This window comes from Protopterus annectens, chromosome 8.part0 (genome assembly GCF_019279795.1).
Source record: "Protopterus annectens isolate FY-2018-M chromosome 8.part0, PAN1.0, whole genome shotgun sequence".
Classification (NCBI taxonomy): domain Eukaryota; kingdom Metazoa; phylum Chordata; order Ceratodontiformes; family Protopteridae; genus Protopterus; species Protopterus annectens.
The window spans coordinates 460,431,859-460,576,037 of NC_056741.1; positions in this window are offsets into that span (position 1 = coordinate 460,431,859).

Consider the following 144,179-nt stretch of genomic DNA (forward strand, 5'->3'; position numbering starts at 1 on the left):
CAGCACACTACGGGACCTCTTGAAGAGTGAGGGGAGAGGGAGGCATGGGAGAACCGTGGTAAGGTTTAAAGGGTGCAAAGGATTCTGGGTAGCTTATGGCAACACCATAATGAGGAAGGGAGAAGCAGGGGGATGAACAAGAGGTATAAACAGGACAGAACAGCTGTAGCAGCAAGTCGGAAGGAAATGGGGGAGAGGCAGGATGGGAGAATAAAGGAAAGCAGTTCCTGTAGCTGGAATAAGTGTATACAAGATAGTGTTGAGACTATACAGCAAAAGCACAGTTTATACAGAGTAAACACATGTGGGACATACACCCACAGATAAATCTCAGAAAAGGTTTAAAGGGTGCAAAGGATTATGGGTAACTTATGGCAACACCATAATGAGGAAGGGAGAAGCAGAGGGATGAACAAGAGGTATAAACAGGACAGAACAGCTGTAGCAGCAAGTCAGAAGGAAATGGGGGGGAGGCAGGATGGGAGAATAAAGGAAAGCAGTTCCAGTAGCTGGAATAAGTGTATACAAGATAGTGTTGAGACTATACAGCAAAAGCACAGTTTATACAGAGAAAACACATGTGGGACATACACCCACAGATAAATCTCAGAATCAGTAAATCAGGTAAATTTGGCAGCAGTGGAAACAGGAGAGGTAGACGGGGGGTAGAGCAGCTTGGAGAGATGATGTAAGTAAGTCTGTTGGAAAGGAGGCAGTAGTACAGGGTACAGGAACAGGAGATGGACAGAAGGATAGAGATGTGCAGGAGGGACAATTCAGAGTAGCTGAGACCAGAGAATGAACAGAGGGGGGTACAGCAGACAGAGCTTTATAGGTTCATAGGTAGGTACTAGGCTATTGGCCCTGGGGCCTATACAACCCCAGCCAAACAGGTACCCTGGTTTTTGCCACCCAAGAAAATTATTTTCCTGTGCCACTGTCGAGCAGAGCCACAGAAGTGATGCCCGGGGTGAATTGCCTATTTCCCATCCAATCATCAAGATTTTTCTTGAAGAGTGCTAATGAGGAGCTTTGTTTGATATAGACAGGTAGTTTATTCCAGAGTATGGGAAGTCTCTGAGACAGGAATCTATCTCTCCGGCATGTTCTGTTTATTGTGGTGACAAGGTTTAGGTCCCTAGAGTGTGTAGCTCGGAGGGATTGGGATTTCTTTAAGTGGAGCATGTCCAACAGCTCTGGGTTTGACATAGCTTTGTATGTTAGGCAGAGATCACCTCTGAGTAGGTGATATGCGACGGAGTAAAGCTGGAGTTTTGTGAGACGGTCTGCATAGGGCATCTGTTTGAGGCCAGTAATCCTCTTTGTGAGGTATTTCTGTGGCCTTTCCATTTGTTGTAGATGTCTTGTAAGGTACATACCAAAAGCGGAGTTGTACTCTATAATGGGTCTAATGAGTGATGAGTAGAGGGGAACAATGATCTATTTTTTTCTGGATGAGAAACCTTTTGTGATGAGGTGTGCCATGTAGAAGGATTTCCTGACTACTGTGGCGATGTGATTATTAAAGAAGAGACTACTGTCCACCTGTGTCCCAAGGTCTCTTATCACACTTTCGGTGTTAAGTATACTTAAGAGTCCAAATAGTTAAAGAAAGGTAGGAGAGTGGGTGAGCATGGAAGATGGAGAAACAGGGAGCAGCCCGGAGATGTGCAAGACAATAGCCTACACAGGAGCAACAGTTCAGGTATCAACTAGTGCATTTAGCAGGACATACTTATCCAGTCTCTAAAAACTGGAAGGAGGCACCCATGAATGGACTTGACCACAGGTAGTTCCAGGCAGGGTAGGTCAGTGGGCTTTGCAGATGTGGAGTTATTGCTAACACACATACAGTACATGAGACAGCATAATTTTGCAGATGTGTACATGTAACAGATGAGTGTATTGAAGTGTTTGACAGATGACTGTATGTATGGGCAGAAAACTGTGGATTCTAACAGCACTAAGATGAGCAAATAAGGGACAGGATTGTAACTGGGCTGGATGATGAAGTGTCTCAAAAGGTAGAGCTTGGTTAACCTAACTTTAGAAAAGGCAATACAGATATTCATGGAGATTATGTATTTTGCATCCAAGTACCAAAATTACAGGCATTTTGCTTTCACGTACACGTCAAGAATTTTTGAAATGAAAAGTTGGGAGCTCTATTCAACACAAGCAAACTGAATTATTAGTAGTATATAATAGCAGAATCATGTGAATGTTACAGTATTGTTTTAAAAATTGCAAAGTTTAGTAGGTGGAATGTCAAAGTATTAGTACTAAAACGATGAAACGTTATTCAGTTTGGAGACAGTTTCAGTCTCTAGTGGTGCCATAATAACAGTTATGCAACCAATATGCAGCAGTTTTGGTTTGGTCTGAATATAAAGTAGGTAATTTCCTGTCATAGTTTTGGGCTGGCCACAGTGGTGCAGCAGTTAGCATTGTCACCTCACAGCAAGAGGTTCTCCAGTTCGATTCATGACCTGGGTACCTTCTTTTTGGAGTCTGCATGTCCTCTCTGTGGTCACGTGGGTTTCCGCCGGATGCTCCAGTTTCCTCCCACATTCCAAAGACATGCAGTAGGTGGATTGAACACTCTAAATTGGCTGTAGGTGAGAGTGTGTGCCCAAGGGAGTGATGCAAATGAATGACTGCTGCAGGGCTAGCCACCTGGTGGTGTAAACCTTGGCTCGAGATGATTGTCACTGCTGAAGTGACACCCCGACCCCATGTGCAAAATGGGAAAAGGGGTTGAGGATGGATGGAAGGATGAATTTCCAGTCCTAGTTTTAAAACTGGTAGTGTCAGCTGAATAGTTGTGTTTTCCAGTCTCTGTGAATCACTTCACCTTGTACAGATGAGCTCACATATCTGCTTTGAAGCAGAAACCTTATAATCATCATATTCTTTATTTTCATCATCACTCACCATCTTCAGTTTTGATTTCAGCTAGTGCATCTGTCATGGTATCCTCGGTGCTTTAAACCTCAATATCTTTTTTCTATATACATTTCTATTGTGGCAAAAATGACTGGGGAGGTATTTGCATCAACAAGCTGCAGTTACCAAGACTTGGTTTAGCAGACAAGTTTAGGGTTGCCACCTTTTCAATTGCCCAATGTGGGACATTTTTTGTAGAAACTTCTGATTTTACAGGGCAAAACATACCCACAGCCAGTACAAAGGACAGAACTTCACTTTTTTGCCTAAATAAAAGCTTATTCTTGTAGCATTATAGTTGCTTATTCTGTTTTTTTTTATAACATTTAGGTGTTTCAGATACAAAGTAACTGTTTTATGCGACTATTAAAGAAAATGTAGGAAAACTTTTGTCCTAAAATCTCAGGACATTTGCCATTTTTTCAATTTTTTTGCAGGACACAACTGCCCAAAGAGGGACTGTCCCTTGCAAAGGGGGACAGGTGGTAACCCTAGACAAGTTATGTCTCTTAGAATCAGTTACAAACTGTATCTATAGATGCTTCACTTCAGATCTGGGTTAAAAATAAAACTCATCTAAAATGGACTTTGACAATGCACTCCAATTTTGGAACAGGCAGAATCTTACAAAAGTCGTGCTCTTTACCCCACCCATTCCCCACTCCCTTTCAATAAGCAAACATGCATTGCTTCTCATTCAAAGTTACTAATTAAAGTTACTAATAATAATAAAGCTAACAACAATCTTTAAAAAACAATAAATAATGTGTTAAATGCATTAGATGATTAAATATGTAAACATGCTACACATGCTAAAACATGCTTTATGGCATTCTTACCATTATGCCACGTGGTATTTTTGTTGAAGCTATTAAACCAGTTAAGCATGGGGGTTTAAAATCATGGTTTGGAAATGAAGAAAAGAAGAATGAATAATATATGTATACCATATACAACAATGTATATTTTACAATTTTCCTGCACCCATTTTCTACAGTATTTTTATAGTGAAGACAGACCCCAGGATTCAATAAAATCCATGTAGGCTCAATGAAGAGCCTACATGAAATGTACCCATGTACAGGGCCATGGTTCCTCCTCAGCAGCACACCATGCATATTAATTATGGTGTGCTGCCGAGGGACAGCACAGTAACACAGATTTTGAATTCATGTAAGAAAAACTATAGAGGCTGTGCCATACTTCCAGACTGTCTAGAACACTTCTGGACAGTTGGTAAGCATAGCACAATACCTTTTGGCCCATTAATCTGGACCAAAAGATGATCCACAGATATTACTTCATGAAACTGCAGTTTTAATTTTTTTTTTTACATTTATGTGCTTGTTTGCATGGTTGGCACAGCATGCAGCTATGCTTTGCATTGTTCACATATATAGTAAAAATCTGCTAGACATCTAAAAATAGAAACCGAATGTATCCAATTTTAATTAATGTTTTTTTTTTATTTTTTCTCCCATGTGCTTTTTGCAGAATGTGGCGCGTTGCTTAGCTATGCTTAGCTGTGCTGATATGTACAGCAGACATCTGCTAGACATCTAAAAATAGAAACCAGATGTATTCAATTGTTGTATTTCTGTGGTGCTTAGCAACATGCAAACCTGAGCAGCAAAGCTGCGTTACGCTTACAGGCACCTGTAAAGTATATGTGAAGATATACACATTCCCTTCACTATCTTAGTAGCTAGATAAATTGAGTCATAACCTACAATGTAGTAGGTCTTGGGTTTGAGTCCTGAGCAGTCATTTTTTTTTTTACATTTATTGCTGTGGAAATCTGTCAGGTGACTGAAACATCAGTATAGTTTAAAATTAAAGAAATGTTACATTTAGAAAAGCTGCACAATGCTAAGCAGTGCTTAAACATGGTCAATGGTCTAGTCCCATTTGCACATTGCTAAGCTCCACTTAAACATGGCTTGTGCGAGTTTGTGCAATGTGACCCCTGTCTCTGGGGGTGACAATCCAAATTCATCTAAAAAATCTGTTAAAGTGCACAGTTGTTGCATACAAGAAATGGATAGCTATGGTTCTTTCCTACACCCTTCCTACACATACTGACCTGCCTTTCACCATGTTTTTCTCCCTGCTTGCATCCCATTTCATCACTGTCCTATCATTTCTTTAAATATTTTTTGTACAATGCTGTGTGATGTGCAGCGTCGCTAATCTCAGCTAAATGGTGCTATGTCGATATATGTGTGTGAAATAATAATAATCAGATTCAAAATGTACACCTGCACCCTATTTCAAACCCAGGACCATTGCACCTGCAGACCAGTGCAACTATCCAGCAAGCCACACAGCTGTTAATTAACATAGGTGCTTTAAGCAAAACATACCAATTGCCAAGTTACCATCATTAAGCATGTTGAAGCAGGGCTGTGCATCATACCACATCTTGCAAATTTGCTTAAAGAGAAATGAAAAAATGGAAGTGTAAGTTGGAGTCTGATGCAGGAATACATCACTAGAAAGCCAGAGACAGAATAATGGGTGCAAATGAGATCTCTAACAGCAGGTAACTGTGCACTTCTATCTGCAATATTTAAAAATACACCTGCTGAAACATTAATGGCAAAATAGGTGTTTAACTGGGACTCTGGTAGAGAAATACGTCCTTATAAAAGCCATGCACATAATAATGGATGTAAATGAAGTATATAACAGCCTGCAAGTGTGCAATTATATGTTGAAAAATACACTTGTTGTAACAGTGATTCAGTAGCTCAGTCCAGTCTGTTAACCACTTTGAAAACATTATTTTTTGGTACACATGGTCCTGGGTTCAAATCCAGTGGTGTGTAGCATTTAAAATACATGTATGTGTACATTGCCATTGTGAATTCTGTAATGAATGACTGTGTCATCAACTATTTATCCATCCAATACATTTCAGATGGAATGTCTTCTGTTCAATGATGGAAGCCAAAGGCCTGCAGATAGGAACACAGCTGGCATATTCCTATTACAACAATAGAAAGTGCATAGAGTGTCAGGCCATGCATTACTATGCATTCACAGAGGATTTTAAGTTATGTAATACAAAGGAGGCCCAGTAATATCAGACTGCAGCACACAATCATTTGCTGCTGATATTACAGATAAGCACAGCTGCACAATTAACATACACATATGGAAGTTGTGCTAGCAACAAAGATTGCCAGCACACACATTCCAGATGACTACCATAAAGCAACACATGGCTTGGTAGTTGTCCAAATGGTTGACTTAATTTATTTATTTATTTGTTTGACATGTGTTGACCGGGTTTATCCAACTGAGCAAGAGCCCTTTTTCAGCGGAGGCCAGGGGAGAAAAGCTCCACAATTAAGTACGACAAATATACAATAGCAAGACTAGTTACACAATAATATTAGAAATGAGAAATAAGTAGTGACAAGCATCTTTTAAAATCACATAGAATAATTACATAGCAACAATTACATATCAACATCATACAGAGTACAATTTTCTTAGGAGGACAGTATGCTGGTTACAGCAGCAGGTCTCAAGCATAAACACTGTTTAGATAGTAAGCCATCATTTTAGAAGAGTAAAAATCAAGATTAAATACGTTTAAGTCAATGTGTAGTTTTAGAGTAAAAATGGGAGAAAGAAAAAGGGGGTAGGGGTAGGTTATTCAAGTGATGCATTCAAGGAGGGTGATTACATGGACAGATCCATAAATTGTTCAGAAAGGATTTAGTAGCAATTTTGAATTAATGTTGGTGATTTATGTTGCAAATATCCAGTGGGAGCTTATTCCATGATAGTGCTGGGGAGTAGCTATAAAGGTTTTGTCCTATTTTAGTTTTGGGCTTGTAGATAGAAAGAAGATTTTGTTCTGAGCTTTGGAGGGACCATAAAGGGGTGTAGAGGGAGACCAGATGGGTAATGCTGGGACAAAAGATGGGTGGATACAATATGGAGTGAACTATTTGAAGCTGCGAGAGAAGTAGTTGGTGAGGAAGTTTTAGCCAGTTTAACTTTTTAAGAGCTAAACAGTGATGAGAGTGGTAGGAGTGGTCAGTGGCAAATTTAGCTACTTTGTTGTAAATAGATTCTAATTTTGTTAGGAAAGTGGTTTGAAGGTTGGTGAGGATTTGTGATCCATAGAGTAGGCTGAGGAGTAGGTAGGCTTGGGATATGGCAATTATAGCTTTACTGGATGAGAATTCTTTGTTCCTGTAAAAGAGCCTATGCTTTTGTTGGGTTTTCTTAATGTTGCTGAGGATGTGCAGGTTGAATTTCAGACAGTCATCAGTGATGACCCCTAGTAGCTTGGTATGAGATTCCATAGTGATAGGTTTGTTATTAGAGGATGAGACTGAAAAGAAGGGTTTAAGATGAGTTATATATTTTGAGATGAAAAGGAGTTTAGTCTTTCTGGGATTTAGTATTAGCTGGTTATAATGCTGTTCTCAATAGCTAAGAAAGAATTCTGATTCATAGCATTTAAGTCATCGAGGGAATCTGCTATGGTGATAACTGTAGAATTGTCTGCATATTGGATGAGAGATGACTGTGGGCAGGAGGTAGGCAAATGATTTGTAAAATATTAAACAGTAATGGGCCAAGGATGGAGCCTTAGGGAACACACATTTTTACAGGAAGAGCAGGAGAGGTTGCAGAAAGCCATTTAACAGATTGTAGAGAGTCACTGAAGTAACTTAGAGAATCAGTAAAATGGTGGAGGTGGATAGGTTAAGTTCAGAGAGTTTGTTTAAAAGAAGGGGGTGGGAAATTGTGGCAAAAGCCTTGAAGAGATCAAGAAATAGGCATGAGACCAGTCTGTTTTGGTCTCTAGGTTGAGATATAGTGTTAATGAAAGAAATGAGGGTGGTGGAGGTACTATGTTTAGGTCGAAAGCCGTGTTGGTCTGAAGTTAGAAAGTTTACAAGAGTTACCTCCCTTGTGAATGGGTAAAGTCTACAATTGTTTCTAGACTGCAGGTACTTTAGATTCAGTAATGGAATGGTTAACAAGAATGGAGATGGTGACTGCAAGTGAGCTGGCAGCTTTTTGGAGAAAGAGAGGGGGTAGGCCATCAATGAGGTGGAGCAAGGTTTGAACTTTAGTAGCAGGGCTTTGATATAGTTAGTAGATACAGTTTGGAGAGAAAAGGTGAAAGAGGGGTTGGTGGGTATAGGAGGGTTGGAGGGAGCCTGGAATTTGGGTAGGAGTTGTTTTGGTTAGCTATTTTGCTAATAGTGTCTATGGAATAGGAATTGAAGTTGGTAGCAGTTTCTAAGGGGGAGTTATTGGGACAAGGTTGAGGGGAGGAGGGGTTGCCAGGGTGAAGAATACGGTTGATGGTATGCCAGAATGCCATTGGGTTGGCTAAGTGAGTTTTTGCAAGGTGGCTATAGAAGTTCTTTTTGTCTTTGGAGATGGATTTTTTAGTGAGGTTACAAAGTTCTTTATATTGTTGAAGATGGAAGGGAAATCTGGTATTGGACCAAAGCGTCCAAGCTTTGTCCTGTTTTTGCATTAACGAGCGGATAGTCTGTGTTAGCAAAGGAAATATGATTGATTTTACTCTAATAGTTCCTACTGGGGCTAGAGAGTCTAGTATGTTGAGGAATATAGTGTTGAATTCAGTTGCAGCATCATTGAGAGGTAGTTCCCTGAGAAAGGACCAGTTTATAGCTGAGAGATGGTTGTTTAGTGTATTGGGGTCAAAGATGGTTAATTTGAAACAAGTTATGAACTTATGAGGTCTACTATAATGAGGATAGAATCTAGAAGGTCTTTTATTGGGCAGTGATCGCTGAGACCATCTGGCAGGGTTTTTGGGAAGTGATATTTAAGAGGGTAAAAAACTAGTATCCAGTCAAGAAAAGAGGCATGAATAGTAGATTTAATAGTAAATGTTGGTGTGGATATTAGTCGGGAGAACCTATGTAGATTAATACAGGAGGTTGGAGTATTAGAGGCTAGGGATAGCCAGTTAATGCTGACATCTCCCAAGACTATTGTTTCATAAGGTATGTGATGAGAGAGCCATTTCAGAATACTTTCAAGTATAGTGAAGTTGTCATCGGGGGAATGTAGATTGAAGCTATGGTAATTATGTTATGGGTATTAATTTTACAGTTGACGATTAGTATTTTGGCTGGGGGGAATAAGGGGTTGGAATATATAGTGGTGTCACAGAAAGGTGGTTGGAGAACATGATAGCCACTCCACCTCCTTTCCTATGGGTTCTGTCAAGTCGTAAGATGTTGTATCCAGGGGGTAGAAAGTCTTTGTCAGGGAAATGGGGTTTCAGCCAGGTTTCACAGAGAGAAATGATGTCAGGAGAGTGATAGGATGTCCAGGCATGGAATTCACTGGTTTTGTTAACTATGCTTCTGATGTTCATGGAATACAGAGAGAGGTGTTTTGTGGGGATGGTAGGATGAGCAGGGGTGGAGTGACAAGTTAAAGTGTTGGATGAGGAAGGGCAGTCAGGTCTGAGACTGGGATGGATGTCATCAGATAGGAGAAGGGTACAGATAGAGAGTAGAAGTTGAAGCAAGTAGTGGATTTGCATGATGGAGGATAGGTTAGGCAGAGTGGGGGGTGGGCCCAGATTAAGATAAAGGTAAAGTCTAGCTAACCATGGAAAGATAGAGGTGAATATTGCTATAGAGGTAGCAAGGGGTGGGGATTCCAGTTGTAAGCTAGGGATAGAGAAAGTGTAAAATGAATCTAAGGAGTACATAGCAGGAGGGATGAGCTGATAATTAGGAATTTAGAAAGGGATAGTTCAGTAAGGATAAGGTAGCAGGGTGTATATTAGAGTATGTGGAAAAATTAAGTGGAGGATTAAGAAAACGGTGTTGTTTGAAGGAAGTTTAGGATTCAGCAGTGTTGAGTTAATATGGTGTTAGAGAGAGAGAGAGAGAGAGAAGTTGGGCAGGGACAAAGGAGGTATGAGTGTGAGAGGTGGCTTGAAATGGTGGGGTGGAGGGGAGGGGTTGAGGAGGAGTGGCTATACTGGGTAGAGTATAAAGCAAATGAGGTTAGGAGTGGGGTGGGTGAGAAATGGGATAGGGTAGGGGAGTAGAGTGAGCCCGAGTGAAGCTAGAGGGAATGGAGCAGGATGGCCCTGTTCCCTAGCTAAGAACTGTAAGAATAAAACAATCTTGAAGGTAAGTTGCATTAGTAAATGGAGCAGAAAGATGAAGAAGAGGATAGAGGGAGAGTATATAGTTATGTACAGGAGAGAGATAGTAGAGAAAATAGTGTAGGAGAGGAGCAGGGGAGAGAGACATTTGAAAGCCTGCAGTGTCTAATACAGAGGGGCAAGAAAGCTGGAGGTAGGAGAAGTGGTATTGACAGGACCCTAAGGTAACTGTTTACAAGAGTCTACCAGTGAAAGGTGGTATGGGGTGTTGGGCAGATGAGCAGGGGAATGTAGAGTGGGATGGGGTAGAGAGTGCTCTGGAGATAGGAGGGATAATGTACTGTCCGAACCGGGAGTACGACACTAAGGTACAGGGATATGAATTCACAAGTCAAGAACGAATTCAGGTACATTCACTGTTAGAGGACAAGGCCCAAGCTGGTAGTTCCAAGCCTTCCACAGTAATGGTAAATGTACCCCCTACGTTGTTCAATGACACAACAAACATGTTGCCTTTTACTAGGTTAATGATACCTTTGGCTAACACACTTACCTTAAACACATACCTCAATATCTTGTAGGATGAGTTCCCCTCAATCAGGCTCTGGCTGTACACCAGGGCTGCCACTGGTCACACCTTTACTCATAAGTATTGTTGTCCTCCACATTCTGCAGCCTCTCTCACTATGCTTATTGGCTGCAGCAACAACGGCAGCATCAGTTGCAGCCTGTAGTACACACATATGTGTGTGTAATAAGTATCTACTATAAACATCCTCTCTGTGCTGACATAGCATTTCTACCCAGCATTTCCACCCCATCATATGAGAAAGGGGATGGATTCTACACTGAGGCCTTATATCTCCTTCAGTAGTTGCATGGGATTGTCTGATTACACGGCAAATTAGCTGTGTATGCATCAGTTAGAATGTTACTCAACCACAGATTGGTTCAGATGCAATCACCTGCTAATGAGAACCATCTTAAAAAGGCAAACTCCTAGCCAGGGAAACCACTGTGTATGAGAGTTACTTTCTATGGTGAACTTGTTGTCAGAACATGTATATATCTGTATTTATCAAAAGAGGAGTATTGTACACCATCAGGTATGTAACCATTTTGTTTTCAACATGATGCATATGTTTTAATATACTTAGGGGGAATGGGGATTACGTCAGTAAGCCTTTCTTACATAGGGTGCAGACTACAGCAAGGGTTTAATGCTGTATGTTAACTAGGGACAGAGGTCTCCTGGATACTGACTTTCTTAGCAGTTGTAATACTACACAACTATGTTTTAGCCTTGAACTATAGACATGTTATGGGGGGGGGGGACTTTCCTGCTATGAGCCACACTACAAATGGACTCCTGTGTTGGGTGTGTGAACATAGGGTGCAGACTACAGCAAGGGTTTAATGCTGCCTGTTAACTAGGGACAGAGGTCTCCTGGATACTGACTTTCTTAGCAGTTGTAATACTACACAGCTATGTTTTAGCCTTGAACTATAGACGTTATTGGGGGGGGGGACTTTCCTGCTATGAGCCACACTACAAATGGACTCCTGTGTTGGGTGTGTGATCATATGTGACTATCTGTCATGGGAAAAGCAGATGTAGTTCCCTACTGCCGCTATCCTAGTTGCCTCCACAGCCTTTGCATGACTGGCATATGCAAGCAATAATGCCTGACAGGGTGTGCGTTAATGTGTAATTAATGTCCACCCAGGGATGTTGTGTGGCCTGAAACTGCAGATAGAGGGCCTCTACATCCCTGGAAGGGCATTAATTACACATTCCCACACATCCTGGAGGGCATTATTGCACTTAGAGAATGGACTCACTATAAAAATGTTGATTTTTACTCATATATATTCCTTTTGTTACTATATTATTTTTTATATATTTTGGATGTAAATTAGGTCCTCCGCCTAATGTCTCTAAGTTGCTGTAGTATATGTAAATGGTGTTAGAGGAAGTATTTTACATAAAAAAATATATAATTTTTAAAAAATATCTAGATATTTGCTTTATTTTTGGTCCCTTGCTGCTAAAATGGTTTCTTGCCAATCATTTGGAGATTGAAGTCACTCAATAATGACACATTTGGCTTTCAGACTTTATTTCCCTCAGAAAATTCATGTTAACACAAGTCCTGTTGTTTAACTTTATTTATTTATTTATTTATTGATTTATTTATTTAAAAGCTGTTCCTATTTTGGAGCCTTTGGTCCCCCTTTATTTCAGGGTTTATCCACATTTATTGAGATAAAAGGTGGAGAGGTACACAAACCTCTTATTTGCTGCTGCCAGCACTGTCTCTGTCACACAGACAGCCCCCACTCACACACCCTTGCCCTTCAGAAAATGCATGCTAACACAAGCCCTATTGCAGCTTTTTTTTAAACAGTAATATGTTCCTGTTTTGAGCCGTTACTCCCCCTTTATTTTACCTTTTATTAATTTATGGAAGAGAAGACAGACATGTAAACATAAGCCTCTTGAATGCTGCTGCCAGTGTTGGATCGCTCTCACTGTTCACACTCTTACTCACACACACCTCACTTTCATGCACACATTCACACAAAGACAGAAACATAAACACACATACAGAAACAGAAATACACAAGCACCTTTTTCTTTTATATTTAGATTTTACACTCACTAAACAGCAAAAGCACTGCTTAGCGAGTGTAAAATAATGGCTCGATTGTTCTCGCATTCACTCACATGCATGCATACACACACAGACAAACACACACTTTTGTTTTTCTTTTTTTTTTCAATATATTTTACACTCGCTAAACAGCAGAAGCACTGCTTAGTGAATGTAAAATAATAGCGGCCGTTCCATTTTCTCAGTCCGAGCTCTGTGGCGGCTCGATATGCTTCCATGAAGTGGTGGACATGTTTCTTGCCGGGCATTACTTGTACATTAATGCCCTGCTGAAGAACGCTCATTCTCCAATCAGGGTACTGATATACAGTAAGCCCATTCTCTAAGAGATGTGTAATCAAGCGGTGAATACTGATAGCCTTCCTTAATTGCTGTATCTGTACATACTGTACACCCACATATGTGATCCTGACATGTCTTCTCATTATTTTGTATTTCAGGTGATAACATGCACCCCAGACATCACTCATCTTTCACTGAGTTGGAAAACGGCCTCATAATTGAGCCATTGTGACAACACTACTAAGTCAGGCTGTCCAGAGGGAAGGCAAATAGGCAGGGGCAACAAGCTTTATGGGATGAACTGGTCCATAACATAAATGCTGTGGGGCATCAGAATGGCACATATGAGCAGGTGTGACACTGTGCCACAGACATGATCCACTTAGCACACAAATGACTGGTGATGGGTCTGCAGTGGAACAACCTCTGACAGCCACTGAGGAGTTCCTGGCAAACCTTGCAACACAGGACTGGTCCTAGGCTTCCATCACACCAAATATTGTGGATGTGGGTGCCACCATTTCTACCCAAGAGGAGTATCCAGGTATGTTTAATTGAATCAGCATCAGAATACTATAGCATGTAGCATGGCAGGCTATACACATTTTTATGTGGCTGTCAGGTGTTTTATGGGATGGGGGTAGTAGGTTACCTGCAGTTAGTTTTAAACTCATGCAGAGACTGTGACAAACATACCTATTATCATATTAGCTACTGTAACTGGGGGATATTTGAATGTACACCGAGTGTTATACTGTAATATGTGGTGCTGCTTACATTACCTTTCTCTCAATTGTTTTTCAGGACCATCAGGAATAGGAAGAGGCCATGCCCCTGCTGCTGGTAAGCACAAAACATTTTTGTTAAAGATGTAGATTTACTTCAAGGTATTAGCTAAAATGTCATCCCAGGCCTGCTGGCTGGATACATGTACTGTCTGCATGATTGAAAAATGTGGGGATATGTTCTGACTGTACACACTGTGGTCATGCACAGGCCTTGTGGGTGTGTCTACAGTTATTGATTTCACAGTATTGACAAGATTTATCAGATGAACATACTTGTAACTGGTCAGAGTTCTGCAGAATGTCAGCAGTGTACATGATTTATGTATTGCTCATGAAAGTCCAGTTTAAAGATCTGTTATTCTGAAATATTCACAAATGTGGGCTAAAAAATAATGACCTCAGATCCTACTATCTCAGATTGTGGGTTGTACAGGTCTGTAATAATAGCAGCAGTGTATACTGCAGAGAATAATAGTGCATATATTAATGTGATCTTTTCCCCTTTATATCACAGGTAACCTGGGAGATTGATCATTGCCCCTTCACAACCTGAAGTCAGTGTCTATTCAGACTCTGATGATGATAGTAGCCAAAGTGAGGCACAGCTGTGGGTTGTAGGGCCTGAATCTGTCACAGAGGTTTATGTCCCTAATCCGCCCTCATTATCACCATACACAGTCAGTGTGCCTGCGCATACCCAGTCCCCTGAAGCAACAGATATTGGACAGTTGGAGGATGGGGACATTGAACAGGGAAGTGTGGCTACTGTGGCTGCAGTGAGTGTTGGCACTGGCCATAGCCAAACAGCTGGCAAGGTTCTACACAGGTGGATTGATAGGGGTACTCGTAGGAGGCCTGCTGTCCCTCCATCACCTGTTGCAAGTGTTTCATCATGTGTCACTCAGCATATGTTTAGGGCCATCATGGAGGCACAGGCATGTTCTAAAAGGAACTCCAGACTAATGCTCAGGGTTATGAACGCAGCACAGTGTGATATCTATGACTGCCTCCACCACATTGCTGATACCATGGATCAGTTGAATGATGCAGTGGAAAGATGCTGGTCTGAGACAGATTTCACACTATCTGCCTTGGAATGCACATTGTCTGTGATGGAACATCTGGTTGGAGTTGAGTGTTGAACTAGTGGACATAGGTCAGAAACTACATCTGCTGAGAGTCCACGTGACCATGCACAGTCATGCTCCCATAGTGGCAGCACATTCAGTGATCCAGAGGGGAGTGTGATGTCCACACCAAGACATGGCAGGCCATGGGCTCATGGTCGTGGTTGGTCCGTGGAGGACACGGTCCCAGTAGAGAGCAGTCAACCTCAGGTAGTAGCACATCATCTGACCTTGGGCATGGAGGTGCCAGTGCAATTCCTAGCAGAGCCAGTTCTCATGTTAGGGTAGATGATGAACTGTCAGCTCTACCATGCATGGCTCAAAACTGTCCAACACACATTCACATAGTGCTAGCAGTGAGCTTGGCTGTGTTCATGCAGACACTCACACACCACTGTCACACTCAGGTCACCTACAGACACGCACTCCACATTTACATGGTCTGTCTTGCCTGCTCCCCTTTCTGCCTCACACACGCTTGCCAACCTATTGGGTCAGCCTAAGGCTCCTGCACCCCGATACAACACCCACCCTGTGCAAGTGATGATACCTGTGCCACATCCCTGTCATCATTGTCATCAATGCTGGGAAATGAAGCTATTTGTCTGATGCACAAGGTGACTATCTAAATTAATATGTACATGTTTCATCCCTTGTTGTCTTTGCCATGCTACTTGTACTGGTCAGTCACATAGGTTCATAGGTTCATAGGTTCATACTAGGCTATCTGTCCTAGGGCATTTATAAGCCTAGCCAGAGTGTGTGTGGCTTTCACCACCCCTTAGGATGAGAATACTATACCCATTAGTTTGCTGTGCCTCTGTCCAGCAGTGACACAGAGATGATTCCCGGGGTAAACCTACGATCTCCCATCCACTCGTCAAGATTTCTCTTGAACAGAGTCAGTGAGGGGCTCTGCCTCACATGGACTGGGATTCTGTTCCATAGTGTAGGGAGTCTCTGGGTGATGAATCTGTCCCTCCAGCACGTCCTATTTATATCCGTGTTGAGGTTTAAGTCTCTTGCTCTCGTGGCTCTGGTGGATTTGGATTTTTGAGGTGGAGCATGTCCATTAATTCGGGTTGGACATGGCCTTGTATGTCAGGCACAGATCACCTCTGAGCAGACGGTATGCGACTGAATAGAGCTTGAGTTTCTTCAGTCGGGCATCGTATGACATATGTTTGAGCCTTTATCCTTTTGGTGAGAAACTTTTGGGGTCTTTCCAACTGCTGCAGGTGTCGGGTAAGGTACATTCAATGGGGCGTTGTACTCAATCATTGGTCTGATAAGTGAAGAGTACAGGGTACAATGACCTCTCCTGATCTGGATGTGAATCCCTTCATGATCAGGTGGGCAATGTAGAAGGTCTTCCTAACCACTTTGGCAATGTGAGTGTCAAAAGAGAGGTTACTGTCAACTTGGGTCCCCAGGTCCCTGATAACTTCTTCTGTGTTTAATGGATTACCACCTATGTGGTAATTAGGGGTTACCTTGTTTTTCCCAAAGGGTATGACTATACATTTTTTGGCATTTAGCTTAAGGCCATGGCTCTGGCACCAGTTATCCATTTCTATGAGACCTCTCTGGAGGATGTCTGTGTCTGATGGAGTGTCAATTATGGTGCCCAGTTTGCAGTCATCTGCAAATTTTGTCAGCCACAATCCCCCTATGTTTGCCTGCACTTCAGAAAAATAAATACCGAACAAGAGGGGGCCCAGGACTGAGCCCTGTGGGACACCGCTCGTGACTGGCTTAGAGTCTGACATGGCACCGGCAACTCTAACCCTGTGTGTTCTCTCCTTGAGCCAGTTTGCAACCCATCTTGTGACATATGGGTTTACATCTAAGCTGGTGAGCTTTTCTATGATGCCCGAGTGGGGTATTGTGTCGAACGCTTTTGCTAGGTCAAGGTAGGCTGTGTGAACTGCCTTACCCTCATCAATGGCCTTAGTGACTGTTTCAAAAAAGTCGACCAAGTTCAAGAGGCAGGATCTGCCCTTGACAAAGCCAAATTGGGTAGGATCCAGTGTCTGTAGGTCCCCAATGTCTTTATTTATGAGTTCCATTATGATCCTCTCCATAGCTTTGCAGACAAGGCTCATCAAGCTTATGGGGTGGTAAGTTCCAGGGTCTGTAGAAGCACCGCCTTTGTGGAGTGGGACCACAGTTACCATACGCCATTCTTTGGGTATGTATCCTGTAGTAAGGCTAAGATTAAACAGCAGCCTTATGTGTGGGTTTAGTTCCTCATTGAGTTCATGTAGCACACAGCCGGGGACACGGTCCGGTCCCATTGATGCTGTGTTTTTTGCTTTAGAGAGAGCAGCTCTCACCTGGGCATCTGAGATGTTTGGGAGGCTAGACTCTGGTGGGATAGATATTTCTCCTTTTGGGAGAAATTTGCACTGAACCTCTCTGCCAGTATGTTGGCAATGTCTGTGGGTTCAGTGATTTTTTTATCATTTTGGACTAATTCTGAGCATATCTGGGAGTTTCCACCCAGGTTTCTAACATAGCTAAAGAAGGCCTTATGATTGTCTTTTGTGTCATTAGCGATTTTTCTCTCAAAGTTGGCCTTGGATGATTTTATGAGTGATCGTAGTTTTTGCTAGTATTGATCAGAGATGCCTTCCCTTTTAGGGATTTTGCTCTGTCATGTAGTAGCTTTCTCCTCTTGTTGTAGAGTTTGTTTATGGCTGGGGTCCACCAGACCGGGCGCCTGCCTTTGGTGGAAAGGGTCTTGATTTTATTAGGGATTGCTTGATCCATACATTCCTGGAGGTGCTCGTAGAAGGCATTTGTAAGGGTTTCAGCAGCGTGGGTTGTGGTTTCCACTGGCTCGGGGTCCTTGAAGGATACCACTCCAGTTTTAAGAGGTGTGAAGTTTGCTTTTGAGAAGTTCTTCACTGTGGTCTTTTTTGCTGGGGGTGGGGGCGGGATGTGGATCTCCAATGAGATTAATTTATGGTCTGATCTCACCAATGAGGGATATACTTCCAGTGTGGAGCATTTTGTCCCCATGTTTGTGATGATCAGGTCTAGTATATTTTCTCCTCTTGTGGGAATGGTGACTAGTTGTTCCATAGCATTTGAGTTTATGAACTCCAGGAACCTTTGGGATAGGGTGTTGGGGCTTGAGTAATGTTCCCAGTCTATGTTTGGGTAGTTGAAGTCACCCAATATGATGGTGTTTGGAGAGACAGTCATACTCTCCAGTGTCTTCAGGAAGGCTGTGTGGGTTTCCTGAGTTTGAGAAGGTGGTCTGTAGCATGCTACAAACTGTAGGGCAGTTTACCTATGGTTAATTGCACCTGGATGGTCTCCGATGCTTCGTGCATTGCCACTAACCTGGAGGTGTGGGTATCCTTTATGAATATGGATACCCCCCTCCTTTTGTGGTTCGGTCCGGATTTTGTGCCGGAACGCATGATATGAGGTATAACCTGATAGTGCTGGGGTGCTCTCAGGAGCCTTGAACCAGGTTTCAGTCACAGCACAGACATCGATGTTCTCCATACTGAGGAGGGCTTCGAGGGCGTGCATCTTGAGGTTTAGACTTCTGGCATTGAGCAGTATTACCCTTAGTTTTTCTCCATTTTTGTTTTCTAGGGCAGTAGGTTTATCATTTGAGCCTTGCCTAAAAAAGGCACTATGGGGGTGGCAAGAGCCTTGGCCAATATCTGGAAGCCCAGGGGTGACAGGTGCAAGCCGTCTCTTGCGAAGCAGCGTGGCTTGTCAAGCATGTCATCCCAGGCAGACAGACATTGGATCCCCTTAGAATGACACCAGTAATTAAGCCAATTATTAAAGCTGATCATTTTGTCTCTGTATTGTGGCATCATTCTTGGTGAGGGTAGGATACTGCTCAGGGTCAGGGTCATACCGGCCTGGGCTACATAATCTGAGAGCTCCTCTATGTCTCTTTTCATGTAGTCCAGGGAGTGCGTCTCAGGTCGTTCACACCGGCATGGACAATGACTGAGTCATACTTGTACTTGCTGTGGAGTGACCTGAGTGCTTGTGTTATGTGGCGGATTCTAGCACCTGACAGGCAGCTTACTGTGATCTTTTCCTTGTTCAGTCTGGTGAGTGGGACGTCAGTGTTTCTGACCATGGAGTCACCTATAACAAGTGTGTCTGGCATTGTGTTTGGCCTTAAGGGCTGTGACTGTTTAGCACACTGACTTTGAGAACTATGTGTTGCATGTCTTATGTCTTGAGGTGGCAGTTGCTTGGGTGTCTGCTTTGGAGGCCTCTGTAGTTTTGGTAGATTTTTGATCAGTGCCTCCGAGTATGTCTTTGTGTGTTTATGTGTTTGTTTTGCAGTTGTGATAGTTCTATGTGAAACTGGGTTTGTGGTGTGCGTGGTTTCCTTCTCCTCCTGTCTGGTCTTGCCAGTCCTGAGTTGAGAGAGCTCAGCCTCCACTTTGGCTATATAGTTGCATCTCTCACATGTATTTGTGTTTTGTAGGAGAAGGAGTGGGTTGTCTGTGTACATGAGGCAATTGTAACATTGCCTCAAGATGCCCAGATTCACCAGCTGAACAGGAGAGGATGCTAGCAACTGACCCTTCAACATGCTAGAAAAAGTGAAAAAGTTTGCTGTGTAACTGAGTCAGAAGGGACCTATAGGGAAATGGGTACTCAAGGGGATTCTAGGCTAATGTAGTACTTTGTTTAGTATATACGTACTTTACCTATATAAAAATGCTTTAGGAGCAAGTGCTGAGCTTTTGAGATAGAGAATAGACTGTTTAGATTGCAAGTAGAGAAGTTCTAAGGGAAAAATTGAAGAGCAGACTTTACGGAGCCAGAAATAGTTTAACCACAGAGTTTGAATGTTGCCATATGTAATGTGTAAACTATATTATGTTGTGTATATTACATTGGATGCTGTTGTAATAGCTGTGTAGTCACATAATGAAAGTTGTCTCATGGTACTGTTTACATTTCACTTTTAGGATTGTGAAGGACACAGCTATGGGTTCACATGTACAAAAAAACCCATCAACGTCAGAGCACAGGATGGAATGACAACACAAAAGAAAAATGTTATCAGAAAGGTAAAACAGTATAGCTGCATGGCTCCATGGGTTCATATGCGTATAATAGGCTAACAAAAACAAGGGCATATTTCATCCTAACCATGCCTCCCTAAATTCTGACAAGGTCTGATACCCTTGATATGTGTAAGCAGGGTTTTGGGAGCTGACACATGGACAAGCCAGGGAGTGTGAGGTGAACCATCTACAGTTTTCCTGTGTCCATTACAGACATTTGTCCTAAAGCAGTTATAATTGTTGTGTCCCATCCTGTTATGTAACTTGCCCATGATTTGCATTAAGGAAAAACTGTGCTTCACATGCGCTGGGAGCCTGTTACATACAGGATGTAGTGCCTGGGCTACATACCTGTCTGTGCAGCATGTCCTGTTTATACCACAGTCAAGGTGTAGATGTGTAGATGAGGTAATTCTCATGCTAGTCCTTTCTTGGATATGCAGGAGGTACACAGTGGAATCTGACAACTCCCTGCATGGCAGGCATACACCACCCCTTCAAAGCATGTCAGAGACAGAATACACAGTTGTGGCCTTGACGCAGTTTGCATAGGACACGTTATGTACACTGTGTATCGGTTTACTGTGGAGCCTCTGCGAATGTGGCATTTGTCAAATATGCCTGGTTACTTATATGCAAAGGTGGCATTGCACTCGATGGTGGGTGTGATGAATGAAAATACAGTGGAACAATGACTGTATTGGATTTTCATGCCACACCTTTGTTTGTAGGTTGTGTAACATAGAATGCATCCCCAAATATTACCAACCCATATTACTATCCATGTGTCCATAAGTCTCTGACTACTAGGTCAATTGTTGGAGGTGTGCAGTCAATACGTTAGTTACCAGGGGTGGGTGACTTCCCAAGGGATAGTATTGTGAATTCCTTAGCATTTACTATCAGTGCATGACTCTGACAACTGAATGATGCTGTTTAGTCAGTCAGAGGCCAATAACAATGGTCGTAACTGCAGAGTAGTAAATGCCTTGAAAGTGCACGTCCTACCCCACCCGATCCCACATCACACATACCTACATATAAGGTGGTCTTTACCAAACACATAAGTAAACACCAGACACCTCAGAAACCCAAACAAAAGCTCACTACACATAATCATACCTCTGCAGACCACAGTACTCATAATAGGTCACACACCGCTGTCTCACCGGTGAAACACCTAAGGCAAAACACAAAATCAAACAGATTGCTCATAGGTGATTTCATCATCAGACACATTAACATGCCTCTCACCAGGCTACATAATGGAAAGGGCATGGTCAGCTTTCTGTGAGATGCCGGGGATGCCGGGATATGCCATATCACACATGCATTCAAGTCTGTCACCATCAGGTACTGTTATGACTATGTCATAGTTCCTGTTGGTGTGTACAACTTGAAACATACAACTGTAGACTGTGTGCAAAGACATGACTAGGCTGAAGACTGTGTCTCAGGCATGCCCTTGGCCTTGATCTGCATTTTACCATCACCTAGGATGATGCCTCCATACAAACAGAAAAGTATTGACATCAATGATTGCTGTAGTATGTGGTGTCAGTGTAAGGGGATCCACTATACGTCAGCTTGGGGTGACCTGCTTAACAGACCTCAGTATTTTGCCAGAGATGGTCTTCATCTGTCACCCCTGGGATTTTGGCAAGTGGACAAGGCTATTGCCACCCCCATACAATGCCTTCTAGCCAGTGTCACAGGGAAACACTTTTCAGTGAGAACCCCATCTACAAACAACATCATGGTTGTGCTGCTAAATGCTAGGAATGTCACCACTAAACTCCACTCAGTAGCTGTCTCCACCTTGGAAAATACAGACATTTGTGCAATCACAGACATCTGGGTCAAGGTTGTGCAGAGCACCACAGCCATACCAGGTACACCCCCCTTCCACACATTCAGACCTCAAACTGTGCAAAGTAATAGAAGTGGTGTATCCATATTCGTTAAGGATAGATACCCATCCACATTGGTTAGACAGTATGATTCCCTGGAGAAACTGCAGGTGCTACTGACTGCTTGTAGGGCAGCTAATCAAGCCATTGCCAGCTACAGGAGCAACTCCTTGAATCAGGACACCAATTCTGCTTAAATGGATCTACTTAAGGCTATCAAGACACATCAAAACAAGATTGTTTTGGCTGACTTTAACTACCCACCAACTGGGTAGATTATTCATGCTCAGACTCACTTGCCCAGAGGTTAGTCAACTTCCTTAACTACAATGCCCTGGACCAGTGGGTTGACATCCACACAAGGAGAGACAACACACTGGATCGGGTGCTTACCAATATGGGTGACCACTGAACATCCTCAACTGTGAGGTCCTCCCTGGTAAGATCTGACTACAGATTGGTGGCATTCAAAGTAAGTATCACACCTGATACCCCCTCCCCTGTAGCAGATAAAGTAACAAATTTCAACAAAGCAGATTATAACCTACTATTGGATAGTATAAATAGCTTGACTACACCACACCTCTCAAATAGAACAAGCAACTATGCTAGGTTCTACACCAACACTTTATTCAAGCACCTGTACAACTGCACATTGACTCACCTGTATCTGACAGGAGAAAAACAAGCTCCTCATGGCATAGCAAACCTGCTTGGGGGACAACTGCCATTAGCAGGCTTTACAATAAGAGGTAGACATTGGTACCTCACATTAGGAGGGAGGGAGCCCCACTAAAATGCTAACACTTCCTCCTTAGCTTAAACAAGCAAATAAGTGTTGTGAAGTCCTGCAAAACAAAGTATGGGACTAAATTAGCCTCCTCCACAAAGGATAACCACAAGACATTGTGTAGTTACATGTGTAACATAAAAGGAAAGGCCTACATTTTTCCAAACTCGTACATAATGATACCACATATAATGAGCCTGTAATCATAGCTAACATGTTGGCTGACAGGTTCTGTGACAACTGCACTCCCCTGTCTCCACGATACATACACCATGACATCCCTGCAACCTGTCCACACCTTGTATCTCTAAAGAGCAGGTTCTAAATAGCCTCTGTAAGGTGACAAATACAGCATCTATTGCACCTGCTAACATCCCAGGCTGCATCCTACATGGTATCCAACATGGATTACCAACACCATTGGAAAGTCTTTGCAATCATAGTGTAACCATCGGCTGCATCCCAGATGACTGGAAATCAGCCATTGTTATCCCCTTACACAGAGGTGGTGCATCCACTGACCATGGGAACTACAGATCTTTTAGCCTGACTAGCCATATCTGTAAGGCCATGGGGCAACTCAGCATGGAGCATATCAACAAAGATATAGGCAATATTGACCCTACAGTGTTTGGATCTGTGATAGGGAGATCATGCCTGTTAAACCCGATGGACATGTATGAGGCAGTCACCAATGACATGGATGAGGGGTCACCTGTGCATACAACCACTTGGACTTAGCCAAGTCATTTGACACTATCCCCCACTCAGGCATCATTGATAAATACATCCAGCTAGCCATCAACAGAATTATAATTAGAGGGGTCACTAATTGTCTCACTGATAGCACTCATATAGTCAGAATAGGGGTATCCACTTCCAGTAGCAGAGCTGTAACAACTGATGTTCCACCGGGTTCAGTCTTCGGTCTTGTAAGCTTTGGAATCCATGTAGCCAATGTACAAACACAAACTGAATGTTTGTGGCTGACAAGGTTTGCTGATGCCTGCAAATTGGGAGCAATCATAGACTCTCCAAATTATGTCAAAATCCTACAAGAGAGTCATGCATGACCAAATGCTTGTTGACACAATCATGGCGTTAAACTTCATGTAAAGATATGTACTACCATTCCTTTTGGTACCAGCAATGTTCCTGCTACATAACACATCAGTAGCAATACATTAAGTACATATTCAGGGGTGAGAGATCTTGACACACAGACCTAAACAAAAAGGTTTATACCTACCTTACCTTAGATTATCATTACTCCACAGTGGTAAGAAGGGCATTATATCTTGCTTGTGTCATAACCGAGGGCACTGTTACATGAATAAGAATTAGTTATAACCTCCGCGTACTCTTCCCTCATCAGGCCAATACATGAGTGCAATGGCCATTTTGTTATATACGTTTCTAAGCACCAGTGACCTGAGACCACAAAGGTTCCTTACAAGGGAAATTCAAGTCTTTGACATCTGTCCTATGGGGATCATCTGAAATCACTGTAACTTTAATCTGTGTCATACAGACTACTCAGAGGTGATCTCTGCCTTCATACAAGGCAATCTGTGACCCTGTTTTATTGGTAATGCTGCATATCCATAAGTCAAATGGTACATGGATCACTCACTGTAAGGACCTGAACCTGGTATGTGACATCAATAAACATGCCGTAGGGAGAGATATGTCTACCTGGGTTTAACAGATCTTTGCAATAGACTCCAACTTAATGTCAAACAGCACACCTCAATGGTCCTCTTCAGATGCAATCTGTATGATTGGATGGCTGACCATAAGTTCACCATGGGGATTCTGCCTGTGTCCCCCTTGGACATCGGCAATAGGTGCTGATCATGTCAATAAGGGTAAGAACTTTGCTAGGATTATAAGGGCCCTAGGGCCATTAGCCTATGAAATTCCAGTGATCCCATGATCCCATAAGCTGATGTAAAATACTTTGACTGACATCCACACACACACCAACTTGGCTACAGTGAGAATGGTGTCACTACCAATTAAGGTTTACAGGACACTGCAGTGCACACACAGTCCAAGTGACTGCAATGTGATTAGAACCACTACCTATCAAGTCTTACACTTGATACAGATCACAGTAAGTAATGTACACACCACACTTCAAGTCTGACATTAATACAACTTTAGGTACTCTTATGCTAGATGAAATAAACAGGACTTGTGGAGAACAGGAATTTTGAGGCCTGTGTCATCTGCTATGGCCAAAATAGTGCAAAGCCCTGACTCTTCTAACTAGGTGTGGCAATCATATTTGTTTCACAGGGAAATTTACGTACACAGACACAGCAAGTGGGATGGGGTGAAATTAGAAGTCTTACTTATCTAGTCTTACAAACTACAGATCACAGTACTTAATACACTCACAATGGCTTATGTCTGGCATTAAGGTGGCTGCTGGTAGTCTTATGGTAGATGACATCTGCAGACCCTGAGTAAGACAAGAGTTTGGAGGCCTGCAACAACTGCAGAGGCCAAAAAGTGCATATCCATTGTAGTTTGGAAGTCAGTGGGGGATCCACACTTGCTGTGTAGGGGGATGCACATACACACACAAACACAGCAACTAAGCGGGAGTGAGATTAGAACCTATACCTATATAGTCTTACACACTACAGATCACAGTACTTAATGCATGTGCCACGGCTTAAGTCTGCATTACAAATGACTGCAAGTGAACTACTTGTAGAGGACATACACAAGGCCTGTGCTGAACAGCGTGTGTGCCCTGCAGAGTGACATTGCTTCTTAAGTGTCACCTGAATCTAGTAGCCTAGCAGTCAGACAACTGCTTTTTATCCTAGGTATGTGGCAACAGTAGTCATTTTGGCTATATGTGTGTCTATTTGCATTTGCATGGGCAAGCCTGTGGCCAAATTTGCCCTGTCAATGTGTGAGTACACGACATTTTGCATTGCACAACTTGTTCACTTGTTGGTGTATGTGTGGTGACATCCAGCAGGCACAGGGGCTATAAGTAAGTCCATTATCTACTGCTGAGCCCTTACTTTTGGTCCTTTGAGCAAACATCATATATGTGTCATAGTGCAGCTTTAATCACTACAAATTGGGTATGTAGAAAAATGCAGACATACACATACTTATATACATACATACACACACATATGTATATATATATATATATATATATATATATATATATATATATATATATATATATATATATATATATATATATATATATATATATATATATATATATATATATATATATACATATAGGTTTGTGTGTGTCTGATACATATATGTGTTATCTAGATATATAGGGAGAGACAGAAATGTATGTATGCATATATATTCAGGGAGAGAGGGATAGTGAGATATACATATATGTAAGTATCTATATACATACATGTATATATATTATAAAAGTCATTTTGTGCAAGGAGCAATAGATGTGCGCTCAGCTTAACTAAGTGTATTAGCATGCCCAGTGGGAATTTTGGCTAGTTAAAAACTGACTCCAGCACACACCTAGCTGTACTCTTGTCCTGGATTCTGTGTATTACACAATACGACATCAGTCCCGGTTTCTGCACTGCTGCACTTCACTCTCATTGGCCACAGTGGTTAAAATAGTACAGCACAAACAGACCAACAGTCTGTAGAACACAAATACTGATACCTCACATCCAAAACAAGTGGACACTTCTAGATAAGAACCATGAACTCTATCACATAAGGTGATTACCTTAGTCCTTTAAGCCTCAGAAGCTGCTTGACAGGGAGTCATTCATCACACAATCACCTGCATAAATAAGTACATTGGTTATTTCTCCATTATGTAAGACATACAGTGTATGATCAGTTTCTATAATACTGTCCTGAGACTGAGTGAAATGCTCATATACCATAGATGAGTTACTTTTAAAGCAGTTACAAGGGAACACTGCTGTGTTGGGGGTGGGGGAACAGAACAGCATGTTCTGCTAGATTACGGCAGTCTGAGTATCATTTAACCCAACTGTCTAACATTTCCCTTGCATGAACTGTCTAACATTTCCCTTGCATGGTGTACCAGTAATTTGTTGCGGTAAGACTGCATGAATATTCCATGGATGAGGCCTACTGAATATAAATGGAAACATGTTAATGGAATGGGTATCTGTAGTCCCATGTGGATGTCATTTCTGTGTAACTAGCCCACTGTCGTTAGTTGCATAATGTACCTGGTCTGTACATACCTGACAAATAATAATCCAGTAGACTACTGTATAGGTTATGAACATACCCTGCAAATGCAGCAGTTGACACAACTGTAGATCAGGGCTGACTCTGTCTGATGCAAGCAATACACAGCCAATACATGGATAAGTACAGGATGTGTGAGTTGCCTGGCATCAATGTTAATATCTGTATGTGAGTAGCAGTAAGGTGTTAATCTCTAGGTTTTCAGTGAATGTGCTATGCATTGTATCTTAGCCAAAGCCAGGGTGTACTGGGCATGCCTACATCTGCCTACAGGGTCATCAGCAGGGGGTTCCTCATCCGAGTCCTCCTGTGATTGTGGCTGTGGTGACCTAGGCACTGGTGGAGGGCTGTATATGCCTTCCCTTTGCTGATCCTGCTGCAGCTGTTTCCGCAAGATCAGGTTGTGTAGCATAGCACATACTGTGAATATCTGTGCACATGTGGCTGGAGTATACTGCAGGGTTCCACCAAATATATCAAGGCACTGGAACCGTGACTCCAGCAGCCCAAACACATGCTCTATGATGTTCCTAGTTTGTGTGTGCCTCATTATGGCATTCTTCCTTGGGTGTGTGTGCATTTCTGATGACTTTCATCATCCACGGTTCCAGGGTATAGCCAGCATCCCCCAGTAAATGGCCCTGTGGGATGTCCCCCATAGCAAACATCTGGTACAGCTGTGGTATGTGCCAGATATGGGAGTTGTGATAACTGCCAGGGTTGACAGCACACATATTCAGGATAATCCCCTGGGCATTGCACATGACATGTCAGTTGATGGAGTGGTAGTCCTTGCGGTTAACATAGATTTTACCCTGCTCACCAGGTGGTGCCTTGATGTGTACATGAGTGCAATCTATGGCACCCAAGGTAGTGTGCTACATGACAGAAGTGTTGTATGTTGCTGGCATTCATCTCAGGGGTAAGGGGAAAAGATATGTGCTCACTGGCATGTGGAAGCATAGCATCCAGGAACTGGTGGAGTATCCCGGATGCAGATGCCTGTGACACCCCCATCATGTCCGAGTTGGTCTTTGAAAAGTACCTGTAGCTACTATGCTAAGAGCTACACATACCTTTGTCTTCACTGGGATGGGTTCCCCTCTGTTAGCTCTGGCTCTGAGTTGAGGGCGACAGAGCTCAGTGAGTTCTTGTAATATGTCCCTGTCCATCCTGTAGCACTCTACAATCTCCAGCTCATGTAGCTCCTGGAAGGTTACCCTGGGCCTGAACACTCTTCTCCTTCTCAGCCTAGGCCTGTTGTTAGTAGCACTGACTTCAGCATCTAACACATACAGATATAGCAGACCTGCAGTAGCCCCTAGCATTACCCCAGTTAAAATTCCCAAGTCTACTCCAGTGGCCCAGAGTATTGAGGGAAAATCAGAATGTAGGGTGTATGCATATTTTATACAGTTCTGCTTTAGGTCCACCATGTCGGATAAGCTAATTATGATGCAGTTCACCTGCACATGATATAACTAACATAATTTACAGGCCCTACTTTAGTGTATGCCATGCTGCTATGCACTGCTGCATGCAGCATAACTTATACAAAAGTCAAAAATATTTATTGAAGACATCCCATTTTAATTGATTGCTGCCTACATCATCACTGTCACGTGGGTAATCTGTCTGCAGCTATGCAGCGCACCATGCAAACATGTGCAGCTGGGAACAAAAACTCCTAGAAATAATAAGATACACCCCCCTGATGTCATCCACATCCTCTGGGAATATCAACATCATGTAGGAGCCTACATGAAGGGGATATGTGGACACAGTTGCTCCTTTTAGCAATTCAGGAAATCCACCTCATTTGCATACATATCCATGCTGGCAGCCTAGAAACTACATGGTTCATAGCCATGTGAGCTTGGTGACAGCACATGTGCAACGTTGTATGGACCTGATGCAAGGTCCTACGGTATATTTGTGAAAAACATATTAGGAATTTCATTTTTTTTCTGTTAAGCATGTTTGTGTACTGTGGAGCATAGCTCAAACTTGCCAAAATTATTAAAGAAATATATTATTTATTTATTTTACATATTCCCTTCCTTTTTAGACATCCACAATATACCTTTTGCACATATATGTCAGTGATCTTACATTTTCTGGGGAGTTATGTCCATATTTGTGGACTTTTACATCCACTTATGTCCGTGTAAACTCCTGTATGTGGAAAAAATTCTGCGTACATTAAGGACACTGACATGGAGTCTACACGGATGCTTTTCTGCTTGTTGGATCACTCCGCCTGGGTCATTTGTATAAGATTCAACTGCTTAAGAGGTAATTGCATTCCACAGAACTTTCCCTGTTTGCGAGTGCTTGCTCGTTGCTCAGTGACACTTACTGAATCTCAAATTGTTCATGCTTGTATGTGCATCACGCCGCAATGTGTACACCCAAAAAAATTGTGTAAGCTTTACTAAATTCCCACCAAAATGCAATTTCACCACAGGGAACAAAATGCAACTTATTACATTATGTTAATTGTATATATAAAAAGATCAGATTTTATTTTTGAGATGCAACAGGAAAGGATTATTTTGGTGAGACTAATTGTCTTTTAATAGTGATTCTTCACACCTCACGGAGGCCAGTTATAATAAGCAAAAGACTATTCTAACAATATAATTTAAACTTAAACAGCCACATACCTCTCAACTGACCAGATTTTTTGCAGAATGCTCATATTTTTCCTCATATTTTTAGTCAGTTCCTCATTAAATTTGGGGTTTTCCGCTAAATCATTGAGGATTAAAGTCATTAAATAATAACAGACATTTGAATTACAGACTTAATATCCTTCAGAAAAATGCAAGCTAATGCAACTTTATCATGTTATCAACTTTCAAAGTTTATAAAAGTAATATTTACAAATTCTCATTATTTTCGGTCTTCATCCCCCATTCATTTTAACTTTATCCAAATTTCTTGTGGTAAGAGGTAATAAGTATGTAAATGGGTAATCCAAGTGAAAGACTAAATAGTTTGGGAAAACATACTTCTGAAATGTGTTAGTTCCTAGAATGACTCAAAATACTTGACAAGCATTCAACAAAACTTGATTTCCTGATCCAGAACTTGATTTCCTGACTTTTAGAAAAGGTTCCTGTCAGGTGACAACTCTGGTTTCCTTTGTAGTACCTTCTGATAAGTTATTGTCACATGCTAGCTGTCAGACCCTGCTTACGATTTGACAAAACAACCTTGGTCCAACAGCTGATGAGAGGCTTCCCTAAAGTACACATTAACCTAGTTACAGATCCTGATGAAATGTAACTTGAGAGTGATTGACAAGTTGTGTGGGCAAATTACAGCACTCCAGGATTCTCTGCTAAATGATTTTTCTGTAGAAAAATATAAGGAAATCATGTTGGAAGTGAAACAAAGAATTCAAGAAGTGGAAAAAAAATGTTCTGATTCATAAAAAGAAAGTTAGACTGGGACATTAATGACTTCAAAAATAATACAGCTTATTCTGTTAGATCTAATAAGCAACTGGGGAGGCCAAAGAAATGGGGTGGGACTTCCGATGAGCGGTGACCCCGTGATCCTTCCTTCTCGTCAGTGGAAACAAGCTTAAGCAGCAAAAAAAGTGTGTCATTTGAAGAAGTATCCTCAGGGGAAACGAGCAATGAACCAAATAATGTGATAACAGGTGCACAGTCCCCCAGGCAGAGACAAAAGTACAGTTGTGTACACTTACCATAAATGTAGATGTTCGAGTGTATTCACTGTTGCAGTCATTACATTTGGATAATCTGCTGGCAGGTTGCCCTCAGTCGGCCTGAATATCAAAGTCTTGGGTCCTGCGTTGTTGCTGTATCCTCTTCCATGATGTCAGGTTGTCAGGGGTATAAAACATGCAGCTGACGCCATTTTCTTCGGTTTTTCTTTCCCCAGATGTCAGGTGCCCCCCAAATGGGGAGCAAAAAAAAATATATATATATATATATATATATATATATATATATATAAATACAATTGTAGCAACATAAAGTTTACCTTCATCTAACAGCAAATACACCACATAGGCTGTAGAATATAGTGAAGAAAAGAGAAGTTCTAGGAAAAAAAAGGGGATGGCGGGTGAGTAACCCGGACTGCAACAGTGAATACACTCTAACATCTACATTTATGGTAAGTGTACACAACTGTACTATGTTCTTCATGTTTCACTGTTGCAGTCATTACATTTGGGTAGAATCCCAAAGCTATGGAAGGTAGGATGGAGCTAAGTAGCATTAGGAGTGGCTATAAGGCCCTGCAGAACTGCATTGACAAAGCCTGCCCTGGACTTAGAGAAGAGAGGCAAATGATAATGCTTTGTAAATGTATGAACAGAGCTCCAAGTAGCAGCTTCTAGAATGTCTTTGGTTGGAACTCCTCTGAGAAAAGCTGCTGAGGTAGATGCGACCTGGTGAAATGTGACCTGATTTCCCTGGGCACCGGTTTACCATGATGCAAGTAGCAGAAAAGAATGCAGTAGCTTATCCACTTTGAAATAGTCTGCTTTGAAATAGCCTTCCCCTCTGATCCTGCAGCAAATGCCACCAGTAGTTGCTCAGATTTTCTTAGAGATTTGGTCCTGTTTAAGTAGAATCTTAGTTGTCTGTGTACACCCAAGGAATGCAGAATCCGCTCCCCCTTGTTCTGCGGATTTGGGTAAAAGGTTGGCAGGTGAATAGTTTGGTTAAGAGCCACACTGCATACCACCTTAGGCATAAAGGAAGGATTGGTCCTGAGGGACACCCTGTCCGGATGAAATGTAATAAAAGGCTCCACAGCCATGAGGGCCTGTAGTTCTGAATCCCTTCTTGCTGAAGTGATTTCCAGAAGGAAAGCTGTTTTCCAAGATAAAAACTTTATATCCGCAGTAGCTGCTGGTTCAAAAGGAGGTAGGGTGAGCTTTTCCAGCACAAAATTGAGGTCCCATAAAGGAGTTGGTGATCTCCTGGGAGGCCTTACATTTTTGGTCCCTCTAAGATACTGTTTTAGCAGAGGATGAGAAAAGATGGGAGGCTCTGCATTGTAATGAGCCGAGATGGCAGAGTCATGGATTTTTATTGATGAAAAAGATAGGCCCTTGTCAAGCATCTCAGTCAAGTATTGTAAAATCTGAGGAATATTTGGCTTTGCTGTGTCCGTTCCTTGTGCTTGGTTCCAAGCACAGAATCTCTTCCATTTATCAGCATAAGATTTTCTAGTACTAGGCCTACTGGCTTCCAAAATGACATCCATCACAGATTTACTCAGAGGTGTCGTTTGAATAATTACATGATCAGCCAAGCTGCCAGGTTCAGAGTTTGGAGCTGATTGTGCAGAATTTGATTGCTCTGCTGAGACAGTAGATGAGATATTTGAGGCAAGTACCAAGGAGGCAATTGAGACATATTCCTTAGAATTGGGTACCAGTGCTGGCGAGGCCAATCAGGGGCAATTAGGATCATTTTTGTTTTTTCCTGCCTGACCTTTAGTAAGACCTTGGGGAGAAGAGGCTGAGGAGGAAAGGCGTACACTGATAGGTTTTTCCAACTGAAGGATAGGGCATCCACTTTCCATGCTTGTCTGTGATAAGTCCTTGTGCAGAATTTGTCCAGTTGATAATTCTGGGGAGAGGCAAATAGATCTATGTCTGGACTCCCCCATTTCTCTGTTATTCTGAAGACTTGTAAGTCCAGTTTTCATTTGTGAGGGTCCATAATATTTCTGCTTTGATCGTCTGCCAGAGTATTTTGTCTTCCTGGCAGGAATTGAGCTTGAAGATGTACTTGGTAAGTCAAGGCTGTGTCCCACAGCGCCATTGCTAGTCTGCAAAGGGGGTAGGAATGTGTACCCCCCTGCTTGTTTATGTACCACATAACTGTGGTGTTGTCTGTCATTATCAATGGTTGTTCTGGATTAAATAAATCCTTGAAAACTGTCAGGGCATTCTGAACAGCTAACATCTCCTTCTGGTTGATATGCAGATGCATTTGTTTTGGGCTCCATATGCCCTGAATGCATCTCCCCACCAGGTGGGCTCCCCAAGCATAGTCTGATGCATCTGTAGTCAGGGTTTGGGAGGCAGGGGGTAGAGTGAAAGGTCGTCCCATGTTCTGGTGACATGTCTCTGCCCACCAAAGAAACTCCTGTTGTAGGCAGGGAATGAGAGGAATCATTGTTTCCAGACTATTGACAATGTTGACTCCATAAACTTTTTAGATACAACTGTAGTTTCCTCATATGCAGACTTGCATATGGAATTAGTAGAATGCAGGATGCCATGAACCCCAAAGCCTGCATAATTTATCTTGCAGATAACTGGATTTTTGTTGCCATCTGTTTGAAGTAAATAGTCAGTTGCCTTTGCTGGTCTGGCGTAAGGTAAGCCATCTGGGCAGTTGTATTCAAGCTTGCACCCAGGAATGTAATTTTTTGAGAGGGTACCAGATGTGATTTCTTTTCGTTTATTGTGTACGCTAGGCATGTGTTAAATAAAATAAAATTTCAATACACAGGAGGTTCAGGTTAAAAAGTTTACTAGTGTACACCAGGAGGCAAAAAACGTACAAGTACAGAATTTTGTCTGACATGAAACAGGAAGCACACAATTTTATATAGGTTTAACATTTAAGCTATGCCCACCTTACTGACATGATATGTCACAGGGCATCTACATCACTTTAGCTTACAGTCCTCTACTTTAGCTTACAGTCCTCTATTCATAAAACTGTTGATGCTGTATATTTAAAAAAACTTTTCCTCTAGATACAATACGGCCTTGCTATCCAGCTGGTCAGAAATAATGTTTTTCTGTAAAGTTACTTCTTCAAGGTTTCATATTAGTTCAAATACAATAGCAGCTTCAGTCTTTTAATACATGTCTTTGTTCTCTGTTACACTTTCTCACACAGCTGCGTGCTATCTCAGTAACACATATACAAGGCCAAATCATTCCAACAGGAAAGAGCAGAAGATTTCATTATTTCACACATTTAATTTCCTGACCCAGCAGATAATCACTTGTGAAAAGCATAAACATTAAAACTTGCTAAGCTAGCATTCTGCCAGGGTCAAAGATCAGCTTTGCTTCAAGCCACACTGCAGTTTCAAAACTACTTACATTTACACATGAATTAATCTGTACTGTTATATGATTAATAGAATAAAATGCATTATATACTACTTTGCTTTTAAACTAGCATTTCTCATATATTCAAATACACATTTTTCTAACATTTTCCCCCCGATTAATACTTTTTATTCTATTTTGAAGTATGCATAGTGTCATTTCATCTCCTAGCCTTTTCCACTTAGGATTTTCAGCTAGGTGAGTCATTCAATCTATACTTCAGAGAAAATGTCATCTGAGATCAATCTTTCAATCTCAATATCTTGGTACAAAGTTTCAGTAACAGATACATCAATAAAATCTTTGATTAATGTTTTCATGCAGGGAATTCCACAGCAAACACATGCTCCTATTAGGAGTATACCCACACAAATGGCAATCAGAATATTCATTTGGATGGAACCCCACCCCCCAAATAGATTCTGGAAAAAGTCCGTCAGTGGGTTTGGGCCTGGTTCAGTCATGGCTGATACTTGTTGAATTACCTCTAGGTGGTTATTGATCTCATAACGATTGTCAGGAATATAAGCACAGCATTTTTCTATGATAAGCGCGCACGTACCACTTCTCGCCGCTAGGGTGAAGTCAAGAGCCATTCGATTTTGTAGCACAACAGTTCTCATTGCATTCAGTTCATCAGTCACCAGTTCTAGGGCAGAAAAAGTTGCATTACTCATTACTTCGAGAAGTTTCGACAACTTCCTCAGCTCCCAGATCGATTTGACTGCTCCATAGGCTGGGAATATTCCTGCCCAAGATATAACACTGTCACTCAAGTCCATATGAGTCAATTCGCTTTTGTCTTTTACTGAATTGTGGTCTTTCCAGCCAGCTTCGATCTTTCCAACTGGATTCACAGGTTTTTCAACTGGACCTTCGGGTTTTCGGGCTGCTTCTCTCACGTTTCATATCTTACCCAAAGGTAATTCTGCAGTATGTCTTATTGCTGGAACCAAATAACCCAAAAAACAACTGCTGGACCAATTCTCAGGTAACCATTTATATGCCTTTTTCCCACAAATAAAATAACAGTTTTCTACTTTAGTACTAATATGCATCAGCCCTGCATGAAACATTTTCTGATCTATAACTGACAATTGTTTAAACAAAACTGGATTTTTGCGAATGTCATTCATAGTTGTTTTCAATGAGTTCAAATCTGAGTCATAATTAGTATTGCAAAAGTATTGCCATTACCATTCTTAATATAACATCGGTAAGATATGGTTATATTACAATTGCTCCAGCCCACCTGGAGGGTATCATTTTTATAAAAACATACAACTCCTTTTTGTGTGACAGGTAAAAATAAAGCTATTTTGTCCTGTGATCTCACAGTTCCTGTATCGAAAAGTAAATTCTCTCAAGTCTCATTTATCCCCAAAGGGACAGCGGACATTATCAGTCCTCCATATGCTGTTGGTATAGCTGTACAAACCCAGCAATTTGAAATGTTCATAGTCTCTGCATATACATGTTTCATGGCTAGGTATGTGTTAAAATTTGGATGCCAGCCTATAGACATTTCATCACGCCTTCCCACTTTCACTTGTGTGGTTGTGTGTAGGATAAACCACAACAAGAGGAAAATTGTCACAATTACAGTCAATAAATGTACAGTCAACAAAATGATTATGCAACATCTCTGGGGTTGTTCTAAATTTCTATTTGCTTTGTTTTTGGCCATCTCGGTCTGGTTGTGTATCAGTCACAAAGTTTTTATCAAGTTGAAAGTTCTTTACCGGTTTACAATGTGTCAAATGAACCCAGGATGTCCTCTCGGCCACTCTAACTGCAGTAGGTGTTGCCAACAGAACCTGGTACGGTCCCTCCCACATTGGACTCGCCCAATTCTTCCTTTTCGTCACTCTCAGCCAAACCCACGACCCTGGGGCCAAGACTGCTTCCACCGGTCTGGTCTGCTCCTTATCTGAAAAAGAGTTAAACTGCAAAACAGATTTATTTGTTAACAGTTTCCTCATATAACTAGCTAATGAACTGTCAGCCTCTTGCTCTGCAGGCATGAGAGTTTTCCACTGAGGCACATAATATGCTCTCCCAAAAACCATTTCAAAGGGAGTCAAACCCTTTACATTTGGAACCATTCTCATACTCAGCAGTGCTAAAGGCAGACAGTATATCCAATTCTTTTGGGTTTCCTCTACTAGCTTACTAAGTTTACTTTTTAGGGTACCATTGTACCTTTCCACCAATCCTGATGACTGTGGGTGGTAGGCACAATGGTTCTTTAAGGAGATACCAAAAAATCTACCAAGTTGGTGGATTGTCTGGTTTACAAAATGTGTGCCGTTGTCACTATAAGTCCTTTCCGGAATGCCAAATCTAGGGATTACTTCTTTTATCAGGGCTTTCGCCACTGTTGCTGCATCCGGGTTTTTGGTTGGAAAAGCTTCTACCCATTTAGAAAACATGTCTACAATAACTAAACAAAACTTTTTCCCTTCACATTTATTCAACTCTATGAAATCCATACAAATAGTAAGGAACGGTTATGGTGGTATAGGAAAACTTCCTTGCTTGGTTTTAAATGCTCCTTGTGCATGGTGCTTGTTACAAGTATGACAAGCTGCACAAAATTTTGTTGTGTAGTTTGTGTATCCATATGTTTGGAATATTCGGTTTACTAACTGTACCATCCCCCCTGTTGAGACATGGCACTGCCCATGGCTCAACAAAGCTGCATATCTAAATAAATTAGATGGCAATATTGGTTTTCTTTCTTTGGAAATGTACAGTCCTTTCTCAAGAATTGCACCTCGTTTTACCCATTTTTGTTTCTCTGCTTTCATAGTAAGCGTCTGCATTGTTTTTAACATGTCTAAATCTAAAATCTCAGAGGGTTGTAATTCCTCATTTAAAAGTAAAGTTTCTGAGTCTGAGGCTGCTTGCTTTGCAGCTGCATCAGCTCGTGCATTGCCTTTTGAAATCTTATCCTGCTGTTTTGTATGAGCTACACATTTACAAATAGCTACTTTGGTGGGTAACTGAATAGATTCTAATAACTCCAAAATAAATTGTGCATGATTAATAGGTTTTCCACTGGATGTTATCATTCCTCTATTTTTCCATTGTTGTGCAAATACATGTACTGTAGAAAAAGCATACTGACTATCAGTATATATGTTCACACACTTTTGCTAAAGTACATGCCCTCGTCAAAGCTATCAATTCTGCTGCTTGTGCAGATAAGTTGTGTGGTAAGGATTGAGCTTCTAAAATTTCAGTGTCTGTAACTACTGCATACCCTACCAGATTCTTTCCTGTAGGACCCCTTCTGCATGAGCCATCCATTTAATATGTCACCTCGGCATTATCCAAGGGCATATCTGTGAGAGCTTGTCTAGGTAAAGCTAACTGTTCAATTTCCTGCAGGCAGCTGTGTGGTGTGCCATCCGCAGGAGTTGGGAGTAGTGTTGATGGATTTAATGTCGTACATCGTTCAATTGTCATATGAGGTTGGCTCAGCAGTATAGTCATACACGAAAGATGTCTAGCAGGGGAAAGGTATGCCACTTTTTCTTGCAGTAAAACTATTGCAACTGCATGAGGCACTCTCAATGTGAGAGGGTGGAATAACACCACTGAGGCCAAAGCCTGTACTGCCATTGCAGCTGCAACCACTGCTTGTACACAGTGAGGCAAAGATCGCGCCACTGGGTCTAACTGTGATGAATAATAGGCTATGGGGTGTTGCTTATCCCCATGTTGTTGCATCAATACTGACGTCATATATCCTTGCTTACAATCTACGGTCTGAAAGAATCGTTTATGATAATTCGGAAGTCCTAAAACTAATGAAGAAGCTATCAACTGCTTCAACCTGCAGAAAGCCATTTCTGCTTCGGGTGTCCATTGTAAGATATCTTATGCTGCCATTGGTGTCTTATATATCAAGTCAGTCAGTGGAGCAGATTCCAAAGCATAATTTGGTATCCAACTCCAACAAAAATTATTTGTACCCAAGAAAGACATCATTTCTTTCTTGGTTGTTGGTTCGGGTGCTTGCAAAATTGCTGTTTTTCTTTGCTCATCTAGTATTCTACCTTCATTGGATATTACATATCCCAAGTATCTAACTTGTTTTCTCCAAAGTTGTAACTTACTTTTGTTTACTTTGTGTCCTTGTGTTGCTAAAAATTTCAATAATGCTGCAGTATCCTCCCTGCACTGTTGCTGGGTGGGGGCTGCTAGCAAGATGTCATCTACGTAAAGTAGAATTTGACGTCCTCCTGGTGGGGTAAACCCTGCCAGGTTGCTAGCCATTTCTTGTGCAAATATTGTTGGACTCTCACAATATCCCTGTGGTAGTCAAGTATATGTATACCTTTTACCCTGAAATGTAAATGCAAACCAATATTGACTATCAGGATGTATAGGTATTGAAAAGAAAGCATTGCTAATATCTACCACAGAGAAATATTTCTGTTGTGGTTCTAAATCATTTAACAAAGTATGTGGGTCTGGCACCGTAGGTGCTCTAGGTATTACTGCATTATTTACAGCTTGTAAATCTTGTGCCATCCGCCATTCCCCGTTTGCTTTTTTAACAGGAAATACGGGTGTATTACATGGTGAATCAGGAGATTCTACCAGTACTCCTTCTTTGAGTAATGCTGCTGTTATAGGCTTAATTCCTATTTTTGCATCCTTTCTCAAAGGGTATTGTCTTTTCTGTGGTCTAAAAGCTGACTTTGGGGTTATTGTAACTGGTCCTGCTGTTCAAATAAGTCCTACATCTGACTTGCCTGTTAACCAAAGAGTTGTTGGAATTTCACATAAAGCTTTTTCTTCTTCTTCTAATAAGAATGCTAATCAGCTGTCCTCGCTAGATTGCAAGTGTACAGCTGGACATGTCTGTGTCAACCAATTCAGTTTTTGTTTTTGTATCCCTTGTTCTGACAGTTCTAAATCAGTCTGTTTCTCCCATCTTGTTACTTTTTCTCCTAAGTCTGCCCATTTTACATGTTTATTCTTTGTCAAGCTGACATGTGGTAATCGATTTGATCTGTATAATGCAAGGAATTCTTGAAGTAATGAACAGCTGACTACACTGTTCCCCTCAGTATCCCAGTACAAAGTACGCAATACTAGTCTAGTTGCACGATTTCTAAATAGTTCTTGCTCATATTCTCTATCAGGTCCTGGTGTAGTACAGTAGTATAGAGTACAGTGTAACAAATGCTGTTGATCAGTGTCGAGGGAGGGGGCTTTACTGATGGCTATGTTCATCAGTTCCTCAGTCACTGACCCTGGACCAGTCGTGACTAGGTCCTGGCTGTACCAGTAAAAAGTTTCACCCTCCAATCGCACTACAAAGGTATCCATTTGTCTCTGTGCCTCCATACCTTGTACAGTTGGAACTACTGCTGTGCCAAATATCTGCATAAGGTCCCTGCCCAATAGGTTTACTGGACACTTTGCAGAAACAACAATTTTACTTCTCTGGGTCATACCTGAAACAGGGTCAGTTATTGCTATATCATGGGAAAGTGGTTCCCTGTATAGCTGTCCATTTGCTGATTTTACTAATATATAATCAGGTGATTCGGAATGTTCTGGTAATTTGGAGGGGTGTATCAAAGTCTGTGACGCTCCTGAGTCACATAGGAATTTGACTTCCCTTCCCTCCACCAGAATTGTGATTTCCGGTTTTGTATCTGCTAAGTAGAGCTCTAAGCTCAATAATGCTAAGTCCAAAATTTCACTTTCTTCATTCTCCATATCTACTTGCACTTCCTCTACTCCTTCTGTCACATTTGCATTCATTTTCTGTTTAGTAACTTTTCTTGATGATTTCTGACTTTCACATGATGTATCTTCACTATCATATAGTCAGTCCTCATCTCCCTTATCTTCTGTAATTACCTTTTTGTTTTGCCTACAATCCCTTGCTAGATGTCCCTTTTTCCCGCACTTGAAGCATTCACCTCTCTTTTTCCTCTCTTCAAAATCTTCTGATCATTTGTCAGACTGTTTGTTTCCCTGGGTATTCTTCTTGCCCTTTTTACCTGACTGTAATACAAATACTTCAGCTCCGTCTTCAGCAGTGAAGACTTGCACCTTCTTTTTCTTTTTACTATTAAAATGTCTTTCAGCATGTCTAGCGTATTCGAGTAAGGCTTGTAGCCTCCCTGTTCGATGGTCTATCATATGCTTTGTAATGAAGCTACTAATAGGTGCAATGCAACCTTTCAAAAATGCATTTTTTAATTGTTGTTCATACGGGGAATCATTCGTTTGGTTCTCAGGAACCGACATACTGCTATGATTATTAAAACATTCTAATAATCTAGCATAATACCCATCTATTGTCTCATTTTCCTGTTGTATACATTGATTAATGCAAGTCCAGTCTGCTCTAGGTTTCCATTTCTCAGAGATTCGGTCTGTCAGACCTTTCACTCTATTATCTAACTCTGCGTCACTATGTGGGAGTGGTTTAAATTCTGCATTACGAGGATTCCAGTTGCCACAAATCATGTGCCAATCTGGACCTATAATTTGTATTACTACTTTTTCTACTTCTTCCCCATTCAAGTGGTAACTCAACCTCATGCCTTGTAAATCTTCTAAAAATTTCATAAAATTAACTTTCTGATGAGGGATTCCCTCAGTAGCCTTCCGGATATCTTCCGGTGTCCATGGTCTATATACTAAGAGTGTTGGGTCCTGCCCTTCCTGTCCTGCCTGAGGATTTGGAACTTCTATAAGTGGGCATATTTCTTCTTCACTCTCATCCTTTAGATTTCTCTCTATTTGGTATGATTCTGTGTCCCTATGTGTTTTACGTGTTCAGGACCTAGTTTCAATAGAATCTCTAACAAATGGTTGTGGTCTTGCTGAAACTTCAGGATAACGCAGAGGTGGACCAGCCTGTCCACTCGCTTCATATCCTGAAAAGGGTAAGGGAGGGGGCAAGGGAGGAGGAGGAGGAGCTGTTGCTATTACCAAGTTATTATCCTCTTTGTCTAGAAATAATGTTTTTGAATTTTTAAGCTTTTGTTCTCTACGATTGGCTTCCTTGATCCACCTGTGTGCTTGAGGTATGCCTAATTGGCTTTGCTTTTTTGCCTGACCTTCCGCATCAGATTTAAGCTGTTTAAGGAGTTTAACTAGTGAAGTTTTATCTAGTTTACCATCAAATTCATATTTATTAACTCATTTCATATAATACCTAACGTTATCAGAACGTTGTAATTGCATGTGTTTTGCGTCTTCGGTTAGGGGCGGATCTCACGATGTTTTAGTGCACTGATTACCCATGTCAAAGAAAATGTTACGTAACCCTTTTTTTATCACGTGATATCAAGTTCTTAGTTCCTGTTCACAGTTTATCTAGAATAACTGCCTACCTTATTCTGTTACCCTGATCTATGACCAAATATACAGTACTTCCTTTTGTCCCTGATCTGCAAAACAAATCTTGACAACAATATACTGTAACCTAGTCCCTGATCTAAAACAGAAAAAAAGGCAAATTCTTCCTACCTGAGCCTCCGGTATTGAGAAAGTCCAAATTCGCTGCCACAGATCAGAAAGTGGCCAGCCTCTTTACGACAATTCAGTCAGAGGTCTTTTCACTCAAGAAGAACCATTTCGGTAACTTCTCCTGCGCAGTATTCGACCACCGATACGCTCTGATCTGCGGCTTACCAAGGGAATTCCATCTGCGAAGGACCAAACTGTTAAATAAAATAAAATTTCAATACACAGGAGGTTCAGGTTAAAAAGTTTACTAGTGTACACCAGGAGACAAAAAACGTACAAGTACAGAATTTTGTCTGACATGAAACAGGAAGCACACAATTTTATATAGGTTTAACATTTAAGCTATGCCCACCTTACTGACGTGATATGTCACAGGGCATCTACATCACTTTATCTTACAGTCCTCTATTCATAAAACTGTTGATGCTGTATATTTAAAAATACTTTTCCTCTAGATACAATACGGCCTTGCTATCCAGCTGGTCAGACATAATGTCTTTCTGTAAAGTTACTTCTTCAAGGTTTCATATTAGTTCGAATACAATAGCAGCTTCAGTCTTTTAATACACGTCTTTGTTCTCTGTTACACGTTCTCACACAGCTGCGTGCTATCTCAGTAACACATATACAAGGCCAAATCATTCCAACAGGAAAGAGCAGAAGATTTCATTATTTCACACATTTAATTTCCTGACCCAGCAGATAATCACTTGTGAAAAGCATAAACATTAAAACTTGCTAAGCTAGCATTCTGCCAGGGTCAAAGATCAGCTTTGCTTCAAGCCACACTGCAGTTTCAAAACTACTTACATTTACACATGAATTAATCTGTACTTTTATATGATTAATAGAATAAAATGCATTATATACTACTTTGCTTTTAAACTAGCATTTCTCATATATTCAAATACACATTTTTCTAACAGCATGTTAGAAGCCTTTTTACAAACGCCAGATGTTGAAGAAGAGTGTCCTTGTTTTCTGCTTGAATGAGACAGTCATCCAAGTAAAGATAGATTTGTATGCTTCTTTGTCTGAAAAATGCAATTACTGGTGCCAGGCATTTTGTAAAGACCCTGGGTGCAGTAGATAAGCCAAATGGCAGTGCAGAGAATTGGCAATGCATAAAACCAGCCTTGGAGTGGAGGTATCTTCTGCATGATTCCCTTATTGGGATATGCTGGTATGCCTCTTTTAAATCTAGTGTCACTAACAAAGTGTTCTTGCCCAGCATGGGCAGAAACTGTTGCAAAGTCAGCATTTTGAATTTTGGGATGTTCAAGAATGTGTTTAAAATCAATAAATCCAGTATTGGGCTCCAGGCATTGTCTTTTCTGGGTACCAGGAACAGTCATGAATAAAACCCTTGCCCTTTTTCCTATTCTGGTACTGGTTGAATAGCCCCCCATATCCATGAGGGACATAACTTGTTTCTGTGCCTCTGCCCACTGATTTTGTGGCAGATATGGCCAACCATTTGTAATTGGCAAGGTATGGAAATGAAATCTGTACCCCTGGGATACTATGTTTAATACCCACTTGTCCTGGGTTATTAACTGCCATTTTTGAGCATGAAGTGCTAATTTTCCCCCCTAAGGGGGCTGCTAAAAGATAAGTGCTTGGTGATGGCAGAGGGAAGTCATTGAGACTGTTAACTGTAGGGTGTGCTTTGTTTCCTCCAGATTTGGAGGTGGAGGCACCCCATTGTTTTGACCTGTAAGAACCATGTGATTGGTATCTAGAGCCTTTTGAGTGCCTGGATTTGCCTCATGAGGCTCTGTCAGACACAGGAAAGGACCAATTTTCTGTAGGCCAGTGTCTACTGAATCTTGGTGGTTGCACTTGTAAGAAATCTTTTACAGTTTGCATAGATTTAGCTTTGTCTTCCATTTTCTTTAAAACTCTTCTGCCTTATTACCAAACAGAGTATCATGCTGTAAAGGTGCATCCAACAATTTAGCTTTAACATGATCAGGCAGATTTTGTTCCTTGAGCCAGGCATGCCTTCTTATCACAGATCCAGTAACTGCGGCCCTGCAAGAGGCCTCCAAGGAATCAAAACCACATTGCAAAGTATGCTTTCCAACCTGTTCTGCTGCATGCAATAATTCCTGTAATTCTTTATTTTCCACACATTCAGAAATCAACATCATTTTCTGTTTCAATAATCCCATAACATGCTGTTGATATTTAAGCATATGAAACTGGCAATTTAAGGCCCTAATTGCCAAGGTTGCAGACGTATAAACCTTCTTTCCAAATCTATCCAGTGCCCTGGAATCTCTATCAGAGGGGGTAGGATTCTTGGCTGTAGAGGCTTTTACACCTTTGGGACCCTGTGAGATAGTTTCAGGGTCAGCAGCAAGATTTTTGAATAAAAATTTGCGGGAGTCAGGAACCCTGTAAAATCTGTCTGGCTTACTAGGAGCTGGAGGAAGGGAATCGGGAGCCATGCTTGATTCCAAAAACACATCACCAACAATGTCTAATACAGGAGGTATAGCCAAAGGCCTATGCTGAGGAAGAAGGAAATCTCTAAGCTTCTTTTTTGATTCTGAGAAATCCTGACTCTCCCAATGAAAATGTTCCCTTAAAGTAAGCAAGGTTTCTCCAAAAGAATAATCTTCAGGAGGAGATGCAGATGAGATGGATTCTTCTGCATCTGAATCCTCATAGGGTGGTATAAAAAATTCCTGATCAGAAGAGGAATCAGAAGAGACAAAAACCTGATCTGAAGATTCATAATCAATCTTGCCTAGGCCTCTTATCAGGAGGGGATTGGGAACCCCTGATCAAGGTAATTTAAGCCTTCAGCCATTTTGATCATCTGTTTTTTAGGCATAGGGGCCTGAGCACGTTGCTCATCTCTCATTTTTTTAGCCTTAGAATTTGTTTTTGTTTTTGAAGCTGGCATCAGTTTTATGTAGAAATGTTGAGGCCTGAAAACACCCTCAGAAGCCAGCACCTGCTCAGCGGCTCCGGACCCATCCGAGGGAGAGACATCCGTGGGTACAATACTCTGAGAAACTCGTGGCATGCCAGACTCCACATGGGTCTCACTAGAGGCCTGTGACTCAAAAGTAGTGGGTATCAGGGGCTGCGAAAACATCTCACTGAGTACCGGTGAACTGGTGACTGGCCTAGGAGAAGCTTTGTAGTCGGTTTTGGGCCTCGACAGTCTGTCTCCGTCCTTTTCTTTGCGTTTTTTGTGAACTCCGGTAGTCGGATTGCTATCCGATGACATTTCAGGGTAATTAAATCTGTTTCCAAAATATTTTGAAGCAAAGATATACCGACGTTTAATAGCGCGTTGGTTAAATTTAGCACAACACCGACAGCAAGACACGTTATGATCTGGGCCTAGGCAAAGAATACAGTACAAATGAAAATCCTTATGAGGTATTTGCTTTCCACAAGTAATGCAATTATTAACTTTTACTGACATCAGTAAGGAGCAAAAAAAAGTTTCCCCAACAGGGTACTTAGCTTTAATTGAAGTCTTTGGTTCTGAAACTCGAATGCGAAAATTTCAGGAGTTGGCCGACCAGCACTTGCGAACTGCTTCTGCTTCAGGCACCATGCGACAAGAAAGACTGAAAAAAATGGCATCGGCTGCATGTTTTATATCCCTGACGACCTGATGTCATGAAAGAGGAGACAGCAACCAACGCAGGACCCAAGACTTTGATATTCAGGCCAACTGAGGGCAACCTGCCAGCAGATTACCCAAATGTAATGACTGCAACAGTGAAACACGAAGAACATTGTGAAGCTACAACCAAAAAGGATAATGAAATGGGGGCTACAACAACAGCAACAGAACAAAGTAAGGAAAAACTTGACTTTTGAGACTGGTAACACTAATAATGCCTTTCCACTTTGTACTGAAAGCTCAAATTTGAAGGTCTATGTGACCTGTGAAGTTTATGATATTTCAAATAGAAGAGATAGAGATATGTTTGTTCAGATGAGGGAAACTAAAATATCTGGCAATACCTTTGATAATGCTGGCATCATTAACGCTAACTGGTTTGTGAATGTTTCAAATGATGCTGTGCAAAGAATATGTTCAAATGCTGCTAATGACAATTTAATGGAAGCTACCTTAACTGACACTAATAGTAAGGACCTAAGAATTGTTAATCTGTCTGATTTTCAGTTAACATTAGTTTGTAAAAGTATTACAGTTAGGCCCTAAGTTTGTTCCTATGAGGATTCCTAGTCTGGCAGATATTATTATTGATGTAAAACGTTTTTGTCGAAAGTTACATTTGAAAGCATTTTTTAACATGAAGGATTGTGAAAATAGGAACACTGTCTCAGGAAATGGCTTATGATACTGATGAAGAATTGTTAAATGTCAGTGTTTATGAAACTGAAACATTGTTTGACATGGATATTTTTACGGAAAATCATGATGAAAATGAACATGATTATGAATCTGTAGTTGTGTCTTGTAATGAGTTTGATACTGGTTATGGGCACCTTTATGTACCATATTGTGCTTCCAACAAAAGTAAATTTTACTGTTCATGTGCATTAAGTCATATGAGAATGTGGTTTGCAGTCAAACTGAATGTGAATTTGAAGTTTTTTTGAAGGAAAAGAAAAACTACAACTTGTCTAAAATGGAATGAATTGCAATGGGCGCATTTAAAACTAGACAATTTTGTTTTTTGTCAACCAGACAAAGGGGGTAACTGGGTAATAATGAACAAAAAGGGGTATGAAAAAATGGTGAGAGATTTAATTTCTGCAACAGATGATTACACTGAATTAAACAGTAATTCAATGTCCAGATTTAATGAGGAGTTATTAGAAATACTGGAAAGAGGTGAAGGATTGGGGTTCCTTAACAACAGAGATTTGCAGAAGCTGTTTGTAAGGGAACCTCGGGATCCAAAGTTCTATGCATTACCCAAGATTCACAATAATTTAAGTCCCCCCACTGAGGCAGACCCATTGTCTCTATGATTGGCTCTTACTTGGAAAATGTAGGTATATTTTTAGATTACCACCTGAAAAAATATTTGAAAAAAGTACCGGCACATATAAAAAACACTGGGGAGTTGTGTGAAAACATCAAGAAAACTTGTTAGGAGAAAGATTATTTTTGGGCCACGGTGGACGTTAGTTACTATATACTAACTTGAAACTAGGAGAGATTTAGAAGCAATGGGAAGAATGATGGGGGAAGGTCCCCACTCATTTGCTTAACACACAATTACTTCAGATGGGGAAAACAATTTTTTCTTCAGAAAAAAGACACAGAAATGGGGGTGGCTTTTGCCCCCTCATATGCTATAGTTTATATGGGTGAGTTTGAGAAGCAGTTTGTTTATCAGAATCGTTTCTTTGTTAAAAATTAGATTTACTTTGGTAGATTTATAGATTATTTAATTTTTGTATGTAAGGGTGAACAACTAGATTTTGAGAAATTTATGGAGGACTTGAATAGTGCAGAACATGGCTTAAAATTTACCTATGAGTCCTACCAGCATTACCTATCTGGATGTGGAATTGAATGTGGGTGAGGGATGCCACATTCAGTTTAAGCCCCACAGAAAACCCAATGCAGTTAATAACTTTTTACATGCAGAAAGCATGCATCCTCCACATTTAATCAAGGCTTTACCTCTGGGTGAGGTCAGAATAATTTATTTGAACACATCTGAGGAAGGGCTGAAACAAATATTCTTAGTAGAGGCCTTTGAGAGATTGAAATGTAGGGGTTATCCTGAACACCTTCTAGTAGGTGCAAGGGATAACATTTTGGGGACCAAAAAGGTGAGAAGAATAGAGAAAAGTTACTTGGGGCAAACTTGGAGGGATAAGGAAATCAATGGAAATAAAAATAAAACCTTTCCTCAGGAAATGACTGGTGAAGATAAACTGCATTTTGTGACAAAATTTTCACCATTTAGTCAGAGAGTTGTAAAAATTATTAAGAACTTCTGGTATATGATAAAAGAGGATGTGACACCCATGCACTGGCCCAGCAATCAAGGAGTCTCAATCCTCACCACTGACACCAGTGAGAGGGGTCCACATTGGGAAGGATAACAAATACACACTAAAGTGCAATTTCCCTTAAGAGCACACTGAGATCACAGGCAGTCTGGGGCTGGTTTCTCTCTTTCTCTTCAGATCCCCAAAAAGACTCCCCACTGGTACAGCTATAGGGTCCATATTTCAGCCTAGTGGTCAAGCTAAAACCTCCATCACCCTCTCTGTCCAACCAGTGCTTTGTGTCCCTGCCCAAGTAGCTAACACACACACACTTCAGGGTATGAGTTATATACAAACACATAGACACTCCTGGGGAAGGCTGGCACAGGTTCTCCAGCTATGTCCCTTCTGCCCAGACTATACGGCAGTACCACTTGCCACCAACCACTAATATCAGCTACTAATAAGGCCCTTATCAAAGGGTGTCCAATTATTACTGTGCAATATTATTATCCAAATGGTAAGTGTAACTGAACAACAAGCTTTATTGGAGTGGCTTAGTACAGTATCACTATATACATGCAATGTACTCTAGAGCTTAAATTATCTCTAGACAAAACAGCTACAGTTGACAGGTTCAATAATATTTAATAATAAATAATAAAAACACAAGACAATACTTCTTACTACACAGTGCTAGTCAAGAGTTCAGAGATCACAGAGAAATGCTTAAAATAATAGTAAAATAGTTCTGACCTCAATACAGACAAATACAGAAAAACAGCTAGACTAAGCGTACTATTTCCTATCTATATCTAAGAGGAAACACAGTTCTAAAATAAACTTACATATAGAGCTAAGCAGTGCTGATGTTGAATATTTTGAAGGCAAATGCAAAATGCTCTCTCTCTCTCTCTCTTTCCTTAAATTGATAACATAGTACTACTGATTCATTTCAGATTACATTATTTTTTCTCTGATTCCCAGGCTAACAGAAACTCAGAGTTTAGCAGCCCTTTTGATCTTGCACATGTTCAGGAAGCTACAGCAATAAAAGACATTATGTATGCAAATTCTAAGAATTAACTCTGGTCTCAAAACAATAGCAGGAAGTCCTTCATTCAGACATCTTGGCTCCGAGTTTTGAGATCAAATAATTATACAATGCTTGACTTCCAGCTTTCCTCCAGCAGAGTGCAATGTGGTTACATTTTTGAAGTTTATCATTTAACACCATTTTCTTCCATTTAAGAGAACAAGTATATGGATTATATTAATATTTACAAATAGAATTATCTACAAAATTCTATCTGGCTAGGCTGGCAGCCTTCACATATCTTCATATACCCCCCCCCCTCCTGGAGAACTCAAGCTAGTTTTTCAAGTGACCCTTGAGAAACGTTGCTTAAGAGGGTTAGGTCTATCTGACTATACCTTACCCCATTCCCTGTCTTGAGATCCCATTTGTGTTGCCATTGCTACTCCCACTATGGTGCTGCACTGACATATCATATGCTTGCAACCCTAGGCTCCATCTTAGCAACTTGGCATTTTGCTTTCTAGCTCTGTTTAACCTTGTTAGGGGATTGTAATCTGTCACTACAGTGAATTTTCTTCCATACAGATAAAGCTGAAGTTTCTGCAGTGCCCACACTATGGCTACACATTCCCTTCTACAGCTGCATAGCATTCCTCCATTGGTTGAAGCCTACGACTGAGATGAATCACTGGCTGCTCTTCTCCCTCTGAAGAAATCTGGCTAAGTACAGCTCCCACTCCGTGGTTTGAAGCATCCACCTGCACAACAAATTATTTGCTGTAATCTGGACTGGCTAACACAGGGGGTCCTCCCAAAGCCTCTTTAAGCTTCTGGAATGCCTGCTCACATACTGTGGTCTAGACTACCTTATCTGGCCTGTTCTTCCTTGTCAGGTCTGTGAATGGAGCAGCTATGGTTCTATAATTGGGGATGAACTTTCTGTAGTACCCTGCTGTCCCTAAGAATGCCCTCACCTGCTTTTTGGTAACAGGTGCATGCCATGCCTGAATGGCTTCTACTTTGGTAGGTTCTGGCCTGATCTTACCACTCCCCACTCTGTCCCAGGTATGAGACCTCTGCCATACCCACCTGACATTTGCTGGGCTTAACGGTCAACCCTGGCCTCTGTAGTCTGCCCAGCACCTCCCTGACATGCTGAAGGTGCTCTTGCCAGGAATGGCTGTAGATGGCAATATCGTCTAGGTAAGCAAGTGCAAACCCTCCTGATCCTGCTAGGATATGATCTATCAGCCTCTAGAAAGTTGCTGGGCATTTTTCATCCCAAAGGCCATCTTTGTGAACTCATACAAGCCAAAAGGAGTCACAAAGGCTGGGCTCTCTTTAGCACTGGAAGTCAAGGGCACCTACCAGTAACCCGTAAGATCAACGGTGGTAAGATACTTAGCCCCACCCAGCTACTCTAGGGCTTCCTCTGTAATAGGAATAGGGTTAGCATCTGACTCTGTGTGACTATTTAATTTCCTGTAGTCCACACAGAACCTGGTGCTGCCATCCTTCTTTGGCACCAGCAACACTGGGGAGGCCCAGGGACTTTTGGATCCTTGAATTACCCCTAGTTCCAACATCTCCTGTATCTCCTTCCTTAGAGTCTGTTTGACTCTCTCAGGTACCCTATAAGGGGCCTGCCTAATAGGCCTTTGGGGTCCTGTATCTACCTGGTGCAGTACCAGGAGGGTGCACCCTGGTTTCTTAATGAATATGTCTCAAATTCCTATAACACTGCTCGGATTTCTTGAACCTGGGTAGGAGATAGCTGCTGGGACATTGCTACACCTTCCACGGAGGTGTCAGTCTGAGCCTCACTGAGGAGATCAGTCACCAGATCTCTCTCAAACTCCTCCTGAAATCCACTGCAAATACTCATTACAAGGGCCTCCCTATCATGGTAAGGTTTTATCATGTTAACATGGTATAATTTGTGCTCCTGCCTCCTGTCTAGCAGTTCTACCATGTAGTTAACATCACTTACCTTTCTTACCACCTTGTAGGGTCCCTCCCAAGATGCGTGTAGATTGTTGTGTCTGACAGGAATGAGAACCATTACCTGCTGCCATACAGCATACTTTCTAGCTGGAGCATCCCTGTCATACCATACCTTTTTCTGTTGTTGGGCTTCTGCCAGGTTCTCCTGGGCCAAGCCCATGAATTCCATGAGCCATGTCCTGAAGTTTAGAACATATGCCACAACAGACTCCTTGTGAGATTCACAATCCCCTTCCCACTCATCACAAATTAAATCTAGAGGTCCCCTCACCCTATGCCCATACAACAACTCAAAGAGTGAAAAACCTGTGGATTCCTGGGGAACCTCTCTGTATGCAAACAACAGATGGGGCAAATATTTGTCCCACTCCCTCTTAAACTGGTCTGCAAATGCCTGTAGCATGGACTTGAGTGTAGAGTTTAAACTCTTGAGAAGACCATTAGTCTGGGGATGATAGTGGGTGGTTTTCAGGTGCTTCACCCCACAGTACTTCCACAGACATGCCAGCAGGTCTGACATGAAATTGGCACCTCTGTCAGTCAGTATTTCTTATGGGAACCCTACCCTGCTGACAGTCTCTAACAAAGCATTTGCCACCTTCTCTGCCTCAATGGAGGACAAAGCCACTGCCTCAGGGTATCATGCAGCATAATCCACTACCACTAGGATATACTTTTTCCCTGTGGAACTTGGGGTACTCAGATGGCCCACAATATCCTTAGCTACCCTCTGAGATGGCTCCTCAATTACAGGCAAAGGCATCAAAGGAGCTCTCACCTTGTCACCTGCCTTGCCTACCTTTTGGCACTGCTCACAGGTCCTGCAGTACCGTTACATCTCTGGAAATTCCAGGCCAATAGACGTTATGCATAATATGTCTCTTTCTACATTTTATGCCCATATGACCTGTAAAGGGAATATCATGGGCTATGGCTAGAAGTGCCAGATGGTAGGCTCTAGGCACTACCAACTGCTGTATTCTCTCACATTCTAGCCCTCCCTCAGGAGTCCACTCTCTATACAGTAACCCTTTGTCCCAGTATACAGACTCCCCCTTCCCTTGAGAATCAGGTCCCTCACTGGCTACCTCTCTCAGACCTTGCAATGTAGTGTCTGAGAGCTAAGCCTGTCTCAACTCTCTCTTTGTAACCCTTCTCAGCTCCCCTTTCACAGGAAGTCTGCCATCCTCTGACAGCGGTGCCTCACTCTTAGCCTGGGTACTACTACTCACCTCTATCTTTGCAGTCACTCTGCCAAAGGGAACATCAGTACCCACAAGCAGCTGTGGCTTACCCTCAGTCTCACTGCTACACCATAGCCTGCTCCCTGAAGTAACCACCTCACCAGTCCTGGCTGCAAGTATGTAGTCTGTCTGGGTCCCCCCCCCCAGGCTACCAGACCCACATGCTTGTCTCGAAGCCTGACTGCATGTAACTGCATTAACACATAGTACTGCCTCATCAAAATCCTTCCCTATCAGGACATCTGCAGGATGGTAGTTCGGTACCCCTGTTGTCTCAAGATAACCTACTATTGGCATTTTGTCTTTCCCACTTACTGGCTCTGTCACCTTTTGTTCCCCAACTTGCCTTCATGGGCATCTGTATGCCACTGGTCCCATTAGTTGCATTCAAAACATTTAACCCTAGGTCCTGTATGTGTACCTGGACAAGTGGCTTCCCCTGCTACTTGGCAGATTCTGTTGGGGCAGTCTGGGCTGCCCATCATGGGTTCCTTTAGACCCATGAGCAGTACTGGGAGTCCCTGTCCTGTGCAGGGATGCCCTGCTTGCTAGGTATATGTCTCTCTTCTTTCCCAACTCTTCTGAAGTAGCACATTGTCTATCAGCTAACCAGATCCTCATGTCCTCCGGCAAAGTGCTAAGGGCTTGTTCCCTCAACAAAAGGTCTGCCAGCCCTTCAAAAGTGGTTATCTGACATCCACTCACCCACCTATGAAAATAAGTGCTCAATTCAGCAACATATTCGCATACACTTTCTTCTGCCTTGCGTCTATGCTCACAAAACTTTTTCCTATAATTTTCAGGTGTCGGCTTAAAGAATTCTAACAAACATTTCTTAACAGCAGTATAATTAAAACAGTCCACATCAGACATTTTGGACAAAATAGTTACAGCTTTACCATTGAGTAAGGGGGTCAGGAACCATACACAGAGCCTTTGGTCAACATCATACTGTTTATATATCCTCTCAAACATATGAATGAAACTATCAAAATGATCCCCCTCTGTAAACTGCAAAAGAAATGTACTGACCTTTTGTGCTTTTGGGGTCTAGTTATTCCCTTCCCCATTACCTCCATGACTCTGGCAAAGAGTCAGCATCTCCTTTTCATGCTGCCTTTGCTGCTCCCTTTCCACAGCTTCCATTTCTGAATGCCTGGCCTCCAACTCAAGTGTCTTTAGCTCTAGATGGATTTTTAAGTTCTCTGCACAAAGGTTGAGTTGTCCATTCCATGAGTGTTGTAAATATCCATGGCCAGTCTGATTGTCCTACTGGTTGCTGTTTTCTGATGAAGCCATGACCAAAGCTGCAATCATGTTTGCCTTAGTCAGGTTTCCCTGCACCAGCCCTTTAGCCCAGCACATCTCAGCCAACTGGCTCCTTGTCAGCTTTCTATACTCCTCTGATGACATGCTTGCATGCTCTCCCTGACTAATTAAGCTCACAAAAGAAATAAAGCAATTGTGATCTGAACTCTGAATATTCATGGTGTGGCTGATTTAAAGTACAAAAACACGTTCGGTGATCACTGTACACAAGCTACAGGAATTCACTATCCACACCACTACAAGTCAATTGCCAACCAATTAGTATGTGGTGTGGATATCCCACCACTGCCAAACAATTGATATGTGATGCCCATGCACTGGCCCAGCAATCAAGGAGCCTCATTCCTCACCACTAACACCAGTGAGGGGTGTCCACATTGGGAAGGATAACAAATACACACACAGTAAAGTACAATTTCCCTTAAGAGCACACAGAGATCATAGTCAGTCTGGGGCTGGTTTCTCCCTTTCTCTCCAGATCCCCAATAAATCTCCTCACTGGCACAGCTATAAGGTCCAGATCTCAGCCTAGTGGTCAAGCTAAAACCCCCAGCACCCTCTCCATCCAACCAGTGCTTAGTGTTCTGCTGAAGTAGCTGACACACATATACTTTGGGATATGAGTTATATACAAACACACAGACACTCCTGGGGAAGGCTGGCACAGGTTCTCCAGCTATGTGCCTTCTGTCCAGACTATACGGTAGTACCACTTGCCACCGACCACTAATATCAGCTTCTAATAAGGTCTTTATCAAAAGGTGTCCAATTATTACTGTGCAGTATTATTATACAAATGGTAAGTGTAACTGAACAGCAAGGCTTATTGGAGTGGCTTAGTACAGTATCACTATATACATGCAATGTACTCTAGAGGTTAAATTATCTCTACACAATACAGCCACAGCTGAAACGTTCAAAAATATTTAATAATAAATAAAAACACAAGATAATACTTCTTACTATACAGTGCTAGTCAAGAGTTCAAAGATCACAGAAAAATGCTTAAAATAATACAGTAGAATACTTCCATTAATACAGAAAAACAGCTAGACTAAGCTTACTATTTCCTATCTATATCTAAGAGCAAACAGTTCTAAAATAAACTTACATATAGAGCAAAACAGTGCTATGATGTTGAATGTTCTGAAGACAAATGCAAAATGCACAGAGTCTCTCTCTCTGTCTGTCTGTCTCTCTCTCTCTCTCTCTCTCTCTCCTTAAATTGATAACACAGTACTACTGACTCATTTCAGATTACATCATTTTTTTCTCTGGTTCCCAGGCTAGCAGAAACTCAGAGTTTAGCAGCCCTTTTGATCTTTCACCTGGTCAGGAAGCTACAGCAATAAAAGACATTACACATGCAAATTTAGCAATTAACTCTGGTCTCAAAGCAATAGCAAGAATTCCTTCATTCAAAAATCTCAGCTCCAAATTTTAAGCTCAAGCAATTATACAATGCTTGACTTATCAGCTTTCCTCTAGCAGAGTGCAATGTGGTTACATTTTTGAAATTCAACATTTAACACAATTTTCTTCCATTTAAGAGAACAAGCCTGTGGCTTATATTAATATTTACAAATGAAAGACTTATCTACAAAATTCTATTTGGCTAGGCTGGCAGCCTTCACATGTCTTCACAGAGGACATGAGTGTAGAAGATCTCTTCCCTGAGTATATAACTTTCTCTTATAGTAGATTTACTAACTTGAAGGAAATATTAAGTGGAGATGGTGAAATCACAAAGAATGTATGAAGGGTAGGCATACAGTCATGTGGAAACTGCATGTGTGTAATAGGGTGAGGAATCTTGATGGGTCCAAAATAAATGGTAAAAGGTATAAGGCCAGAGAAACTTATAATTGTAATTCACAGGGTGTTGCCTGTATTATAGGTTGCAAGTGTGAAAAGGTGAAATGGTATATAGGACAAACAAAAAGGAAAGTAAAGGTGAGGATTATGGAGCACCTAGGGGACATTAGAAATAGAAATAATTTGAGCCCAATAGCTGAACACTTCATATCCATACATGAGGGATGTAATAAAGGCATTTTTTTAGAGTTTTAGCTCGTCCCTTTATGCTTATGGAGGGAAATTTAAAAATGAGTTAAACAGGCTAGAATGCAGAAAGATGATAAATTTTAGAACACTACAATCTAGGGGTATGAAAAATGACAGCATTTTAACCCTGTAAAAGGACTTGTATAAATTAATAAAAATGAAAATATTGTGTTTTTGACATAGTAATTTTGAAATCATGTTGATGTGTCATAAATAAATTTGATGTCAACTTAGTGTCAAAAAATTTTGCATTTAAAAGTATATGCTGTTTAAAAAAGGAACTTGTTTTGTGTGAAACGATGTCGAAATTTATGTCTTTAAAAATGGGAGAGTGCTGTTTTATCTAGATGTAATTAATGTAATTGGTTTTGGGTGTCTGTATAAAAGAAGGGTGTAATGTTATGTCAGTATTCCTTGAAGACGAAAAGCTGAGGTACCAGAATTAAATTATATGAGAACTTTTCACCCTGGTGTTGAGTCTGTCTGAAGCTTTGCTATTTTTTTTTCATGTTTCCTGACTGTGTTTACTGTGGAGTGGAGGTGGTTGTTTTTTTTACTTTATCCCAAATGACATCACTGTCATCCATAAAGAAAGTCTAAGAACTGTAAATGCACTCTTCTTGAATTTCTGCAGACTGCTCAGGAGGAGCCTGGAATGGGGTCAGTGGAATACCCTCCTTTTTTTCCTACAACACAGTCCTCATATCTGGAGTATTCTGACAGATCACATGAAAGGCAAACCCTCAACGTCATGAAAGTTAGTGGTGAGAGACTTGTAAGAGAAGTATCGATGTGAATTTGGCAAGAGTCTTGCATGATTATTTCAAGGAGGGATTTGACTCAGATAAGCAAGGTATTTTAATAGTCTGCTGAACTCAGGAGGTCTACTGGTGAGGTTTAATGAGGCTTCTAGAAAGTACTTTCCTTTGTTGGTGCATGCTCCTCTTGACTGCAGGACTTGTCAAGTAATGGCAACTCTTCCAGCAGATTTTGTTGGATAATTATCAATGTGGAATTCACAGGCACTTGCCTGCTGCATCACTGCCCCATCTACAAGCCCCATTTCAGAACAAGCCTGTAAACCTAGTCAGCAATGCCAGGAAAGTGGATGCCACAGATGGAAGGGTGTAGCCCACCCCATTGAGAAAATGGGCACAGATTCTGGAAGAGTGAAAACTGAATGCCAGAATCTAGGCATATGCTACCAGGTACTATGCAATGGCATTTGTGTGATTAATGCTGAATACCTTGGTTGCTGCAGTATCATCTCTGCTAAGCATATATATGGCAAAGCTATTTGATGGACAGGTATCAGAGGCAAAGGTATTGGCACTATATCTTCATGGTGAGTGGCAATAAGGTTGATGCTGGTGAATACGTCAGCATGAGTGAGGGTGACCAACCAAAGTTAGCAAGGAAAATCAACACATCTTGAAGTTTTCATTCCTTAGCTTGAGGAGATGTGGAAGACATTTCATCAGTCATCTCACATGACTTCTGTAACTGCTTATTGTCTATGTGTTTAAGTTAGGTAATGGGCAAATAACTTGGGAGAAGACAAGTATGCCTTTGGTGCTATACCAAATTATGAGTGCCTAGGTGAAGCATCCATTAGAGCGACTATCTTCCCTGTCCTGGGAACCCTCCATCTTGACTGTTGACTGGCAGTGTACCTGTAGATAAGAGACACAGTCACAGTCTCATGCAATTCCAAAGTCTTCTTCTTTGACAGACTTTCAGCTCTGGATGTGTGTCCAGAGGAAATGCAACTGGCTTCTTTATCAACATTTTCAATTTACAAATAGCTTTCTTGGACTGAAGAGAATAAGCAGACCCAGAAGAATAGGGATTTGAATTGGTAGGCTGAGAGTCTAGTCATGCATTTCCTGCTCCCTTAAATCTTCCTCATCAAATGGGAGGAAAGGCTTGTCTTTATATCCTTATGTTGGCATATAGTGGTCCAGCTAAAACTTCGGCAAACAGAGCAGGCCAAGGAGGTATTTTGCTCTCCCAAATGATGTACTCACAGAGGCTGTCACTGGGTGTAATACAATAATAACAGGCACACTCTTCTTCAAGTAAATGTTGGAGCACTGTAGAGTTAGGGATAGTCTACAGGGCCAGTATAGCAATGGCAAAGAAGAAAAAAAACTATCTGAAAAGCACCAGAAAAAAGGAAGAAAACAAGAGAAAGGATACCTAACTAATGTAAAAGGCAGGAGTGCCAAAAAGTGAACTGTACTGAAGAAAATAAAATCAGCTGTAGTACTTGGCAAAAGCTGTTCGGCATGACCAAAGTCACCATGAAGTAAGGAACAACTAGACAGCTAGGAGAATAGAGGTATCACGGGCAGGTTATAATAAGCAACTATTTGAGGAAGTTCCAGGTGCCAAGTGGTCCTAATGCCTGCAGTATACAGTCTTATCGATTACCAAAGACATACCACATCTTACCAGATACAATGTTATGTGGGCATAGCCCAGTGTTACTCTCCCATATTGGGTCCACTGTTGTAGGGCTTTTCAGAAGCTGCTCAAGTTAACTGTAAAGATGGCTGCAGTCAGACAGTACATGTAGGTAAAAATAAAGCAGTTTCAGTACACTCACCATGACAATAGAAGGGAAACATCACTACAGCAGTAACTCACAGCTTCTGGGTTTGTTCACCAGAGAAGCTGCAGAGGTTCCAGATATTTTTCTATACCCTTATGGTTCTCTACATCGATCACTGTTGTCATACCAAGTTAGATAATAAAATCTAGTAGCATGTGTTCCACATCATCAGCATTGACAAACACCCATATTAATTCTACTGAGTAAAAAATCATATACAGCAGTCAGGCTTCTCACAGACAAATTACTAAAATTAACCATGATAACTCAAATATAAATATGTACAACATAACAAAGGAAAAAATCCAAACTAGAAAAAGGGGTATGAAGAGTGGGTACCTTTTACTGCTACAGCCATTTTTCTGTCAAATACCGATTATTACAGTAATTATGCTATCTTACTTCAAGGGAGGGTCACTTGGGAAAAAAACAGCAGTAACAAAAAATTCTGAGTAACATGCAGTTACAGAAGCTCCAGTAGCACTGCTATGCAGACCCTGTCCTATTTCTTGACTATGCTGCTGGCATCCATGGTTTAGTAAAAGCAGGCACAGCAAAACAGGTGGCAGCTTCTAAAATATACTGCGATGAAACATTTTAATTTATACTGCAGATGCTGCTGCAGCCCAAATAGGATGCACCTGGGCAGGACACTCCACAATTTTTCATTGTATTTGATATAACAGAATTCAAAACGATGAGCCAGTGACTTTGTTAAGGTTTGTTTATTCATGTGTAAACTTTTTTTACCACTCGTGATTGAAACAGGGCAGATTCAGATTTTTCAGAAACAGTGATCTTTTCTGGTCATTACCACAGAGGCTTAAGGCTATAAGCAGTAAATGAGCTGCAGTCTGTTCTCCATTTGCATACTATGTGATTCAAAGCAAGTCAGTTAATCATTTAACCAGACAATGCTTCCAGGTCTTCCTCTAAAATGGGACAACAGTGTCCAGTGGGCTTGCACAGTTAAGAAATTAAAATAAAAAATTCTAACTACTTGTCAACATCCAGCATATGTAGAAAGTGTTACCCATTATTCTTGTATGCTGAGAAAATACTGTAAACTGAACTGACCAAGAGTAACTGTACATACCATTTGGTATGAATGGAGAAAACTCACCAAGAAAGACTGTGAACAGGGCATTTTACACATCAATGATTTCATTCTTAAACCTGTTATAAGAAGTCACTACCACTACCAAAAAAAGTCTTCCATGAAAGTTATTCTAAATTTGAAGAACCTACTCATTCAAGAGTATGAAAATTAGTTACTATAACATAAAGTTTTAGTCTCTAGGTTGAGGCCTTTGGTGAAGTACCTCTTGAAACTTCTAACCAAAGAGTCACCTGCAATTTGTGATAATGAAAACTCCACTTTATGGGAAGGAAGAAATGCAAATCAAAATATCTAAAAGATGTGTATTTACATAAGAACAAGACCCTAATGAGATGGGAAATTGACTGTATCCAACCTTCAGCTCTGTAACCAAAGCAAAAATCTATTCCACCACAAACAAACAAAAGGAAAGCATCAGCAGCTAAAGATGTGCCTGGTCAGAAAATATCCAAAAGAACTCCAAGAGGATAGGCTCAAATCACCACAGGAAAAAAACACTTTTATTAACAAGCTTTTGCAACAATGCTGAAGAAGTAAACAACGTGTTCCATTTATGTTGCAAAAAAAAGATTGACATCCTTTGAGTAGGTGTACATGCTGCTATTGCACTTGTGAATGTGCAGTAGATCTGACAGGATAGGATCTGTTGAGGCTTTGGGCAGAGATCACCTACTTGTAACCTGTAAGATGCTCAGAAGGGGGACAAGGTTTTGAAATCATCTGCATAGTTTTTGTGATCTAGGCCCTTTACTTTTTTTAGTGAGAAAGCATTGTGGTCACTCAAATTGTGTCAAACATTTCAACAGAAACATATTGATTGGGCATGATATTCAGTGATTGGTGTGATGACAGCCAAATACGGTAGAATCAGACACCATTCCTTCAGATATAAGCTATGTGATGAAGAAGGACTTCCTTACAATAGTGGATACATGGTGATCAAAGGACAGTCATTGCTGACATAGGTCTCCTGATCCCTAACTATGGGATCAACTTTCAGGGTTGTATTGTCAATGTGATACTTAAAACGGAAGTCAGATTTGCTGAAGGATATGATTATACATTTCTTAGCATTTAGTTTTAGTCCATGGTGTTGACACCAGCTATTTGTTTGGGAAAAGCCCTCCTGAAGGATTCTAGGACCCTCTGGGGAGTGTGTGATAGCACTAAGTTTGCGGTCATCTGCAAACTTGGTCAGCCATGAACCTGTAGTATTTGCTTTGACCTCCAAGATGTAAATGCTAAAGAGAAGTGGCCCAGAGACTGAACCCTGGGGTTCACCACTAGTGGCAGATCATTTGGAGAAGGTATAGCTGCCACCCAAATTTCTTGTGTTCTATTTGTGAGACAGTTTAATATCCAATGAGTTACATAGGGGATTTACATTTAGATTTAAAGGGTTACATAGAGTTTTACATTAAGATTCAATGAGTTAACAAGTGGCAAGAGTGCTACTTTGCTTGAAACATAGTGGAAGTTTGTTCTTGAAGTGGGGGATGTGTTGGGATATGATTCTGTCACAATAATGTGTCTTATTTATCCATTGAAAAACATTGAGCTTCTTTAACTAAGTACTAGAGGAAGCATTTTTTTCTGCAAAAGAATAGACTAAGGAAGGTAAAATCTTTCATCACCAAAAAGGAGTCTGGGATTACAAAAATAAGGCTGCCAGTCTGTCCAGATAATTGAGGGTACGAAAGTAAGTGATCTTTTCAATTAGGGATTTTTAAGGTCTTTCAAGCTGAGTGATATATTTAGACAAATAAATGCCAAAAGGAGAATTATATTCAAGAATGGGTCTAGTGTTAAATGTGTACAAGAGAAATGAGACTTTTCTGGATATAAGGGAAACACCTTTGGAAATTAGATTTATGAAGTGTCAATGACAACTGGTCACAGAAGTCTGCAGGTTCCATTCCCAACCAGGTAGATTGATTGCTGACACTACAATACAGAATAAGGGGGTGCTGCATTCCTGAGTGTTCCATCTTTTGGATAAGATGTTAAACCGAGGCCCCATATGCTTGAGTTGTCAATTGCAACTGGTAGTACAATTGCCATTTGTGCAGAAGTCTGCAGGTTCCATTCCCAACCAGGTAGATTGATTGCTGACACTACAATACAGAATAAGGGGGTGCTGCATTCCTGAGTGTTCCATCTTTTGGATAAGATGTTAAACCGAGGCCCCATATGCTTGAGTTGGTGGTAGCTCAGGTGGATGTAAAAGATCCCATGGCACCTTTCAAAAAGAGTAGTGGTCCTTTAATTATAAGAACATAAACATTATTTACCTATTTACAATATATATATATATATATTTACAGGTACACATGTACACACACCTATATACCATCATCAATATTATTCAAAAATTAATTTATGAAGATGCTGCTGTGTTGTACTGGAACTGGAACCAAAGTCGTCTTAAGACACAAAGTCTTGCTGGCTGTTTACTGCTGAATCAGAGTCTGGTTATAACATAGAGTTTTGCATGACTGCATCTGTAGTCTCTTTAAAGCACCGAGCCTTACAGATTGCACACTGATAAAGAAATATACTTTGCAGCACAATACTATTTTACTGTAAGCACAGTTACTAATAAATAAGTTATTTTTATAACAAATGACCAGGGGCGGCTCGTGCTATAGGACTGCAGGACTGTAGCCCTCCCTCCTAAAAAACAAATGAAAATAAAGCTAAGGAACACAAAAACAAATAACATAAATTCCCGGAAGTGTTTAGATATCGGCAGCAAGGAAGGTGGGTAGTTATCTGAACTGTTTAGGATGGACTAATCGCAAGGGGGGGAATAGGCTTGTCAGCAAGTTGTGCATGTGTGCAATGCCCCAGTTACTATATACTGGTGGCTAGAGCAAGCTCAGGGTGGTGTGGTAGGGAATACCTCAGGCTTGAACCCTGTACCTTGTCTGTGGGTGTTAAGGGCCTGAATTCCCTACCCACCATCATTTGTAAAGAATTTGCAGATTTTTGCCTCATATTTGATCTGTTCTGTTCCTCATAATATCTGTGGTTTCTAAATGCTTAAATGCTTAGTTATTTGATGGTCCAGTGGTAGCATTATTGCCTCACAGCTACAGGTTCTCAGGTTTTATTCTTGGCTGGGGTGCCTTCCGTGTGGGTTCTGCAACTTCTCCCTGTGTTTGTGTGGGTTTGCTTTTCTGTCCTCCCATGTTAAAAAGACATGTGTCTGCAGTCTGCATTATTTCTTCCTGGGCCTCTGCTTAAAATTGTTTTTTTTGTTCCAAGTCAGACTGTCCTGGTTAACAAATGTTAAATAAAATTGACAGGCATTTGAATTTCAGACTTCAGGTTTCTGAATGTTTAATGCCTTAAATATTTGATGGTGCAGTGGTAGCATTGTTGCCTTACAGATATAGGTTTTCTGGTTTGATTCTTGGTTGGGGTGCCTTCTGTGTGGAGTCTGCATCTCCTCCCTGTGTTTGTGTGGGTTTGCTCTGGTGTCCTGCATTTTTACAAAAACGTGTCTGTAGTATTTCTCCCTGGTCCTCTGCTGAAAATTGTTTTTGTTCCATCAGAAATAAAATTGACAGGGATTTGAATTTCAGACTTCATATTCTTCAGAAAATACATAGTAACACAAAACCTTTTATTCTAGCAATTTTCTAAGTTTATAAGATGAATATTTGAAATTTGTCCCTATTTTTGGGACTGTATTCCCCAATTATTGGCTTCATCCAGGTTTTGTGTGCTAAGGTTGACAGCTATGGCAAGAACTGAATATGTTTGAGGGCTGTATTCCCTCATTACTGGGTTTGTCCAGGTGTTTTGTGCTAAGAAGTTGACAGCTATGGGATAAATTAATTCAATAAATGATAGCCACTTAAGTTTCAGTCTTCCTCTCTTTCACAAAGCAGCTGATTTGGCATAGTGGTATGTTGCTCTGACTGTTTTGCACAGGGACCTTGGCAGTAAAATTAATGGTGGTAACACAGCATTTTATTCTAGCAACTTTGAAAGATTATACAAGCAATGTTTAATGTGTCCCTGTTTTTTGGGCTTCTGACCCCCCCCAATACATTTTGGCTTTTTCTAGATTTCTTGTACTGCGAAGTTGAGATACAGTTGAGTATTATACGATAATCATGTTATACGATCTGAGGAAGACAACAGTCGAAAGCGCTTATCGGATATCTTCAAGGGACAGTTTTGAGCTTTTTTATTTTTCATTTTATTTTCAAGTCAAAGTTTTATTCATATTAAAGGACTACATTTTAATTGGAACACTTGTGGATTTCGTTGATTAGCCATCCTTGGGTGGATTTTCTGTCTTTTTTTCTGCCAGTTTTGTCATTATTGGTAATGGATTTTGTTTCATTGTTTACTGGAAAAATGTTCTGAATTGGGCAGTTTTGTCATTATTGATGCATGCGTTTTGTTTCATTGTTTACTGGAAAAATGTTCAAAACAAATTTAAAATGCCCTCTAACAACTGTACTGTTGTACAAGGAATATAATTTAGTACAATCAGGGAGATGTATCAAGGAGCACATGTATGTTTCATGTACAAGGGGCCTAGGATTTGAAAACAGCCCAAAGTTAATCTTTATCTGCCACTGGCAAAATGTATTTTCTTTGAATGTGGGTTTCAATGAATGTGAGTTTCAAGGGCAGAGAAGTTTTAATGCTAAGTCTGTTTTCATTGTGAGAGTACATTGCTTTGTTTAGCAGATGTCTTAGTGTTTGTGCTGTAAAATGCAAAATAAAACTTTCAAATGAAGTCCAAATCATCATAGAAGTAAAGCAGTATGCACATTAGTGTTTATGGTAAATGGAGTAAAATAGCCAAGTAATGGATCATTGGAATGGCTGCAGGGGGGAGGGCTCCATTCGACCATGATTTTGTGAGGGGGAAGGGCGGCAAACTCAAATACAGCCCTAGCTGAACTATTCCTCCCAACTGTCCAGATTTTCACAGAGTTAATAGATTTTTGCTTCTTATTTTTGGTTTGTTCCTCTTAAAATTTGTGGTTTTTCTGGCAAATCATTTAGGAATTAAATCACTAAATAATGTCACTGCGTTTCAGACTTCATAACCTTCAGAAAATGCATGCTAAAGTAAGACCTGTTATTCTATCAACTGTCTCGGTTTATACAAGAGCAATTTTTAGTACTGTTTATATGTTCCCCCAATATATTTGGCCTTGTCCAGATTTATTGCATTAACAGGTTGAGAGGTACATGCAAATAAATTGCTTTATAGAATTAGGCATAGCCAAACCTCTCAACTGTCCCCAATTTTGGCTCAAAATGTTGCTCTTCCCCTAATAATCCCTCCGCAAAATAGCAATTTTGGAAGAAAACATGGAGGGTTTACAATTAAGAAATAACTGTAATAATCAGAGTTATAGAGTACTTTTATTTCAGAAATGCATGTAGATTATTTTATTTTGTCAGCTGCTCAAGTTAGCAGTACTAATATTAAAAAGTGTCCCTTCTTTGACAGGTTCCCAGCTGTATTGTGTGGCTATTTTATATTTTTCCATCACATTTTTGGTCCATTTTTCATAAAATTGTGTGGGTTTTATTTGCAAATTAGTGGCAAATCATTAAAGACTGAAGTTAGAAAATAATGACAGACATTTGAGTTTCAGATTTCATACCCTTCAGAACATTCATACTAATTCAAGACCTACTGTTCTATTATCTTTCTAAGTTTATAAGAGCAATATTTAAAAATTGTCCTTATTTTTGGGCCTTTGTCCCACTTTTATGTATGGCTTTGTCCAGATTTCTTGCTCTGAAGTTGAGAGGTATGACAAATGTGTCAGGGCCATCACAGTCAGCCAGAAACATTTCAAATTGTGACATACTTGTTGCACCCCACTCCCCCATGTAGTGACTCTGGATGTGTCCAAGCAAGGCAAGGAGCAATTATGCAGTGTAAATGTGCAGAGTATCCCCCCATCCAAGGTAGACACAAGTACTACAGTGGCTTTTCATCTGCCCTTGAGTTTGCAGAATGGTCTGGTTTCTGTCATATTTTTGTACTGTTGATTTATGCTTATTACTCAAAGCGCCTGTTGCTCTATGTTTAAGTAGCAATGCTTTAATGACCATCAGGTAAGCTTGTCTGAGATAATAAGCATATTGTTAAAGAATTGCCAACATTGAAAGCCTTTCTGTTGTTGCCATGCAGAGAATACTTAACTAGATCATGTATAATCCTTAGGTATTGAAATGCATATGACAGTATTTGTAATAAAGGACAGGATTACATTATTTTAAGAAGCTCATTACACTTGTTGGAGACTTCCAGTCATCTCTGAGGGCTTTACCCATAAACTAAACAGAATGCCAATCATGTGTGGTCCATAACCTGTACAGTAATCCTTTAAGCAATGTATCTTGAGCTTGTTTCTTGTTTGCTTTTCATTTTTTACTTTGATCATGTTTTCCCCATGAAACAAATATATAGTTGTCATGCAGCAGGTCCTTTTTTGGATAAGAAACATTTTTAAAAGTGGGGGCATCACAGAGATTGCTACTTTCAGCATGTTCCTTGGTACTTTAATAAAGCTGAATATAAATTATAATTAGAACTGCAGTGCAAGGAGAAGTGGTTTGAGTTGAGTGCTGCTTGTTTTTTCTTATTTTGACTGGCATTCCAGTAGTGTATTTAAAAAGTAATTTATTTTTTCATGCCTCATAACCTTTTTGTTTCCGTCTAGATATTAAGTAAGCTGTCATGCAGCCAATGCATTGAAATATTTTTATTCTTCTACATGTTTTTGTCTTGATTGGCTCTCATAATGATGGTTTGGCACCCAGGGCAGTGTATTTAATTAAAGTTTTGTGGTTTTGAGCATAGCCCCTCCCCTTTCTAGTTGGCCACACCCCTTTCCATTGACCCCAGCCATTCAGCTGTCTCCTGCAGCCCCCCTTTGATTTGAAGTCACCAGCTGTCACTGCAAATGACACATACTCTTCTGTCAGTTTGTAGCATAGATGTGCAAAGGTTTACTTCATGATTAGTATAAATGATAGCTTTCCATTCTCCATTTACCTCGGAACCTAAGTTCCTACATACCTATAACACAGCTTGATTTACAGTTCTTATATACTATTTTAGTCATGCACTTTAGATCCTGTTTCCTTCTTTTGTAAGGAGCTTTTGTGGGAAACCACATGTCTGTTTTAAGACATTCCTGTTGCCCTTTTCTGATTTACTTATAAGCATTTCTATTGATATGAGAATGCACACAATATTTGTCTTTCAGAATTGTTTTCCTGCTGATTCTATAAAAAGCCATGTCCATTTATCTATGAGAAAGTACATCAAGCTTTTTCTAATATTGTGACAAACATGTCTTTTAGGAACTATATTGTGTCCATTAATAGAAGTTTCTTGTTTTTCACTTATTTCAGCCAGAGCTATGTCACACAGTAAGGATGCCAATTTTACATTGCTAAGCTCTATACCTACATTCAAGCAAAATTTTTATTCTATGCTTTATCTTTCAGCATATTTACAGCAGAATTGATTTTAATCCTTATTCACTGGTCTACACACTCTAATAATTATTATCATTATTATTCTTCTTCCATAATTGACCCCCACTCCTTCCACAACCATAATCTAATTTTTGCAATGTATCAGTCAAAATCCATTTCCCATTTAACAAAATGTCATTCAATCTTTCATTCCAAACAACCCATATAACATAAAATACATTCTTATCTACTCTTCTCACATATTTCTTTTCTTGTTTTTATAATATCCATACATAATCATATGTATATCTACATTATTTACATCACTAACATTCTCAAAAAAATTCTTCACACAATAATTTCTACTCTTTATATTTCTGGAATACATGCTCTTTTGTCTCTGCTGCCCTACAAAATAAACACACTCTTTCAACTTTCTTTTTTTATGGCATATTCCCTTTACTTGTAAATTATTTATTACCAGCCTCCATAGAAAATCCTGACACTCTACAATCTAAGTGCACTATGTTTTCCTTATTTTTATGGCTTTTGTCACTCTTCTGGTAAATTTTCTCTTTGACTTACATCCTAATAATGTTTCATCACATTATTATACTACTTCCTTCTAGCTTTCTCTATACCATCAATTTTTATTTTCCATGTTAATTTTTTTGATAATTTTTAATTACTTCGTTTAATTATTGTTTTCTCTTTTTCTTATTTTTATAATTTCCCAGAAATTGTTATACTTGTATTTAAATATTTGCTCTATTAACTTATTCTCTTCATTTACCCATGTTAATACTTTGTACAAATTTAAAGAAGCAGAATATAAACACTGAATTTAATAGCCCAAATCCCTTTTCATCTTCACTCACATATAACACACCTCTTTTCATTGGGTTTAATCTTGAAACCCATATAGTGAATATAACATTAATTATACAATTTATTTTTCATATTTTTCTGGAATTATATAAACATTTGGCGTGTATGCTAGTTTTCCATTAAAACAGAATTTGCCAAACAAGCCCTTTTCTTGAATGCTAATCTATAAGTCCTCCACATAAGACACATTTCTTTCATTTATTTTATCAAACTCTCCCATTGCCTCATAACTACTTCATTTTTCTAAATTGTATTCCTAATAATAGGTCATTCAGTAGAAAATACACCTCTCCAGTTCTCACTATATCACCAACACTTTTATCTTTATTCAAGGTCATTCCATTACCTTTAAACACCCATTTAGACAAAAAAAAAAAAAACAAACACTTACCTCATCCATACTTTATTCTTAACAACTGCTACTATATCATCTGCATATGTCAAAACTACTGGAATGATTACTTCCTTTTGCATTACATATCTACCATCTTTCATTTTATAAGCCACTTCACTCACTACCACATTCATTACTAATGCAAATGATATTCCACTCATGGGACATCCTTGTCTTATACCACAATTTATGCATATTTCTTCACTCAGCCATCCATTCACCAACACTCTGACTCTATTATTTTGATAAGCTGACAGATGCAGTCTTTTAATTGATTACCTGTTCCATACTTTTCCATAATTTCCCACAAAGCATCATGTCCTGCTGTATCAAATGCTTTACTAATATCACCTAAGTTTCACATCTTCTCTTTTACTTAGATAACCTACAATTTCTAGAACCACTAATAATTCCTGACATCCATTCCTTTTTATACCATATGTACTTTCATAAATAAAGACCTTCATCATTCCTTCCATTCTCCTCTGTATTTTTCTCATAAACAATTTATAATCCATATTATTTAATGTGATAGGTCTCCAATTTTTTGTTTCATTCTTTTCATCTTTCTTCCATATAAATTTAAATATCCCACTTCATAACTCTTCATAAACAAACTCTTCTTTCAATCATTCATAAATTTTATAAAACAGTCTCATTGCCAATCCCTTAATTTCTAGTACATATCATACCCTATACCATCTGGACCTATACAGAATCAATATTTACTTTTCTAAGTACTTCATTCAATTCACTAATAGTAGTTACTTTTTAAATTCTTCCCTATCTCTTTACTGATTTTTTTTTTACTTTCCATTCTCTTATTTTCTTTCTTTTTACTCTTATACATATTTTGATGTGTTGTACTAAAATACTTGTAATTTGGTCCTGCGTTCTTTTTTACCTCTCCTTTTACATTTTTCATTTCCGTCATTAAACTGATATGTCCTTAACTATCTTAACCAAGTATGCAGACATTTCTTCCCTTCTCCCTTGTAAATAACATCTCTGCTTAAACAGTGATGTCTTTATTTTTTCTCAATTTCTTTTATATATTTCATTTTCCATATTATAATATTCTCTTGTATTGATCTCTAAATTCTCCAGTACATTTCTATACATCTTTCCATACGTCACTTTCTATTAATTTCTTTATAATCCTGCCACATAAATGCTTTTTATACTTATTTTTAAATTCATTCTACCATTCAGACCAATTTTTATAAAAGCCTCTCATGAATATATGATCCTTCCATAACTGAAATACTTCCCACTCTCCAAATTCATCCCATAATTTCACATTTATTCATTTTATTCCCTTTCCTATTTTAATATGCTCCCATTCTTAAATTACCTCATACCTCTCAACTATCCAGATTTTCACAGAATGTCCAGATTTTTGCCTCATATTTCTGGTCTGTTGCTGGTAAAATGTGTGGTTTTCTGACAAATCTATGATGATTTAAGTCATTAAATAGTGACATATATATATATATATATATTTGTATTTCAGACTTCATATTCACCAGAACATGCATGCTAATGCAAATGTTGTTGTTCTAGCAACTTTCTAAGTTAATAAGAGCAATATTTAAAATATGTCCCTATTTTGGGGCCCTTGTCTCCCCATTATTTTGTGTTTTCTCAGACTTCTTGCACTAAGAGGTTAAGTGGTATGAATTACCTCCATCCATATTGAAAAAATATCAAAAAAACTCTAATCACCCTCTGCCACATCTAAACCTTCCAATAGTACAAAATAACCAATTTCAAATCCAATTGTCCATCTTCTATACATCCTTTGGCTTTTATTCCATACAATTTACCACATTTTATTAATTCTTGTATTTTCTAAATCTTTCCTTTTCTTTTTACACTTTCCCTTTAAATTACAATTAAAGTTCCCTACAATAATCAGTTTCATGCTAACTACCACATAACCTAATATTTGATGGAACATAGTCTCTCTTTCCTTGCCATTTATATATGCATATCCTTACTAGTGTTGCATCTAATATTTGTACTGTTTTTCTACACAATACAGCCACTCCAGAACAACATTCACTTCCTAAATGCCATATTATTTTCCACCCATTTTTTTGTCTGCAGTATTTCTTCACTTGTCAGAAATCTTATATCTTCTATAAAAATAATAATATTTATATTTATTTATCACACCATTCAGGTATCCCTACCATTCTTACAATATGAATACTATTCATATTTACAGAAAGCACTCTACAATGATTACTTTTTCTTCTCTTTAAGTATAACAGAACTATTTTACATTTATTTTTCATTCACCAATTGAATATCTGTCTTATATTTACAAATATTCCTTGATCCTCAGAATCAAAATTTTCACTGTTAATTAACTGAAATACATCAGAAACTAGTCCTTACCTTTCTTTTTAAAATTTGGTGATATAGTTTAAATCTTCTTTTCCTTACCCTAGCACCTATCAAATTTATTTTCCTAACATCCTTTACATTCTCTTCACAAACATCTGACATCACTTTCAAGTTCATTTTCATTTTCAACACACTCAGTACAGCTATCTTCATTGTGAAATATAACATTTTTATCTAAGACATCTTTTATTACTTCATCTTCTTTTCCATTAACACCTTTTTCTCCTTCTTCCCCTACTTCTTCATTACTTTCAGACTTTACAATACTTTCTTCATCATCCTGCTCAATATTGTCTTGCATATTTCCTTTGCAATTAAACCAAAAATGCCCTTCACTTTTATATGTTCTGCATTCCTTTTACACGTATTCATCATATGGCCTTTTTCCCCTGCATTGGTTATATTTTATTGTTATGCATTAATTTATCAGATGACTAAAATCCCAATGAAAAACAAGTTTTCAACGTCCCCACATATCTAATTTTTCCTCTTGTACCATTTACATATAGAACACTTGATAAATGCTTTATCACATCTCTTTCACATTTTACAATAACATCCTCTTCCCACCCTCATTTCAAATGCCCCTTTCATCTTTAACTTTCACAATATCAGACACTGAATGGCACATAAATGAAAATAACTTTTAACATCTTTTAACTCAATTTCATTAGCACAAAAGTGAAAAAGCACTTTTTTAAGTGAGTCCCTTGCTCAGAAAATATAAACTCATTCCACGAGTAGCAGTTCTTTTTTCACAACTAAACAAAAATCTTGCCATTAAATCTTCAGTCTCAAATGTTAAGTCACAAAATGTCTCTTTCCCCAAATGAATCAAGAATCTAATGTCTTTACTTCAAACTCCAAAGGTAACACTAAATTGTCCCACACAAAATATCTATTATTTCTTCTTTCTTATCCAAACAACAAATATTTTTTAATAAAGTTTCTTGTACCTTTTATTCTTCCAGCTGCATGAGCATATTATTTTCCAGATTGAATCTCACCTGTAACTTTCTGTCCATCCAGCTCATGAATCATTTCTTTATTGCCCATCTCACCATCCATTCTGAAAACTTTTTCTATCATATCCAACCATGAAATCTCAGACTCTTCTCCAGGATCACCTTTATTCAGTAAACAAACCAATTTTTCATGGGTCTATATTAGGTCACCAAAATGGCATTCTGGCAAACACCTAATCATCGACCTGTGATCCGTGAAACTCACTTAAGCAATTTGCTGAATTCACTAAGGGTAATGAAATAGTTGTCCAAAGCACAACAGACAAGCACAGAACTTTGCCCTTTTCTCCACTGTAGTGTGATCTCAGAGTTGGAATACATAGTTGGGGGGGTGTGGGGGGCAAAGCCCCCTCTTGGGTGGGTTCTATTTAACTGTACCTTGGTCCTTTGTGCTTCAGGCAACTATTTCATTGCCCTTAGTAAATTCAGCAAATTGCTGATGCAATTTTCAATTCCACGGTGGTGGTGCTGCGGTAGCGTTATCGCCTCACAGTAAGACTCTGTCCAGTTCGATTCTCAGCTAGAGTATCTTCTGCGTGGAGACATGCATGAATGGGCGTACCTTCATTGAAGGTTGTGCATCAGGCCTGGCAACTCGGCACGTAAAAATCAACTGCCAATCATTAGCGGACCGGAGTTCCACTGTGGCGACCCCTAACAGGGAAAAGCCGAAAGACACAACAACAACAGCTGATGCAATTTTCGCTAATTACGGGATGATGATTAGTTATTCACCAGAATGCTATTTCAGTGAACTAATATAGACCCATTTTTCATCAGACAAACCTCTAGAAGCAATTTCAGTAACAATAACTCATTCAAAACCATAATGTTTAAAGTAAACTAAATACTAATTAGTTGTACTATCCACTCACTTTTCAACACTCTTCTGTCTGAAGGACAGAAGCATACTGCTATCACTAACCAAAGAATTCTCTTCTCCTGCTATTGCTGCATAGCTTCTCCTAGCTGCCTTTGTGCTAGGAACAGAAGCAGGAAGTGCAGCAGAAAAATGTTTCCACCCTTAATGAAAAGAGTAGGGATCCTTTATATACAAAAAGAACTGTTATTTACAAAATATTTACATATTTACAAATATTTACAAATGTACAGATATATAAATATACAAATCTGTTTACACACATTGAGAAATTCCTTTACAATCATGCTAAACTTTCACTCCTTATAGATCTCCACTGCTTTTTCCATAACTACCATATGCTTTTATTCAACACTGTTGATAAAATCCATTTACAATTAAACATAATTTTGTTTTTTCTTTCATTCTATATAGCCCATACATCATAAAATAATTTTTTATCTATTCATGTATCATGTTCTTTACTTCTGTTCTTATAGTATCCGTATTTAATCATACTCATGTTTATTTTATCCACTTATTTTATATCTTCAAAAAAATCTTTACATCAATTCTTTATAACATTTTACTCTTTTACATTTCAAAAACACATTCCATAGTTTTTTCTTCTTGACACTCTAAATATATTATATCATTTTTCTTTTCATATGGCATATTTCCTTTTACTGGAAATTTATCTATTACCAGTCTCCACAAAAAATCTTAACATTCTACTTTCTTTTTTTTTTCAAAACAAGTTTATTGTTTTAACATATAAGAGAAATATCATAACAATTTTATACAAATAATTAAAAATAGGTATTATTATAATATTCAACAAAACAACTAAAGTATTTACAAAGACATCCACAACAATCAGATCAATTAATTAAACTAAAATACTGTGTTATTGAAATTAGAATTTGTTTAACAAATTTTGTAAATTATCCCATACAATAAAATGTGATGTTTTTCTAGTTGTTCTCATTCTAATTGTGCTTATTTCCATATGACACATTATATTCATAACATTTTTAAATTCATTGAACGAAGGAGGTGTATCTGAAATCCAATTTCTAGTTATTATTTTCCTAGCCACTGCTAGGATAGACCATAACAAGGGAAGCTTAATCTTTTAACACATTGAGGTACAGGTGTGTTGAATAATATAAGAGACTTAGAAATAATGAAATTATCTGTAAAAGAGCCTGCAAAAATTCATTAATTGACTTCCAGTATTCTTTCAACTTCATACAGTCATAAAACATATGAGCCCAGTCAGCATTAATTTCTACATTACATCTCTTACATAGATTATCTTTATTATTAATTTTATTCATCATCAAAGGTGTATAAAAAGATCTATGTAAAAATTTCCATGTATAAAGTCTCCAGACAATGGAAGATGTAGTTCTATAAGCAGATTCCAATATATATTGTTTATCTTGTTGAGTTGGTGGGTCCCCATTAACAGAGGTGAAATAATTCCAGTATGAATCTACATTGTAAAAAGTTTCTTGTCTGATAATTTTATGTATATATGAAAGTTTACCTTTATCAGAAACTTTATGCTGTAAATTTATTATCAAGTAATCAATCAGTTTTGGAATAGATTCTTTAACTGTTATAGACATTAGATCTATTCTATCAATGAGATGTTGTCTAAAGATCTGAACCTCTAACCAGCAAGTTTCTCTTAGATCAAATTCTTGTTTTAAGAAATCTAGATTTTTAACTTTATTATCAGATATCAGCTGATACCAGTACTTTAGATTATTATCTATAGCTAAATGAGCTCCTTCAGAAGTAGATGACATAAGTAGATGACATAAGCATACCCTGAGTATAAATTATAGGGAATACAATAAAATTCCATTCCCTATACTTAGGGTGCATGAATATAAAGTTACGATAACTAATAATAATATTTAATGGGTAACAGACCATATGTTTAGGTGTAATAGGTGAAGTACAAAATTCCTTTAGTAACCACAACATGGAGTTATTTATAATCATATTTTTATGTGTTAAGGATATTTTCATGAAGTGCATACTAATTAGCTCCCAATAATCTTTCCATTTTGCGACATATGACCGATCTATTAATAAAGTAATAACTTTTATAATAGAAGAGATAATATATAAATTAAAGTCTGGAAAAGAAATACCCGCTTGAGACCAGCTATTAGTATGTTTCTTTAATGCAATCCTAGGTCTATTAGGTGCCCATAAGAAATTTAACATTAGTGTATTCAGTTTCTTGATAGTTATTTTTGTAGGTGAAAGTATTATTGATTGTATTAAGTATAAAATCTTGGGGAATATTATCATTTTAATAATTGTAAGTCTCTCCTCCATAGTAAAAACATATTATTCCAGGTATTAAAAAGATTTTGTATATTAAGAAAACAGGTATTATAGTTATTATATATAATAGATTTAATATCTTTAGATAGTATTATACCTAAATAAGTTATCTGACCTGAGTTGGGTACATATTTAGTAAAATCACTAATGAGAGTATTTTTTCGTGTATATATAGGTAGTATTTTAGTTTTTTCTTCATTGAATATTAAACCAGAAATACTTTTAAAATTCATAATTTTATCAAATAAAGACTGCATAGAAGAATTAGATCCTGCTGATGTAATTAGAACATCATCTGCAAAAGTTGAATTTTTGATGTTGTATTTTCTTCTATTTTAAAACCCTCTATGTCAGTACTGTTTCTAATCAAATTAGCCCAAGGCTCCATTACTAAAGTGAATAATAGTGGAGAAAGTGGACATCCTTGCTTTGTACCTTTAAGAATGGGTATTTTTTGTGAAACATATGTTCCTACCTTAATATAAGCCAGTGTTCCTTTGTATAAATGCTCAATTAAATTTACAAATGCATCAGAGAAATTTGTGCATTTCAGTAAGGTAAACAGATAGTCCCAACTTACTGAATCAAATGCTGAACCTATATCAAGACTAATAAGTGTTAAATCTTTCTTTTTCCTATTTGCAAAATCAATTAATGTTAAAGTTCTTCTTATATTATCAAAAGTATTTCTATTTACAATGAAGCCCGTCTGATCTATGTCTATAATGCCAGGAATAATTGTCTTCAATCTATCAGCAAAAATACTCATAAACATTTTATAATCAACATTAAGTAATGAGATGGGTCGATATGAAGAACATCTAGTTGGATCTTTATTAGGTTTTAAAATTGGTGAAATAAATGTATATTGCCAAGATGGGGGGGGGTTATTAACTCAGTTTGGGCCAGAATAAAAACCTTATGTATTAATGAATATGTAGTTTTAGAAAGGATTTTATATATCTCTGGTATAATACCATCATTACCTGGTGCTTTGTTTGATTTAAGCTTATTTATTTGTGTAATAACTTCTGTATATGAAATACTCTTGTCCAATAGTTTAATCTGTTGTTTATTAAGCTTTTTATTCATGTTTGTGGTTATAAACTCCTTTATTTTATCTTTAGGTTCCATGTTAATGTTGTTATGATTAATCTTGTGAAAGTGATTTCTAAATTCGTCCAGTATTTCTGGTATATTAGAAACATTCTTCTTTTTCCTTAGAGAAAAGATTTCTTTGATATGGTTTTGTTTATTCAATCTTTTTGTTTTATTTTTAAGTCTATTTAAATATTTGGGGCTTATTGAATAAGACAAAAACTTGTATTTCTCTAAAGTTATTTTAACTTTATGAGTTAAAATTTCTTTGTATTTCTCATTTAGTTTGTTTATTTCTTCAATAACTTTCTTGTCCATAATATTTTCTTTATTATTATGTTTATAAGAGTCCAGTTTACTTTGAATATCTAACAATTCCTTATCCCAATATTTCCTTTTGTTATTATACCATCTGATACTTTGTCCATATAGATATGATTTTAAGGCATCCCAAACATAGACAATGGAGACTTCAGGAGTATTATTTATGTCTAGAAAATGTTGTACTTCTGAAAGTATATATTCTTTATAGTCTTTTAGCTGAGTTAAGTATGCTGGTATCCTTTTGATCTGAACATTATGAGTATTTTTTATCATGAATTCAAAAACAATTAAGTTATGATCAGATATAGGACATGAAATGATTTTGGAATTAATTAAATCTGTTACCATCTGGTTAGAAATAAAGACCCTATCTATTTTTGAATAAGTTTTGTATCTGTTAGAAAAAAAGGTGTATGGTAATGATTTTGACTCTATCTGATTATTAATAACATTCTACTTTCTGATTACACCATTTGTTTATTTTTATAGCTTTTTTTTCATCTGTTAGATTCCCCATGGTTTAACATAGTAATGTTTTATCATTGCAGTCTTTAGCATACTTTTCTATCTTTTTCTATATTATCAATTTTTATTTTCCACAAAAATAATTTTCTCAGTGACATTTTATTTTTTTACTTACGTCTTTTTCTCATTTACTCTTTTTTACCATACCCCAGAATCCATCATAGTTATATTTATACAATTTTACTACTAATATCTAATCTTTTTCATTTATCCATTTTAACAATCTACACAAATTAATGAAGCAGAATATACCACCAGGTTAATTAACCCTAACAATACACAGCGACCACACTCCTCAAACCAGGAAAACTCAAAACCAAGAAAAACCAGGATAGGAGACGCTAAAAAAGCTTAAATAAAGATTTATTCCTTTTCTTACAGTTGATAAAACCACACACCATGAACAGTTATGCAAATGAACGCTTTCCAAATCTCAGCGTTTTCGTCCTGAATGGACTTCATCAGATAAAAACACTCCCTTTTAATTAACCTTTTATACAATCAATAAAACCACACTCCAATCAAATCATCCCAAAGCAATTTAAATAATCAAATCAAATGCTTTGTCTCATTAATTTTTAAAAAAAATATATACGTTCCTTATGACTTTGTTGAAAATGTGTTACTTTATATTAATTTTCATTTATAAATTTTCTCCTTATGTATTATGTTAAAAACATGAAACAAAAAAAAAAAACAAGTGGAAAAGAGAGCTACCAGGTGTTGAACAAAGGAACGAGGAGGTAGAAGAACCGAATGGTTTTAATTTTAATTCCGCTGTTACCCCAGGAATCCTACGTGATTGTCTTTTGGAAGAAAATGAGCCTGTACAAGACTGTAATCTACGGAGCATAGGGCGTGTTAATACAGGTACTGTGAACCAATTTAAACCTAAAGAAATGAAAGACTGGCTCAAAGAGCAGTACTTATTAAATATTCATGTGGAAACCCCTCAAGGGGTTACCAATACAGATTCTTACAGCAAGAAATTGGACAATATGTTTAAACTCATGCATAAATACAAAACTGTTGTTATTGAAAACGCATATTTAAAAGAATGTATAAACCGTAATATTGTTCCTAAGGGACTTAGAACTTGGAAATATCCTAATAATGTGCAAATTGGTTCTATTTTCCATAAGGAATTGATAGAGGTTTTTAACAAATGTGGTTTGGACATTATCAGATTGATTATTAAAGATAATAATAAGAATTTGGAAAACCTTCAAAGACAGATCGATGAACTTGATGCATTCATTAGGGAGGATTTAATTTTTAACATTGGTGAAGAGAAACAGAAATATTTTAAACTAAAAGATGACATTGATGAAAAATGTAAGGGGTTGGTGGACAGGAAAATGGATAAGTTAAAAAGGGACGTCAAGATTATGAGAATAATGTTAGTTATCCCAAGCCCACCACCTACAGGAACAAACATTACAGTATTTACAATAACTTTAATAATAAGAATAGGGATAAAAAAAGTTATAGTGAACAATACAAAGAAATTTCTAAGGGGTGGACGGAAAATGAATATGATGTTGAATTCCCACCCAAAGAAAGAGTAGATAGGGGGCATGGACAAGAAAGGGGATACAACACAAATTTTCATTACCGGGGGGAGGGGGAGCTACTCCTACTAGATACCCCTGACCAAGCAAATCTTACTTCATTTTCCACTATTGAGGTTATGGGGAATAAGAATACCCTTGATGGGTTTACTATTTACAATTTCAGTGACATAGTTCTGGGTATTGAGCATTTTCGGTTACTTGAGAAGGGTTTTAAATTTATTCCCTTTACCAAAGGGAATTCTGTTCAAACCTTATTGGACATGAAATTATTTCTTAGAAAAATGAATTTGGAACTTTTGTTTCATAAGGAAGATATAAGTAACTCTGTAGATAGAAATGTCAATAACGTTGGACAGAATAAACTTGTTAAAAGGTCTATTTTTAACCCCCCTATCCATGTACAATTAAAAAAATTTGAAAATATCATGAAAAGGGAAATTAGGGGGATTGAAAAGGGAATGAGATATTATAAGAATTTGAACACCCAAGAATATAAAGGATTGGAAGACCTAAAAAACAATAATGAAATTAGAGTGATGAAGCCCGACATAGGTGGGGGGGTTGTAGTAATGGATGTGATAATATATGAAGGAAAAATGAATGAAATTCTTAGAAATGAAATTAAATATAGACAGGTTTCCAGGGATGAGATAGATTTGGCTCACAAGAAAATAGATATCATGTTGGAAGATATGATGAATGAAAATATTATTGGTATAAAATTTTTTTCTTTTTTGAAGGTAGAAAAACCAAAAATACCTGTCATATTCGGAATACCGAAAATTCATAAAAATAGTATAGATCCTCCACTAAGACCAATAGTCTCAGCAGGGGGGTCCAAAACCACCCCACTAGCTGAATATGTAGATGTCAAAATAAAGCATATATGGGTCCAAAAGAAAGCAATACTTAAGGATTCCTGGGATCTACTGAGAGTATTAGGTCCTGATTTATATTCAGAAGATATAATATTTGTAGCTATAGATATTATTGATTTATTTGGGTCTATACCCTATGAAGCTGGTATTAGAATGTTTGAGGAAGAAGTATTTAGGGACCGTAGTCTGACATTAGAAGATAAAGTAGTGTGCACAGGCCTAATGGACCTTGTGCTGAAAAATAATTTTCTTACCCACAATGGGGAATATTTTCAGCAGTTACAAGGGGTTGCGATGGGGGTGGTCTGTGCCCCTACTTTTGCTAATGTAGTCCTTGCAAATTGGGAGGAAAAATACATCTTGAGATCAGAATATGCAAAGTATTGGAAGTTATATAAAAGGTTCCTAGATGACATAATAATATTTTGGATTGGGAGCCATGAAAGGTTGGAAGAATTTATCAAATATATGGGGGAAACTACGAATTTTCTTAAATTTACATTTAATTATTCAGAGAATAACATTCAATATCTCGATGTGGAGATTTCAAAAGGAAATAACACTTTTGAAACAGGAGTTTATAGGAAACCCACATATGTAAATTCCTTTTTACATTTTAAAAGTGCACATCCAATATATTGTAAAAAAAAACCTAGTGAAAGGGCAGTTTGTAAGGGGGTCAAGGATGGCAAGTACCAATGAAAAATTTATAAAAGAATGTGATTTGCTGGAGAAAATGTTCCTTGAAAGGGAATATCCTGAAGGATTTGTCAAAAATCTAAGAAGGGAAGTGGAAAGAGGAAGAAGGGATAGGTTTAGACCTATACTTGGGGAAGAAGAAAATGAAGTAGAAGAAGAAAAAAATGTGAATGTTAGGAAGGTAGGCAAAGAGAAGGGAATAGGTGACAATTTCCAGCAGTCACTTATTCTTGAATATAATGCATTAAATAAGAATACAAAAATTGTGTTTCAAAAAGAATGGGAAAGATTCAGGGCTGTTACAGACCTGGAAGGGCTACCCCAAAAAACACCTAAAATTGTTTTTAAGAATTCCATTAATATAAAAGGAATGTTAGAGACAAATAACAATACATATAAAAAAGGGGATAAGGATGTTCGAGGAAAAACAGGAACTTTTAGATGTGGGAAATGCAGACAATGTGAGTATATTATTAATAAAGAAAAGATATACCTGGAATGTAGAGAAAGATGGTTAACCAGCAAGGGGTACCATAATTGTGAATCCAAAGGTTTGGTTTACCTGGCTATATGTGGAAAATGTTTTTCCTTTTATGTGGGAAAAACAGAAAGAACTTTAAAGAAGAGAATATACGAACACATGTATGAAATAAAAAAGAAAAAAGAAACTAATGCACTTTATAGACATTCTAAAACATGTGTAGATTTTAAATTTAATTTTTTTGTTTTAGATCAAATAAGATTGGATAATAGAGGGGGGCCCTGGGAAGAGGTTATAGGGTATAGGGAATTATGGTGGCAATTAGCCCTAGAAGCAAATAAACCCCCTGGTTTGAATGAATACATATCTATTTTACCTTTACTTAAACTAAGAGCTGCTAGAATATAAATTAAAAGAGTGTAATTTTCACTTTGGTCAGGAGGGGTCACTATTGTTAAAGAAATGATAGAAAAATTTCCTCATATTAAATTGAATGCATCAGCTATGTATAATAAAAGTTAATAAATATTTTTAAACATTTTTAATATTTTTAATGTTTTAAATATATATTTTCTATTTGTTTCATGTTTTTAACATAATACATAAGGAGAAAATTTATAAATGAAAATTAATATAAAGTAACACATTTTCAACAAAGTCATAAGGAACGTATATATTTTTTTTAAAAATTAATGAGACAAAGCATTTGATTTGATTGGAGTGTGGTTTTATTGATTGTATAAAAGGTTAATTAAAAGGGAGTGTTTTTATCTGATGAAGTCCATTCAGGATGAAAACGCTGAGATTTGGAAAGCGTTCATTTGCATAACTGTTCGTGGTGTGTGGTTTTATCAACTGTAAGAAAAGGAATAAAGTTTTAAGCTTTTTTAGTGTCTCCTATCCTGGTTTTTCTTGGTTTTGAGTTTTCCTTAATTAACCGTAAACATATTTCCTCTTTATTTACATACATAACTCCAGTTTTAACTGGGTTTAATCTGGAACCCCATATACATGAAAAAAAATATCTGCAATAATTCCTTTTCAAATACTATTGGCAACATAAATGCACTTGCTAAGTATGTTACTTTCCCCTTCAATACCATATTTACCAAATAAGCCTTTTTTTCTGAATAATAATTCATATGTTCTCCAGAAAATACTTTTTTAATTTCTTCTATTTTTTCCCATTTAATTCTACTTACATTTCTACTCTGAAATGTTATACCTAACAGAAATTTCATTCATTGTTAAATATATACCCCTATATTTACTACATCACCTAGCCTTTACTTTCCTCTTTATTTAAAGGCATCCCTATCACCTCTAAACACACATTTGTGCAAATTATTACTTCTTTTATCCAAACTTTGCCTCTTGCAGTTATTATAATGCCATTCCATATGTTAACAGAACTAGAATTCTTAACCCTTCAGGTGTTATATACCCTGCCTCTTTCATTCTGTAATTTATTTCACACACTATCACATTCATAACCAATCCAAAAACTATACAGTTAATTGGACATCCCTGTCTTACACCACCTTCATATGCACCTCTTGGACTAACCAGCCATTTACAAGTATTTTTAATATTCGCTGACATACATAATTTCCTAACTTTCTCACTTATATTATATTCTTTCATTATTACACATAAGGTTTTATGGCCGGTTGTGCCAAATGCCTTAAATAGGTCTCCTCTCATTATTTTTGCTTTTTCTTTTCTATTCATAATATCATCCACAATTTCTCTATCATAAGTAATTCTTAACAACCCTTCCCTTTTAGACTATGTATACTATCTTCCATAATATTTTCCATTTTAGTTTCAAATCTCTTTTGTATTATTTTTATAAAGATCTTATAATCATTATTATTCAATTCTACTGGTCTCCGTTTTTTTAATTGTCTTCTATCTTCCTTATTCCATATTGATTTAAATACTTCCACTACATAATTCTTTACACATAAAACCCTCCATTTAACTATTCATTCAAAATCTACAAAAAATATATTTTTTTGCCAATAACTTACATTTTTATACATTTCATACACTATTCCATCTGGTCCTGCAACTAAATCTATACATGTCCTAATACTTTATCTTGCTTATTTAAAGAAATTTCCTTTTCCAACTCTGTTTTCTTTTTCTGTTAACTTTTTGCTTTCCATGTTTTTAAACTGCCTTCATTTTTCTTTAAACATTTCTTGTACATATTGTACTACACTATTCATAATCTTTTCCCAAGTTCTTTCTATTTCTCCTTTTAACTACCATCTTTCCTTAATAATCTGCTTAAGTAACTTGATACTTATTCTCTTTTTCCTTGTAAAACATGTCCTTGCTTATACAATTTCTGTATTTTTTTATTTCTTTCATGTAATTCTTTTCTTTGTAAAAGTACTTTCTATCATTATGTTCTAAGCCTTCCAATGCATCATTATATGTTATATTTTTATTTCTGTTCTTTTCTCACATCATATTGCCACTGTAAAAAAAAAAACATTTCTATATTGTTCCTTAAATATCACCCACCATTCAAGCAAATGTTTATAAAATGTTCTCCAAAATACTATGATTTTTCCATAACTGTATTACCAGTCTCTTTCCTTCTTCATTCCATTGCTTATTTCCATATATTCTTTGTTTTCCTTCATCTCTAGCTATATTGCATATTGTAAGATGACCAGAAAACCCTGTTTCAACTACCCACTTCACCTACAACTAAATTTTCTGATACTATAAAATAATCTATTTCAGTTCTATACATACCCCTGTCCATGAATATTGTATCCCAGAGTTTTAACTTACCACATCTTATAGTGTCTAACATTTTTTCTCATATTACTTCCTTCCTTTCTTTTTACACTTTCATCTTAATCACAATAAAATTATCTTGTTATTATAATATTCATATTTATCACTACATGGTCTAAAATCTGATGAAATAAGCATTCCCTTTCTTTATAATTATTATAAACATATAATGTTACAAGTCTATATGTTTGTTCTTTCCATTTTAAATCTGCAATGGCTAATCTTCCCATCTCTGCTAAAGTTACATATAATAGCTTTACTGTATTTCTACAGAATATGGCTATTCTAGAACATCTCTCATTTCCCAAATTCCAGATTATCTTTCCTTCTCATAGTTTCTCTGTAATATTTCATTTGTTAAAAATTGTGTCTCCTAATATAATTACATCTACATCACATGCATTACAACACTCCATAATCCCTGGTCTTCTTACTGTATTTTTAATATTATTCACATTTACAGAAGGCACTCTAAAATTTTCATTTTCCCTTTTCATTAGATTCATGGTTTTATAAGTTCATAGCTAATCACTAGGCTAGCTTTCCTAATAGGCCATTCAAAGCCTTGCAAATTTCCCACTGAAAGGTAAGAATCAAGTACTGTACCTTGTGTCTGTGAGTCAAATACCGTAACCATTACACCAACCCCCATTCATTAACTGTATATATTCTTTTTCATCCATTTCCTTTTTTCTTTTGTACTTATCCTTTGAAATTTTCTTTTACTTTTACCAATAGAATTCTATTTTTTTCTTTTACTACCTCCCAGTTTATATCTTCTTTATCACTTATTAAAGAACCTCCTTCTATGTCCTCTTTATTTTTTTTTTCTTACCTAATTTTTCTTCTGTTTCTACTGTTTGTCTTTTCGGCTTTTTCCTGGTTAGGGGTCGCCACAGCAGAACTTCGGTCTGCTAATGATTGGCAGTAGATTTTTATGGTGCCGAGTTGCCAGCCCGACGCCTATCCTTCAGCGAAGGCACGCCCATTCATGCATGTCTTTCGGAGGCCACTCGACCATGGGGAGGACATGCAGACTCCACACAGTAGGCACTCCAGTCGAGAATCGAACAGAAGAACCTCTTGCTGTGAGGCAACAATGCTACTGCTGTACCACCGCGGCTGTCTTTCTTCTGTTTCTACTACTTCTGAAATTTCTTCTTTGTTCATTTTCCTTCCTTTTCTTTTTCTTTACTCTTATTTTCATTTTTGCAATCTAGCCATAAATGTCCTATTATGTTACATTTATAACATTTCAATTCACATTTTTGCATCATCTCACTTCCCACAAATATAACATTTTCTTTTGCCACAGTTACTTATTAAATGTCTTTCTTTTCCACAAAAAATATGTTTTAGATTGCCCCTAGTATTTTACAACACCCAATTTCCCCCCACATTTGTCATGCTTGGTATATGTACAATTTTTCTCTTTCTGTTTTAACAGAATATTACAATCCCAGCCAGCAGTCCATAAACCCATTTTGTCATAAACTTTTACAATGTTCAGTGCTTTTTTAGACAATGTTTTCAAACAGTCTTTCTTTCTATCTCTGTTTGAAATTGTACATGAATTTTCTTTTTTCTTTTTGGTTTCCCTGTTAAATGTTTTCATCACATAAAGATTGCATGGGTTAAAGTATTTCTTTTTTTCATATTCTCCAAGAAAATTTTCCATTGAAAAACAGTCTCAAATATAATGTCACAAAGTTTATCTTTGTTAATAAGAATAAATGCCCTTACCTCGTGTGCTTTTTACACCCAATGGAGCTATTAAATTGTCCCACACTTCATACCTGCCCATTTCTTTGCCTTCTTTACTTTGGATCCTTCCCATGTACTTCTGTTTTTCATTTTCTTCTGCCTTCTTTTCTGTTACTCCACTTTTGCCTTCCTTTATTTTCTCTGCATATATTTTCTTTTCTAACTCACCACTATTCTTCAGGATTGTCTTTGCATCCTCTTTTTGTATTTTCTCCATAATGATGACCAAGGAAACATCTCCTTCATTTTCTGGCTCACTCTGCACCACCATTTCTTTAAGTAAATCATCCTGCAACCCTCCCGACTGCAGGGTTGTAATTATACACCCACCATTTGGTGACTCATCTCCACCATACAGATTTCTTTGAAACATTTCCTCAGAGTCCTGCACACATTCTGCAGTCTCAACATTTGCTTTCTCCTCCATTTCTTTCACCATTCTGTCATCTTCTTCTCTCTCCATATGCCTCCTTGTTTCTCTGGGCCTCCTCTACATTTAGAATGGAAACAGGAAGTCCTCCTGCAAAATGGGTCCCACTCAGAATAATGATGAATAAGGAAAGTTCCCCAATGCCCTGACCAAATTTCATCTAGTAACATAAACACCACCTTTGATCTCCCTTGAAAAGAGGCTGCTACTAGCCTAGTAGAACTAACCTGGTCAAAAAAATTGAGTCAGACAGAAGACTTTGTGAACTACTATAGAGACATGTTAGTCAAAAGATAAGAAATTATCAACAAAAGTGCTTAGATCCCTTACAGTAGTGCCTGTTTGTGTATGTGGGGGGGGGGGGTCACCTATATGGTATAATGTACCATTTTTTTTTTTTTTACCAAGATGAACTACACTACATTTTTTAACATTTAGTTTGAGGCTACTGTCCCCCTGCCAATTGTTAAAAGTATACAACCCATGCCAGAGCAATTGTGAGTCAGTGGAAGAACATATAACAATATCTAATTTGCAGTCATCTTTAGACTTAGATAATCACACCAGGAGTGCTGGCTTCATGGTTTGAGAAATTGATATCAGATATGAGAGAGTCCAATTCTCAACCCTGTAGTACACTGCTGATAATTTTTTGCATTCAAGAGTGACAACTGCAACTCTAACCACACATGTTCTTGTTTGACAGCCAGTTACCTATCCACTGCATAACACATGGATTTATATTTAGATGTACAAGTCTGTCGATAATGCCTGCGTGGGGAATAGTGCCAAAGGCCTTGGTCAGGTTCATATATGTAGTATGTCCCACTATCCACTGCTTCAGGGTGTTTTCAAACAAATTAGCAATGTTAAAGAGGTAGGATCCTGCCTTTGATAAAGCCCAATTTGATGAGGGTTAAGAAATTTTCAATGTTTATATTAATGAGGTCAGAGATATTTTTTCTATAGTTTTATATATGAAGCTAGTGAAATTAATGGGTCTATAATAGCCAGCATCTGAAGACTGGCTATTTTGTGTAATGGAATGAAGATGTCTGTTTTTCAGGTTTCAGGACTGTAACCAGTGAAGGCTTAGCAGGAATGCAGATATGTCAAATTTTGTAATGACATTTAGGCAACGTAATGTGTTATCAGGTCCCCAGGATGAGATTTGACCTTATGAGAGGATGTGTTACATAGTAACTACAGGAATTAGTTGGGACTATGGAATCTGTGGAATAGATAAGAGTCATTGAGTAAACCTTGCAGTAAAATTGTTATCTAGAATATTAGCTACTTCCTTTGGGTCAGAGCGGGCTGTATTATTGTGGGCTATCTTTTACCATTGCTGAGTATTGGTTCATAACTTCCTGACACAGATAAAGATTTGTAGTTCTTGTGGGTTTTAGTGGTTATTTTAAGTCCAAATAATACAGACAGCCACAGCACAGTGCATCAAAATGTCCTGGTTAAACACACAGGAAAACTTTCAAAAGTTCCAGGTAAGTTAAACAGGTTTAATACTTCAAAATCAAGTTTAAAAACAAGTTAAAAACAGGGATAAGCACCTTCATGGCCTCTTTTCACAAGCTGTGTCATCAAATTCAACTAATAACACACTAACATTTAAAAAGAGAGATGCACTGTTAGCTCATCAAGTCATGTGACTTCAGTATAGGTCTTAAGGGACAGCTTCATTTAAGCCAATGCCTTTATCAGCTTGCATTTCTAAAATGCTTTTGTTTCTATACAATCAACCTTGGTTCTAATATCACCACTCCTTTTACTACAGTTAAACAATTCTAATACCAAAAATTTAAACTGAAGAGAAGTAACACATTTTAATACATGTTTATATAAAGCATTCCTACTACACTTTCTTATACTATATAAGTGGTCATATATCCAGTCCTTCAGGCATCTATTTGTTTTACCCACATAGTAGCTGTTACAGAGCAGACAAAGTGCAAGGTAGACAAGACTACTGCTTTTGCAGTCTGCATAGAAATGGAAAGTATAAGTGTGTCTTGTGGTGTAGTGTATATATGCATCACCATTACATATATATTTACAAAAGTTACAAGTCCTGCAGGCATATGTGCCTTTCTTTTCTGATATATTCTTTCTTCCTCTTAATAAGGGGTTTGTAACATAGAATCTGTTTTAAAGACCTATTGTTTTTAAAATAGAAATGTGGTGTATCATCAGTATGTTCCTATACCTCATATCAGATGTTGATATGTCAGTTCTTCTTTACCGTTTCACACACCGTACCCACATCACTCGAGTAAGTAATATTCATTCTGAAGTTATTTTCATATGTATTATTTAATCTAGTGGATGTTACATTATCAATCTGCAGAAAAATAAGATCTAGGATAACCACCCCTGTGATGAACAACTTCATCACAGACAGTATTAACCTCAGTCTCATTATACCCCTTTGCCAAAAAAAATAATTTGTAAGAGACTCTCCAAGGATTCTTTCATAGTGCCATTATTTACATTTAAGCATGCATAACTATAAAACTGTCCCTTCAGGACATTTCAATGAACATGTTTCAGATGCATGCTATTTCAATGCAATGCATTGTTCTTCTTACTTTCCTACTTATAACGTTTTGTGCTTAATACATTATCTTTCAGAAATACACTTACATCTGAAAAATCAACACTTGTTTCAGATATAGATGGTACAAACTTTAAAAAATCTGTTGTATGGTTTAGATTCTATATAAATTCTTGTAACATTTCATTTGAACCATATCAAACCAAAAAATATCATCCATAAAGATTGCATAAAAAGATGGACACTTCAAAAACAAACTATTTCTGTCAAAGATGTAAAGATGCTCCCAATATGCCAGCACCATGTTAGCGTAGCGGTTCGCATACACGGTGCCCATTGCTATGCCAACCTTTTGAAGGAAATACTGGCCGCCAAAAATAAAAACAATATTTTCCAGTATAATATTCAGTAATGCACATAAAAGATATATCCTGTCTGTACTATATGGCGAATGTTTAGGCAAAAATAGTCTCACACACTCAAAGCCTATATCATTGGGGACTGCTGTAAATAATGAGGTAACATCTAAAGTCACCAAAGTATGTGTGCTCAGTGTGTTCAGACTAGACCAACTACAGAGGATATAAAAAGTGTACCACCCCTGTTAGAATGCCAGGTTTTTGTGATATAAAAAAATGAGACCACAATAAATAATTTCAAAACTTTTCTCACCTTTAATGTGATCTATAACCTGTACAATTTAATTGAAAAACAAACAAATCTGTTAGGGGAAAAATATAAAAAATAAAAAATGTACAATAAGTTGGTTGCATAAGTGTGCACACCCTTAAACTAATACATTGTTGAAGCACCTTTTGATTTAATTATAGCAATCAGTCTTCTTGGGTACACACCTGCCATCAATTAAAGAGACTCTGATTAATCCCAAATAAAGTTCAGCTGTCCTAGTAGGATTTTCCTGACATTTACTCAGTTGCCTGCTACAGGAAAAGCCATGGTTCATAGAGAGCTTGAAAAGCATCAAAGGGCCCTCATTGTTGAAAGGGAGTTGTTGGGGTCTGAATGGAGAGATGAAAAGTCAGCAAGCAAAGGAGAGTAGTAGTGCTGAAATTAATTCATCCTCAAGTCTTGGTGAATACCTTCATGAGGTGGACCCTGTTTTTCAAAATCTCACCAAGGCAACACTGATATACAGATTGTCCCTGGGATTCAATAAGCCATTTTTTTGTGCAGGAATAGTGCAGCAGCTCCTGCACGGAATATGGCCACCGAGCAATCCAGTAAACAAGGCTGGGGACGTGCAGAAGCCTGCTAGCATTATTCCTGCACGGACACCACTGATTTATGCTAATTACCTCATTTCCTGGTGAAAAACATGCAAATCAGGTGAATTAGCGATTCAGTAAGCAGGCAGGCATCTATGCAGGAACAGTGTGAGGTGTAGAAATGTATCCGGTTACTAACCGAATACATTTCTGCAAAAATCAAAATGGAGGCATGACAGCTCAAAGTAAAGCATGTATTATAGTCATTAGGCATGCCAATGGCCAAAAATAAAAGAGCTGCAAAATTATAAAAATCAAAGTTTTTTTTTTTTATTTTTGGGCTGATTCCAGACGTTTAAGCATAGAGTAGAGGCGTGCAAACAGGATCATGCCAAAAATTTAAAAAAAAATGTGAAAAGACAATTTTAAGTGAAATCTGCATTTTGCCAGTATAGTGTATGGCATGCAGAATCAAAACAATGACAGGTAATGCTGGTTACTAAGGAGGAAGGCTCTGGTGTAGTGGTGTAACAAGGGACTAAGGCAGTGAGGTATGCAAATTAGCAAATATTACTGCACCTAACCGTGTAGGAGCTATAAGCCAGTAGTGTAAGCAGGAGAAACAGCTGTCATGAAAAGGGGGTGGGGTCATGCTTGGTGTAAGCACATTGGAGCTCCACGGCTCCCATTTCAGCTTAACTAAACACAGCTAAGCAAGGGTGTGTGTCTGAGGCTGTATTTACTTATTTCATTTAATGAAGAGTGTGTTCACATCCAGGGAGGGCCATTTCTGCTGCAAAGTGTTTACATTAGCTAAACGGGTTTGCGCTGCACAAACCGGGTGTAAAACAAAAAAAAAAACGGAAATAGCAGAACTGTTTACATTTGGGCAGTGAGTTTGCGTGGCATGCCTCGGGGCTTAAAAGGGATGAAAATGGGAAGGGAAAAAAAGGGAAATAGAATAAAAGCAATCAAGTACAAATAACATAGCTGGCAGATGGAATGCATCATAGTCAGCCAATCATACAGGCAGCATCTGCAGCACAACAATATAAACTATGCAATATGCAAACACCTTTCAGTCTGGTTTTTCCCACAAACTCTGCACCATTGGTGTACACATGTGGGGGACTTTTAACTGACAAAATGTTAGGGGTTGCCATCGCTATGATACATCAGTATGTTGTAGAGGCTGAGGGCTGTGAAGAGGATAATGCTGACAACCACCCCAGACTGAGGAGGAGGAGGAGGAGAAGAGTGTTCAGAGCCAGGGTAACCTCCCAGGGGATACATGATCTGGAGATACTAGAGTGCTACAGGGTGGACAGAGATATACTTCAGCAACTCATCCAGCTGTGCTGGTCTCACCTCAGACACAGAGCCAACAGAGGGGAACCCATCCCAGTGGATACCAAGGTATGTGTAGCCTTAAGAATGCTAGTTACAGGTATTTTCCAAAGACCTACTGTGGACATCATGGGGGTCTCACAGGCATCTCCATTCAGGGTATTCCACCTGTTCCTGGATGCCATTCTACCATATACTGATGAGCACATTTACTTCCCCAGCACCTGTGAGGAGAGGACCAGCAATATGTGCCTCTTCCACCATGTAGCAGACTACCCAGAGGTACTGGGTGCCATTGACTGCACACACATCCACATCAAAGCACCACCCGGTAAACAGGGTAGGGTCTACTTAAACTGCAAGGGCTTTCACTCCATCACCTGCCAGGTCATGTGCAATGCCCAGGGCATTATCATTAATGTGTGTGCTGGCAGCCCTGGAAGCTATCATGACTCCCACATCTGGCATTTCTCACAGCTGTACCAGGGGTTTGTCAGGGTGGACATCCCGTGTGCCATCTGGTGGGGGGATGCTGGCTATGCACTGGAGTCGTGGATGATGACACTCATCAGAAATGCACACACACACACACACCCACTCAAGAATGCCATAATGAGGCACACGCACAAACCAGGATCATTATAGAGCATGTGTCTGGGATTCTCAAGTCATGGTTCCACTGCCTTGACATACCTGGTGGAGCCTTGCAGTACTCTCCAGCCATATGTGCACACATGTTCACAGTACATGCCATGCTGCACAATATGATCCTGTGGAAACAGCTGCAGCAGGAACAGCACAAGGAAGGGCCACACAGCCCCCCCCCCACCATTGCCAAGGTCCCCACAAGCACAGTGGGACTCAGAGGAGGAACCCCCTGAGCCAGCAGCTGTAGGCAGATGGAGGCATGCCCAGTATGCCCTGGCCTTGGCAAAGAGGCAACTCATAGCACACACACACACTGACACTTTAGGCACCCAGGAACTGACACCTCTCTCCAACTCGCACACACAGTAAAATGGATGACACACATATCACACTACCTGTAACTTAACATGTATAGGCAGTGTACTGCATGCATCTGACATAGGTAGCCCTCAAGCACCATCCTCATAACTGCCACAGGCGCAAAGTAAGTCAGTCTTCTTAGCAATAAATGAATGTGTTAGTATGTTCTGGTAGCATATCTATGGTATTGCTGCATGCATGCAAGGGAATGGAGTGGTTTATTGGGATAGCAGCAGACAACTGACAGCTATGTGGGACACCAGGAAATGTTTGCCCAATACTGACCCCCCCCACACTATGCAGTAGTACCCAAGGTGACAAATCCCACTGCAGCATATGTGGGGGGCCAACTAACTGGGGGGGTCATAGGTCACAGACATGGATGTCAGTGTGAGGGTGCCATACTCACCCCTCAGCCTCATCCAGCAAGTCAGCTGTAGAAAATCCTAAGAAAATGTCTGGCAAAGGCCCACTAATGGCAACAATGATGAAATACCCCCCTACAAACTTACACAGTGATAGCACAGCAGGTATTGCAATTGCAGCAAGGTTCTGAAGGGTAAGAAGTCTGAAACTCAAATGTATACCATTACAATCTGACCTGTGGTCTTTAGTGATATGCCTCTAGCCTCCAAGACAGGGCACAATACTATGCTAAATGGAACCAAATGTAAAGCAAATATCTGCACAGTCTGTGCAAATGTGTACAGTTGACAGGTGTGTCCCCCACCCATATTCCCATAGAAATGCAGTAACATGTATGTTTATAGAGAAATAGCAGCAGCGCACACATTTCCAGGGCTGTCCAAATCCACATGATAACGTGTTGCATATTCACAATATGCAGGTGTCAATGAGCTATGTATATGTGTGGTTAATACTATCAGGATTTGGCCAGCACTTACTCCCAGCTGTTGTGTTATAATGGCTTAGGTACAGTGCTGTCTTTGACAGGGCCATGTTCTGAGAACTGTAGTGCCAACTATTACGCATGTCAGCTACAACTATGGTAGGAGATGTCAATATCTGTTAATGCAAGAAATCTGTACAGGTCATGGACAGGGGGGCACACATATGGACAGTACACAGCTTGGAGTAACCTACACAGTGCATACTATACCTCTCAACTGTGCAGACCTATTGCAGAATGTCCAGAGGTTTGCATCATAATTATGGTTCATATAACATGAAATAGTGGTTGCCTGGCAATGCATTGCAAATCACGCAAGACTAAGTTCAGAAAATAATGACAGATTATAGTGTCAGACTGCATACCCTAATTTGCTAATGCAAAACCTGTTATTGAACCACCTTTCTAGGTTTGTAAGGCCAGTACTTAAAAATGGTCCCTATATTTAGGCCTCTGTCCTCCAATCACCTATGGCTTTGTCCAGATGTTTGGTTCTCAGACATTGAGAGGTATGGTGCCCAGTAGGATAGCAGGTACCTAAAGGTCGGTGTACTGTCCTAACATTGCATTTGCCTGCCAGCTGTTTGCAAAACAAGAAAGGGTCATGTCAAAACAGCAATGGCAGACAGTGGGGAAGCAGACATCAAACCCATAAGAGCAAACAAGCAATTACCAAACTGATCTCCCAACTGTCTATGTTTGGCAGAACAGTATTAACACCCTGTTCTCATGTGTGGGCCTTTGTCTGACTGTCATACTTGGGCCTGTGCAGATGTCAGTCTGTGATGGTATGACAGCTAGACCCACATGTAGCCTCATAATAACATATAGCAACACAAACCATCTAAGGACCACAGCAAATGAAGTGCTGCAATGATGGACAACCTGCTAAATAGGTACACTCAGAGGTGTGAAGTCCAGAACCCTGTGTGCGATGTAATAGCATGTACCCCACCCACATCGGAATTGCAAATACATAGCAGCCACTGTGGCCAAAGCCTGTGACTGGACTACAGAAGGACAGAGACACACATAAGGGGAAGGGGAACCACTGGTTAGACAAATGGAGAATGTGCACACCAGAACTTTTAGTTATGTACTTACCATAACGATAGATGTATGCGATCCATCTCACCTACATTCTAAACTGATGGGCTCAGAGCCGAGAATCGGCTCCGACTCGGCCGGTACACTAGCACAAAGTCTCTGACTGGCTGGGCCAACCCCTATAGCCCAGGATGCACTACACCCAAGCCCCCAGATCTTGTTTGCCCACACAAAGTCCCCTTCACATGCACCCAACTCACAGAGATACGTGATCCAGAGAAGAGAATAAGACCTTCAGTGGAAACCCCACAAAGCATTTCCTCCAAATCCTGCAGGTAGGGGACCGGAGGGCGGGTATATACGAATGTAGGCAAAATGGATCGCATACATCTATCGTTATGGTAAGTACATAACTAAAAGATGTAAGGCGATCCTATCTCGCTTACATTCTAAACTGATGGGACCACGTCCCTAGCACCTAGATCCTGGGAGGCTCATTGGAAAACACTCCCAAGCACTGTGGAGCCAAATGACGCCCGACTCCTGGACTCCAAGTCTAATTTGTAATGAGCAATAAAAGTGTGTGGAGAAGACCAAGTGGCAGCAGCACAAATTTCATCTACAAACAGTCTGGAGTGGAAAGCTGTTGAAGTTGCCATAGCTCTAGTAGAATGTGCTTTAACTGGAAATGGAAGGGACCTTCCTGTCGATGAATAAATAAAGGATACACAATCCCTGATCCACCTGGCAATAGTGGCCTTAGTGACTGGTTTGCCAATTTTATTATCTGCAAAGGCAACAAATAATTGATCTGATTTCTATCCAGATAAAGACGTAGTTGTCTATGCACATCCAACTGGTGACATCTGTATTCTGCATTGGTGGAATAGTCAGGAAAGAAGACTGGAAGCTCAACTGATTGCTGAAGAGAAAGAGCAGAAGAAACCTTAGGGAGAAAGGATGGGTTTAATCTCAGGGATACTCTGTCCTTATGGAAAATGAGGTAAGGAGGCTTGGCAGAAAGGGCTTGAAGTTCTGAAACCCTTCTGGCCGAAGTAATAGCTACCAAAAATGCAGTTTTCCATGACAAAATGTTTTTCTCACAAGTTGTTGCTGGTTCGAATGGAGGGGATGTCAAAGCAGCAAGGACCACATTCAAACCCCATGGTAAAACTGGCTGTGATATAGGGGGATGAAGCAACCAAGCTCCTTTAAGAAAGGCCTTACACAATTTGTGACTCATGAGAGAAGGGTCAAAGGCAACATGGTAATTGGAAATCACTGCTAACTGCACTTTCAGCGTAGAAACCACAGAGCCTTGTCTAAAAAGAGAAGCCAAAAAGTCCAATACTGCTGAAACAGGGGCTGTCAGGGGATCAAGGTTATTCCGCTGAGCCCAGAAGGCAAATCTTTTCCATTTGCTAAAAATAAATACTCTTGGTAGAGGGCTTATGTGAAGAGGACAGTATCTGAACCACCTCAGGCAAAAACACATGCTGCCTGACTAAGGTCAGAAGTGGAGCAACCAGGCCGCTAGCTTGACAGTCCATAGAGACGGATGGGCCTGCCCCGACTGGTGAGTCAGGAGGTCCGGGACCAGGTCTAGGATCCAGGGACCGTCCACCGCATACTTCCTCAGGAATGGAAACCATACTTGATGGAGCCAAAATGGGGCTATCAAGATCATGAAGCTTCCCAGACGGATAGCCTTCTGAATCAGTCTGGGCAGTAGAGGAAGTGGAGGGAAGGCATAGAGTAGACCAGAGGGCCACTTGTGAACTAGCATATCCCTGGGTTCTTCCCCTTGGGCAGGAATCTGGGAGAAGTAGTTGTCACACTTTGCATTCAGCGGACTGGCGAATAGATCACAGCAAGGCAACCCCCACCGGGCAAAGATCCGATCCGCCACTTTGGTTGTTCAGGGACCATTTGTGAGGCATCAGAATGTCCCTGCTCAGCCTGTCTGCTATAACATTGGATTTCCCAGGAATGTGCATTGCCACTAGGAACCTCTAGGAAGCAATCGCCCATTCCCACACTCTCATGGCTTCTCTGCAAAGGGGGTAAGATCTGGTTCCTCCCTGTTTATTGAGGTACCAAACCACCGACATATTGTCTGAAAGGATCGTGATTGTCCCCATTGGGAGAGAGCTGTGAAGTGCCTGCAATGCTAGAAGCACCACTCTCATTTCCAGGACATTGATATGTAAGCGAGTCTCGTGGTCTTGCCAAGTGCCTTGGACAGTCCTGCCCAGATAATGCCCCTCCACCCTGTCTGGGAAGCATCCATGGTGACAGTGGCAATGGGGTAAGGGGGTGAAAAGGTCTGCCTAGGTTCAGGTTGGAGGAGAGAAGCCACCAGTGGAGATCCCGCTGACAAGTGTCCGTGATTAGAATTGGGTGGGACAACGGGAGTTCCTGAAAGGACTATTGGCTCGAAAGGAGCCACTGTAAAATTCGCATGTGCAGCCTTGCCATCGGAACTAACAAAATAGTGGCTGCCATAGATCCTAAGAGTTGAAGGACTAACCTGGCTGGAGCCTTCCGACGGGGCAATAGGTCCATGACCTGGTTCTGTAAGATCCTTATCCTTTCTGTTGGGAGGTAGGCTCACATTTCTATGGAGTCTAGCTCTGCGCCTATAAAGGCAACACGCTGTGATGGCAGCAATATAGACTTTTCCCAGTTGAATGTTATGTCTAGCAATTGACCTAATTCGATGGTGGTAGTCACAGCTTGAGTGAGCAGATACTTGGTGGGGGTGGTGAGGAGCCAGTCATCTAGATACAGAAACACCTGGAATCCAAGACGCCTCAAGTGAGCCATTACCACTGCCAGGCACTTGGTAAACACCCTGGGGGGGTTGTGGTGAGACCAAAGGGCAGGGCTCGAAACTGGTAATGACTGGATCCCAGGCAGAAGTGTAAGTGAGTCCTGGATGCTTTGTCTATCTTGATGTGATAATAGGCATCCTTGAGATCAATGGAGCACATCCAAACTCCTTTTTCCAGCAATGGGAAAATGGATTGTAGCATGACCATCCAGAACTTGGACTTCTTCACGAAGCGGTTGAGATGGCTGAGATCCAGAATAGGTCTTAAGTCCCCTGTTCTTTTTGGCACCAAAAATAATCTTGAGTAAGTTCCTAATCCAATCTGGCCTTCGGGGACTGGTTGGATGACTCCTTTTTCTAGCAGCTTTAACACTTCTGTAGCTGCTTGAACCCTCTAATTGGGTGGCACATCTGGGATTTTCCTTGGAGGGGAAGGGGGATGAATAAAGGGTATGGTGTAACCTCCGGCGATGATCCAGAGCACCCACTGATCCTGAGTGATGGACTCCCAGGCTTTCAGGTGCCCCGAAAAATGACCCCCAACTGGCTCCGGAGACGCACAGTCGGGCCGTCCCTCAGGGACATTGGAAGGATGAACCGCAAAAGGATTTGCAGTCTCCTGTGTTGTGGGGGCTTCCGCCACCTCTTGGGCAACGCCTTCCAGAGTAATTCCACCCTCCTCTGCCTCTGGAGGGGGGTTCACATTGATGAGCAGGGAAAGACTTTTGCGATTTCTTGAACCACATCTTCCCTCCCCTCTGAGCCTTGGGATAAGGTCTTGTGGGAAGTGAAAAATGGGCCCCGACGGCAGACAAGGTCTTGCCCTCCTGCTCGCATCTAGTGAGGGTGTTCTTCACCTTGGGTCCAAAGAGTGAGGACCCATCAAAGGGAGCATCTGTGAATGAAGACTTGAATGCCTCTGCAAAGTGACACAAGCACATCCAAGCCTGCCTCCTCAGGGCTATGCCCGAACTCGCTGCTCTACCCACCCCCTCGGCCGCATATGAAATTAGCCTCATGGATGAGTTAATGATGGACGACAGGGTAGATAGCTGGGCGTTGACAGACTGAGACAATGCTTCAGGCACATTACCCGAAAGGGTATCTCCCAACTCCTTCACGAGATCCCTTTGTAGTCTTGTGAAATGGCACAAATAATTCAGTGACCGCAAGGTAAAGGTCGCTGAAGATAGGGTACACTTCCTGTACCTATCCATGCTCCTAGATTCCTTGTTAGGTGGATGGATAGACATCGAAGCCTATGCCACGTCCTGTTGAGTGGCAGACGCCACCACCATAGCATCTACTGGAACTCCCTTAGTGAGAAACTGCTTATTGGGGGGTGCAGACAAGACTTTATTGGGACGAGTGGGAACAGGCTCCACAGAGTCAGAGTGCTCCCACACCCTTTGACAAATAATGTCCAGTAACTCGTCGAAGGGTGGAGATACCCAGGAGGCAGAAGGCTGGGCTCCGAAGGCCTTGAGGAACACCGACTCTTCAGCAGAAGGGGCATTGGAAGGCCAGTTGCCTCTCTGTCTCAAGATCTCTAGTATGTCAGAGAATGAGACATCGTCAGAGGATGACTTAGGGGACCCTTCCGCATCATCCAGATCGGTGTCTGAGGTGACAGACTCATCTGGGGAGTCCACGTGCTTCCTCTTGCACATCTTTTTCCTAGGGGTCTCATCAGGCAAGGACTCTGAAGGCCCATCCGAAACTAAGGGACCACACAAGGAGGTATCCTCAGGCCTGGAAGCCCCACTGTCCGAGGACAGGGGTGCACCAGAGGCTCCAGTCGCCATGCCCAGGGAAGGAGCTACAGATTCTGGAGAAGTGACTAGGGACTTGGCCAGCGCACTCCTCATAGGCTCAAAGGCGGGTCCACCAGAGTCTGTAGAAAGACCTCCCTCTGAGGCCCTGACCAGAGTTGGACCCCCCCCTCGCTGAAACACCAAGAGGGAGACTAGGAGCTGAGGTCAGAAGCCCCAATGACTCCCCTCAGGCCCGACTGAAGAGCCACAAGTACCAGGACCTGTCAAAAGTATCGAGAAGGTTGGAGCAGAGGTAGGTGCCGACGGACTAGCAGCGGGTCTCGGAACTGACCCAACAACTTCCCCAGATTCTGTAAACCCCGGCTCTGATGACCCAAAGGTTGTCGAAGGAGGAAGAGACGGTACAGGCAAGGCTGGCTCCGGAGCTGACTGGGCTGGGGCCGACAGCAATTTGGAAAAGACCGGTGACTGTAGGAACCTCTGGACAACCCTGTCCAGGTCCGAATCAGAGAGCCTGGAGGACTTGGAGGAAATAGAAGGGGCTCAACAAACTGTCTCTATGGGCTCCAATATCACCGTAGGAGTTCGGCTCCGAATCGGCTCCAACAATATTGGAGCCGAGGCAGACTCAAGGAACACCAAAGCCTCCCTCGGAGCCGATGAAGTAGGAGCTGACAAAACCGATCCTGGAGCCGACCCTCTCTCTCTCGGCTCCAAAGCCCTAGGAGCCGAGGGAGGAGATCCCAATTTCGAACCCCTTTCCGTCAGCTCCGAAGTCAGTGGAACCAAGGAAGGGGAAGCAGAACTTGGTCTCTCATCTCTCAGCTCCGAGGGCAATGGAGCCAAAGATGAAGACATAGATTTTCCTCTTTTAGCCAGCAGATCCGATGGACTGGTCAGAACCAATGACCTTTTCTTCTTACCATGAGGCTCTGAAGACTGAAGAGCCTCTTCAAAAGAAAGCCTGATTAAGCCTTTTAAAATCAGTTTATTTTTTTTCTCTTGGAGGACCCTGGAGGAAAAGGCATGGCAAACACTCTTGCAAGTGCTTGGCCACTAAACAATAAACACAGATGTCATGGCCATCTGTGATAGACATCTTGTACCCACACTTGGTACATTTTTTAAAACCAGAAAGCCTATGCTCTTTTCCAGACATTCTGACCAAAAAACACACACTGAAGGAAGGAAAGGAAGGGAATAGAGCTCTAACTTAAACGCTCTAAAGGTAGGGCTAAGGCCCACCAAACACCAGGAATTTACCACGGAAATTTTAACTTTAAGCTAAAACAACCAATACACACTCAGACAAGATAGCTATTAAAATAGCTGTTTTGGTTAAATGTTAAGAAAAAGCTCACAAAAAAAAACAAATTTGACTAAAAAAATAGGGTACTTACCACAGCCAACTCGAAACCATGTCTTAGCACTAGGAGCGGCAAATGAGATCTAGGGGGCTTGGGTGTAGTGCATCCTGGGATATAGGGGTTGGCCCAGCCAATCAGAGACTTTGTGCTAGTGTACCGGCTGAGACGGTGCCGAGAATCGGCTCTGAGCCCATCAGTTTAGAATGTAGGCGAGATAGGATCGCCTTACATCAGATTGTTCAGTAACATATGTGCCATGCAGTATAAGGAGTCAGTAAACATCACATGCAAATACACAACACACACCCATGTAAGTGGAGGTCTGCAACAAAACAAAACCAAAACAATGGATACCTCAGAGGCAAAATCACATGAGAACTCCACAAACCTACACACCACAGACCATGTAGACTCCACACACCAGGGTCTTCCAGACACTAAGGCCTTACTCCAAACCGCAAACGCCTACCCTACACAGATAGGCTAACAGCACTGTCCCTCTACCCCATTCCATACAGACTCTGGTGAGGTGATCCCTGTCTGGTATGCAAAGCAATCCAGACCCTGCCTTGATGGGACTGTTGCACATCTGGAACTCAAGGCCCAAGGCAACCTGTAGTTGCAGCATCAACCTGGGCTTTGATATCAGCATGGATTGTTGGTGTGACAAATACATGTACCACACACTACTCCCCTATCTGTGGAATACACTCCCTGTCAACAGCAAGCCAAGTGCCTCAATACCCCTAGGGATGTGCTCCCTGTATAAGTGCACGGGAAACACAAATTACAGTCCTGTGATCCCACCTGTGTCCCTGCTGGACAGGGGCTCCATGTGCTGACATATCTTAACATGGGCTATACTCTCATCTGAGTGGGTTATAAGAGCTTCAGGACAAATACCCTACTAACATCATAGCTAACTACCAACCTATACACAACCATTTGTCAGTGGTTCACCACATTACTCTGTACTGCTCTGCCACTGAAATTCCTGAAAGTCACAGTGCTATGTGGAATATACTACACATAAAATGGACATTTCTGCACAGCAGAATGCACTCTGTACCCACACCCATACCTCCCAACCCCTGACAGCAAGGCATTTGGACATGGCCATACATAAAAGTGGGACAAAGGCACAATGATAGGCACATGTTGAAAATAATGCCCTTACATACTGATACAGTTGGTAGGATAAGGGGTTTTGCATTAGCAGGAAGTGTCTGTAGGTTATGAAGTCTGAAACACTTATGTCTGTCATTATTTTGTAGCATCAGTCTTCAATTATATGCAACTAACTTGCCATAAAAACACAAGTTTATGTAGACTAACACCTGGGCAATCTGCCACAAAATGCACAGTTGAGAGGTATGGCCACACCAGGATATGACTTTTTAGGTAAGAAGAATAAAACACAAGCAGGAGATCCCCATCCAGTATTTCATCAAGTTGCTGGACTGTTTATACAGCTTCATCAGTCAACTGGATGTAGCCACACTTCTCAACTGGCCTTTTGGGGCAAGAATGTCTATAGTTGGGCTCATATATTGGTCTGTGCATCATCCATCTTGTATTCCTCTGGTAAACCACTGTTATGATCTGAGGATGTCTGCCACTAGGTAATGACAATACATTGCAATGTCAGACTTCAGATATGTCAGAAAATATCTGCTAAACAAACTCAGTACTCCTAGGAAAATCCTGTTCACTTTTGAGAGGCATGGCTGTAGCACACAAAACCCTGGACCAGAGTACTCCTATCTCTGGAATGGAGTCCCACTCTCACTATAGAAGGTCACACTGGGCATGTTCCTACACTTAGAGAATCATAGGCCATGTTGGAACCCACGTTGGACTACATAACTGTGTTTTGTACATATGTCTTGGCATACAGACAGCTATGTGCACCTTAACTGTCCCTGCACACACCCATCAGACAAGATTACCCTCAGATAGCTGTAGGTGGCCCATATGTGATATATCTGCATCTGTTGCATGTGATACATGGACATATATATGGGCAACAGATAACAATATGTCAAGCATACACACATATAATGTGGGGAAGAGAGAGACAAAAAGTGATAGAGAGACACAGGCGGACACACATAGTGAGTCACACATACGGATACCCTGAATGGCATAAAGTGATCTCCTGCTGTACTTTGACTTAGGAATGGGGTCCATTCCCATCATGGTATTAGAAACCCAGAATATTTGGAGAAATTAAAAAAGCTTGAAAGGTATCAGTAAGGAGAAGGGTAGAAAAAAATTTCCTACAGCATTGTATATACCATAGAATACAGTGAAGACAGTCATCAAAAAGTGGAGAAAACATGGGACGTCCTTCCAAAATTGATGAAAAGACAAGATGAAAACTGGTCAGGGAGGCTGCCAAGAGACCTACAGCAACATTGAAGGAGCTGCAGGAATTTCTGAAAAGTACTGGTTGTGTACTACATGTGACAACAATCTCCCGTATTCTCCATATGTCTGGACAATGGGGTAGGGTGGCAAGATGGAAGCCTTATTCAGGACCAGCTAAAATTTGCAAAACAATACATCAAGTCTCCCAAAAGCATGTGGGAAAATGTGTTATGGTCTGATGAGACCAAGGATGAACCTTTTGGCCACAATTCCAAAAGGTACGTTTGGCATAAAAACACTTCCCATCACCAAAAGAACACTATCCTCATAGCGAAGCATGGTGGTGGCAGTAACATGCTTTGGGGTTGCTTTTCTTCAGCTGGAACTGGAGATTTAGTCAAGGTGGAGGGAATTATGAACAGTTCCAAATGCCAGTCACTTTTGGCCCAAAACCTATATATATATATATATATATATATATATATATATATATATATATATATATATATATATATATACACACACACACACATGTGGATTCACTTCAGAAGCTCGAAATACTGAAATCTCAAATTTCAGTATCTCGAGCCCAAGAAGTGGAATCCACAAAACAACGTAAACTAAAAACCACAAAATTCAAAACTTCGAATACTGGAAGTTTTGAAGTTCGCAGTTTTACTACACACACACACACACACACACACACACACACACACACACACACACACACACACACACACACCATCCACCACAGAAACACACACAATCACTCTACTACATGAAAGCAGAGGGGCAAGCCCCCCTGCACCCCCCACACCCCCCTACTTAAATATTCTCACTTTGAGGTCGCACTACATACAAACACACACAAAACAACACACACAAGCTGCTTTCTCTTTGCACACACACATCACAGCAACAAAACACACTGACGCACACCACAGCCCCTACTCAAACCCCTTAACACACACACACACACACACACACACACACACACACACACACACACTTACCTGAATACATAACCATAGCGGAACTTTAGAAGCGTGAAATTCAAAACCTCCGGTATTCGAGGTTTTGAATTTCACGCTTCTAAACATTCGCTATTATGTGGATTTGGCTTCTTGGGCTGGAAATACTGAAATTCGAGATTTCAGTATTTCAAGCTTCAATGGGTCTTAGAAGTGTATCGGTTAAAGATTTGTGCACTTTAGGCAGATCATATACAGTGGGAATAGTTGGAAATTTCACAAAAAATATTCAGAGATTCCTATCTATAGTACCTTCCATTAATACATGTATTTCAGAATGCTCATTATTTACCAGACAACACATCTCAGATTGCTTGCACTTCTTATAGGTTAATAAGTCACTTAACATCAAGTTCATACCATCTAAGTACCTGGTAGTGTCCATCAAGACAACCCCACCCCCTTTATCAGAGGGACATACCTGAACATGTTATAAAGATACTAGCTCAAGTAGAACAGTCCTTTCCAGACTAGGCAGATTGTAGAACTTATTGGTACTTTGCTTCATTAACGCATCATATATATCATGCTTACAGATTTTATGGAAGGCATCAGCCAATTGTGGATTTACTAGTATGAATTGACTGGGCTTCCTAAAATCCATACCTGATTGTATGCTGTTATTGCCATAAAGTAGTCTAAGTGGAATATTTCTGATGAAACACTTTAAATCAGTTAATATATCAGGTATATCTGAACTTCTAGAAGGCACAAAAGAAAACCCTTTATTTAAAACACTATAGTGTTCACTGGTTAGTTAATGAGATGAAATATTTATACCTAAGTCCATTGTATTTTGCTTCACACAGATGGTCCCAAATCTAACTGTTCCAGCTGAACTGATTTCTTCTGTGGTTGTTTATTCCTGCTCATTGACCTGCCTCTTTTTTCTCTTCTCTTGAATGAGATTTAAAAAGGGCTTTGAAACAGTACCAATGTCTTTGAAGGCACACATTTATACATTAGATGAAGTTGTTGAAGTCCCACCATCACCTAAGTAGGAGTCAGTTTACTAGAGAGCACATCCAGTGCCCCCCAACATCAGAATTAACAGATGCAGCCATCTTTTTACTAACAGTGGTTGGCTGCTTAATAGTTTCAGGTGCAGTCAAATCCCACATTCATGCTATTTCTGGCTTCTTATTTGCAGTCCTGTTTCTTGTTTTAGGCCATGAGCATACACAACCCTCACAGAAGTCAGTTATGCCCCTAGCAAGGTTTCTGCATTTTGTCTCTTGTAGACATTTCTCATATAAAGAGACATCTTGAAGTAAATCATCTAACTTCTGTTTGCATCTATCTGAAGTTATAAATGCATCCAATTTACATTTAGACTCTAAAACAGTATTCAGGGCTAAATAAGTCAATAATTAGTCTCATATATTTGTAGCTCAACTAAAAGTAAAGGGATTGCTATTGTTTCAACAAATTAGGATATAAATTCCTATAAGTTGGCATCCTGAGTATTCTCAGGCCTCTTGGGCTTACTTTATGATGTATTCAGACTTCCAGGTGAAGCCTCTGCCATTGCAAACATTTCAAATTATAAAGAGCAGTCTCAAGTTCTTTAAAATGTGCCATAAATGTATTAAAATTAACAGTCACTGACCCAGAGGCATAAGCATGGTCAATATTTAGTTTATTAGTTGTAGTTAAAAGTGGATTACCTTCTATCTCAAGAATTCTTAAAAAGCGATTAAATCCAAAAGCCAGTGTTGTTCTATCAGGGCTGTAGTCCCTTCTGCCATGCTCCTAGTATCCAGCAATGAAAAAGGGAAGCAGAAAAACACCGGATGCAAGGTAAAGACTGGTAATCAAACAAAAACATTTAAATCCAAATAAAACAGACAGACAGCCACAGTACAGCACAGAAAAATGTCCTGGTTAAACCCACAAAAGTAAAAACGTTTAATGCTTCAAAAAAAAATTTAAGAACAAGTTAAAAACAGAGATATGTGCTTTCATGGCTGCTTTCCACTAGCCACTTAATCAGATCTAACTAGTAACATACAAACTAAGATTTAAAAAGAGAGATGCACTGTTACCTCATCAAGTCATGCGACTTCAGCATGAATGCTTTATATAAACATGTATTAAAATGTGGTACTTCTCTTCAGTTTAAATTTTTGGTATTAGAATTGTTTAACTGTAATAAAAGGGGTGGTGACATTAGAACTAAGGTTGAATATATAGAAACAAAATGGATTTTAGAAATGCAAGCTGATAAAGGGATTGGTTTAAATGAAGCTATACCCTTAAGACGTACACCAAAGTCACATGACTTGCTGAGGTAACAGTGCATTTCTCTTTTTAAATGTTAGTTGTGTGTTACTAGCTAGATCTGATGAAGCGGCTAGTGAAAACAGGCCATGAAAGCACTTATCTCTGTTTTTAACTTGTTTTTAAACATGTTTCTGAAGCATTAAACCTGTTTAATTTACCTGGAACTTAAGGAAGTTTTCTTGTGTGTTTAACCAGGACATTTTGCTGTGCTATGGCTGTCTGCCTGTTTTATTAGGATTTAATTTTTTTTATTTGATTATCAGCATTTATCTTCCATCTGGTGTTTTTTCTGATGGTTATTTTAAGTAATTATCAGCTTTGAGCTTCCTAATGGAACATTTAGGCTTTGTGTATGTGCATATGTCTGCTCTTAAGGTGAGTAGAAGACTTCTTATTATCATTAAGTAGTTTATTTCTGTTGTTATTCAGTTTATTTATATGTGTATTCTACCCCAGAGGCTTTGTTTCTTTCCATTGTTGAATAATTTATTTATATGTTATTCTGTCATAAGGACTTATCTTTTAAATTCCTAAATATATTTGTTGTGGATAGGGACTACCTTATCCATACAACTACTAGGATCCATGCTGGGCCCACTCCTGTTTGGCATCTACTTATCAGAAGTCAAGGCTAGCATTCCAAGCCTCTGACACAACAAGTTTTCAGATGACCGTAAACTGGGAGCTATTATAGACTCACCCGAAGACACCAACATCTTGCAAGAGGGTTTTACACAGACAGATGACTGCTGCCAAAGCTATGGCCTAAAACTCAATACTAAAAATGCATTATAATGTCTTTTGGGAAACTCTCATCCCAGTTTAATTACTCCATAGAAAAAAACACCCCTAAGTGCTGACTCACTAATAAGGTATCTAGGAAGATATATAGACAGCAATCTGCCCTTTGATCAACACATACAGTAGCTATGATAATAATAAAATCATTCTATGTGCCCATCTTATCACTAAGGGTATGGCATCCAATCCAGTGAAGTCATAACACCAGTCTACTTGACCCTTATCAGGCCTATCATTGAATGCAATGCCCCGGTTGGTATCTATCTAACCAGACACTTGCAACAGTTAGAATACTCACGAAGGTTTCTAACCAGGAGAATTCAGGGCATTAATATCCTGTCCTACACTGATCTCATAAAGGTTCTGTCACTGTATTCAGTCTCCTACAGATTGCTGAGATGATTTCTTTGCCTGGCTTACAGGGCTTCCTCAGACCCAACCCTGACAGATCTGTTGCACATATGCAAAGCAAACAGCACCCAAAAACACTAGATCCAGGGATCTGAATTTTGCTTGTGACATAAACACAATATAGCTGGAGGGACAGATATGTGTCCCAAAGGATCTCCACACTATGAAATAGGCTCCTTATCCATGTAAAACAGAGTTTATCCCTGACTCTATTCAAACGAAACTTTGACAACTGCATGGGAATTTATAAATTTACCTCTGGTCTGACCCACATGTCTCTTATGGACAGAGGCTATTAATAAGCAAAGTTTTATCCTGACTAACACCCATTCTACGAATCCTTAATTACCTCCCTACTAATATGCTCTCCTTGTATAGACACCTATGATACTTGGGGACAGATGGTTTAGGGTATGCAGCTAGGCTTGTAAGAGTCCTAGTGGTCATTAGCTTGCTAACAACCTATGAAGTTGAAATCAGAGGCATAGGCACCAGGTTAATAAGGGGTCAATCAGAACAGGGTTATAGTAGAATGTATTTAGGTAATCAATTAACATTTGCTTTTGAAGAAGTCCCTAAACCGAGAGATATCTGCCTGGGAAGGAAAAGATCACTAATTTGTGGTCTAATTTGACGACAGAAGATGATACACATAGATGTGTGCAAGAAGTGGCCTTATTTGTGAGGGCAACATCAAGGGTATTTCAGACCCCAGCAGGACAGTTAACTATTTGCACAAGGGATTTAGCATTAATAACATCAAGGAAGTAATGGGCATGCTGATCATTAGAGGTGTAGGTCAGTCACTTTACTGGTGGACAGTTGAAGTCTCCCAATAAAAGCTACTGGGATTTCAGCTAAAGCATTAAGATAGCTATTGTGTTCAGAAGAGAACCTAGAAGGTGTTCTGTAGCCAGCTATGAAGTAATTAATCTTAGTTTGGATGATTCGGACATCCAAAGAGTTCAACTTTAGGATCACATGGAATTATTCATGAACAGGGACACTGAATTATGGTTCTCAAGAAACAAAATGCCATTTTTATAAGATGAAATATAGGAGTTATTCCCATGATTTTTAAATATAATTTCCAGTGCTGTTGTAGCATTGTTGCCTCACAGTAAGACGCTGTCCGGTTCAATTCTCAGCTAGAGAATCTTCTGCATGGAGACATGCGTGAATGGGCGTACCTTCGTTGAAGGTTGTGCATCAGAGCTGGTAACTCGGCACGTTAAAATCAACTACCAATCATTAGCGGACCGGAGTTCCGCTGTGGCGACCCCTAACCGGGAAAAGCCGAAAGACACACCAACCACCACAATGTCACTATAATTTTCTAATATATATATGTATACAGATATAAGTATTTAATATTTTCCAAACACGATGTTGCATGGAAACTCACAGTACTCAGAAAAATAGCAAACTGCTGTTCCTCTGCTATTAGAGCCTCATAAGTGCTACTCTGCATACATAAAATTAACAGTCACTTATATACTTGAATAAACATCATGTGACCTTGTAGAAAGATGTTAATACAAACATAATGTGGAGCAATGCCAAAAAATATATAAATAAATTAAACTACAGTGTTTGAAATGTATAATGCACAGTCAATAACATTATGATAATTTAAAAAGAAATCATTTTGGACATCCCATTATAAAGTACTTTTAACTTTCAATACATGAAACTATTATTATATTCATGATGACACCACATTAAGAATAATGTTAAAAATTTCTAAACTGAATGGGTAAACAGTGGCATCTAGTGGAGACAATGTACTCATACTTTATCAATAAATATTTAATCCTGATATTTAATTAAGGTAATTTAAAGTGGGGAGATATAAAGCCCCCAAATTAATTATCCATTTATTTTCTTTCTTGTTTAAAGCTTTCTACCACATAGATTTATGTATTTTCCTCACATCCGCTTTATCAATGCCAATAAAAATGTGCTTGGCTGACTTGTGTTTTAAACTGCTTGTACAAAACACTTCACTCTCTCCTGCATCGAATGTCAATTAAGTTCAGTGATATACATTGTTTCCACATACACCTAGTCTGTCCTACATAAGACACATAGGCCTACTGCCATGTATATAACTCATTCAGATGAACATGTTATGAAATGTCTGATTTCATATCCTTTATTAGTATTTACTGATGTTAAGTGCTGTGTGTGACAGACATATAAACAAAATGAACAGTTTCCACATGGGTTGCATCCCTTTAGTACATCAAGACTGGAAACAGCAGTGGATCCAAATCTAAAAGGGTGTTTAAATGATGACATCAGTCTAATAATTGTACCTTTCTTAAAACCAAATCTACATGACTGAAGTAATAACTCATAAAAAAAACATATCAGTTGTCAAAAGATATAGGGCCAGATTCAGGAAGGCTTACACGGAGTTCAAGAGTAGTGTAAGCCTCCGTGTAAGCCTCCCAATTCAGGTACAGCCCAAACCTCCGTGTAAGAGACAGCTAACACGTCTCTTACACGGACTGGGCGTGGAAATGCTCAATACCTCATTTGCAGCTCCAAGATATGCAAATGAGGTATTTGAGCGATCCAAGAAACCCAAACCAGTCCGTGTAATGGACGTGTTAGCTGCAGAAATGTACTCAGCTGACAACTGAGTACATTTCTGCAAAATCAAAAACGGAGCTATGTCAGCTCCAAATAAAGGGTGCATATGTGTCATTAAGCATGCCAATGGCCAAATATGTGGCCATTGGCATGAAAAAGTGTTGCAAAAATAAGTTATTTAACTTTTTTTTTTTTCACGGGATTATTGTGTTTAACTGCAGCGCACACCCGCGCAAACGGGGTGCGCTACCTAAAACTGAAAACCGAAGCTTATAAGCCCACAATTGTGGGATTTATGTATTACATGGAATGTCAATGGAGGGACTTGCAGACTAAAAACAATATGGCCTCCGTTTAGTGGTTGTCAAGGGGGGGAAGCTCCATGTAAGATATGTAACTAAGCATTACTAGGCAATCCTATGTAAATGAGGGTTACAATACTGAATCACACTGCCACATAGGTAATGAGCACTTTCTGAGTAGTGTAAGAGTTAGAGAAGGGGGAGGAACAGAGTAAGAGGTAGGTGACATCACGGAGGGAAGGATAGAAAGAAATGTCCCAGATAGGAGGGCAATTTAAGGTAACGGGTGAGAGAGAGACATCAGGGGGGAGGTGTGTCCCAACAGAACACTAGGAAAGTCAAGAAATTGAGGGTATACGCTATCCCTACACTCCAAGTTTCTTGATATACGTGCATGCGTGCGTGTAAGGCAGGTTCAACATGTGGGGCGTGTTGCAAACTGTTTACAACGGTTTGCAGGGCGCACGTGTGTAAGGCAGTGTCTTGGCGTTTTAGCATGAATCAGCCTAGCTAACACCGTGTAAGGATGTGCGCGTGTAACACTGTGTAGGGATGTGTGCGTTTAAGTGACTGTGGCGTGTTTAAGCTGATGTGCACATTGCTCCCCTCAGGAAACAGAGAGGAAACAGGAAACAACCAAAATACAGGAAACTGCCAGGGAATACTGCTGGAGTTAATTGGTGGAAACAATTACAAGCAGGCAATTACACAGGCAGACTAGAAGCCCAGCCCAGCACTTAAAACACAACAAAGAGCAGTGAAGGCTGTTTCTCACAAGAGATACTGCCAGAAGCTAAGCTATCAGAATTGAAAACTGAAATAAAGCTGAACTCAGAGCAGAAATGCTAGGGGCTGCCATGGCTATTATAATCAGGCATAGGCGAATTGCTGAGGGTGGTGACAATGCAGATGCTGACAGACAACCCAGAGTGAGGAGAAGGAGAAGAGTATACAGGCCCAGGGTCACCTACCATGGGTTACATGAGCTGGAGATAGTAGAGCGCTATAGAGTGGACAGAGAGCTCCTGCAGCAGATTGTTGAGCTGTGCAGGCCACACCTCACACACAGAACCAACAGAGGGAACCCATCCCAGTGGAAACCAAGGTATGTGTTGGGCTAAGAATACTAGCAACAGGTACCTTCCAGAGACCAACTGGTGATATGATGGGGATATCACAGGCATCAGCCTCCAGGGTACTGCACCAGTTCCTGGATGCCATGTCACCACATGTCAGTGATCATATATATGTCCCTAATGACCGTGAAGTTGTGGCCAGCAATATGCGTCTCTTCCAGCAAATAGCGGGATACCCTGAGGTGCTGGGTGCAATAGACTGCACGCATACGCATCAAAGCACCAGCCGGTGAGCGGGTAGAGTCTACATTAACCGCAAGGGATACCCCTCCATCAACTGCCAGGTCGTGTGTGATGCCCAGGGCATAATAATGAATGTGTGTGCTGGCTGCCCTGGGAGCTACCACGATTCCCACATCTGGCATCTGACGCAGCTGTACCAATCATTTGCCAATGGGGACTTCCCACACGGACACCTAGTGGGGATGCAGGTTATGCACTTGAGCCGTGGCTGATGACACCCATCAGAAATGCACACACACCTGAACAGGAATGCCATAATGAGGCACACGCACAAACACGTAATATCATAGAGCGTGTGTTTGGGCTGCTCAAGTAACGGTTCCGGTGTCTGGACACATCTGGTGGAGCTTTGCAGTACACACCAACTACATGTACCCAAATGATCATGATATGTGCTATGCTACATAATATGATCCTGCGGAAACAGCTGCAGCAGGACCAGCACAGGGCTGGGCCAAACATCCCCACCATTGCCAAGGCCACCACAGGCAGGGGGTGACTTGGAGGAGGAACAACCTGACCTTGTCCCAGTAGGCAGAAGGAGGCGTGCCCAGTATGCCCTGGCCTTGGCAAAGAGGCAACGCATAGCACATATGCTTGGTCAGTAGGAACACTGGGACTGATACCCGCTCTGACTCACTCATACAGTAACAGGGATGCCTAACATGACACAACCTGCTTCCAAATGTACAGGAGTGTAGTATGTGTATCCGACAGAGGTGGCCCTGCAGCACCACCTGAGGCATGAATGCCATGTGTTAAGTAATGTAATATCATGTACAATATGCACACCTGAGGACCCCAACTAACATCCATATCCACGCATATGACCCTGTGGAAACAGCTGCACGTCATACAGTGATGTACATGTGCAAAAACATGGAACAAGATACAAAATGAGGGTGTCTAGCAATAAATAGCATGGATAACCACACACCCGTGTTTGTACCACAACAAGAAGCAACATGGAATAGCCATGGTCAAAAAACAATGGCTAAAACCGACTACTACTATATAGCCTGCTGCAGACCACTGTCCTAATAGCAGGAACTGCCCCAGGCCTATGTCCATAGGTTCATACTAGGCTATCTGCCCTAGGGCATTAATAAGCCTAGGCCAGAGTTTTGTGGCGTCTGCCACCCCTGCAAGTTGATGGATATGCCCATTATTTTGCTGTGCCTCTGTCAAGCAGTGATACTGAGGTTATCCCTGGGGTATACCTGCAATCTCCCATCCATTGGTCAAGATCTCACTTGAACAAAGCCAGTGAGGTGCTCAGCCCCACATGTACCAGGATGTTGTTCCACAGCATATGGACTCTCTGGGTGATGAATCTGTCCCTCCAGCACATCCTATTAATATCTGTGTTGAGGTTTAGGTCTCCTGCCCTTGTAGTTCTGATGGATGTAGAGGTCTTGAGGTGAAGCATGTTCATAAAGTCTGGGTTGGACATAGCCTTGTATGTCAGGCACAGATCACCTCTGAGCAGTCAGTAAGTGACTGAATACAGCTGGAATTCCTTCAGTCGGGCAGCATAAGAAATATGTTTGAGACCCTTTCACCTCCTGTCGAGGAATTTGTGGGCCCATCCAATCTGAATGGGGCAGTGTATGCAATCATTGGTGTGATGAGTACAGGGGAACGATGACCTCCCTTGATCTAGATGTGAATCACTGCATGATGAGGTGGCCAATGTAGAAGGCCTTCCAAACTACCCTGGCAATGTGAGTGTCAAGCAAAGGTCACTGTCAACCTGGGTGCCCAGGTCCCTGATAACCTACGTTGTGCTTAGAGGATTGCCACCTAGATGGGAAGTAGTGGTAACCTTGTTCTTCCTGAAGGGTATGGCTATGCATTGTTTAGTGTTTAATGTAAGGCCATGGCCGTGGCACCAGTTATCTGTGTCTATGAGACCCTTCTGAAGGATGTCTGTGTCAGATGTGTTTCCAGCTATGCTTCCCAGTTTGCAGTCATCTGCAAACTTTGTCAGCCATAATCCTCCTGTGTTTGCTCGTACTTCTGAAAAGTAGATACTGAACAAATGTGGGCCCAGGACTGAGCCCTGTGGGACACCACTTGTGACAGCTCTGGAGTGTGAACTGGCACCAGCAACTTTGACCCTGTGTGTTCCGTCACTTAGCCAATTTGCAACCCATGCTGTGATGTATGGGTTCACAATTAAGCTGGTGATGTTTTCAATGATACCTGAGTGGGGTATTGTGTCGAAAGCCTTTGCCAGGTCAAGGTAGGCTGTGTGGACTGCCTTGCCCACGTCAATGGCCTGGGTGAGTGTTTTGAAAAAGTCAACCAAGTTTAAAAGGCATGATCTGCCCTTGACAAAGCCAAACTGGATTGGATCCAATGTCTGCAAGTCCCTATGTCTTCATTTAGAATTCCCATTATGATCCTCTCCATAGCTTAGCAGAACAGGCTTGTCAAGCTGATGGGATGGTAGTTTCTGGGGTTGGTGGAGGCACCTCCTTTGTGAAGTGGGTCCACCATTGCTGTATGCCACTCCTTGGGAACATATCCTGAGGTGAGGCTAAGATTAAACAGCTGCCCTAACTGTGGGTGTAATTACTCATTGAGTTCATGGAGCACACAACTGGGGACACCATCTGGTCCCATGGATAAAGTGTTTTCTGCCTTGGATTGAGCAGTTCCCACCCCAGCAGTGGAGATGTTTGGGGGCTACAATCCTCTGGTGTACATACCCCCAGTTGGGGGAGGGAGAAATCTGCACTGAACCTGTCAGTCAGTATGTTGCCAATGTCTGTAGGTGCAGTGATATCAACATTATTCTGAACTAAGTCTGAGCATATCTGGGAGTTTCCTCCCAGGTTTCAAACATAGGTAAAAAGGCCTCATGATTGTCCCTGGAGTCCTGAGTGGGTTTACTCTCAAAACATGCCTCGGATGATTCTATGGGGAACCCAGTGTTTTACTCACAATGAGCAGGGGTGCCTTCCCCACGGATTACGCTCTATCTTGTAGTAGGTCCTTCCTTGTGTTGTACAGCTTGTTGATGGCTAGGGTCCACCAGACTGGATGCTTGCCTGTGGTACAAAGAGTCATTATTATTTGGGATTGCCTGAACCATGCAGTCCTGGAGGTGCTGGTAGAAGGCATTTCTAAGTGATACAGTGGCTTGGGTAATGGTGTCTGCTGGCCTGGGGGCCTTGAAAGAGACCACACCAGTCCTCAGAAATGTGAAGTTGGCATTTGAGAAGGTCTTCACCATTTCATTTCCCATCTGGGGTGTGGGTGGGATGTGGACTCCCACTGAGAATAGTCCATGATCTGATCTCACCAATGATGGGTATATGTCTGGTGTTGAACAGTGTGACCCCATGTTCGTGATGATGTGTTCTAGTATGTTGCCTCCACTTGAGGGGATTGGGACCAGTTGTTCCATGGCATTTCAGTGTATGAACTCTTGGAACCTTTGTGTTAGAGTGTTGTGGCATGATCAGTGATCTCAGTCTATATGTGGATAGTTGGAATCACCCAGTAGGATGGTGTTTTGAGATACATTTATCCCCTTCAGTGTTTGCAGGATAGCTGTGTGAGGTACCTGAGTTTGAGCGGGTGGCATGTAACATGCTACAAACTGCAGAGCAGTCTTGCCTATGGTCACTGGCACCTGGATGGTCTCTGATGCATCGTGTGTTGCCACCAACCATGAGGTGAGGGTGTCCTTGATGAATATGGACACCCACCATCCTTCTTGGTGTTGTCGGGATGCTGGTGCCAGAATGCATGATATGAGGTAACACCCGATAGTGCCGGGGTGCTGTCAGAAGCTGTGAACCAGGTTTCAGGCACAGCACAGACATCAATGTGCTACATACTGAGAAGGGCATAGAGTGTGTGCAGCTTGAGGTTGAGACCTTGGGCATTGAGCAGCATTACCCTTAGTGTCTTTCCTTTACTGTGTTCTAGGGTGGTAGGTGTAGAATCTGAGTCTTGCATAAAAAGGCACAATGGGGTGGCAAGAGCATCATCTGAAATCCGGAAGCCCAGGGGTGACAGGTGCAAGCCGTCCCTTGCAAATCACCGTGGCCTGTCCAGCATGTCATCCCAGGCAGACAGACATTGGACCCCCTTAGAATGACACCATAGTCTAAGCAAAATACTACAGCTGATCATCTTGTCTCTGTTTATGTGGCATCATACTTGGTGAAGGTAGGATACTGCCGAAGGTCAGGGTCATACCTGCCTGGCCTACATAATCAGAGGGATCCTCTATGTCTCTTTCCATGTAGTCCAGGAGGTACATCTCAGGTCGTTCACACCAGCATGGATTATGACTGGGTCAGACCTGTACTTGCAGTTTAGTGACCTGAGTGCTTGCATTATGTGGTGGATTCCAGTGCCCGATAGGCAGCTTACTGTGACCTCCTTTGTACCTGATCTGGTGAGTGGGACATCAGTGTGTCTGACTATGGAGTCACCTATGACAAGTGTGTCCGGCATTGTGTTTGGCCTTAAGGGCTGTGACTGTTTGGCACACCAACTCTGTGGTCAATGTGTTGCATGTGCTGTGCCCTGTGGAGGCAGTTGTGTGAGTGTCTGCTGTGGTGGCCACCGCCATTCTGGTAGACTTCTGATCAGAGCCTCCGAGAGTGTCTCTGTGTGTCTATGTGTATGATCTTAAGTTGTGACAGTGCCATGTGAGACTGGATTAAAGATGTGTGTGTGGTTACCTTCACCCTCTCTCTGGTCTTGCTAGTCCTATGTTGAGAGAGCTCAGCCTCCACTTTGGCTATATAGTTGCATCTCTCACATGTATGTGTGTTTTATGGCAGAAGGAGAGGGTTGTCAGTGTACATGAGGCAACTGTAACAGTGCCTCAATATTCCCAGGTTCACCAGCTGAGCAGGAGAGGACACTAGCAACTGATCCCTAGACATGCTAGAAGGAATAGACAAAACATTGTTGGAATACAGGGAGATATCAAGCCCCCCAAGCCACATCATACTGTTTGATTGACAATAGCTACACATACACCGGTGTTTCATAGTGTCATAGTGTACTACTAGGCTATCTGCCCTAGTGCATGTATAAGCCTAGCCATAGTGATGTGGCTATTCCCACCCCTTATAGTGGTAATAAGTGTACAGAATAGATTCTGAATATTGTGCCTCTGACTTAGTAGTGACACATTATGACCGCCTTACGTAATTGAATAACATGACTGTGTCTCTGTCTAGTCTGTGCCTCTGTCTCATATGCAGTTGTCCAGATGTCTCCTGAAGAGAGTCAGTGAGGGACTCTGTCAAACATGAACTGGGATACTCTGCTAGAGTGTGAGATGCCTCTGAGTTATGACTCTGTCCCTCCAGCATGTCCTATACATGTATGTGCTGAGGTTCAAATACTCAGCTCTCATGGCTCTGGTGGATTTGGATTGCTTGCAGTGGAGTATGTCCACCAAATCCTGATTGGACATGGTCTTGTATGTCAGGCATAGGTCACCTGTAAGTATGCGGTATGACACTGAACAAAGCTGGACTTCCTCTATTCTGGAAGCATATGACATGTGTTGAAGAACCCTGATCTTCATGGTAGGTACTTTTCCGGTGCAAAGGTGCAAAAGGCAGGATCTGCCCTGTACAAAGCTGAACTAGGTGGGAACAAGGGTCCGTAGGTCAGTAATGTGTCTGTGTAAGAGCTCCATGACTCCTCCCATATCTTTGCAGACAAGGCTGGTTAAGCCTGTGTGGTGGTAGTTGCCATGGTCTGTGGAGGCATCCCCCTTGTGGAGTGGGACCACTGTTGCCGTATGCCAGTGTTCAGGTACATATCCTATAGCAAGACTAAGGTTAAATAGCAGTTGTATATATGGGTCCAGCCCCTTCTGGAGTTCACATAGCATGACTGGAGATACCAGCAGGTCCCATGGATGCTGTGTACTTGTCTTTGCTGAGTGTGGCTCTCACGTGGACATCCAAGATGACAGTGAGGTTACATACAGCAGTGATAACTATCTTGTTTTGGGGGTGAGGGAGGGGGTAAATCGCACTGAAGCTGTCCGCCGGAATGTTGCCAATATCTGTCAGGTCACTGGAATATATGTTGTTGTGTACCAACTCTGAGCATATCCGAGGGTTCACAACCAGGTGTCTGACATAACTGAAGAAAGCAGTGTGGTTACCTTCATTGTCTTTGGTGATTTATGTCCCCAAGTTGACCTTGCATGTCTTTATGAGATAATGTAGCTTTCTACTAGTGCTGATCACAGCTGTCTTCCCTTTTGGAGATGTAGCTCTGTCTTGCATTAGTAACCCTCATCTGTCATACAGTTTGTTTATGGCTGGGGTCCACCAGACAGGACACTTTCCCTTTGTGGAGAGGGTCCTGTTTTCAGTTGTGATTGTATGGTCCATGCTGTCTGACATCTAGCTAAGGGGAGGTCATTCTGGTTCTGCAGTTATCTTTCATCAGCATTAGAAATTACCACAACAGCCCCTGTGGGGTGTACCTCATGCACACACATCCAGCACCTGTAAAGTCCACAACAGTACCTCACCAGGAGTATGACAGAGCTGGAACACATGTAATGTGTAGTCTGATTAAACAGAGTGCAGCTCCACACACTGCCATGCTGTCCACCCAGATGCAAGCTGTGCCTGATGTAGAAAGCCATGTCCAAGCTGGAATCAATGCACATGCTGCACCTTGTACAATCTGAATGGCAGGGAGCTATGCACATGAGGGACCTGAACCCCAGCACTGACATATATAGGACAGGCTGTACTGCATTATCCAAAACACAGAAGCCACCCCACACATGAGTAAACTACCAGTACAGGTTGTCCATAGAGACACTGGTTGAGTCCCTCAACAGGAATCCTAATGAGTGGATGGGAGATGGGAGGTTTACCCTGGGTATCAATGTTATGTCACAGGTAGACAGAGGCACAGTATACTAAACAAGACATATGACATGTCGAACTACGCTTACAATGTGTTGATGGACAAACACATTCTCCGACTAGCATTAGGTCAAGATACCTCTTGAACACAGCCAGCAAGGTGCTCTGCCTCAAATGGACCAGGATTGTATTCCACAGCATAGGAGTCTCCGAGTGATAACTCCATCCCTCCAACATGTCCAACATACATCCCTGCTAAGGTGTAAGTCACCTGCACTAGTGGTTCAGGTGGATCTTCTGAGTCTGAGGTGGAGCATGCCCATTAATCTCTGTTTGGACATGGCCTCGCATGTCAGGCACATGTCACCTCTAAGCAGACGGTATGTGAGTGAATAGAGTGTGAGTGTCGTCAATCTGGCAGCATATGACAGCTGTTGGGGTTCCTTGATCCTTTAGGTGGGGACAGTCAGGGTGTCTCCAATTGCTGCAGATGTTGTGTGAGATACAGCCAGAATAGGGCATATGACTCGATCACAGGTCTGATAAGTGAAGAGTACAGGGGAACAATGACCCACTAGATCTGGATGTGAATCCCAGCCTGATCAGGTGGGCAATGTAGAAGGTCTTCCTAGCCACTTTAGCAATGTGAGTCTCAGAAGAATGGCGACTGTTAACCTGGGTCCCCAGGTCCATGATAACCTCCTCTGTGCTTAGAGGATTGCCACCTATATGGTAGCTTGGGGTCACCTTGCTTTTCCTGAAGGGTATGTCTACACATGTTGTGCACTCTGACTTCAGGCCATGGCCCTGGCACCAGCTATCAGTTACTGTGAGTCCCTTCTGAAGGATATCTGTGTGTGATGCACTGTCCACTATGGTGCCCAGTGTGCAGTCATCTGCTAACATTGTCATCCAAAGTCCTCCCATGTTGGCCTGTACTTCTGGGAAGTACATGACAAACAATGGGGCCAAGGACTGAGCCCTGTGTGACACCACCTGTGACCAGCCTGGAGTCTAACATAGTGCCAGCAACTCTAACCCTGTGGGTCCCGTCCTTAAGCCAGTTTGCAACCCATCTTGTGACATATGGGTTTACATTTCAGTTGTTAGGGTTTTCCACAATACCTGAGTGGGGTATTGTGTTGAAAGTGTTTGCAAGGCCAAGGTAGGCTGTATGGACTGCCTTTCCCCAACAATGGCCTAAGTGACCAATTTGAAGATGTCAACCCAGTACAAAAGGCATGATCTGCCCTGACCAAGCCAAAATGGGATGGGTACAATGTCTGCATGTCCCCTATATCTTTGTTTATGAGCTCAATTATGATCCTCTCCATAGATTTGCAGACTACACTTGTTAAGCTTATGGGGCAGCAATTAACAGGGTCTGTAGAGGCACTGCCTTTGTGCAGATGTGCACAACTGGACCCTAACCAGGCTGTTGTGCACACTATGGAAATGTAAAGCAGTGATAGGACTAAAGGCCAGGATACTGACCACCACAGTGAAAGTACTGAAACACTACACTAGACAGTGCTACAGTTTTAGGTCAGTATGAACGGATGTTGACAATTGTGTGCAAAGTATCCCATGCAAAACCTGCAGGCACAGTATACTCCCTGTTTTGTTCACACAAAAAGCATTCAGACAGTAACTACACAACATGGCACAGAACACACAACCATAAACTTCAGGTATTTGTTGAAGGTCACACTCATCCACAAATGTGATGGGCTGCAGAGTTCAACATATGTAAAGCCCACACTGGGCATGCTCACACACAGATAAATGAGACATCTTTCACACAACATGCCACGGGAAGGCTGAACTGGGCATGCTCACACACTTGGTCCAAATGTTACCCCTAGCAAATGTGAAAACACACCAGAGGATGCTCATCCCCCTTTCTAGACACTGATCATGTAAGCACCCTATAAGTATATTGGAGAAAAGGAGTCTCTCAATAATCCAAATAGCACGCTGTGCTAATGTGTCCGTCTCTAGTGTCATAACATAGTTAGGTAGGGGTTTGAATCCAGCAGGTGGCAAGTGTGTGTGAAGGGGTGTAAGTGTGTATGAAAGAAACATCCCTTTTGGCAACTGGGAAAACACACCACAGGATGATCATTCCACTTTCTAGACTCTGATGATGTCAGCACCCTATAAGTATATTGGAGAAAAGGATTCTCTCAGTAATCCGAATAGCGCACCGTGCTAATGCGTCCGTCTCTAGTGTCATAACATAGTTAAATAGGGGTTTGAATCCAGCAGGTGGCAAGTGTGTGTGAAGGGGTATAAGTGTGTGTGTATGAAAGAAACCCCCCTTTTGGCAACTGGGAAAACACACCACAGGATGATCATTCCACTTTCTAAACTCTGATGATGTCAGCACCCTATAAGTATATCAGGGGAAAGGAAATTCCCCAGTAATGCAAATAGCACGCTGTGCTAATGCATCTGTCTCTAGTGTCATAACATAGTTAGGTAGGAGGTTTGAATCCAGCAGGTGGCAAGTGTGTGTGAAGGGGGGTAAGTGTGTGTATGAAAAAAGCATCCCTTTTGGCAACTGGGAAAACACACCACAGGATGATCATTCCACTTTCTAAACTCTGATGATGTCAGCACCCTATAAGTATATCAGGGGAAAGGAAATTCCCCAGTAATGCGAATAGCGTGCTGTGCTAATGCGTCTGTCTCTAGTGTCATAACATAGTTAAGTAGGAGGTTTGAATCCAGCAGGTGGTAAGTGTGTGTGAAGGGGGGTAAGTGTGTGTGTAAGTGTATATAAAAGAAACATCCCTTTTGGCAACTGGGAAAACACACCACAGGATGATCATTCCACTTTCTAAACTCTGATGATGTCAGCACCCTATAAGTATATCAGGGGAAAAGAAATTCCCCAGTAATGCGAATAGCGCGCTGTGCTAATGCGTCCATCTCTAGTGTCATAACATAGTTAGGTAGGGGCTTGAAAGTGTGTGTGTAAGTGTGTATGAAAGAAACATCCCTTTTGGCAACTGGGAAAACACACCACAGGATGATCATTCCACTTTCTAAACTCTGATGATGTCAGCACCCTATAAGTATATCAGGGGAAAGGAAATTCCCCAGTAATGCGAATAGCATGCTGTGCTAATGCGTCCGTCTGTAGTGTCATAACATAGTTAGGCAGGGGTTTGAATCCAGCAGGTGGCAAGTGTGTGTGAAGGGGGGGCAAGTGTGTATGAAAGAAACATCCCTTTTGGCAACTGGGAAAACACACCACAACTTTCTAGACTCTGATGATGTCAGCACCCTATAAGTATATCAGGGGAAAAGAAATCCCCCAGTAATGCGAATAGCTCGCTGTGCTAATGCGTCTGTCTGTAGTGTCTTAACATAGCTAGGTAGGGGTTTGAATCCTGCAAAAGGAATGTATGTGTGTTAGTATGAGTGTGGTTTATGTGTGTGCACTATGCTGGGAGGGTTAACTGCCTTTTGCCAACTGGGAGAACACACTACAGGGTGCACATCCCTCCTCCTACACACAGATGATGTCAGCACCCTCTAAGTACAGCATTAGTAAGGATTTCTCCAACTACTGCAAATAGCACACTCTGCTAATGTGTCTGTTTCTACTGTTGTTGCACAGTTAGGTATGGGTTTGAATCTTGCAAATGGAAAGTATGTGTTTTACTGTTGGTGGGGTTAGTGTGTGTGCACAATGATGGGGTGGGATGTGGCTTTTGCCACATGGGGCTATGCACTGCAGGGTGGTCATTACCCTTAACAAGCAGTGATGTTGATAGCACCCTATACAAACAAAACTACAAAACAGAAGGTGGTGGTACTGATAACACATGTAAGGTAACACTTCTTCAAGTAATGTCCACAAAACGGAGTAGGATAATCAAACAATTCTTTTATTCTATACAGACAACATGACAACAGACAAGTAACTGCCAGTACTCAGTATAGTGTTACATGCTACTGTAACATGCACATGTACCGAATATACCTAGATAGTGTTCTGAAGCCTGAATGTGGCAAGTGTGTGGATGTGGGATGTGTCTGTGTGTGCATTTCCGTATGGGAAACATGTTTGCTGTGGCAATCAGGGTACTACAGTACCTGATGCACATTACATCTTCCAACTGATGAGGTTGCCTGAACCCTGTGAGTACAGGTAGAGAAGGGGATGCCAGTAGTAAACAACATAGTGCACTTCTGAAATGTGTACCTGTCATGTATCAACAGCTACTCATGTAGGGTGATAAATAATGGGAATGGCAGGTGAGTGTGTGCATCTGTGTGGGTAGCAGGGTGTGTATAGATGCATGTGTGACAGAACAGATACATGTAGCTGAATCTACATAACAGCACAATATGCGCATTGCCATAGTCAATGTTAGCATGTGATGGTGTGCAGCTGGTACACTTTGTTAAGTAGTATGGGTGCAGATAACAATTGAGGACATTCATACAGTTACTGCAGCAGGACTGCTGGGATATACACACATTTATACTGCAACAGTCAACAGTTACCAACATGTTACTACTTATACACATCTATGTAGTCACCCTGTGCATCAGCAACGTGTTTACCTTTACCTGCACCGATGTTGTAGTATGCAGGAGGTGGCACAGTGTCATCATATGCACAGGGTGTGGGTTAGGTATGCCCAAGCCGGCCACTGGTAACACCAATTGACGTGTGTGTATGTGTGTTTGTGAGGGGCAGCAGTACAGGGTGGACCGTTGTTGGTGCAGTGTGTGTGTGTATGTGTTTGCCCTAGGTGTTAGGTTTCCAGGTTTCTGCATGTGTGTAAGCACGCACACAGTCCCACATAATGGCTGCCATGTACAGGGTTTTGTGGACAGCCACAGACTGCACCTGTCAGGTCATCCAGATCAGTGTCTGTGGGCACGGACACGGTACCTGTGCCTGGCAGGGGTGCTACGGGCCGTATCCGGTACTAACCCAGACTGGGTACTGTCATCGGAAGCAGGGGTGTGTTGACTGGACACAGTTCCCTGTTGGGACTGTCCAGAGCCACGTGCACATGGTCTCCTGGGGCGTCTGGATGACAGCACAGACCCAGCATTGCTGGGGCTGGTGCTGGCACTTGAGGCGCGAGTGGGCCTGTTGTCGCCCCGCGCCACTGCCAGCTGGTGCTCGTGCTGGCATACGGCCACGGCGACGCCGCAAACGCACACCATCGCCCTGGCCCATGGACATCTGGTTGTGGAGCAGCTGTTCTATGCCCCCCCCAACGTCTGTCAACGACATCTGTGAAGTTACGGATAGCATTTGCAACATCATGCATGCCGTCTGTCATGGCTATGTGACATGCTCTCAGCTCCCTCAGACCCTGTCTGGTGTACCTTTCCATACGTGCCTGTGCCTGCATGACAGTTCTAAACATAGTGGAGGTTGACATACCTCCTTGGGCACGTCGGCCAGAGGCAGTACGGCCACGGATGCCCCCACGAGAACCCATGGGCGACTGTCTGCGTGGTACCATTGGAGGCCTCTGCACATGGCTGCCTTGTGAGGATGCATGTACCACAGGTACCACATTACCCTGATCTATGCCCACTGCTGACTGTCCATCACCTAGGGACAATGGTGACAAAGGATGTAACGGCAGGATGACTGTGCGCATTGACGGGGTTGAAAGCTGTGTACTGTCAATTGGCTGACCAATGGCGGACCCAGACACACCTTCCTGCACCATTACAGACATTTCATCATCATCAGTACCTGGGGCACAAGATTCAGGTTCCCTGCTGCAGGTCACCAGAGCAGCACCAGAACCTACGGGAGGAAAACATGGAACACAGATTACAGTCTCAATACATATTTCAAAGAGATGCACTTCAATACTAATGCACACATTCAGAAATGGACACATGCACTCATGGACACTAACACACATGCACACTTGGGCACAGGCACACTTGCACACATGCACACCCCACAGTAAACACACACATCAGTACCGTGTTACACTACTCAATTTACTACCTGTCAATTACAGTTATTGTGAACACAGTCACCAGCATGTCTACTACAGAGTTACACTACTCTTCCTAGTTTTATAAATTGTTTTACAGATAATTTTAAAAGACTCACCAGCATGTATGGCCTGCCTCATTGCTACATGGGAGGGACCTGGAAGTGTGAAGAGAGTAATGTCAGTGGGCACATGTGTGCCATTCATTTTGCACATGATACAGTACAGTAGTACACTAGTTCCCTTATACACATCAGCTGCACATCATGTCTGTATATATATCATGATGACAGATACATACTACATGCACACCTTATGCGTGCATGAAGTAACAGCGTACAGAACAGTCATATGTACATACCAGGAGTTAACTCTAATCTCACCCTTACCTCTCTTCAAACGTCAACTCAAACTGTACTTCCAAACCCACTGGCTTTGTTCTTCTTGGAGTCCAGGCTAACGTCCCTCTCCCTACCCTCTCTTCACCTTTAACCCTCATTGTGCATAGAAACTAGCTTCTACCCTGTTTCTTTCACCTTGATGTCCTTCTATGCTCTGACCTACTTCTCCCATCCCTCCCACCTCCTCTTGACTGTCTTCCTTCTTTTCCTCACTTCCTTCTTGACTCCTGCCTCTTCCATATCATTGTATCTGTCATACTCCTTCTACTTCTCTACACTTCTGAGCCCTAACTATTATGTATATGGCTTTTGCCTTATTGCATAACCATTATGCTTTAGGTAGGATTGCTTTGAAACCAACGGTACATTGTGTATGACTCTAAACTGTTTGACTTCCTTACATGTATGTTGATTTAATTAACAGGCTGGTGTACAATTCTATTATGTTGGCTGTCTGTAATGACAACTTGTCTGTCTGCCTTTATTACGTTATGTGTGGAGCTTTTCTCCACAGGCCTCTAATGAAAATGAACTTATATCCAGCTAGACTATCTGGGTCAACAAATGTAAAAGTAATAACAATAAATGAATATGGCATCTTACCTGCATGCTCGCTGTCTTGCTGCTGTGTGGATCCAACCTCCATCAGGATGCATGATGGTTGCTGTTGTTCTGGGGCTGGATCCACAACACTTAGCAGTAGCCCCTCCTGTCTGGTGAGGGGTCGATGTGTGGCCACCCCCCCACCTGTGGCAGCCTGTTGCCTGCGGATATCTGCAGCACGCTGGCGGACATTTCTTATCAAATCACTGCAGTGATGTCTCACCTGCTCATATGTCCTATCATGCATGCCAACATCATTTATCCTGCTAACAAGGTTTTGCCACAGTGCAGACCTCTCCTGCTGATTCTGGGTGGTGCGTGAGAACAGGATGGCATAGTCACGCACCAGGCTCTGGTGGATCACGTCATCCTCTGCAGCAGAGTAGGCAGGATTCCGTTTAGGTGCCATGTCTATCTGGAAAGGTACACAAACAGGTTATCAGCATAGTATCTCAACAATACATGGTACACATTCTATACAGGTAGTGGTAACTTCTACTTATTACTGATTGGTTAAAACCTGATTACAGTGTAGCTATCATTCTATGTCATTTGTACTAAGTACTTGGCCTTCAGACCAGTTGTTTTACATTAGGGAGGTTAGTGGCAAGCACTGTGGTGGCAGGACACATATCTTTCATCCATTGAAGTTGGGAACTGCTGATTGTGGGCCCAGTGTACAAGTGTATTACTTCTGGTATGGGCAGTTGGCCTTCAGGCCAGTTATTTAACATTAACGAGGTTTGTGGTCTGCACCCATGTGTGACAATAGGCTGTACTCTGCCATTCATAGCTGGGGACATCTGGTTTCAGGTTTATAGTGCCTGCATATCTGAGCTGTATCTTACTGACATTGCTACACCTTGTTTGTTGTAGCAAACACTACATCCAGGCCTCCTGCATCTACCTTTGTTTATATGCTTGCTATCTGTTAGCTTGTTATTTCACTGGTATGCTACATCCACATAGTACACATCTTTGCAACACATCTGTGACTCACTACTGTTATCTGCATTGCTTACTGTACGTACTTCCATGTTACACATGACAGCAAGTGACTGCTTGTCATTGTTGCATTTACTTCATTGTGACACATTGCACTTAGGTTACCTGGCATTTGCTCACTGACGCTTTTATATCAGTCAGCAGTTGTAGGTAATGTCAGTACACCCTCACTCCCCACTGGACCTTGTTTTCAATCATTAGTGATTACAGAGTTCACAATAGTATTCTAGCATGTCCAGAGGTCAGTTGTCAGTTCCCTCCTCAGTCCAGCTGGTGAGTGTGGTACTCCAGAGACAATGTTAGAACAGATGCATGTACACAGACAACCCTCCTCCTAACAACAAATTCAAACTCATGTGAGTGATGCAACCATATACCAGACTGGAGGCTAGGCTCTGTCTAGTCAATACCGCCATAACCAGTCACGTGGCAAAGGGATCACTCACTACACTTCCAGTCTCATGTAGACCTACCACAACAGCGGACCTAACACATGATCACACATGATCATACTTGTAGGCTCAGACCACAGCTCTGCCTATGCAGCAGAGACCTCCTAAGCAGACATCCAGGCAACCACTACCACATAAACGAACATGTGCAACACATATCACACAAAGCCAATGTGCTGAACACTCACAGCCATTAACAGTTAACAACACACCTCATACACCTGTACTAGGTGCCTCTATCATCAGGCACACTCACATCACGTTCACCAGGCTTAACGAGGTGAGGGTCACGGTGTGCAGCCTGTCAGGCACTATGAACTGCCACATAACACAAACAGTCAGGTAACCCCAAGGCAGGTACAGGTATGACTCAGTCAATGTCCATGCTGCTGTGAATGGCCTGACACATTCCTCCCTGGACTACATGACATGAGACATTACAGAGCTCTCTGAGCACGTAGCCGAGACAGTTTGACCCTGACCTTGAGTAGCATCCTACCCTCACCTAGAACAATGCCACAATATCAAGGCACGATGATCCCTTCCAACAATTGACTGACATACTGGTGTCATTCACAGGTGTGCCAATGCCTGCCATCTTGGGGTGGTATGCTTTGCTAGGGACAGCTTGCACCTGTCACCACAGTCCTATTGACATTTGGCGGAGCCTCCTGCTACACCCATAGTGCCTGTATTAGGCAAGGCTCATAAGGCAAACCCACATCCATTTGTATCACAAAGGATGAGGAAGTAAGAGTGATGCTACTCAACACTGGACGCCTAGACCCAAGGATGCACGCACCCAAAACCCTACCTAGCATTCTGGACATCGATATCTGTGCAGTAACATGAACCTGTTTCAGGTTTCACAGGAGCACACCAGTACTACCACGTTATAGCTGTTACCATTCTTGTCGGCCACAACACTTGAACAAGGGAGGGGGAGTATCAGTATTCAATGCAGATTCCCACGCTGTGACATTGGTGGCACAGTACAACATAGGTGTTAGGCCATTGAGTACAGAAGACGTAGTTGGGGACCTGGGGAAGAAACATGGTAGCGGTCTGTCATTTGTCTACCACATGGCCAACGTGGATTGACAGACATGTTATATAGCCCAGCTAATCATGACTGATTCACATGTATGGCAGGGGAGGTCATTGTGCCTCTGTACTCATCCATCATCAGGCCTATAATTGCGTACAATGCACCTTTTGGGATGTACCTAACCAGACACCTACAGCAACTGGTACAGGACAACAGTACATCATCAAGGGGATGCAATGGCTCACACAGATGTCATATGCTGCCCAGGTAAAGTGAATCCAGCTGGACTCAGTGGCATACTGCCTGTTCAGAGGCAATCTGTGCATGCCATATACAGCCATGTCCTACCTAGCAGTAATGAACGTGATGCACCTCAGGCAATCAGAGTCCCATACAGCCACATGCTCAGGAGAGCTGGACCTCAGCACTGACATACATGGACATGCTGGAGAGGCATATTCCTAACCGAGAGGCTCCCTTCACTCTGTAATGAGCTCACACTACTGGTTAGGCAGAGTCCCTCATTGACTCTCTTCCATAGGAATCTGGATGAGTGGATGGAGATCATAGTTGTACCCCAGGTATCACTTCTATGTCGCTGTTAGACAGAGGCAAAGTATACTAAAGTCGGACAAGGGCATAGCAGCATAAGATGTGATTGGTTGGCAAAAGACAAACACATTCTACTAGGCTTACCAATGCCCTAGGGCAAATAGCCTAGTATGAACCTATGAACTGTTCATTCTCAACTGTTCGAGCTCATTACAGAGTGAAGGGAGCCTCTCAGTTAGGAATTTGCCCCTCCAGCATGTCCATGTATGTTCTATTCAGTCGCCACCGCTTGCTCAGAGGTGACCTTTGCCCAACATACAAGGCCATGTCAAACCCAGATTTGATGAATATGCTTCACCTAAAAAACCTAGATCTATCAGAGCCACAAGGGCGGGAGACTTAAACCTCGACACGGCTATTAATAGGACATGCTGGAGGGATAGATTCATCACCCAAAGACTCCCTATGCTGTGGAACAAAATCACGGTATATGTGAGGCAGAGCACCATGCTAGCCTTGTTCAAGAGAAATCTTGACCAATGGATGGGAGATCGCAGATATACCCCAGGGATTACCTCTGTGTCACTGCTCGACAGAGGCACAGCAAAATAATGGGTATGGTTCCCCATACTAAAGGGGTGGCGTAAGCCACAAAACGATGGGCTAGGCTTGTAAATGCCCTCGGGCAGATAGCCTAGTATGAACCTATGAACATGTGTGTACTGCTATAGTACATCTGCCATATGTTGCATGTGTGTGTGTTGTGGGGGATGCACAGGTAATGGCCAGATACTTCTGCACAGGTGACACATCTGACACATTCTGGGTGTTCATCCATACATACTGGATGTGTGCTGCCATCCAACCCTGTGATGTGGACACACATTACTCAGCCTGAATATACATATCTGAACAACACCACAAGCACAGTACACTACCTTGCTATGTATGCATGTTATTACACAGTTATTCAGTAGTTATGACAGTGATGCTATCCATGCAGCCCACTGGGCCAGTGGAAGCCACAACACACACCGCCAGCACCTTTGCATATGCGTACCACAGACATCCCACATACTGCATGTACTGTGCACACAGTTATCTAACCCAGAACAACTGCACACCACTTATTAATCCTGTCCAGTGGACTACAGATACAGGCATATTGTATAACAATAGTAGGAGGCTACTGCAGCACAGGGCAGATTCACATGACGGAAGGCATCTGTTGTCTGCAGTGTTAAGATGCTTCACATTCACCAAATGCACAGATATTGCCAACATTGTTGCAGACAGTTTAGGTGCAGGTACCCCCATTGTCCTACACACGTGTTATTAGTTATCCCAGATGACTGTAACCTCCCTATCCTCTCACATGTCCAGGTGAGAGCCACCCTCATCATTGCAGAACACATATCATCACTGTTACGAAATGGTATCCCTGGATGTGTGCTACATTCACCCCTGGAGGACATAGCACCACATGACAGACTGATATTAATCCCTGGCCATACTACAGGATATGTACCTGAACAGTGCCATACATACACAGTGGTCCCACACCAATGAGGAGGAACCTCTACTGACCCTGGGAACTACTGCATCATATGCACAACTGGCCTTGTGTTCTAAGCTATGGAAGTGTTAGTTATGGCCCACATGTACAACAATATTACATATGTTTATATTTCATGACTATGTACACACAACCTATCTCATGGACATACCTATAGATAGTGAACTATGATACATTTGGAGGTGTTACAGTATACAAAGGATTAACCTGCTACTTTGCATTACCTGTGTTTGTGGCAGCTGTTGGTGTGTCACTGGTGCTGCTTGAAGTTTGCTGCTGCTGCTGCTGCTGGTTTTGCTGCTGGCTGTCTTTATTTCTGTTTTGTTCTGTTTTGTTCTCTCTCTGTCTCTCTCTCTTTCTCTGTCGGTTTTGTGCAATGAATGTATTGCATGAGTGTAGTGTGGGTACTCATTGCTTTTGTAGGTATCTGCATAGGTCCATGTGATGGCCTCTGCACCAATTGTAAGGCAGCATTTGCTAATTGCATGCAGCTGGGTGTGTACTGATTGCATGTCTCACTGTGATTTCAGGATACTGCTATAAAAGGGTATGTGAGATAGGCGTTGCCCTTTCAGATTGTAGGGCGTGGACCATGCTGGTATGCTGTTGACAGTGTTTTGTGAGTGTGAAGGTTAGTACATCTACCATGCTTCATGCTGTGTTGTAGATTCAGGTTGCTGCATTTATCTTGCCTGTTCCCTATAGTGAGTGTGTATGCATACTGACACCTACAACTATATGTCATATGTATTGCTATATAAATATATATATATATATATATCTGTGTACATATACATACTTTCATATATGTACATTAGTTGACATTATTGGGTACAAGCTAACAATTAGCAGGGCTGTTTCTGTTAACACTACACTAGTATGGGAACCCAGTAATTGGGACTATAAAAGTCTGCATGACATGCTTTGGGTAGTAGACATACTATATTGCCTTTATCTTCATTCATACTATTACGTGTTCCACTTATTTAGCACTATATTCCTGTATGAGAGTCATGGCTTAGTGGTAGGTCATACAGACTAGTGTTACAATGGTCTTGTGGTAGGGCCTACTAGTATGCTCATATTCTGCTTTTGAGTTGAGTATAGGGCCTATCAATCAAAGTGCTGGAGGCACCTTTAAGCAGTTAAAGGGCTTAGTGGGTCTCACAGGAGCCAGGCTGTGTTGCAGATTCTGGTTGCTGCATATATCTTCACTATTTCCTGTAGTGAGTGTGTATGGCTACTGAGACCTACAACTATATTTCATATGTATTAATATATATTTATATATATGTATGTGTAGATATACATACCTTCACATATGTACATTACCTTACATTATTATGTACAAGCTAACAGGTAGCAGGGCTGTTTCTGTTCACACTGAACTAGTATGGGAATCCAGTAATTTGGCCATTAAAACCCTACCTGACATGCTTTAGATAGTACATCTCCTATATTGCCTTTATACTGATTCCTACTATTACATGTTATATTTATTTTAGCAGTGTGTTCTTGTAAAGCAGGCATGGCTTAGTGGTAGGTCATACAGACTAATGTTACCCAGGTCCTGGGTTCGAGACTGACAGTGGGAATTTATTTTTCTTAGCAAACTTTCAAACTGAGTACAGGACCTGTCAATCAAAGTGCCATAAAGGCACTTTTAAGCACTTTAAACCAGGTCTGCGTTTGCTTGCTGAGCTCACGCATGCAAGACTGGCGGTGAGCTCCGCTAACACAAGCGCACACCCGCTAATTTCTTTGAAAGAAAAGAAAAGGGGTGACAGGAAAGTGGTGAAAAGGGGTCACAAAGAGGGTAAGACAGTAGGGAAACAAGCGTGGGATTTGCAGGAGGGATGTAGGTAAGGCCCATAGATGCCCATGTCTTTGGCAGCAACAGCTGTGCATTTCCATGTATTTTGGTGAGACATTAGAAACCTTTCACCCCTGAGAGAGGTGTCAGGACAACATTAATAGTTGTTGTAGAGCCAATTGTAATTAACTGTTTCAATGTCAAGCAGACATGTGTGCGACATGGACAGCTATGTATGGGGCGTAATTTTTGTGGGTACAGAGTGCCCTTTTTTTTTTTTTTTTCAGGTGAGAGTGGTATGTCAGGTGAAGGAAGTCGGTATAGCTGGGGAGGTAGGTTGGGTAGGTTAATAGACAAGACAGACAAGACGCATACAGGGGTGGTGTATGACACATGTGGGGGTTACACAATTGACGGGACGGAGGTTGGGATTTCCAAGATGCATGAGCCCACAGATGGCAACAGTGGAACTGATATCCCCACCCATAGGCAGTTGCCACTGTTCCTTCACAGCCCAGGACGGGTCTGTGCTGGGGTTGTGGGCGGGCAACGGCCGGGGCCGTTAGCTGTGCCACACGAGCCTCGAGCTGGCGTAGGGGCCCAAGAACAGTGTCTTGGATCTCCCTTCACACCACAGACTGGACACCGCGGAGGGTGAGTGGACGAACCCCTCCGGCCACACTTGCAGAGGGGGGACGGGCCCCATCCCCTGCAGCGCTTCCACCCGAAGGTGGCACAGGGCCACCGGAGGGGGGTCCAGCCTGGGCACTAGTGCCAGGTGCAGTCATCAGCTGAGGTGGGAGAGGTGGGTCCGCTGGGACCTGCCTTCCCAAGCATTCTAGGTTTGTGAGTAGTTATGTTAGTTTGGGTTAGTGGCATTGTATTCCATTCAGATTAGTTGTAACAGCATGCATTGGTATTCCCATCAAACAAACACCCAGATATTAACACCATTGAACAAGGGGCATATCAATATCACATGCATTATTTGAACAGAAATACACAGTCAAACAACATGCAGGGTTGATTAATGGCAACAGGCCATCAGATTTGCAGGTATGAACAGGGCACATGCACGAACAGACATGCATATATTTTTGAAACGGACAAATGTCCATGATTAATGAAATGTTCACATACCATTATTTAGTGGGTGTTGTTATATGGAATTATAGGGTTGGCGGAGATAGAAAGTGATGACACATTCATATGTTACACATTGATTTACATTTATAATAGGTACACAATTAAGTTGAGGCTGATGTTTCAAAATAAATTTTATTTGACTGTCAAGCTACACCTGTTACAAATACATCACTATCCTACTTATTTTGAATCTGATCAGATACATCATCCTGCTACACTTTGATGACAGGACAGGGGACAACTATGGCTGTTTAGTCTGTCAGATAATCATTCATTCTATCTGCAAATTGTTTACTGTGATCACCATATACAGCATTTGGCTAGACATTCCAGATTCTGACACACTGAAATCAGTTTGGTATATTAAGTTGTACTTCCCACATGCATTTAGTTCTGTAGAAACACACTGGGGCTAATATATTCCGGGGTTATTACTACTTTATTTATTCATACATGACCCTTTCTGTCAGTCTCACACTTCCTGCAAATTCACAGTTCAGGTTGCTACTTCTAGGCTTTGTTCACATGTTAGACTAGTGGTGATTCAAACACTTTCCAACAGCCTCACTTCTGTCATGATTCAGCATTTCAACAGGGGATATATCTCACATGTGACTACCTCAGATTCTGAAGCTGTACTCTTGAGACTACTGCAGGTTACACTATATTTAATTAATGGTGGGACATCTGTATGACAGCACTGTTTAATTCTATCAATTATATTTCCAGTTACACTTGCATACTGATGAACTTGTTGCAGCCATACCTGCAGACTTTCAAATCTTGCTTGCACATTATATTACTTTTAATCAACACACTGCAGTGTTCTGATACATGCTACAGTATAATATTTATTTACAAGTACTGGGTGGGGTTACTAACCTGCACGGTGGCGCATCTGCACCAGCCTACGGGCATGCATCTCGCGATTCGTAGAGCGGACACCTGCAGCTGTAATACAAAAGAAGTAATATTGGACTACACATCTCCATGGTATCAGCTAGTTGAAATCCTTACATACATAAGTAAAATGTAACTTACTCAGTAGTGGGGCGTTGGGCATATCCCGGGCCTCCTGGATCCATTCGGACAACTGGTCTTGCTTGCGTCGTTTGAAGTCCGCATGGTGGTGACGGACCTGCTCACCAGTGCGTGGAATGCCAGTAGCACTGGTCAGATCACGAGCCAACTGGTCCCATGCCTCTGCCCTATATGCTCCCCATGAGACCTGGCCCTGCATGAGTTGGGCCTCGTGATGGTGGACAAGGAGCCAGACCATGTATCTGGACTCCTCAACGCCCCAACGCTGTGCTCGAAAGCAACGTCCCTCACCTACTCCACTCATTCTGACTGCAGCTCTGCTCTACAATCGTTTCTGCTGTGTATTCCCGCCTATGGGGCTTATATATGCCGATTTTCCCACACATTTCTCTGATTGGCCGTTTTGGAATTGTATCTACTTCACTGAAAATGCTTTATCATGCTCCATTCTGGATTTTATCCCATATATATGCTATTTATGCATTGCTAGGTATTGCTGTCATGGCTTAGTGGTTTAGTACCTTGACTCTAGTGCATGGTATCCTGGGTTCGAATCTGGCAACTGATTTTTGATTTTCCTGACAGAAATGAGTTGAGACCTGTCAATCAAACATGCCAAAAGCACTTTTAAGCACTTAAAACCAGGTCTGCGCTCGTTTGCGCGGAGCTAACGCATGCGCACTGGCAGTTAGCTTGTGGGAGCGCCGCGCAAACAGTGCGCGCTGGGATAAACCTTAATTGGCTAGTGACACACATGTTCAGCTAAGCACAGCTAGTTGCAAACAGTTTCACTCTGTTAAACCGATGCCTAGCAACAGGCACGCAGTTTACAGCTTTTTAAACACTACTCAGCTACGGGCACTCCGTCTCACAGCAGCTTACCTATCAGTACATTTCTGACTATTTTTGTTATTGTGTTACTTCAGAATATATGCTCCGTTTCATTCCATTTTACAAAAGGGAATACATTTACATGTGTACAATACTGTCAGGGGGCTTTTTAGTGCTTATTTACAAAAAAAAAAAAAAAGGTTGTTGTGGGGGCTCGAACCCTGCCTGCCTACTCTTAGGCCGGCAACTCTACCGCTAAGCTATTACTTCTTGGGTTACTTTGTATATTTAGTTCTTATATCCTTTTCCACTGATTGCTAATTGTGATTGCGCTAGTAGCACACCCTGCGAGCACACAGTAGCAAACATTTACGGGTTTTAAAAAAAAAGGTTTTAATTTAATTTTATTACATCTCTTCACTTTATACAGTGATGGTCTATCGGGGCATGTGTTGTGTAGTGTGTTTATGCACATTTCCATGGCCTCTCGTGGCTGTTTACTTTCAGCCATTCTAGTCTTCCGGGCGTGTCCGCTTGCAGGGCTTAGCCTACAGACACGCCCCTACTCTCTTACACGGACCGTGTAAGAGTTACTAGTGTGATTCAGCATGCCTTATGCACCTCATGCATATGCATGACATGCTGACATCACACAGTTTCACTGCAGCCTCCGTGTAAGAGTTATAACTCTTACACGGAGGCTTCCTGAATCTGGCCCATAATCCAAAACAGATCCTACTGTTGGTGTGTGAGCTTCCCAAACCCAGTGGAGATAGCCCTGCTCCCCTGGGACCAACAAGTGAAACTAAGGAAGGAAAAACCAATTACGCTGGTAGATCCTGTCAAATTCTTGATCAACATGCAGTGGAATTCTCCTAACCTGACCTTTTTCCAGTTTTATCTAAAAGATTAAAATAAAAATGTAGGACAATCCAATTGCTCCTTAATGTTGTTATTGAGTATCCTTATGAGCATTTTCATCCAGTAGACATCATCAAATAGGTTTCAATAAAAAGAAAATAAATAATAAGTTGGAATGTCCAGCATATGGAAAGTTCATACAAAGATGTACTTTGAGGGCAGCAAAGGCTTTAGCTAGAATGTGAAAAACATGGTAAGAGAGCTAGAGAACATCCATGATAAAGCAAGAATACTTCTCAGCCCTGTAGCCCCAAGTCGAGACATACTGGATCTCATTAGAATTATACCAGCTGCATAAATGATTACTAAAACCAATTATTTTGTCTCTGCATCTCAGCATCCTTCTGGGTGATAGTAGAATACTACTCAAGGCTAGTGTCAACACCACCTTGGACACAGGCATAGCAAGATCATATTCTTCTGCATGTCCTAATCAGTAATGTGTCTAAGACCATTAACCCCCTCATGGACCACTACAATGCCATAATCATATCTGCCAGGATTTAGGGATCTATGAGTATGTGTTGTATCCTATATTATGGCCCTGGAAGGACAGCTGTCACCCTGTTCTTATCTGGCTTTGTGAGAATGGTGTCTAATATTTGTTAACAGTCACCTATTACTAAAGCATTAATATGGGTGAATGCAGTGCCAGTGGACCTTCGAGACTTGCAGTTTGCATTCTTTTGAACCTTTGAGGTATAGGCTATGGGTGTACAGGGTGAAGGTGTGTGTGTGTGTTACTAATTGTTGAGGTTCATTGGTCCTTGTCTCAGAGGCTTAGACAATGTTTTCTTAACAACCTCAGTGTAAGATGCTGTACTGAATGTTATCTGTTCTGTACGTGCATGTATTGTAAATACTGAATGTATTTTGATATCAGAAGGTAGCCTACACACTCATTAAATACTTTCCATCTTTCATATAGTGAGTCAATGTGAGGTAACAGTAAACGGCTTTTGATAAAATACCTAGTGCTATCAGGCTGACCATTGACAGGGCAAGAGCTGACTAGGGTTCTGTAAAGTCCACTGTGATAAAAAGAGTATGTGAAAACAGTACAGCTTAATAATGTACTGTTGGTATAATACAGAAGAGTATACAGATGGGCCTAGAAAATGGTGATAATATGAGATGTGGCTAAAGGATACAAAAATCTGAGATGTCTGCTGTGGACTCCAGACACTATAATAATAGTAGTAGTATTCACAAGGAAAAATGTAAATGTGAGCAGTAGACAGGAACAGTAACATAATCAGTAACAAGCAGAAAATTTAAATCGTACATCCTTACCAGAAAGTTGCAAGTGCAGTAACTGGGAGCAATAGCTTCAGTTGCTTTAAATGGAACACTCAGCAGTACAAGAGCAGAAATTATCAAAAGTGAGATCAGATGCAATCAAAAGCAGAAATAACAGGTAAATTTAGTCTCTGCTTATCCTGTAATAGCAATGATAGGTAGTCTAACCCAAAGGATCCATATGCAGTTAACCACAGAGCAGTAGCTACAGACATTTCAAATGAATAGTTGTAAATAAGATATGCACCAGCATGGCTACCACAGCTTGTAGTATGCACTTTATTAAAATAAATTAGGATCTTCTTCTTCTTCTTCTTTCGGCTGCTCCCGTTAGGGGTAGCCACAGCAGATCAACTGTTTCCATTTCTTCCTGTCCTCTGCATCTTGCTCTGTCACACCAACCACCTGCATGTCCTCTCTTACCACATCCATAAACCTTATCTTAGGCCTTCCTCTTTTCCTGTTACCTGGCAGCTTCATCCTTAGCATCTTTTTCCCAATATACTCTGCATCCCTTCTCACATGTCCAAACCAATGTAATATTGCCTCTCTGGCTTTGTCTCCAAACCTTCCAACCTGGGCTGACCCTCTAATATACTTATTCCTAATCCTGTCCATACTTGTCACACCCAGTGCAAATCTTAACATCTTCAACTCTGCCACATCCAGCTCTGACTCCTGCCTTTTTGTGAATGCCACAGTCTCCAACCCATATAACATAGCTGGTCTCACTACCCTCTTGTAGACCTTCTCTTTCACTCTTACTGGTATTCGTCTGTCACAAATCACTCCTTACACTCTTCTCCACCCACTCCATCCTGCCTGTACTCTCTTCTTCGCCTCTCTTCCACACTCACCATTACTCTGAACTGCTGATCCCAAGTACTTAAACTCATCCACCTTTGCCACCTCTACTTCCTGCATCCTCACCATTCCTCTATCCTCCCTCTCATTCACACACATATATTCTGTCTTAGTCCTGCTGACTTTCATTCCTCTCCTCTCTAAAGCATATCTCCACCTCTCCAGGGTCTCATCCACCTGTTCCCTACTCTCACTACAGATCACAATGTCATCTGCAAACATCATAGTCCACGGGGTCTCCTGTCTGATCTCGTCTATCAACCTGTCCATCACCACTGCAAATAAGAAAGGGCTCAGAGCTGATCCTTGAGTCCACCTTAAACATATCTGTCACTCCCACCGCAGTCCTCACCAATGTCACACTACCCTTGTACATATCCTGTACCACTCTTACATACTTCTCTGACACTCCCGACTTCCTCATACAATATCACAACTCCTCTTTAGGCACCCTGTCATATGCTTTCTCTAAATCCACAAAGACACAATGCAACTCCTTCTGATCTTCTCTGTACTTCTCCATCAACACTCTCAGAGCAAACATCACATCTGTAGTGCTCTTTCCTGGCATGAAACCATACTGCTGATCACTAATCATCACCTCCCTTCTTAACCTAGCTTCCACTACTCTTTCCCATAACTTCATACTGTGACTGATCAATTTAATCCCTCTGTAGTTACTACAGCTCTGCACATCACCCTTATTCTTAAAAATTGGTATCAAAACACTTCTTCTCCATTCCTCAGGCATCCTCTCACTTTGCAAGATTTCATTAAACAATCTAGTTAAAAACTCCACTGCCATTTCACCTAAAGGCCTCCATGCTTCCGCAGGTATGTCATCTGGACCAACAGCCTTTCCGTTCTTCATCCTCATTAAAATAAATTAAGATAAAATGTAATAAAATGCATAAGTGCTTTCAGTCAAATGACTGCTTCATCAGATCAATTCACAGAACCAACAATAAGTCTTTAAAAAACACCTCTATCTAATCATAACAGCTCTAAAAAGTAACTAGCCAATCAAATCAGTGATTCAACCTATGCCCCTTGAGGGCCAGTTGCAAACGTATACATCCATTCAGTTCTGGGTGTTTGTCTGCTTGTAATCTTAGTATCCATTCCAATTCTGCCCTCTCAGTACGATTAATCAAATCACCTCCTGTAATACTTTTACAGATACATTGCAATACCTTAAATGAAAATCTGTGTCCATTATTTTCTTTTATTTGTTTGGCTAGTGCATTTCTTGTGTCCATATATCTAATATCATACAAATGTCTTAATATTCTGTCTTTCAACTTTTTGTTTGTCTTACCCACGTAAAAACAGACACGTCATTATATCGCAAATGTTTAAATATCTGCTGCTTCGAAATTACTGGGCATGCTCCACAACAGCGACATGCATAAGTGCCCAGACTAGCCTGTTCTCAGTAGGTCAGATGACTACTATTCTGACAAAGCAATTTTGTCAAATTATCACAATTCTTAAAAAGAAAACTCGGTGTACTTCCAACAATGTCAGCTGTTTTCTCATCAACAGTCAAAAGTCTCCAATTCTTACATATAATGTCACAAATAGTACCTACATAATTTGTATACCTAATAGTGAACCTTACTTTTGAATCAGTAAATACATTACGTGAATGTGTAGTTTGTGTGTTCTTATTACCACGAAAGAAGAACGATCTTTAAACATCCGCGATATAAATTTATATTTAAACCAAGAAGATATGCTGATTGTCAAATGGAACATGTTGGAGTGGATACTAAGACTACAAGCATATATACACCCAGGATTGAATGGATGTACACCTTTGCAACTGGCCCTCAAGGGGCATAGGTTAAATCACTGATTTTGATTGGTTAGTTACCTTTTACAACTGTTATGATTGGATAGGGGTATTTTTAAAAGACTTATTGTTGGTTCGGTGAATTGATCTGATAACGCTTTCATTTAGTGTGAAAGCGCTTATCCATTTTATTATGTTTTATCTTATCTTATTTTATTTTAATAAAGTGCATGCTACGAGCCATGATAGCTCTGCTGGTTCTTATTTTATTTCTTGGTCTTTTTTACAGTACAGGCTTTCGATTGCTGTTAGACCATATTTTTCTTTTAGTTAAATGAATAGTTGTACATGTAACAGCTACAAAGCAAATAGTTACAATGCAGTTACTGTACAGCAATCTCTACAAGCAGCTAAAGTATATCAGACAGTCTAACCCAATACTCTCTAGTTCAGTACTGCAGTGAAGTAGCCTTAACTACCACTACAGTTGAGTAATCAGTAACAAGCAGGAATACAATATCAATGATTAATAAGTACAATCAATAACTGCGTTAAGTTAATTTGGTTTCTGCCTTCCTAGTATCAGTAACTCACAACAGTGCAAAATTACCTGAACAGCACAAGCAGCAGTGCAGTATTACTTTAGATATTGCCAACAATGAATAATGCAACAAGGTGCAACAGTGCACTAACACTACAATCAGCAGAACAATAGTGCTAATTTCTAATACAGAAACAGATGAAATTCAGTCAGTTAGTAAGTTAAAGGACATAATTTCTTCTGTATGTAACAAGGTAATAACAAGACTAATCATAACGGCACAACTAAGGAGAGATAGAGAAGGTAGTGAAATTTATATTACCTACAACAAGGATGTAGGGATTGCCTTACCTGCTATAGACCACTTCCTTTTGCTGGTAACCCAATAAGAGTAACATTGTTTTGAATTCATCAGCACACTAACTGACCAAATATCTGGGTATTTAAAATCTGTAAGCCTGCACCCACACAAAAGCTGCCAATCCAAACCCAGCCAATGTACCCACAAAAGTTGGCCAATCACAAATAGGCTGTCCAATCCTTTATTGGAACCCAAGCTCAGGGAACTGTGACATGGAAGTTTCTACTCTCACCCAAGGCTGGAAGTCTACAGACCTAGTTATAGGAACCTGATTAAGTTCTTGTAGGATGCTGACTCAATAAGGTGCCAGATGATAAAAGGCTTTCTGGTCTTCTCCCTCTTCACTGAATTCTCCTGATTGCACATTAGAATAGTGTCAGCAGTGTGGCCCTAAAAAGGTACTGATGTGGCACTGGAAGGACCCTCGAGAAAGGCAGTGAGGATTCATCTATCAGAATTCCATCTTTATGGAAAGAAGAACCAGAATTTGAGCTTCAAGTCTATCTGTTGCTTAATTCCACATATTTGTCAAAAAATCAGTGTTTTCTCATGTAAATTTAAGTTTTTAAAATAGTATATATGAAAAAGAAGAGGATTTGACCCAGTGCCCTCAGAAGTTGTCTTGCATTTGTAATTTTCAGCAATGTCATTCAAGACATAAAGATGGATAGTTACTTGACCTTATCTTAAGAAAGAAAAAAAAAACTTTTATTTGTGTTGCATCCAAAACTGCACCAAAAAGTCAGTCTGCTTTTGAAAGAAGTAGGAAATCCAGAAGTTTTGATGACTGACTTTTGGAATAAGGTGAACATCTGTTGGATCTAAAGTACTGATTTTAAGCCACCAGCATACAATCCCCCAGGTAGAACATGCTTACCATTTTCATCACTAAACAGGCAAAAACAAGAGCTCAGCATTTTGCATTTAACCAAAATTACATGGAAACTGGAAGTTTAAAATCTGAACTTCAGCATGCGGATGTTTCTTCTGTCTCCCTTTTTGGGGACACCAGTAGGTGATTTACTGACTAACCTTGTGAAAATTGTAAATCTAGCAAAGAAGCAAAGCAACTTTTAATAATCACTGAAAGTTTTAATATGCTACCTAAAATCAAAGAAATTTTCTTTGGGTAGGACTGACTGGAATGTGCACATAGACACCTTACATTTAATGCAGCTGCAAAGGATTTAATTTCTGTAAACTGAAAAATGGACTTTAAAGTTACCATCTTCATAACTGACTGAGACTGGGTAGGATCAGAACTGGTCTCCAAGTTGCTTTTGGGGGGTATCTCAAATCATCTGGATCTTGATGCAATGGGACTCATACTGTACTTGCATTTTTCTGTATCAGCTGAAATGTAAAATGGTGTAGCTAAATTTATCTGATTATGAAGAGTTAGTGGAGGTATGCCGCGGTGGTATAGCAGTAGCATTGTTACCTCACAGCAAGAGGTTCTCCCGTTCGATTCTTGGCTTGGCTTGGGAGTGCCTTCTGTGCGGAGTCTGCATGTCCTCCCCACGGTTGGGTAGTGTTCAAAAGACATGCGTGCATAAATGGGTGTGCCTTCGTTGAAGGTTGGGCATCGAGCTGGCACCTTGGCGTTTCGTAAAAAAAATCTACTACCAATCATTAGCGGACCGGAGTTCTGCTGTGGCGACCCCTTACTGGGAAAAAGCCGAAAGACAAACATGAAGAGTTAGTGGAACTGAAGTAGGAATGCCATAGTGGTGCAGCGGTTAGCGTTGTAGCCTCACAGCAAGAGGTCCTCCCATTCGATTCTCAGCTGGACCACCTTCTGTGTGCATGTCTTCCCCGTGGTCGAGTGATGTTTAAAGACATGCAGGTAGGTGCGTGCATGAATGGGTGTGCCTTCTTTGAAGGTTGGGCATCGGGCTGGCAACTCGGCACCATAAAAATCCACTGCCAATCATTAGCGGACCAGAATTCCACTGTGGTGACCCCTAACCAGGAAAAGCCGAAAGACAAACAAGTAGAACTGAAATAGGAATAGGAAGCATTGTAAATTCTTTCAAATGACCTTCCTAGATTATCGAGCACATTGTCTTGTGTTTTGTAATATGCTTTCCAAAGCTTCTGTAAAATACACCTTGCCCTCTGCTGGATGGTGAGAAGAAGGGTAGAATATAAACACAGTCACAAAGACTTCTTCTTTTGCTGTGACTTTCTTTTTACGGGCATGGATACAGAAATAAATGGCTACGTTTTATAAACCTGCTACCTCACCATTTGCTACTTTGTATAGATTTTTCAAACAGTTGGAACATTTCTGAAATACAGACAATTTGTGATCATTAAAAGTTGCTTTGCTGCTCTTCTAGATTTACAGATTTTCACAAGATTAGTCAGTAAATAACCTATTGGTATCCCCACAGAGGCAGACAGAAGAAGCATCTGCATATTGAAGTTCAGATTTAACAAACTCAAGGTATAGCCAGGTATGCACATCTTCTCATGGTGGCAGCTTTACTTGCTCCAATCATTGGGGCATTAAGGGTCAAAAGCACACTTCAACATGTGCATATCTATCTTCCCAATGTCTCTAGCTAACCCTCGGTATCCCAGTAAGGAGGATTATTAGGTAGACTTTTAGACTTGTTTTAGTATGTTAAGATGCCACTTGGAAAAAACAAGTAATTGCTTGGTCTTCTAGTTAAGTGTAAATATGGGTTTTCTAGTCCTTTCAAGTACCTCAGATTTTTACCAGGTAATAGTGGAGGAAGTGGAAGAATCTTTCTTTCTTTTATCTGAAACTGCCTTGGATTGAGAAAAATATCTGCAAAATCAGTTTTAGAATGCTGCATAAATTAAGTTCATCATTTGGAGATCTGTACAGTCTCTCTGCTCTTTTAGAATCAGGAGGTCATGCTTCTGGATTCCAAGAATCATCATTAGATAAGTGTTGGGGAATATTTAAAAGTGATGGGACTTTTCACTTAATCTCACATAGCCAAATACATCATGTCGCAATGCATTTTCTTTAGAAAAGATGTCTCACATGGACAACCCAAGAAAATCCATCAAATTCCAGTTTCCCCATATGTTGAGTCTTCCACAGAGAATCACAAGTAATAGGGGGATAAGGATTTTTTCCTCTTTATCTTGGCCTTCTAGAATAAAACCATTATCAGCAAAGGAGATACCTGAATAGATTTGAATGTGGATTTACTTAAGGCCTTTGTCTGTAGTCTGGCAGTTTGTGAAGGTGACAGCACCCTTAATTTTGTGACATTCTGAACAAAAGATTTGATTTACTTTGCAAATCAGGGCAACCAGTAACAACTTAAAGATGAATCAGGAGCAGGGTGGGGTCTAGCACTTGGCATACAGACTACATCTATGCTACAGAGAAATTAGTTTTGGCACATATATTTTTAAACAGTATATTTAATTGACTAAAACAGTAAAGATGATATTTTCAACAGGAAGCATTTATGAAAAGTGAAAAAAAAGTAGCACGCCAGTGGTCCAGTCCTGACTGAATAAGCATATTGTAGGCTTCAATTAGTAGCACATATAATGCAAAACCTTATGCATGTTAACTGCTTGCATCAAGGCAGCTTCAATGTTCTGTTGTAAAGGAGATGCAGAGATACCCAGAGCTAAAGCAACTGCGTGGTTGGGTAGGATCTGGGAACTTTGTTTGAGTAAATCTTCTGTCTGGGTCCCATACCCTTTCCTGTAACCAAAGAATTTTAAATGGCCACATATCTACTCTGAATTTGTGAAACAAGGAGCCATGCGCATGCATGTGTGATTCAGAAAACTCAGCCACACGATTTGGTTAGGTCAAATAATATGGCCAGTCACATTATATTTGATGAGTGCATAATGAAGCACTATATATGATAACGAGGCAAAAACAAGGTGGAGCAATTCAAAACTGTCTAAATGTAGCATAGTTATGCTCTGCTTGCCTTAGATTTGAACTTGATCATATACCCATGCTCAGATGAAGTACATCACATAAATATGTATGGGGTTGCTGCAGCATTTATAAATGTCTGCAGTAGGCTTTCATTGCAGTTGCTTTGCCTGACAGTGCCTGAAACTGACCAAAAAAAAAACAAAAAACAAAAATATATACTGAGCCAGCAGGTATATCAAACCTACTGGCCGATAGATTCAGCTGCAACTTTACCCCTCTTTCCCCCTCAACCTTCCCTCAGGAAATACCACCCCATGCTATCACTAGGGAAAAAGGTCCTTAATGCTCTCTCTGATGCCAAGAATACAGTATCAATAGGCCCAGACAGTATCCCAGTATGCCTTCTAAAAAGCATGAAACATGACCTATCGGGACCTCTGGAATTGCTATTTAACTGTAGCCTCCAAGCAGGCTTTGTACCTCATGAATGGAGTACAGCAACAGTCATCCCTCTGCACAAAGGTGGACCATCTAGAGACCATGGAAACTACAGTCCCATAAGTCTCACTAGTCTTACATGCAAAGCAATGGAAAGATTTATCATGGAAATGATCAATAATGATATAGTAAACCTCCAGACACTGGACCCAACCTCATTTGGTTTCAGCAAGGACAGGTCATGCCTATTCAACATGGTGGACTTATTTGAAAAGGTCACCAAATCAATGAATGAGGGCAAAATGGTTCAGACTGCCTACTTTGACCTGGCCAAGGCATTTGACACAATATCCTACTCAGGCATTGTTGACAAATTCATCAGGTTAGGTATAAACCCATATGTCATCCAGTAGATATCCAAATGGCTCATAGACAGGACCCAGAAAGTTAGAATTGGAGAGTCAATCTCTACAAAGAGGCCAGTCACAAGTGGAGTCCCTCAGTG